We start from the raw sequence: 119238 nt of genomic DNA, 5'->3' as shown, positions 1-119238 counted from the left end.
CCGGCGCTGCGTTCGCTGTCAGGCAGCAACTCTACCGCTGCGCCACCGCCCTTGTCTTAGAAACATAGAAACATAGAAATTAGGTGCAGGAGTAGGCCATTCGGCCCTTCGAGCCTGCACCGCCATTCAATATGATCATGGCTGATCATCCAACTCAGTATCCCATCCCTGCCTTCTCTCCATACCCTCTGATCCCCTTAGCCACAAGGGCCACATCTAACTCCCTCTTAAATATAGCCAATGAACTGGCCTCGACTACCCTCTGTGGCAGGGAGTTCCAGAGATTCACCACTCTCTGTGTGAAAAAAGTTCTTCTCATCTCGGTTTTAAAGGATTTCCCCCTTATCCTTAAGCTGTGACCCCTTGTCCTGGACTTCCCCAACATCGGGAGCAATCTTCCTGCATCTAGCCTGTCCAACCCCTTAAGAATTTTGTAAGTTTCTATAAGATCCCCTCTCAATCTCCTAAATTCTAGAGAGTATAAACCAAGTCTATCCAGTCTTTCTTCATAAGACAGTCTTGAAACTTCTCTGTTGGAGGATTGGGCAGGAAAGTCTCAGGTGACGTGTAATCACTTAAATGGATTTGGGATGATCCTTGAGATTGCAGCAGCTTCTCACATTCTCCGTCTGTCAGAGGCTCCAGTCCACACTCTGCCCACAACCAGGTATGTGTAACCTCAATCAAATCTTTAAACGTCTTGCTCCAGCATATCTTCTGATTTGGAGACACAAGGAACCGCAGATGCTGGAATCTCAAGAAAAAAAACCACAGGAACAACCTTGGGTTGGCAGGGTGGTGCAGCGGTAGAGTTGCTACCTTACAGCGCCAGAGACCAGGGTTTGATCCTGACCACGGATGCTAACTGTACAGAATTTGTACTTTCTCCCTGTGACCGCGTGGGTTTTCTCCAGGTGCTTAGGTTTCCTCCCACACTCCGAAGACATGCAGGTTTGTAGGTTAATTGGCTTCAGTAAAATTGTAAATTGTCCCTATTGTGTAAGGTAGTATACAGGGGCTGGTCGGCACAGACTTGATGGGCCGAAGGGCCTGTCTGTGCACTGTATCTCCAAAGTCCAATGAATAAACTCAATGGGTCAGGCGGCATCCATGGAGGGAATACACAGTCAATGTTTTATGTTAGTATCCTTCTTCCGACTAGGAGGGGGTGAAAACTGCGAAAGAGAGGGGTTGGTGGGACAAGGTTTGGCAGGTGATAGGTGGATATAAGGTGAGGGAGAGGGGTGAATAGCAGATGGGTGGAGTAAGTGACAAAGGCTAGAGGCGAAACGGTGGCAAAATTGTGTCAGATAAGGAGAGAAGAGGAGGAGTGAAATGTAATGCCGGGGGGGGGCGATGTGGGTGGAGAGGAAGGAGGGGGGGATGAAAAGAGAAATAGGAGACTAATGAATGGGAGATGAATGTAGGGAGGAGGGGAAAGGAGTGAGGTGACTGGGATGGTGGATGATGCGAGAAATGTGATTTGTTCAGCATTAGCCCCAAAGCAAGTCTTCAGGAAAAGTGTAAACAAATTGCGAAACGTTATTGACTTTTTATCTTTATGAATATGTCCTCTACAGGTTTACTGCCTTTTTGCATGCAATTAAAGCAGGTTTATAAACCATCAGGGGCTCAGACAATAGAATTTACCTGTGACAGTTTTAAGTTGAATTGAAGGAATGACATAGCCTGTATGAGGTCAAAAAGAGACGTGTGTGTCTTTGTCAGCATGTCTACGCGTGTGTGTCAGTGTATCTGTCTCTGTATGGGTGGGTCTGTGCATGTACCTATGTGTTTCTATGTGTCTGTATGTATATCTGTGTGTGTGTGCCCATGTATGTGCATGTCTCTGCATGTGTAGGTCTGCGCATGTGACTGTGCGTGTATGTCTGTGCCTGTGTGTATAGCTGCATGTGCGTAGCTGTTTGTGTGTAGTTGTGTTTATGTAGCTGTGTGTTTGTGTGTCAGTGTGTATATCTGCATGTGCATATAGCTGTGTCAGTGTGTATATCTGTGTATGTGTATCTACATATCTGAATGTTGTGTGTGTGTATATCTGTGTGTCTGTATATATGTGTGTACATCTGTGTGTATTAGTGTGTCTGTATATCTGTGTGTGTGTACATCTCTGTGTGTATCAGTGTCTGTTTGTTTGTATGTGTACATTCGTCTGTGTCTGTCCATATCTATGTGTGGGTGTGTACAATTGTGCGTGTGTGTACATTTGTGTGTGCGAGTAGTGTGTACATCTGTGTGCGTATGTGTACATCTGTGTGCGTGTGTGTGTACATCTGTGTGTGTGTGTGTACATCTGTGTGTGTGTGTGCGTATATCTGTGTGTGTACATCTGTGTGTGTGTGTGTGTACATCTGTGTGTGTGTGTGTACATCTGTGTGTGTGTACATCTGTGTGTGTGTGTGCGTATATCTGTGTGTGTACATCTGTGTGTGTGTGTGCGTATATCTGTGTGTGTACATCTGTGTGTGTGTGTACATCTGTGTGTGTGTGTGCGTATATCTGTGTGTGTACATCTGTGTGTGTGTGTACATCTGTGTGTGTGTGTGCGTATATCTGTGTGTGTACATCTGTGTGTGTGTGTACATCTGTGTGTGAGCGTCAGTGAGTATATTAGCTGGAGCAGATTAGTTCCCACAGTGGGTGCCGTGCCCGTTGACTGACCTTGCCTGCTCTGTATGCCCAGCTCCGGTTTGCCAGCCTGAGAGATGTGTGACCAGACGTTTGCCGCTCCCATCTATGGACCATGTGAGAAATGCCAGGAGATGGGGCCGCGGCTGAACCTCTACATCGATGGCGAGCAGATCAACTATTGCTCGCTGTGCGTGGCGAAGGTAGGGCAGGACCGTGAGAGAGGGGGCCGTCAGTACACGAGGGAGAGATGTGAAATCGCAGATGCTATAAATCTTGAGCAGGGCGCAAAGTGCTGGAAGAACTGAGCGGGTCAGGCAGCATCTGTGGAAGGAATGGGTAGATGATGGGACAGTGGCAGCAGTGGTAGAGTTGCTGCCTTACAGCGCCAGAGACCCGGGTTTGATCCTGACAAAGGGTGCCGACCTTTTCTATCCCATTTCTTTAAATGAAGCTTCCCAATCGACTACAACCAACTACAACCTCAAGCCTTCGCCGTTTTCATTGTCAATTTTGATATAAATTTCTATTATATTACGATCACTATTCCATAAAAACATCTCTTAATTAATATATGTGCAATGAACCTTTTCTACACCGAGAAAGAGTGGGTGTGGACAGGATGTTTCCACCAGTGGGAGTGTCTAGGACCAGAGGGCACAGCCTCAGAGTAAAAGAATGTACTTTTATAAAGGAGAGTAGGAGGAATTTCTTTAGCCAGAGGGTGGTGAATCTGTGGAATCGTGTGTTTCTAAAGCAGAGATTTATAGATTCTTGATAAGTAATGCCCCTGTCCCACTTAGGAAACCTGAATGGAAACCTCTGGAGACTTTGCGCCTCACCCAAGGTTTCCGTGCGGTTCCTGGAGGTTGCAGGTGGTTGCCGGAGGTTGCAGGTAGTGGAAGCAGGTAGGGAGACTGACAAAAACCTCCGGGAACCGCATGGAAACCTTGGGGGGGGGCGCAAAGTCTCCAGAGGTTTCCGTTCAGGTTTCCTAAGTGGGACAGGGGCGTTACTTATCAAGAATCTATAAATCTCTGCTTTGGAAACACACAATTCCACAGATTCGCCACCCAGGGGAGAAGGCAGGAGAATGGGGTTGAGAGGGAAAAATTATTCAACCATGATCGAATGATGGAGCAGTCTTATTGGGTCGAATAATCTAATTCTGTTCCTGTGTCTTGTGATTACATAAAACTAGGTCACAAATTCCTGTTCCCTCATTATTTCCCGAATATACTATCGTCACAGACACATACAGCATGGTTTCCCAAATGTATGAATCTTAAAAACTATTCCTAATCGATTTAAAGATTTTTTTGTCCTCCACATTATTAGTGCCCATCACTGCCTCTATTTGTAGATCAGTTATGCCGGCATGATCGAATTACCCTCGTTAAATACATCTCTAAATTCTTGGCTTTACGTTTTGCTACCACTCAGTTTCTGGAGGTCAATAAAATGCTGCCAGAGCAGAATAATCTCGATGTAGAAACAAGGAACTGCAGATGCTGGTTATATAAAAGGACACACAGTGCTGGAGTAACTCGGCGGGTCAGGTAACACGGTTCAGAGAACGTGAATAGGTGAACAGGGAAGAACTGCAGATGCTGGTTTAAATCGAAGGTGGATCCAAAATGCTGGAGTAACTCAGCGGGACAAGCAGCATCTCTGGAGAGAAGGAATGGGTGACTTTTCGGGGGTCTCGACCCAAAACGTCACCCATTCCTTCTCTCCAGAGATGCTGCCTGGAGGGCCGTCTTAACACATGGGCATGCTAGGCAGTTGTCTGGGCCCCACGAGCATAGGGGCCCCATGCTAATCTATGTAGTGTAGAATGTTATTGTAGAACATGAAAACGGAGAAGACAGCATATTTGATTCGGCATAAAGAACCTGGAAGTGTAGGGGCCGCAGTGCACTGCTTTGCCCGGGGCCCTATAATGCTATTATAGGGGAGGAGCCATCTTGGTGAACGGCTGCTAGCCAGCAGCCGTCTGTTTTAAATTCGTTTTTTTTAATAGTTTTTAGTGAGTCCTGTTTTTTTGTTTGTAGGGGGTATGGTCTTTTAATGTGGGGGGGTAGGTGTAACTATATTTTTCGGTCCCTACCTGGTCAGTGTGGCTGCCTTTTCTCCGGGCTGCCCGTCCTCGTGGCCTACCAGCGGGCTTGGAGCGCCGTTTCCTGGCGGGGACCGCCCAGCACCTCGGGGACCGCCCAGCACCTCGGCCTCGGCGGCGGCACAGTGTTGGAGCGCTGGAGCGGAGCTGAGTGGAGCGGGCGATGCCTTGCCTGGGTCGCCGCACTGGAGCTCTGGCGAGCTGGACCGCCGAGAGCAACAACTCCGGGCTGCGGGTCTGCGGAGCGGAGAGGCGGCAGTGCGGAGAGGCGGCGCCGACTTTGTCATCGGGAGCCTGGGAGCTCCAAACCGGCGCAGCCTTGTCGGCTTCGGCAGCCGCGGGCTCCAACCAGGAAGCGGCCGTTCCAGGAGGCCCAGCCGCCGAAAGGACTCTCCCGACGCCGGGGCAAGACCACCCGGTGAGAACGGCCAGGGACATCGGGCCTCCGTAGAGGCAATTGCGGTGGCCTCAATAGGCATGACTTTGGGGTGAACATGAGGTGTGGACTGGACATTGTGCCTTCCTCCACAGTGCTATCCACTGTGGGGGGATGATTTTTTTGTCTAATTGTAGTCCTGTAGGTCTGTGTCCAAGATGGCTGCCGTGAAGAGAGAGTGGACGCTGGCGCGCTTTGGCTGCCGCTGCTCTCTCTTCACACTGTGTTTTTGATTTTCTGTTTTTGGATTAAATTCTGTTTTTAATTTGTGTCTCTGTGATGTATTTATTACTTGTTATATTCCGATTATATGTTATTCCGATTACTATGTAAGGTGTCCTTGAGATGTCTGAAAGGCGCCCATTAAATAAAATTTATTATTATTATTATTATTATTATTATTATTATTAAGACAGCCCTGGCTGCCTGTCCCGCTGAGTTGCTCCAGCATTTGATGTCTACCTTTGAATAGGTGGCACATCTTCAGACTGATTGTAAGGGGGGTGAGTGGGGGAGGGGGGGGGGGGGTGACAGGACAAAGCGTGGCAGGTAATAGGTGGACACAGGTGAGGGGAGGTTTGATAGCCAGATGGTTGGATTCTGTTCCATTCTGGGGTTTTTTTGTTTTGTTTTTTTGCACAATCCGCGAGCATTGCCACTTTTCATTTCACTGCTCATCTCGTTTGTGTATGTGACGAATAAACTAAACTTGAACTTGAATCAAAGACCAGAGATTTAAAACAGAAGATGTGAGATAGAAGGATTGAAGCATTGCACATCCCCCCCCATGCCCCACGTGGACACTTACCCATTTCTCCTCTTCCCCTCCACCTCTTCCTACATTCCCTCCTCTGGCTTCACAATTTGCAACCCTTCGATCCTTCTCCCTCGATTGTCGGCATGGACTCGGTGGGTCGAAGGGCCTGTTTCCCTGCTGAATCTCCAAACCAATATAATTATTGATATTTGGTAGGTAAACAGAGCATGTTTTGGATGCAGGGAATCTGAAATACAAAGAGGAATTGTTGCAAATCGTCAGCAGGGCGGTTGGCATTTGTGGACAGGAAACGGGGAAACTATTTCATCTCAGTTGTTAAACGAGAAGAATGTACAGACAACAGAACAATGAAATTCTTACTTGCAGCAGCATCACAGGCCTGTAAACACAATACGTCCAAATAACATATAATAATCTAAAATACAATAAATTAATAACTGTGAACACAATATTCTAAATCAGAACTCTAAATTATTTCCATTCTTTTTTTGTTTGTTTGTTGCCTGAAATATTACACTGAAACCGTTTGAAATTCAGCTCTCTCTCTCCCTCCTTCTCTCTTCCTCCCTCCATCCTCTCTCCATCCCTCACTCCCTCTCCCTCCCTCCGTCCCTCTCCCTCCCTACCTCCCTCCCTCCCCCTCCCTCCCTCCTTCTCCCTCCCACCCTCCTTCTCCCTCCCTCCTCTCCCTCCCTCCCTCCATCCTCTCTCCCTCCTCCTTCCCTCTCCCTCCATCCCTCCTTCTCCCTCCCTCCCTCCTCTCTCCCTCCTTATCTCTCCCTCCCTCCTTCTCCCTCCCACCCTCCTCTCTCCTCTCTCCCTCCTTCTCTCCCTCCCTCCCTCCATCCTCTCTCTCCATCCCTCACTCCCTCCCATCCCTCCCTCTCTCCATCCCTACCTCTCTCCATCCCTCCCTCTCTCCATCTCTCCCTCCCACCTCTCTCTCCCTCCCTCTCTCCATCTCTCCCCCTCTCCCATGGCTGTTGGATTTGCTGAGCTCCCTGTGGAGTAGAAGCAGAAGCAAACACAAGGAGAGGAGGTGTAGTAGGGGGTGACAGCTCGTCTCATGCGCTGCTCCCTGTAGCCGGCTGGATGGTGCGTGTTTCTGGGGACATTCGCCGGCCTCTGCTCTTTTAAGGACGGGAAGGAGAGATGTTGATAGTGGAGGGAGCTCGGTCTGTGTACCCTCCCTCTGACGTCAAGCTCCCTCCATCTAAGTGTAGCAGGCTCGCTGAGCAGCGCAAATAAACCCCCTTCTCTCTCTGTATTGTCTTTTCCCTCCCTCCCTCCCTCCTGTGTGTGTGTGTGTGATTTTCGTTCTGTTGACTTGTCCTAACACACACACACACAAATAAAAAGATGGCAACTGAGAGACTGCAGGAGAACGAGACGGTGTCAACACTGAGGAACGAGGCAGAGACGTTGAAGGGGAAACTGGAGGAGGAGAGGGCGAAGCTTCACGATGTGGAACGTGAGTAGGGGAGAGGGAGAGGGTGAGGGGGGTGGCCGGGGCTGTGGCTGTGGCCCGAAGGTACCCACCTCCCAATCCCTCTACCCACCACACCCAGCCTGCAAGCTTGCTCTGGAGCTGATGATATTTCTGCAGCTGCTTTACCCATCCCCTATGCAATGTTTTAATTGTGTAACGCACCACATTACTACATTGGAAAGCATTATCCTCAACGCCACAGACTACACAATGGAAATAGTCTTAGAATCATAGAGTCATATAATAAAGCTCTATAGATAGATATCTATATCTATTGTATAGAGATAATATAGATATATTATCTATAATATATAATAAATAAATCATATATCTATTTGAATACTTTACAGTAACAAACCACAAGCTAAATCTAACCTGTATATGTGTAGGAAGGAACTGCAGATGCTGGTTTACACCAAAGATAGACACAAATGATCTATATGCATAAACATAATCTAGATAGAATATCAATGATTGGGTCAATATGTATAGAAATCTGTAAGAAAGAACTGCAGATGCTGGTTTAAATCGAAGGTAGACACAAAATGCTGGAGTAACTCAGCGGGGGGAGACAGCATCTCTGGAGAGAAGGAATGGGCGACGTTTCGGGTCGAGACCCTTCTTCGGACTGGTGACGAGTGAGGGGGCGGGACAAGGATAGAATGTAGTCGGAGACAGTATATAAGACTAGTGGGAGAACTGGGAAGGGGATGGAGAGAGAAAGCAAGAGCTATCTGAAGTTAGAGAAGTCAATGTTCATACCGCTGGGGTGTAAACTACCCAAGCGAAATTAATGTGAGGTGCCGTTCCTCCAATTTGCGCTGGGCCTCACTCTGACAATGGAGGAGGCCCAGGACAGAAAGGTCAGGTTGGGAATGGGAGGGGGAGTTGAAGTGCTGAGCAACCGGGAGATCAGGCCGGTTAAGACGGACTGAGCGGGGGGGGGGGTTCAGTGAAATGATCACCGAGCCTGCGCTTGGTCTCGCCGATGTAGAGAAGTAGATGCAGAGAAGTAGAGATAAAAATCTATTGTGCTTTGCATTTAAATATTTTCTGTAGATAATATATGTATAATTAAGTAAGCCAGAGAAAGTGGTTAAGGCAGGTACAATAACAGCATTTAAAAAACATTCAAACAAAAATTTTAATGACATTTTGACTGGATTGGAAAGGTTTAGAGGGATTTGGGCCAAATCTGGGTAAATTGCATAAGCATAGATGAACATGTTGGTCAGCATGGATGAGTTGGGCCGAAGGGCCTGTTTCCATGCTGTATCCAAACGTGGGTATGTGATACTAGCGGCGATGGGGCATCTTGGTCGGCATGGATGAGTTGGGCCGAAGGGCCTGTTTATGTGCTGTATGGCTCTATAACTCTATGCACACACACACACAGACACAAAATGTATATTTAACCAGTATGTTTCTCAGACAATGTTAGAATGTTTACAGTCGGTAGTATATTAGTAAAAGCAAATAACTGGTCAGCATCTTCAGTGCATGGGAATTCTCTCTACTCTCGCCAACCCCTAATCACAGCTCTGCCATTCATTTGAAAGATATTCACTGTAAGCCTTGATGCTTTTAGATAGGCAATTTGGATATGGAGGGAATGGAGGGAATGGAGGGAACAGGCAGAGGTAGCGCAGTGGTAAAGTTGATGCCTAACAGTGCCAGAGACCCTGGTTTAATCCTGACTACGAGTGCTTCTGTACATCTGCCGTCTTCGTCTGACGTCTGTATGTAGTTGTACGTTCTCCCTATGACCTCCTTGGGTTTTTTCCGAGATCTTCAGTTTCCTCCCACAGTCCAAAGATGTTTTGGTTTGTAGGTTTATTGGCTGGGTATAAATGTAAATTGTCCCTAGTGTGTGTAGGATAGCGTTAATGCGCGGGGATCGCTAGTCAATGCGGACTCGGTGGGCCGAAGGGCCTGTTTCTGCACTGTATCTCTAAACTGAAACTAAAATCTAAACTACATTAGTTGAACTTGGCATCATGTTCAGAAGGACATTGTGGACCGAAGGGCCTGTTCCAGTGCTGTTCTGTTCTGTGTTCCGCCTGTCTTGAACCTGACCACTATTGATGTATGGACATCAGTTTCCATTAACTCAGGTTGGTCAGTGTCCCTAACTTGAAGGATGTTAGCAGACCATGTGGAGGAAGGAACTGCAGATGCTGGTTTACACCGAAGATAGGCAGAAAATGCTGGAGTAACTCAGCGGGTCAGGCAGCATCTCTGGAGAGAAGGAATGGGTGATGTTTTAGGTCTAACCCCTTCTTCAGCCTACTCGTTTTCTCCAGAGATGCTGCCTGACCTGAAATGCTACTCCAGCTTTTTGTGTCTATCTTTTAACAAAACCATGTTAGGTGCACTCGTACCACAGAGGTGAATGCATCGCAAACAAGTCTAAAATTCGGGAGATTCTCTTCATATTTTACCCCTCGAACAGGGACCAGAACTTGCACTTAAACGGAACTTCACTTAAAAAATTGAATCAGAAAGAGTATTGCAGATGACACTAAAATAAGTGGCATTGAAAGAGGCAAGTGCAATAACAATATTTCCACCTGTACATGTTAAGGACAGGTTTAGATGGATATGGGCCAAACGCAGGCAAGTGGAACTAGTTTAGATGGAGCATCTAATAGACCTGATGGTTGGCATGGACAGGTTGAGCCGAAGGGCCTGATTCCGTGCAGTATTTTTATTTTTTTAATTTTTTTATTAATTTATTGATCCCCTCAGGGAAATTCAGTTGTCCAGAAGCCCCCAAACAACAAACCCACACATTCAAAACAAACGCAGACATAAAATACAATGTGGACACTACCTGAGAGCAATAAATACTTAAAAAGACCAAAATTAAAAATTAAAAAGAAATGCAAAAATGCATCCTCCTACAGCCTAGCGGTCCGAATTATAAAATCTAATGGCTGCAGGGGTGAAGGATCTCCTGAACCGCTCCATTCTACAGCGTGGGGAGAGGAGCCGGTTGTTCCGAGTGCCCTTTTGACACTCCAGAATTACATGGAGGGGATGCCCGGGGTTTTTCAGGATGACCTGCACCTTGCGCCTCACACGCCTCTCAAGCACATCCATCCCAGAGTCCACTCTCCCCTCCAGCACTGACCTTGCACGTGTATGTCTCTATCTAACAGGACCAATGTGCTGCAAAGAGCAATTATTATGGTTTGGTGGCTTCATCTTGTAAACCTTGGTAATATACACTGTGTTCAGCAAGTACTTTATATACCATCCTCCCCTTTCACTGTGTTAGTGGTCTTCCGTTATTAAAGTGAAAAATAGCACGGTGATTAAATGGCTAACCTAGTAATCCAGGGGAGTGGACTAGAGATCAGGAAGCACAAGTTCAAATTCCAATTCAACAGCTGGGGAATTTAAACTCAGTTAATCAAATAATCTGGAGAAAAGGCTGGTGTTGGTAACGGCCAGGAAACTGAAAGGTTGTTGTGATAATCCATCTGTCTCAGTAATGTCGTTGAATTCTGTGGAATTCTCTGCCACAGAAGGCAGTGGAGGCCAATGCACAGAATGTATTCAAGAGAAATTTTGATTTAATTCTTAGCGCTAAGGGAATCAAGGAATATGGGGAGAAAGCAGGATCGGGGCACTGATTTTGGATGATCAGCCATGATCATATTGAATGGCGGTGCTGACTCGAAGGGCTGAATGGCCTACTTCTGCACCTATTTTCTATGTTTCTATGTTTGCCTGGTGGGGCTATATGTTCTTTGAGCTACAGCAATGTATCTGACCCTCTCTACCTACCCCCTCTAATACCCCAGCAAGGCATATCAACTCGCTGTGTCAAACTGCGTTGGTTCACGCTGGCATATGCCACCAACGTCTCGAGAGCAACCCTTCTCACTCACACCCTGAAGAAAGCATGCCTTCTTCATTCAATAGGCCCCCAGCAATTTGGGCCTGCCCATTGCATTTTGTAGCAAGTTGCTGTTGAACACAGAAGATCGAAAAACCTTCATCGAACATAGCTGTCTCCAAAAGTAATTTTAGTCATATAGCATGGACACCTTTGGTCCAACTTGCCCACCAGGCAACATGTCCCATCCATACTAGTCCTACCTGCCTGCGTTTGGCCTATATCCCTCTAAACCTGTCCTATCCCATGTACCTGTCTAAATGTTCCTTAAACGTTGAGATAGTCCCTGTCTCAACTATCTCTTCCGGCAGCTCGTTCCATACGCCCACCACCCTTTGTGTAAAAAAGTTACCCCTCCGGTTCCTATTAAATCTTTCCCCCTCACTTTAAACATTTTCCTCTGATTCTTGATTCCCATACTCTGGACAAGAGACACTGTGCGTCTACCTGATCTATTGATCTATCATTTGCTCATTAGGTCACTGGTGATCCACATCTCACTGCCAACCAACTAGGAACGCTCAGGCAGATTAGATAAACCGCCTCCTAATCGCATTTTGTTAAAAGACATCAGCTTTGATACATTAGCCTTTGGCACATTAGCCACACAACACATTAAGTCATGACCTTGGGAGAAAAATGGCGAGATGACCACAAACTGATTTATATAAGTTATTTATATAATATTCTTCCATTTAAAGTATTAAGGAAATTTGAAGAATGACAAAGTAAACTGAAGCAACAACTTCAGATTGTTATTTGGGGTCAGTCTCTTCCCTGATGATGTATTAGACAAGTTCAAACAAGTCTGATCCTTTTGCAACTGTTTGTTCACAATGGCCATGTACTGATTCCACCCTCATCCTGAGCTAATGGATGAAAATAACTCTGACAGTGAAGCCAATGGCAATTTATCCTTGTATTATTTTTGCCTGGACTTGATGACAAAGAATAAATTAGTTTCTCCAATAAATGCAGCATCAGGAATGCAACTTTGTTTTGCTTGGGCAGCTTATATGAACATTGAGTTCCCATATACACACACACATATACACACGCACATATACACACGCACACACACACACTCTCTCACCACCTCCCATCATCATGAACACCCTGCTCTTTTCCCCTCCTTATCTCCCACCCCCAGGTCCCATATTTCCCTTTAATCCCCCCCTCCCCCCTGTCCCCCCCCCCCCCCTACAAATAAGGGGGCTAATATAGGTCATCATCGCTGAGACTATAATTATCTAAAATTATCTATGTGTTGATGGAATGGAGCGGCTGGGCTTGTACACTCTGGAGTTTAGAAGGATGAGAGGGAATCTTATTGAAACGTATAAGATCATTACGGGTTTGGACATGCTAGAGGCAGGAAACATGTTCCCAATGTTGGGGGAGTCCAGAACCAGGGGCCTCAGTTTAAGAATTAAGGGTAAGGAACGGAGATGAGGAAAAACTTTTCACACAGAGAGTGGTGAGTCTGTGGAATTCTCTGCCTCAGAAAGCGGTGGAGGCCGGTTATCTAGATGTTTTCAAGAGAGAGTTAGATAGAGCTCTTAAGGATAGTGGAGTCAGGGGATAGGGGGATAAGGCAGGAATGGGATACTGATTGTGGATGATTAGCAATGATCACATTGAATGGCGGTGCTGGCTCGAAGGACTGAATGGCCTACTCCTGCACCTATTGTCTATTGTCAGACCAATATCCAGGCCTGTAAGTTAACAAGTTAGTAATTTATTCACGGCAGTGTCACAGAGTCAAAGTCAAACAAGCCCTTCGCCCAACTCGTCTGTGCAAACTAAGATGCCCCATGTAAGCTCATCTGATTTGCCCGTGTTTGGTCCATAACCCTCTAAACCTTTCCTATTCATGAACCTGTCTCAAGTTTCTTTTACATGTTGCGATAGTGCCTCCTTGATAGGAACAAAGCACTTCAAGTGGATGGTGTAAACCATTTTGAAATCTTGCACTTTGCGACTGGGTTTTAAAAGTTACCAATAATATATATATATTTTCTGCTGTTTGGTTTAGTTCACCAGGTGGCCGAGCGAACAGAGGCTCTCGGACAGTTTGTAATGAAGACAAGGCGGACTCTGAAAGGCCATGGAAACAAAGTGCTGTGCATGGATTGGTGCAGGGACAAGCGGAGAATCGTCAGTTCCTCACAGGTCAGATCAGTATCGAGCATCTTCCTCTTCTTGCGTATGGCGTATACAGCCTAAAGTTGTGTGACAACTTGTTCTATTTGATCATTTGATTGTGCACGTCGGGTTGATTGCATTCGTTGAAACAGGGTGGACCACGTGAAGGTTGCAATCTCCCACCCCCAGTATCGAGCATCGTGTGATCGGCAATGCTTGCCTCCAAATGCATCAATGGGATTGTAACCCTCCACCATGAAACGCTCCATTGGTTGTATTCTGAGAGCTCTCGCATGCAGGGAGAACAGGTTTGCAAAGTGTGTCTAGAATTTTCAGTGCGCTGTAATGGTGTTTTCGGGGAATATGTTCACTCGGTGAGTGGGACATGCAGCCTGGAGCAGTGGTGGAGGCATTGTACCATCCTGTTGCATTCAAACTCATTCATCGCCAGAGTCTGGTCACAACTGTGCAAATGCTGCAGAAGGATCGCAGTGTACATGGCTCTTTTGTTATCAGACTGTCCAACACCATCACCCAGAGAACATGGGGGGGGCACCAAGAACAAAGAGGGGCCATTGGGGTCTAAGTGGAATACTTTGCAACTTTCTCGGCACCCTACATGCGGCCACTCTTTGCACACTTGTGCATGCAAAAGAAAGTAAGTAAGTTTATTGGCCAAGTATTCACATACAAGGAATTTGCCTTGGTGCTCCGCCCACAAGTAACAACATGACATACAGTGACAGTTACGAATGACTCAGAAAACACTAGACATTAATAATAATAATAATAATAATAATAATAATAATAATAATAATAATAATAATAATAATAAGACATTAATGATAAAACACCATTGATCAAGCATGTGAACCAACAAAATACCAGATCAAAGGGAGGCTACAGATTTTTGGCTGTTGAGTAGAGCAACTACTCATGGATAAAAACTGTTTTTATGTCTGGCTGTGGCAGCTTTGACAGTCCGGAAAGAACCTCACTGTGGCATGTCACATGTGATAATAAAGTATGATTCATTCATTCATTTATCACGAGGGCTGGCGTCAGGAACACTAGTAGCAAATGTGAGAGAGAGTCAGGCTAGCAGCAATCATGAGGTCATACGGGATAGGAGCAGAATTAGGTCATTCGGCCCATCATGTTTACTCCGCCATTCAATCATGGCTGATATATCTCTCCCTCCTGTCCCCATTCTCCTGCCTTCTCCCCCATTACCCCAGACACCTATGTTACAGACAACACGCTGGTTTTTGTAGCTAAGCTACTTCCTATTTGATAAATGTCTATTTATGATTTTGCTATTTAAAAAAAAATGATCTCACCTTAAATTTGTGAATCAAAAGTTCTTTTTTTTATTTTTTATTTATTTATTAGAAGTAGACATATTATAAAATGTAGTTACATATTATAGTAAAAAAAAACTTTTCATATACATCAGTCATACATCATTAAAATTTTCCATTATCAATTACTTCTGCTTCTAGTGTTTTTATTTTTTATAGAAAGAGGGGAAAAGAGAGGGTAGAAAGTTACAAATAAAAAAGAAAACAAAAAAAAACACAACAGAAAAACAAGGGAGGTGGAATGGGTTACCTGTAATACATCAATGGAGATAGGTTTGTAGGTTATAAAGTATAGCTTTTCATCTATTCCTGAGTTCAAGTTTCAGTTGGGTCCTCGTGCTGTGCCAATCTATCCCTTCAGATAGTTAATGAATGGAGCCCAAATTTTATGGAAAAGATCTTGTTTGTCCATTAAGACAAGTCTAATTCTTTCTAAGTATAGGGTCTCCGACATTTCCGTAATCCACATTTTAATTGTGGGGGTTGTAGGGCCTTTCCAAAATTTTAATATTAATTTTTTTCCGGTTATTATACTGTAGTTGAGGAAATTTCTTTGGTTTGTTGTGAGTGTTAAGCTTTGTTCTGATATTCCAAGTATTATTAATTTTGTGTCTGGGTCCAGTTTTGTATTAATAACTTCTGAAGTTATTTCAAAAATATCAGTCCAGAAATGTTTAAGTTTTATACAGTTTGCAAACGTATGTGTTAAATTAGCCTCTAAATGTAGACATTTATCACAAATAGGAGAGATTTGTGGGAAGATTCTATTTAGTTTTATTTTAGAGAAGTGTAGTCTATGTAAGACCTTGAATTGTATTAAAGTATGTCTGGCATTTAATGAACATTGATGTATTTGTTGTAAACTTTCGTCCCACATATCTTTCGTGATAGGATGACCTATTTCATTTTCCCATTTGTATCTATATGGTTCGGTCGGTGGTACCTCGTTGTTTAGTAGGGTGTTATAAATATAAGCTATTAGTTTTTCAGTATTAGGATGCTTGTTCAGACATTCATCAAGAATTTCTGATTCCCTATTCCTGTAGACTTGTGTATTAGATTTAACATAATCTCTAATTTGTAGATATCTGAAGAAATTATTTGAGTGCAGTCCATAATTCTGTTGTAACTCTTGAAATGAAAGAAAAGTACCTTTCCCATAAAGATGTCCTATATTTTTGATTCCATAATTTTTCCATTGTGTGAAACCTTTGTCCATAAAGGATGATTTGAATAAAGGATTATTTACAATGGGAAGGCAGAGTGGTATATTATTCAATTTTAAATCTTTTTTTATTTGTTTCCAAATTCGTATTCCACTATGTATTATGGGGTTTTCTTTATAGGTTTTTTTGTGCAGTTTTGTGGGGGAAAATATGATCGGTCCAATTTCAAAAGGTAGACAGTCTTCCTTTTCCATCATTAGCCAATCTGGTTGTTGATCCATTTCTTCCAGCCAGAAATTCATGTTTTTAATATGGACTGCCCAAAAATAAAATAAGAAATTTGGCAAAGCCAGACCTCCATTTATCTTTGATTTACATAAATGTTTTTTACTTATTCTATGATTCTTATAATCCCAGACAAAACTTGTAACAATGGAATCGACTTTTTTGAAAAAAGTTTTTGGGATATATATCGGAATTAATTGAAGTAGGTACAGCAGTTGCGGTAAAAAAATCATTTTATAGCATTAATTCTCCCAAGCATAGAAATGGGGAGTGTTTTCCAGTATTGAATATTCTTATGTAGTTTATTCAGTAAGGGTGGGAAATTTAGTTTAAATAAAGAGGTATATGTCTTAGTTACATAAATTCCTAAGTATTTAAATTTATCTTTAACTATTTTAAAAGGGGATTGTTGTATTGTATGTAAATTGAATTTTGTTATTGGCATGATTTCACTTTTATTCCAATTAATTCTATATCCCGAAAACTGACCAAATTGAGTTATTAGATTTAATAGGTTTGGAATACTAGTTTCTAATTTTGTAATATATATTAGTATATCATCTGCATATAAGGAGATTTTATTCCTTGTGTCTCTAGTATTGTATCCAAATATTCCTGGATGGTTTCTAACGCTTTCTGCTAGGGGTTCGATTGCAAGAGCAAATAATAGTGGGGATAGTGAGCATCCTTGTCTACAGCCTCTAGAGAGATTAAATTTAGTTGATAACATTTTGTTTGTTAATATTCTAGCTGTTGGATTAGAATATAACAATTTAACCCATGTACAGTACTTCTCTCCTAGTTGAAATTTTTCCATCACCGAAAATAAATATGGCCATTCTACCTGGTCAAATGCTTTTTCAGCATCTAACGAGATAATTGCTAGCTCTGCGTTAGGGATTCTATTGAAGTATATAATATTAAATAATCTTCTCAGATTATAAAATGAATACCGTTTGGGGATAAACCCTGTTTGGTCGGGATGTATTAATTTGCTGATCACTAAGCTCAATCTATTAGATAGAATCTTAGTTAATATTTTCTGATCAGTATTTAAGAGGGCTATAGCTCTATATGAACCTGGGTCTTCAAGATCCTTGTCCGTTTTTGGTATAAGTATGATTGTAGATTCATTTAGAGTTTCTGGGAGTTTCTGTTGAGTATAAGCGTATTTGTACATTGTCTGTAGGCGTGGGGAAAGCAAATCATAATTTTTTTAATAAAATTCCGAATTTAGACCATCGGGTCCTGCCGACTTTTCGTTTTTTAAGGACTTTATTGATTCTTAGACGGGCCATTGGGGTCTAAGTGGAATACTTTGCAACTTTCTCGGCACCCTACATGCGGCCACTCTTTGCACACTTGTGCATGCAAAAGAAAGTAAGTAAGTTTATTGGCCAAGTATTCACATACAAGGAATTTGCCTTGGTGCTCCGCCCACAAGTAACAACATGACATACAGTGACAGTTACGAATGACTCAGAAAACACTAGACATTAATAATAATAATAATAATAATAATAATATATTAATGATAAAACACCATTGATCAAGCATGTGAACCAACAAAATACCAGATCAAAGGGAGGCTACAGATTTTTGGCTGTTGAGTAGAGCAACTACTCGTGGATAAAAACTGTTTTTATGTCTGGCTGTGGCAGCTTTGACAGTCCGGAAAGAACCTCACTGTGGCCTGTCACATGTGATAATAAAGTATGATTCATTCATTCATTTATCACGAGGGCTGGCGTCAGGAACACTAGTAGCAAGTGTGAGAGAGAGTCAGGGTAGCAGCAATCATGAGGTCATACGGGATAGGAGCAGAATTAGGTCATTCGGCCCATCATGTTCACATTCAATCATGGCTGATTTATCTCTCCCTCCTGTCCCCATTCTCCTGCCTTCTCCCCATTACCCCAGACACCTATGTTACAGACAACGCGCTGGTTTTTGTAGCTAAGCTACTTCCTATTTGATAAATGTCTATTTATGATTTTGCTATTTAAAAAAAAATGATCTCACCTTAAATTTGTGAATCAAAAGTTCTGATCGTTGTAACTCAAGTTTAGAGTTGGGACAGGAATGTTTAATCTCAAATACTTTGTGGGATGAGTGCTGTGTTTCTTGTGTTGAAAACATGGATAACCTTCTCAATCCGTGGAAAAAGCTGTGGCCATGCCAAGTGTAAAATCCTTGTTTGGAACTAAGGAGTGTAAAAGCCATTGGAATCGATGTAAACACAAGGAGCTGCAGGTGCTGGTTTACAAAAAAAGGCACAAAGTACTGGATTAACTCAGCAGATCAGGCAGCATTTCCGGAGAACATGAATCATGTTATTGGAACCAAAATGTCACCAATCTATGTTCTCCAGAGATGCTACCTGACCCACTGAGTTACTACAAAAAACTCTGTGCCCAATATAACCGAGCTTCATCTTACAGGCCTAACAGACAAATCCATTTCTAAACATAAAATTACAATAAATTAATAACTAACACCAGGTCATCATAATTGTGCAAAACCAAAGTGCAACCAAAGACACAGTCCATAGAAGATCAATGGTGCTGAATTTAGTGTTGTGTAGTGTTCAGCAACCTGATAGTTACTGAGAAGAAGCCGTGCTCGAATTTGCCGGTCATGGTTTTCAAGTTCCTGTACCACCAAATGGTAACACAATTGGTAGATTAAATGTCAGTATTAGACAGCAGTCATGAGGCGGATATATAACATGCTTCTACCTGGTACAGGTATTGGGCCTTAACGGAGAATATAATTTTGGGGCATTTCTTTTCTCTAATTAGAAGAACCTTCACTGAAAAATGTAGGACAGGAGTAAGTGACACATGGGACTGAGAGAAAGGCTGTTGGCATTTCACTTAAATACCGTGCTACGTCAGACGAGTTCGTACGTTGTCTGCAGTTGCTTCCAAACCTTTGTGGCACTGTGGTAGAGCCACTGCCTCACAGCGCCCAAGATCTGGGTCCACTCCAGTCCTGTCCATGTGGTGTTGGCACGTCCTCCCTGTGGCTGTAGGTCTCCGGTTTCCCCCACAGACGTGTGGGTTTGTAGGAATTAACTGACCGCTGTAAATCGCCCTTGGTGTGTGGGTGAGTGGTAGAATGGAGGGGGAGGCGAGGAGCTGATGAATATGTAGGGAGAATATGAGAGTGGGGTTAATGTGGGATTAGTGTAAACGGGTGGCTGGTGATCGGCGTGGACTCAGAAGGCCGAGGAGCGGTTTACGTGCTGTGTATCTCAGTGAGTGTATGGCTGAAGGGCTGGATATAATCGCAGCTGAGGATTTATGCCCTGATCCGTTGCACAAGCTGCCTGTGTCACAGTTGTCCATCTGCCTGTCTGTTGTATCTCGGAGTCCCACCTCGTCTGATCAAAGCCCATGTGGTGCTCTGATATGCTCCCGATTGCAGCAACATTCCTGAGGCAATCTGTTATCTCTCCCCACGTCCACACACCCAGAGAGAACGACCAACTTCAAAGCTTTCAGAGGTGTTTTATTGTCATGTGTACCAATTAAGGTACAGGTTAAGAAAGAACTGCAGATGCTGGAAAAATCGAAGGTAGACAAAAAAGCTGGAGAAACTCAGCGGGTGAGGCAGCATCTATGGAGCAAAGGAATAGGTGACGTTTCGGGTCGAGACCCTTCTTCAGACTGATGTCGGGGGGGGGGGGAAGGGAAAGAAAGGAAGATGCGGAGACAGTGGGCTGTGGGAGATCTGGGAAGGGGAGGGGAAAGAGGGAGAAAGCAAGGACTACCTGACATTGGAGAAGTCAACGTTCATACCGCTGGGGTGTAAACTACCCAAGCGAAATATGAGGTGCTGCTCCTCCAATTTGCGGTGGGACTCACTCTGGCCATGGAGGAGGCCCAGGACAGAAAGGTCGGATTGGGAATGGGAGGGGGAGTTGAAGTGATATGCGAATCACCCTACAGCCGTACGGAAAAAAAAACAACAAGACACACAACTACATAAAAGTTAACATAAACATCCACCACAGCTGATTCCCCACGTTCCTCACTGTGATGGAAGGCAACAAAGTACAATCTTCTTCCTCCTTATTCTTCCAAGATCTGGATGAAAAAATAATGCAGCTTGTCTAAGCAAGGAAGATTAAAATGAGTGGAAAGCCAGAGTATTTTAGACACAAAATGCTGGAGTAACTCAGTGGATCAGGCAGCATCTCTGGAGAGAAGGAATAGGTGACGTTTTGACCCGAAACACCACCTATACCTTCTCTTCGGAAATACAGCCTGACCCGCTGAGTTGCTCCAGCATTTTGTTCGGTGTCTATCTTCGGTGTAAACCAGCATCTGCAGTTCCTTCCTACACAAGCCAGAGCATTTTGTTCACTTTGAATAGGAAAGGAATAATGCTTCAAGTGTTGACTGATCATTGAGGTTAATGTGAAGAGTTGCCACAGGGTTCACTATCAGGGTGCAGGCAATCAATAGACTCCAGGCACAGACTCAGCACCTGTTCCCCTCAATCCCCGGAGAGGAGTGACGTCTGTCAAGAGAACCCAACATAATGTCTCCCTGTAGTGTAGACGGAAGCTCATTTGTTTTATTAACATCACGTGTCTGAAGTGGCTCGCTCAGGCTGAGAATTAAACGGACTCTCATTTCCATTCCTATTTACGCACACATACATTTTTTTACTATGGAAACGAAGAACTGTAGATGCCGGTTGACACACAAAGGGACACAAAGTGCTGGAGTAACACAGTGGGTCAGGCAGCACCGCTGGAGAACATGGATAGACTGATGTTTTGGGGTAGAGGCCATTCTTCAGTCCCTCAGCCCACCGACCAATGATAATCCGTACACCAAAACTATCCCACACACTAGGGACAATTCACAGAAGCCAATTAACCTACAAACCTGGAATGTGGGGGGGAGAACCAGAGCACCTGGAGAAAACCCACACGGTCACAGTAAGAATGTACAAACTTCATACAGACAGCACCCATGGTCGGGGTCGAACCCGGGTCTCTGGCGCTGTAAGTTGCCGAACAGTGATGTAGAAGTGCACCCTTCCGTCTTTGACTGCAGATCTGGGAAGGGAGTGGAGAGGCAGCCTGGATCTTTGTGTGTGGACCATGGGCACGTCCCAGTGGTAGTGCTAGCATGTCATGCTGCAGACTCAACCTGGTCTGTTAATTAAATGTAACGAGGTTAATCTCCAGGGTGCTTCACTCTCTCCACTAATGATCAAGCTTCTTCTACCACAGAGTTACACTGGAACATTTTGTTTCCATTCACAGAATGTGGACATTGTTATTATTGGCAATTATTGGCAATCGCTGCCCGTCTTGAGAATAGAACCTTCTGTCGATTGAGTGTAGACTGGAAAGGATTAGTTTAGTTTAGAGATACAACATAGATACAGGTACAGGATCAGCTGGTCACTCTTGCATCCATTCCCTGCACTCAGTACACAGGCACAGACACATTATGTAAGTTCAAGTCGATAGTCAAATGGTTAGTGAGAGAGAGAGAAAGAGGGAACGAGGAAAAGAAAGAGAGGGAGAGAGAGTGTGTGGATGTGTGGTGCATGCTTTTGATGTGTGTGCGATAGTGTGCAAATATATTCTTCGAAACAAAGTGTAGTTCAATGAGACGTTGTCAATGACTTTTCGGTAGCAGCAAACTGCTTCTACTTATCGAGTCCACACACAAGATTAGTTGTTCAGCCAGAGCTGAACGCACTACTCGGCATCTGCATACCATGGTGTCTGTCTTGTCGCTTCTTGTGCTTCTTGTGCGTGGTGGTGGAAAGATTGGTGGAAACAGGGCCGCGACGTGAACGAACGTTCCTCGACCCCACAGCAAACTGCTGCCATTATCCTTCCGTGTCTTTCCCAAAACCTATTTGTGTGTGTGGTGGCAGCAATGTTTCCCCCGATTCCTCCCTCCTGCATTCTGGTTCAAATCCTGTGTGGGATGACGTGCTACAGTGAGACTAGGTCACTGTGGAGACAGTTTGAGTGTGGGCTGCATTTCTGCAGCGCCAGCGGTGAACAGTGAGGAGAGCACCCCTCAGGCATCACAGTAGCGCAGCGGTACAGTTGCTCCCTTGTGGGCCAAATGTGGGTAAATGGGACCAGTGCAGATGGGGCATATATATATGGGCTGCATGGACACGTTGGGCCAAGGGGCCTATTTCCCTGCTGTGTGACTCTGTGAACATTTTGATCAAAGTTGCCATTTTCTGTCAAATCAGTATCAGCGAGTGGAATAATAGATAGACAATAGACAATAGGTGCAGGAGGAGGCCATTCGGCCCTTCGAGCCAGCACCGCCATTCAATGTGATCATGGCTGATCATCCCCAATCAGTACCCCGTTCCTGCCTTCTCCCCATATCCCCTGACTCCGCTATTTTTAAGAGCCCTATCTAGCTCTCTCTTGAAAGCATCCAGAGAACCTGCCTCCACCGCCCTCTGAGGCAGAGAATTCCACAGACTCACCACCCTCTGTGAGAAAATGTGTTTCCTCGTCTCCGTTCTAAATGGAATGAATCTCTCTCTGTGTTTGGGGCAAGGGTATTGTGGACACATCTGTCCCCATTGTTCAGGAGAAAGATGATCTGAACACCAAGTACAAAAGGCTGGAGTAACCCAGCGGGACAGGCAGTATCTCTGGAGAGAAGGAATGGGTGATGTTTCGGGTCGAGACCTTGTCAGAAGAAGAGTCTGACGAAGGGCCTCGACCCGCAGTGTCACCCATCCCTTCTCTCCAGAGATGCTGCCAGTCCCGCTAGGTTACTCCAGCCTTTTGTGTCTGCCCTCGATTTAAACCAGCATCTGCAGTTCCTTCCTACGCATTTTGTCTGAGCACCAGCTGCCAGCTTTGGAAACCGGAAGGATTTGTGTGTGTGTTGTGTAATCCTGTGCTCCCTGTAAACAGCTGGCATGAGAATATGTGCTGACTGATCTTTCTTCCGCTTCCAGGATGGAAAGGTTATCGTGTGGGATGCTTTCACCACCAACAAGGTGAGTAGCATGGAGCACCAACACATCATCCTTGTCCTGGTGGTGTATCTGAGAATGAAACGGCTTCTGAAAGTCGTTCAGTTCTGCCGGGGCCGGGCAGGGCGGATACCCACGGCTAATTGCCATTCGATTGGCAGCCGGGACACATGGGCCAACAGGGTGGGGGTGGGGGGTACACATGCCCACACAAACATGCCAGGCAAGTACCACCCTCTTCCCCTCTCTTCCCCCCCTCTCTTCCCCCCCTCTCTTCCCCCCCTCTCTTCCCCCCTCTCTTCCCCCCTCTCTTCCCCGCTCTCTCCCCCCCCCTCTTCCCCCCTCTCTTCCCCCGCTCTCACCCCCTCTCTTCCCCCGCTCTCTTCCCCCCCTCTCTTCCCCCCCCCTCTCTTCCCCCCCTCTCTTCCCCCCCCCCCTTCCCCCCCTCCCTTCCCCCCCTCTCTCCCCCCCCTCTCTTCCCCCCCTCTCTTTCCCCCCTCTCTTTCCCCCCTCTCTTCCCCCCCCTCTCTTCCCCCCCCCTCTCTCCCCCCCCTCTCTTCCCCCCCTCTCTTCCCCCCCTCTCTTCCCCCCCCTCTCTTCCCCCCCTCTCTTCCCCCCCCCTCTCTTCCCCCCCCTCTCTTCCCCCCCCTCTCTTCCCCCCCCTCTCTTCCCCCCCCCTCTCCCCCCCCCCTCTTTAAAAGAATCACAACTGGACTTTGAGCAAGTGCTGAGCTAAGCTTGCAGTGGTCCCATGTTGAATAGTATCAGGAGGTGGATGTGACCAGCAGGGTCGGCCCCACATGCGAGGGCTGAGATGTGATGTGTGAGTGGCCTCAGCACCCACAGACACAGCCACGTTGGTTCACAGCCTCCTGTTCATGGTGGACGGCAAACCCACACTGCAGACACATGCCCTCTGCTGCGACACTGAACCCACCGAGCCCACAGATACTGCCCAGGGCTGTCTCGGTACATGTTTACCGTTAATTGGAGGTCCCGGCCGTATTGTGGAGACTCGCTAAGTTTAACACACACACTGCGATTGGGTGGGGACTGTGGGGTTGGATTGCCACCATTGCCAGGTGGCGCTGGGTTGACCAGGTTGTATATTTTTGCAGGAACACGCAGTGACCATGCCCTGCACCTGGGTGATGGCATGCGCCTATGCGCCATCGGGCTGCGCCATTGCATGCGGGTGAGTACAGTTGCATTGGGCGATTCCTCGCTACCTGTCACACTTCATTTCCATTTTAGAACATCGAACACAGAACAGAAGATAGACACAAAGTGTCGGAGTAACTCAGCGGCTCAGGCAACATCTCTGGAGGAAAATGATGGATCGGGACCCCTCTTCTGCTCCATACCCAGAATGTCACCTATTACTTTTCTTCCAGAGATGCTGCCTGACCCGCTGAGTTACTCTGGTACATTGTATCCATTCTTAATATAAACCAGCATCTGCAGAACAGTACAGCACATGAACAGGCCCTTCGGCCCACAATGCTTGATGGCCCATGATGCCAACCTAATCTCCTCTGCCCCCACATGGTCCATATCTCTCCATTCCCTGCATATCCATGTGCCTGTCTAAAAGCCTCTTAAACGCCACTTTAGTAACTGCATTTTTTATCAGAAGCTGCAAACTGTCCGGTAAAAATCCCCCGGGATTTAAAAAACAAGAACTGACAGGATTTCCTTCCTTCCTGCATCCTTGCCCGATCCTGCTCAGTATTTTCCGCCATGTCCAACTTCCCCTTTCTCTTTTTTTCTTTAAACAGACTACTGAACGGTCCTTCCATAAGCTAGGGTGGGGTCTGCTATTGAGGGAGTGCAGTGTAGGTTCCCCAGGTTCATTCCCGGGATGGCGGGACTGTCATATGTTGATAGAATGGAGCGACTGGGCTTATACACTCTGTATTTTAGAAGGATGAGAGGATATCTTATTGAAACAAATAAGAGGGAACAAGAGGCAGGAAACATGTTCCCGATGTTGGGGGAGTCCAGAACCAGGGGCCACAGTTTAAGAATAAGGGGTAAGCTATTTTGAACGGAGGTGAGGAACAACTTTTTCACACAGAGGGTTGTGAATCAGTGGAATTCTCAGTTGGTAACCATGTTAACTCCTCTTCCCATTCCGTTGTCACCTTCCCCTCGGCTAACAATGAACCATTCTACATTTCCTTATCACTATATGCCTTGATCTGGCGTTTTCACACCTTACCCTTCTATAATTCTCGACTTCCTCCTCCCTGACTCTCAGTCTGAAGAAGGGTCTCGACCCGAGACGTCACCCGTTCCTTCTCTCCAGACCCGCTGTTACTCCAGCATTTTGAGTCTATCCCACACTGACCTACCTGCCCTTGGCCTCCTCCACTGCCAGAGTGAGGCCACACGCAAACCGGAGGAACTACACCTCATATTCCGCTTGGGTAGCTTATACCCCAACAGTATGAACTTTGAGTTCTCCCTTGAAGAATGCCCCTCCCCACCCCAGTGTGCACCTATTACTTCCGTCACCCCAGACACACCGCCCTTTCCCTTCCTCTCTACACCCATTGCCAACCCCCGAGTCCCCATTTCCATTTTACCTCCCCTCTTTCCACTCCATTCTGTCCCCTTCCACCCATATCCCTCCACCCAGTTTTACACTTCACTCCTACTCTCCTTATCTGACACCCTTTTTGTCTTCTTTTCACCTCTAACCTTTGCCACTTCCTCCACCCTTTCCTGCATCCACCTATCACTTTTAAAGTGTTGGCCCTACCTACATCTCTTGTCCACCTGTCCATTCCCTCCACAGAAGCTGCCTGGCCCACTGTGTTCATAGAAACATAGAAACATAGAAAATAGGTGCAGGAGGAGGCCATTTGGCCCTTCGAGCCAGCACCGCCAATCATTGTGATCATGGCTGATCTTCCCCTATCAATAACCCGTGCCTGCCTTCTCCCCATATCCATTGACTCCACTTGCCCCTAGAGCTCTATCTAACGCTCTCTTAAATCCATCCAGTGACTTGGCCTCCACTGCCCTCTGTGGCAGGGAATTCCACAAATTCACAACTCTCTGGGTGAAAAAGTGTTTTCTCACCTCAGTCTTAAATGACCTCCCCTTTATTCTAAGACAGTGGCCCCTGGTTCTGCACTCGCACAACATTGGGAACATTTTTCCTGCATCTAGCTTGTCCAGTCCTTTTATAATTTTATATGTTTCTATAAGATCCCCCACAAGTTCCTCCGGCACTTTGTATTTTGCTGAAGATTCCAACATCTTCCCCCCATGGGAGAAAGGTTCTGAATGTCTACTCTGTCTATGCCTCTCTATGCGCTTCTGTCAGGTCTCCCCTCCACCTCCGGCGTTCCAGAGAAAACAATCCCAAGTTACATCCTGTAATTCTCTTTGACTTTTCCAGAGGTTTGGACAACAAGTGCTCTGTGTACCCACTGACCTTTGATAAAAATGAGACCATGGCGTCAAAGAAGAAATCTGTGGCGATGCACACAAACTACCTGTCTGCCTGCAGCTTCACTAATTCGGACATGCAGGTAAGGCTTGGCTTGCAATGGAAATTCCCAAAAGCAAAATTCTGCAAAAATAGGGACAAAAACTCTGGGAATACCCAGCAGATTGAGGAACAGTTTGATTGTGATGATCGGAAACAGGGCGGCACGGTGGCGCAGTGGTAGACCTGCCGCAGAGTTAAGTTTATAACTGACTACGGGTGCTGTCAATAGACAATAGGTGCAGGAGCAGGCCATTCGGCCCTTCGAGCCAGCACCGCCATTCAATGTGATCATGGCTGATCATCCCCCAATCAGTACCCCGTTCCTGCCTTCTCCCCATATCCCCTGACTCCGCTATCTTTAAGAGCCCTATCTGGCTCTGTACCTGTCTGCTTGTCTGTACGGACTTTGTACGTTCTCCCCGCTACCACGTGGGTTTTCTCCGAGATCTTCGGTTTCCTTCCACACTCCAAAGTCGTACACGTTTGTTTGTAGGTTAATTGGCTTGGTGTAAGTTAAAATGGTAAGTGTAAATTGTTGCTAGTGTGTGTAGCATAGTGATAATGTTGCGGGGATCGCTGGTCGGTGCAGACTCACTGGGCCGAAGGGGCTGTTTATACGCTGTGTCTCTAAACTGAACTAAACTAAACTCCCTGTAGATGCTGCCCGGCCTGCTGAGTATTCCTGAGTAATTGTAGAACTTGTGGAATTGACGAAACAAGAATGTTTACTTTGTCATTTTTATTGGCAGCAGAGCAATGAAATTCCTACTTCCTGCAGCTTTAAAAGATCAATAATATAATAAATCGATAACTATAATATCATGTAACCATAATAGTGCAAACAACTGCAGTTCCTTGTGACCTTTAATTGTTCTTCTTGGAACCCAATGTAAAAATTCAGTCGAACAACCTTGTCATTTACCATTCTTGTCTTCAACTAATCTTCAGCAAGCATCTGACGTAGTTTGAAACTTTTAAAATAACTGCGGACTTTTTCTTATCGTGTGATCATAATACACTAACCCCCCTCTGGGGTGCATCTGGGGTGTTTAGTCTGCCTTCCTGTCGTGTATGTTCAGGCTGATGGCCTACGTGCACCGTTGTGGTTCTGGATACCACGGTCAGTTGGGCACAGTGCCGCCGAAAGCCCAGGTGCTCGACGCTCTCCGCTTGACTGTAGCCAGCTGACTTCAGGGGGTGCACCAACTGTTGCCCAGGCCGGCACGGTGGCACAGCGGTAGAGTTGCTGCCTTACAGCGCCAGAGACCCGGGTTCGATCCTGACTAGGGGTGCTGGCTGCACATTCTCCCCGTGACCTGCGTGGGTTTTCTCCGGTTTCTTCCCACACTCTAAAGACGTGCAAGTTTATAGGCTATTTGGCTTTATTAAAATGATAACTTGTCTCTAATGTGTAGGATCGTGTTGGTGTATGGGGATCGCTGGAGAGTACAGACTCGGTGGGCCGAAGGGCCTTTTTTCCGTGCTGTATTTCTAAACTAAACTCAACTGGCTTAACACTTGCTGACATAGTCTTTCTAACTGAGAAAGAAACCAGTAGGAAATCCTGATGTTGTCTTTATCATCCTGGTCAGGCCAATGTGCCCTGCAGATTACGCCTGGTGTATTGCATAGGAAGCTTCTCAAACAACTCTGCCCAGCTCACTGCACTGCACTACTCTTTAATGCTTGTGTGTCATTCGCATGTGGTTCCTGGAGAGGCAGGATTGACTAATTGATGGAAAGATACAGCATGGGAATAGGCCCATCGGCCCACCGAGTCCATGCCCACCATCGATCACCCGTTCACAGTTCTGTCATCCCACTTTCTCATCCAATCCCTCCATTCTGGGGACAATTTACAGAGACCAATTAACCTACAAATCTATATCTCCTCTCCAGCTTCTCTCCTCATCTGACATTAACTTCCCTCCTTTTCACCTAATTTACTCCACTCATCTGCCAATCCCCCCCATCAATACTCCATCAGTCTGAAGAAGGGTCCCGACCCGTCCCTCCACAGATGCTGCCCGATCCAATAAGTTTAAGGTGAAGGGGGAAATATTAAATAGGAATCTGAGGGGTAACATTTTCACACAAAGGGTGGTGGGTGTATGGAACGAGCTGCCAGAGGAAATAGTTGAGGCAGGGACTATCCCAACATTTAAGAAACAGTTAGACAGGTACATGGATAAGATAAGTTTGGAGGGATATGGGCCAAACGCGGGCAGGTGGGATGAGTGTAGCTGGGACATGTTGGCCAGTGTGGGCAAGTAGGTCGAAGGGCCTGTTTCCACACAGTATCACTCTATGATTCTCTGACACTGAGTTCCTCCAGCACCATGTTGCACTTCAATAGATCTGTCAGTTCAGCCACAACTACGATGCCTAATTTTGCCCCATCAATTATCACACAAAACCGTTGCCACCAAGGCTCAAATCTCAATGGTTCATGATTTAAAAAAACACAGGGACCTGTGACTTGAGTTAATAGGCTCGTCATTTGGAAAACTGTTCAGGGAGGAATTCTACTTTTAAATTTTGACCTTTTCATAAAAATCTTATGACGTAGTCCCTATCGAACTAACAAGCTGGTGCCCTTTAAATGGCAGTTTCCCACTGAGCACCCAAGCAGCCTTTTGCCCGAATGAAGTCTGTTATAAAAGATTCAAGGGCCTGTCCCACTTTCACGACCTAGTTCACGACCACTGCCGAGTTTGCCCCTGACTCGTACTCGCAGCATGGTCGTCACGAGGTCGTAGGTAGGTCGTAGCAGGCCGTGATGCTAATCGTAGGTACTCGTGGCATCAAGTAGGTCGGGGCGTTTTTTCTAGCCTGATGAAAAATGTCCACGAGTAAAAAAGGCCGTGAATTAGGTGATGAAAGTGGGACAGGCCCTTGAGCCCAGTTACCCTTAGTGCAGGATGTTATTATATTTCTTCAGAAATACCCATTTGCTTTCACTCACCCGTTTGATATAACATTCTTCCTTGGGACATATTCATAATCTTGTCCGGTCCTACAGTTATAAATTGATGGTGCTGCAGCTAGTTGTCATGGCAGCAGCTGGAAGTATATGATGTATCTGGAGACTACCACTGTGAACGATATGGCGTTCACAGTAAGGGGCTGATTTAATCATTCCTGAGGGTTTAAGGAATCACTCTTGCCACGCTATTATCCACACAATTAGCTGCAAAATGTTCAAATGCTAAACACTTTAACATGATGTGCTCATACGCTGTCAAAAATTAATCATAACTCGAGGGCCTGAATTACAGGGAGAGGGTGGACAGGCTAGGGCTTTGTTCCCTGAAGTGCATGAGGCTGAGGGGTGATCGTAGAGAGGTGCACAAAATCACGAGAGGAATAAATGGGGTGAATGCAAACTTTTTCCCAGGGCAGATGAATCAAGAACTAGAGGGCATTGTTTTAAGGGGAGAGGGGAAAGGTTTAATCAGAACTTGAGGGGTAACTTTTTCACTCAGAGAGTGGTGGGGGATATGGAACGAGGTGCCAGAGGAGATGGTTGGGGGCGGTAGAATAACAACATTTAAAAGATACTTGGATACATGGCAAGGAGAGGTTTAGGAGGTAACAAACCTACATCCCACCACTTTTACCAACCCTCCACCCCCCCTTCTGTGCGCCTCATCTAATCGCCTCACCTCCCCCTTCCACCTTCACGCCTTCCTCTGGCTTCACAATTCGCACCTCTTCTATCCAGATCTCACACATTTTGTCTTTTTCATCCCCTCACTTGGTCCAACCATCTGCTTGGCAAAGCCCCTCCTCACCAATATTCACCTATCACACGCCAGGCTTTGCCATTCCACTCTTACAGCTTTCGTCCCCTACCTCCCTGACCATAATCAGTCTGAAGAAGGGCCCCGACCCGAAGCGTCACCTTTCTATGTTCTCTGAGATGCTGCCTGACCCGTGGAGTTACTCCAGCACTTTGTGTCTTTGGTTTTTGCAAAGCAGCATCTGCAGTTACGTGTACCCCCTACGTATATGGAAAATATAAGTGTGTGATATTTTACACCCAGGGGAGGTAAACACATAAAGCCACTGTTTAAGTTTTTGGACGTGGCACGGCACGGACTAGAAGGGTCGAGATGGCCTGTTTCCGTGCTGTAATTGTTATATGGTTATATGTGGCAAGCAAGTTAGCACTCATTCATCTTATCGGTTATATGTGGCAAGCAAGTTAGCACTCATTCATCTAACCCTTGCACCAGAGTTACGGCTCCTTCTGCAGACCCCACGTATCCAGAGTGAACTTGCGACCCATTGACTTGAGATGAGAGCATGACCCAGGGGACCATGGCTGACATCCAGTAGATCATGGGACACAACGCCTGAGTGTGAGTGGAACATTGCACAATGCGTGCTTTGTTTCTTCACCTCAGCTGTACCCCTGTTGTGAGATGGCATGCAAACTTCAGGCTGCGTTTCCATGCCTTAGTATGAGAGAGCCACTGTTGTCATGAAGCTGGTTGCCCGGCGCGGGGGAGCTGAGATTTCCCCCCCCCCCCGCCGATGCAGGAGCTTGATCGACCCGACACGAGGGCCCAAACGCCGCCGGCTATGGGAGCCAAATCGCCCCGTGAACGGAAGGCTCGAGGCCCCCGACCACGGGAGAACAAAGGAGGGAAGAGATTGAACAGTTTTTTCGCCTTCCATTGCAGTGAGGCATGTGGAGGAGTCACTGTGGTGGATGTTTATGTTAAAATGTATTTTGTGTGTTCTGTTGCTTTTTATTGGTATGACTGTATGGCAAATTAAATTCCTCGTATGTTGCAAAACATACTTAGAAACATAGAAATATAGAAAATAGGTGCAGGAGTAGGCCATTCGGCCCTTTGAGCCTGCACCGCCATTCAATATGATCATGGCTGATCATCCAACTCAGTATCCTGTACCTGCCTTCTCTCCATACCCCCTGATCCCTTTAGCAACAAGGGCCACATCTAACTCCCTCTTAAATATAGCCAATGAACTGGCCTCTACTACCTTCTGTGGCAGAGAGTTCCACAGATTCACCACTCTCTGTGTGAAAAATGTTTTCCTCATCTCGGTCCTAAAAGATTTCCCCCTTATCTTTAAACTGTGACCCCTTGTTCTGGACTTCCCCAACATCGGGAACAGTCTTCCTGCATCTAGCCTGCCCAACCCCTTAAGAATTTTGTAAGTTTCTATAAGATCCCCCCTCAATCTTCTAAATTCTAGCGAGTACAAGCCGAGTCTATCGAGTCTTTCTTCATATGAAAGTCCTGACATCCCAGGAATCAGTCTGGTGTACCTTCTCTGTACTCCCTCTATGGCAAGAATGTCTTTCCTCAGATTAGGAGACCAAAACTGTACGCAATACTCCAGGTGTGGTCTCACCAAGACCCTGTACAACTGCAGTAGAACCTCCCTGCTCCTATACTCAAATCCTTTTGCTATGAATGCTAACATACCATTCGCTTTCTTCACTGCCTGCTGCACCTGCATGCCTACTTTCAATGACTGGTCTACCATGACACCCAGGTCTCGTTGCATCTCCCCCTTTCCTAATCGGCCACCATTCAGATAATAGTCTACTTTCCTGTTTTTGCCACCAAAGTGGATAACCTCACATTTATCCACTTGGCTAATAAAATATAATTATGATTACTTGTCATGGACATTGCAACAGGGTGACTAATAGCTTGGCACCACTTTAAACTCAAGGGCAGAGATATGAAGGCAGGAAGATTGGATGCGGGGGGGGGAGCTTTAGAGCACTGAAATGTTGGTTTCTGGGAGAAATTCCCGGGAAGTTCACCACCTTGAGCGATGTGGCTTGGTCTTTAGCAAGCGTTCTGTTCGGAAGGTCACATTTACGTATTCCAAATGTTGTCATTTAAACTTTAGAGATACAGCGTGGAATCTGGCCCTTTAGCATACCGAGTCTGCGCCGACCAACGATCACATTGTACACTAACACTTTCCTACACACTAGGGACAATTTATAATTGATAGAAGCCAATTACCCTACAAACCTGTACGTCTTTGGAGTGTGCCTTCCTCAGAATCAGAGGGGATGTTCATGATCTTGGTTCATGGATTTATATCCAGACTCATCCTGATGAGTTGAGTTTCCTCTGTCGACTGGCTACACAGGTTTGATGTCAAATGTACGTGGACCTTAGCATGAAATTGGCAAACCAGCTTCTTTAGTTTAGTTTAGTTTAGTTTAGAGATTCAGCGCGGAAACAGACCCTTCGGCCCACCGAGTCTGTGCTGACGAGCGATCCCCACACTCTAACACAATAGGAACAATTTACAATTTACAATTTTACCAAGCCAATTAACCGACAAACCTGTACATCTTTGGAAGTGTGGGAGGAAACCAGAGCTCCCGGAGAAAACACATGGGGCGAACCTACGGGGAGAATGTACAAACCCTGTACAGACAGCACCTGTAATGAGGATCAAACCCAGGTCTCTGGCGCTGTAAGGCGGCAACTCTACTGCTGAGTCACCATGCTCTGGTGCAAGAGTTAGAGACGATATGATGGATGAGTGAATTTGTTTCACTAGATGGCACCTGAGTATAGGAAATATTAACAGTGCATCTCTCACTTCAACGCGAGGCAGCTGAAGAGGCCTTGCATTCACATGGAACCCAGCAGCATCCCTGGGGTTAGTCCAGGTGCATCATTCTTGTTTGAGGTGCATTCATTGTCATTGTCTATAAAGCGCATATGCTAAATTAATTGTAATTAACTGCTCCCCTCTCTACAGAGGAGAGGGTCTTCCTTGGACTCTAAAACTGTGTAGCTGATGTGTAACACAATTGGAGCTCCTGGAATTGAGAACTGTTCGGGCAAAGCAGTGACGCAGCGGGTAGAGCTGCTGCTTCACAGCGCTAGAGACCTTGGATGCTGTCTGTGTGGAGTTTGCACGTTTCCCCTGTGACCACTTGGGTTCTTCCGGGAGCTCCGGTTTCCTCCCGCATCCCAAAGACGTGCGGGTTTGTAGGTTAATTGGCCTCTGTAAATTGTCTCTAGTGTGTAGAGAGTGGATGGGAAAGTGGGATAACATAGAACTAGTGTTAACGGGTGATCGATGGTCAGTGTGGACTTGGTCGGACGCAGGGCCTGTTTCCATACTGTTTCTTTAGATTAATTCAATCAGTCAAATGGCTTCATAAAGGTTGGAATTGCAACATGATCCCCCAGAGATTAGATCCCCGTAAACATTTTTTATGTATAAACAGTGCATCAAGCCTGTGTCGTACACAGAAAGACGTCCGGCAATGATTTCTTGTTTTGTTTGGTTAGGTCTGTTGTCGGAACCATGCCTCGGAGATCTCATTGGCTCAGTAATGCTGTTCCTTTTGATCAGCAGGTTCTGGATTCAGGTCCAAGACAGTTTAGTTGTAGTTTAGTTCAGTTTAGTTGAGTTTGGTTTGGAGATACAGCATGGAACCAGGTCCACCGAGTCTATGCCAAGCAGCAATCATTCATTCATAGTTGATGGGACCAATGCAGTTTAGTTTGGTTTGGAGATACAGCATGGCAACAGGCCCATTAAGTCCATGCCAACCATCAATCACCCATTTGATGGTTGGCATGGATTCGATGGGCTGAAGGGCCTGTTCCTGTTCTGCACCCCTCTCTGATTTTAGTAATGGATATAATTCTTTGCTTGTTGTATTATTAAGAAGTGTGGATGATCTATTCTACCTCGGGCTAATGGTACCCTTTGGTATTGGTGTTGGCTTATTATTGTTATGTGCACCAAGAAACAGTGAAAAGCTCTCCTTTCTGTGCTAACCAGGTCAAGTCCAATCATGCTACACAACAGTGCAATCAAGCCACACACAAGTGTAAAAATATCAGAGTGCAGAATAAAGTGTTACAGCATTATAGTGTTACAGATACAGAGACAATGTCCAAGGCCTGCAATGAAGTAGGTTGGAGTACATGCTAGCTTATGGGAGAACCGTTCAATATGCTGAAAGCAGCCGGGAAGAAGCTGTTCTTGAATCTTGTGCTACCACCTTTCAAACTCTTGTATTTTTTCTACCTGGCGGGAGAGGAGAGTAGCGGGAATGACAAGGGTGAAAATCTTATTGGGTGGCTTAAAATGCAAAGCCTTACCAATGGTTCAATGGTTCTTTATTATCAAGTACAGTGCAGTAACATTCTTTTTTTTGTATACAGTTCAGTAAAGTATTGCCATAATCCCTGATTAGTACAAACAGCATAGAAATAGTCCCCTGAGACCGCATGCAAGAGTCGCAAGGTTTTGGCACCATTTTTTAAGTGCGGTGCAGTCTCACTGCTACCACCATGATAACTTTTTTTTAAACTTTTCTTCCGTCCCCTTAGATTCTGACGTCCAGCGGTGATGGAACGTGTGCCCTCTGGGACGTGGAGAGTGGACAGTTGCTTCAGAGCTTCCACGGGCATGGTGCCGATGTCCTTTGCCTTGACCTGGCACCTTCGGAGACAGGGCATACGTTTGTGTCAGGGGTAAGTGTCTCCAAAGGAACATACAACAGAAGCTATTGGAAGGCACAAGGAACCGCTGATGCTGATAAAACATGAAAATGGCACCAAGTGCTGGAGTAGCTCCAACGGGTCAGGAGAACATGGACTGTCGATGTTTCAGGTCGGGACCCTTCTTCAGACTGATTGTAGTGGGGAGGTGAAAGCTGGAAGAGAAGTAGGAGCAGGACAAAGCCTGGCAAGTGATAGGTGGATACAGGTGAAGGGGTTTGTATGGCAGATGGGTGATATCCCTTTGCTCCACACTTCACCTGCCTTCTCTCACACCCTTTGGTCTTCTTTACAACACCACCCACCTGCCTTTCAAACAACCTTGTGTGTTTTGGATAATTAACAATACAAACTTGCCTCCTTCAAGTCTTATCCTTCACATGTACCTAGTGAAGACGAAAAGGTGCCGATACACTTAACAAACTATACGAGGGGTGTATATTGTTGGAAACTCTGTCTGCGTTCCCGGAGAAGGAACCCGCTGTGTGTGTGTGTGTTTAGGAAGGAACTGCAAGGAACTCGCTAGAATTTAGAAGATTGAGGGGGGATCTTATAGAAACTTACACAATTCTTAAGGGGTTGGACAGGCTAGATGCAGGAAGATTGTTCCCGATGTTGGGGAAGTCCAGAACAAGGGGTCACAGTTTAAGGATAAGGGGGAAATCTTTTAGGACCGAGATGAGGAAAACATTTTTCACACAGAGAGTGGTGAATCTCTGGAATTCTCTGCCACAGAAGGTAGTTGAGGCCAGTTCATTGGCTATATTTAAGAGGGAGTTAGAAGTGGCTCTTGTGGCTAAAGGGATGGTATGGAGAGAAGGCAGGTACAGGATACTGAGTTGGATGATCAGCTATGATCATATTAAATGGCGGTGCAGGCTCGAAGGGCCGAATGGCCTACTCCTGCACCTATTTTCTATGTTTCTATGCTGGAAAATCGAAGGTACACAAAAAAACTGGAGAAACTCAGCGGGTGCAGCAGCATCTATGGAGCGAAGGAAATAGGCAATGTTTCGGGACGAAATGTTGCCTATTTCCTTCGCTCCATAGATGCTGCTGCACCCGTTGAGTTTCTCCAGCTTTTTTGTGTACCTCCACTTTGTGTGGTGGTTAGTGTGTGTGTGACGACGCAGGCCCCTCCCCCCGCAACCGCGGGTTGAGGGGACGGGGCCCAACAGGTCCCCCTTGGTCTGGTATCAATTAAAAATCAAGACACATTCATCAACATTTTATTTCCATTAATATGTGTGGTGGGTGCCTGGAACATATTGCCAGGGGGTCGTGGTAGAAACAGATATGATAGTAGCATTTAAGCTTTGAAAAAGCACATAGATATGGAGGGATGTGGATCGCATGGAGGCGGAGGAGATTCGTTTATCATGGCATCTTGTACAGCACTGACATTGTGGGCCGAAGGGCCAGTTCTGGTGCTGATCGGTTCTATGTAAAATACCCCCGGCTTCTGTTTTTGAATTTGTGACCAATCAACCTCTAATTTAATAAGCTCACAAGTTTAAAAAGTATAAAATCAAATGAAAATTCACAACATGAATTGTTCCCTCTCCAACCGTTATAATAATTCTTTTAGCTTTATACGGCGGAACGGACTTGACGACAAACAGGGACTTAAATTGTTGAAATTCTTTGCAGCCCAGATTCTGTTTTGCTTTTTTTTTCTAGTTCAGGGGGGTTTTGTTTTTTCCTTTTTTCTCTTTTTTTTCTTCTTTTTTTTCTTCTTATCTTTTTGTTTTTTTTATATATAAGTTTTCTTTTAAATATTTAACTACATTTACATAGAGACCAGGAGGTCTATATTCAATGTGTATTTTGACACTGGACTCATATTTAGGTTATACCTGTTATTAATGTAATCCTGATCCCTATGTATCAATACCGTTGTTATGTTTATCATTATTCTTTTTTGTTGTTGTTTTGTTTTTGTTTTTGAAAAAAAACTAATAAAAAGATTTTAAAAGAAAGAAAGAAAATTCTAAAAATTAGGGAATCTATATTTTTTTAATGTTTTAGAGGTGCCAATACTTCATACTGATGCATATTGCTGCCAAATAACCACCACATGTACCTATCAGCCATTTAAATTAAATTTAAATTAAATTTCTTTATTTATATAGCACATTTTTAGTAAACTTGCATTGACCCCAAAGTGCTTCACATAATTACATCCACACACACAGGCAAAGGTGGGTGAAGTGTCTTGCCCAAGGACACACACAGGCAAAGGTGGGTGAAGTGTCTTGCCCAAGGACACAACGACAGTATGCACTCCAAGCGGGATTCGAACCAGCTACCTTCCGGTTGCCAGCCGAACACTTAGCCCATTGTGCCATCTGTCGTCCTTGTTAATGTGACTTGCTCAGGAAATAAAAATGCATTCATAGAGTCATAGAGCATGGAAACAGGCCCTTCGACCCAACGTGCTAATTCCGACCAACATGCCCCAACTAAACTGGGTTAACATACAACCAGTGTGAACATATCAATGGTCGTCTTGGAATCAATGGGCAGAATGGCTTGTTTCTACACGGTAGCTTTCAGTTCAATTTAATTCTGATAGGGGCTACACCTGACGGCCCAATGTTTGCCATTCAGCTTCCATCTACCTTACATCATGTGCATCACACATTCATAAAAGTCCAAAAGGATTCTGAGGGATTTTCTTTATTAATATTTTTTGGTTTAAAAATTCCAGTCAAACATATTTTCTGTTGTTTCAAGCACAGAGATTTGCCTACTCCCAACCGACCGATCCAGGTACTTTCCTGCTTCTCAGATTTCATGTAGCTGGGAAATCACCGTACAACACCAAGTAACGTTGCAGGATAGTTGAACGGTGTTCCTTAGAATCATCCTCTGCTGTAGGAAACACATCAAATCCGTGGACACAAGTAGTGTAACATTACCTATCCTGCCAATATAAACGAATGGAACATAGTTAATTCACGTGATAGAACGATAAAGAGCCTAGATTTGATGATGATACTTTATTGTCACTTGTACTTAGCTAGGTACAGTGAAATTCTTTGTTCTTGCATACAAAGTACACAAAATAGTCGCCGCAAAGGCGCCCATAAAGTTACAAAAAGCACTTATCCCTTCTTCGTCCCCCCCCCCACCATGTCCCCCTCAGTTGTCAGTGGCCGGGTCTCCCTTTGTTCTCCGCCCCCCACCCCCCCCCAACACCGGGTTCCCCATAGTTCTTGGCAGCCCTCCCACACCAAGTCCCCCTTTGTTCTCGGCCCAACTCAATTCGAGACTCCGACCCGACCTGAGGATTAATGTCGCAAAGGTCACAAGAATTTATCGTGCCCCTGTAACAGCACTGTTTGAATAACAGGGCCCTGAGGGGGCGTTGTGGAGCAGAGGGGTATCAGAGTACAACTTTCCTGGTAGATAGGGTGGTGAAGACGGCTTTTGGCCCACTGGCCTTCATCAGGCAGGGAATTGAGTATAGAAGTTGGGACATCACGTTACTGTGTACAAGACATTGATGAGGCCGCACTTGGAGTATTGTGTTCCGTTTTGGCAACCCTGCAACAAGAAAGATGCTACATTCACAAGCAGTAAAGAGCACTTTTTGCACGTAACTAACGGTTGAGAAGTTAATTAAATTTATTTCTGTACAATTCCGATCATTCCTTCTTCTCCAAGATCCATCAGGGCAGAAGCTTAGAAGCACACACCACATTCTTCTGTTTATTTTTTTGTTCTCCTTCCCCTGCAGGGTTGTGATAAGAAAGCAATGGTTTGGGATATGCGTTCTGGTCAGTGTATCCAATCCTTTGAGACTCATGATTCTGACATCAACAGCGTTCGGTGAGTAGATGGGTTGATTTCTTCTGAGGAACCTGAAAAGTGAAAGCTTAAAAGTGCAAATGTTTTTAAACAAACTTGATCACAAGTTGTAGCAAACTGCATCACTTATATTAGTGCTACTGTATGTTCCGGAGTGTTGCCCTGCCCATCACACAGACCGCAATTCCCCACCACTAGCACCATCTATGCTTCAGGCTGCCTCAGGAAAGCAGCCAACATAGTCAAAAACTTTAGGGTAGACAAAATTGCTGGAGAAACTCAGCGGGTGCGGCAGCATCTATGGAGCGAAGGAAATAGGCAACGTTTCGGGTCGAAGCCCTTCTTCAGACTAAGTCTTCTTAGTCAAAGACTTTCCCCGTTCCGGTCATTCCTTCTTCTCCAAGATCCGTCAGGGCAGAAGCTTAGAAGCACACACCACCAGGCTTAGGAACAGCTTCTTCTCCTCTGTTATCAGGCGTCTGAATGGCCCTTCCAAAAGCTAGGGTGCAATCCCAATCCTCCAATCTACCTCATTGCGGACATTGGACTTCTCTCAGGAACTGTTACGCCAGGGTGCTGAGAAACTATATTCTGCAGTCTATCTTTCTCTTTGCTTTACCTGTTGTACTTGTGTATAGCGCCATTGTATTTATGCATACTATTATCTGATTGATTTGATATCATACAATCAAATCGGATAAAATGATGCAAATTTTCTTTAGTCAGAGGTTGGTGAATCTGTGGATTTCTTTGCCACAGAAGGCTGTGGAGGCCATCAATGGATATTTTTAAAGCAGAGATAGATTGGTTCGGGTGTCAGGGGATATGCGGAGAAGGCAGGGTAATGGGATTAGAAGGGAGAGATAGATCAACCGTGATCGAATGGCGGGGCAGACTTGATGGACCAAATGGCCTAATTCTGCTCCAATCATTTATGACCTTATGACTTATGACACGTGATAAAAATAAAGTTAAATCTATCACAAAAAAACCTCACAATGTGTATTGTACAAGACGTAATTATTCTATACTATTTTTCAATATAAGATTGAAGGTAAGGTTGTGTGGATATAATATATGAGACTCGGGGTTAGTATATTACACTGTTATTTTGCAAATGTGATCCCTTATGCATCTATGCGCTGTAAATGGCTCGATTCTAATCATGTATTATCTTTCCGCTGACTGGCTAGCACGCAACAAAAGCTTTTCACTGTACCTCAGTTCACGTGACAATAAACTAAACTGAACTGAAGCATCTTGTCTTACAACAGGTATTTTCCAAGCGGTGATGCCTTTGCCTCCGGTTCAGATGATGCTACGGTAAGAACTGATTTAATCGTAACTATTACAACGAAACTCCAATAATCCATCACTCTAATGCTGGACTGGCAGATTTGCCAGCCTATTGATGCCCCAACCAAGTACTAATTAAAGATTTCTTCCCGGTTACGTGATAGTGTTATCATGTTTTCAGTGAACTAAAGGGCCTGTCCCACTTGGCCATTTTTCGGTGACTGCCGGCGTCATATCAGTGTCGCCAAATTTCGAACATTTCAAAATCCAGTAGCGACAAAAAAAAATGTTGCGACACTTGAAGAAAACCCCACATGTCACACGTCATCATGCCGCGTCACGCCGCCAACCATTCGCTGATCTGATACGTCAGTCAATTATGCCGGCAGTCGCCGAAAAAAAATCGGCAAGTGGGAGAGGCCCTTAAGTGAGTTTAAAGAGAACTCATTGAGTTTAATGGGAATTGCAACCCTGGTGAGTTTAAGGGGAATGCTGGAACAGGGATCTGAAGTGTTGAGAAAGAGTATGGAAATTGGTGCGCTACAATGCTGAGAACTATATTCTGCACTCTGTATCTTCCCCTTTGCTCCACCTATTATACTTGAGTTTAGCTTGACTGTATTTATGTATGGTATTTGATCTGTTTGGATAACTAAATGTTTCACTGCACCTATAACAATAATAAACCTAAACTGAACAAGGCCGCAGTGGTTTTAAAAGGATTGTAGAAAGAAGCTATTAGGGAGTTTAAAGGAAGCGTGGGAATGGGTTCGTAGTCGGGATCGAACCCGGGTCTCTGGCGATGTAAGGCAGCAACTCTACCGCTGCGCCACCGTGTGACCTATAACCTTATGATTTGGAGACAAAACTACCACGCAATGCAAAAATGCTCATTCTGGTTGGGATTTTACAGAACTATATAAATTCATTTTCATTTGAAATGTTAGGTCAAAGATTCCCTAACAATCTTTGGGTTACTTCCCCAAGAAATCCAAACCACAAAATTCATAGTTCTGGCATAGAACGTCCGAAAATTGCCTTTCGGCCTACGATGCCTGTGTTGAACAGTACAATGCCATGATTAACTAATCTCATCTGCTTGCACGTGATCCATATCCCTCCGTTCCCGTGTGCCTATCTAAAAGCCTCTTAAAAGCCACAATCGTATCTGCCTCCACCACCACCCCTGGCAGCAGATTCCAGGCGCACACCACTCTCTTGCCCCGCAAATCTCATTTAGACTTCGGCCCTTTCACCTTAAAGCTATGCCTTCTGGTTTTTAATATTTCCGAAGATAGATACAAAGTGCTGAAGTACTCCAGCGGGTCAGGCAGTATCTCCACATTAAAAGAATAGGTGTGTGGGGAAAAAGGTTCTGACTGTCTGCCCTATCTATGCCTCTCATAATTTGACATATCTCTATCAGGTCCCCCCTCAACCTGCAGCGTTCCAGGCAAAACAATCCAAGTGTGTCCAACGTCTCTGTATAGCTAATACTATCTAATGCAGGCAGTGTTCAGGTAAACCACTACTGCGCCCTATGCTGCCTGTCGACCAGAACTGTATGCAATAATCAAATGTGGCTTATCCAAAGTTTGACAAAGCTACATCATGACTTTCTGACTCTTATACTCAAAGCCCCAACCAATGAAACCAAGCACATGGAGAGTTATAAGGATGTGGGCAATAACCGAGACAGGATGGGTTGTATTGAGACCGGTTTAAAGGGAGAGAAGACAATGAGGAGAAACAAACGTGTGATCATCAGATAGCCAAAGCAACACATCTGCTAAGAACTGGACTGTTTTATAATGACACACCTTCAGTGTTGTCCTGCTGGAAATGGTCTGAGAATTCCTAGAGTTTTACTAATGGGCCTGTCCCACTTACGTGATTTTTTTTTTTGGCAACTTGCCAGCACCCGTCATAGTCGCAGCAGGTCGCTGAAAATTTTGAACATGTTGAAAATCCTGTGGCGACCAGAACAAGAAAGAAAGAAATAATTTGATTGCCACACAACCAAGGTCGGTGGTATTTGGGTTGCCAGCAGCGGTACAATAATAAAGAACACAACCACATTAAAATTTTACACAAACATCCACCACAGCATTCATCACTGTGGTGGAAGGCACAGAGCTTGGCCAGTCCTCCTCCATTTTCCCCCGTGGTCGGGACCTCCACCCTCCACAGCCGTTGCTGTGGGCGTCCAGATGGTAAGGGACAAAGTCAAAGTCAAGGTGAGTCCAGGATCGGCTCTTCCCAACCAGAGACCGCGGCTTCAGGCTGGTGTAGGCCGCAGGCCGGCGGTCAAAGTTTTAAAGTACCTGCCGTGCCTTTGTACGACTCTTTGGGCGACTACTCACGACCATACAGGCTTCACCCCGCGACATGTTGCCAGGGTGTCTCCTGTATGGTCGTGAGTCGTCTCCTCAGTCACCCAAAGAGTCGTAGCGTCTTTCTGGTCGCCGCTGGATTTTCAACATGTTGAACATTTTCAGCGACCTGCAACGACCTATGACGGGTGCCGGCAGCCCCCGAAAAAGTTGCGTAAGTGGGACAGGCCCATGAATCAAACCTGAGATTCAAGGTTTAAATGAGATTGTTTCCTTTTTTTTGTAGTGTCGCTTGTATGATCTCCGCGCCGACAGAGAGGTTGCTATATATTCGAAGGACAGCATCATCTTTGGTGCCTCTAGTGTGGACTTCTCCCTGAGTGGTGAGTCTGTGGTACGATGTACAGACAATCCCCACACTGTTTGGATGATAGATATCCACCCTTATGGAATATGCAAATCAAGACCAAAAAAATCTGGGATGATGAATGAAATTCCGTTCTTACGGAATTTACGTGGAAACATAGTAAATTTACACAATTTATTTTTCAAATCCCACTTCTTGATGCATGTGCAGATGGTGCAGCATCATGTTACAGAAAATTGTAATATAGATCATCTTCTGTCACCGAACAGAATGGTTGGTCATCATTGATTTTATGGAATTAAATGAAAACGGCCTGTGATTCTGACCACAGTTTCACAGAGTCGCACAGCATGGAAAGAGGTCCAACTCCTCCACGTCTGCCAATATGCCCCATCTAAGCTAGTCCTGTTTGCCCGCATTTGGCCTCAAAACCTTTCCATATCCCTCCAAACCTTTCCCATCCATGTACCTGCCCAAGAGTCATTTAAATATTATTATTGCACCTACTACCACTGGCAGCTCGTTCCCGATACCCACCCCACTCTGTTCGAAAAGGTTGCCACTTGGGTTCCTATCAAATCCTTCCCCTCTCACCTAAAACCGATGATATCTGTTTCTTGATTCCCCTTCACTGGGGAAATGATACTCTACATTCCACTGTCCACTGTATGACTCTATGGCCATTAACTGCTGTGTTGTACATGGTGGAAAGTGCTTTGAATTTGCAAAGCAAATCTGACGCCCACCTTACCATAGAGCATGAGAAAACATTCTCAAAAGCCCATAAATGGCCAATCCAATTGAAAATATTATTCATAGTTCTCAGGAATTCAGCATTACGGGGAGTTTCCAAGCCAAATATTTTTGTTCACTTTAACTGTGTCTGAGAACAAAAACATGTTGATGATAGAGGTGAAAAGGAAATGTCATTAACTCAAACTGGGGTGAACTGTTTATAACCTATAGCAAGGTTCAGCAGAAGCTACAGTCGAGGCAGAATCGCTCGACATTTATTTATTTTAGAAAGATTGGAATCATTACACAAAACTCTACTCATTTTACTGGTGGTTTCTCTCTGAATGATCCATCTACTGTAGTGCAACAGCACAACTGGGTTGGTGTGCTAGTTCACTGGTCTGAAGAAGGATCCCGACCCGAAACATTGTCTGTCCATTCCCTCCACAGATGCTGCCTAACCCACTCAGTCCCTCCAGCACTTCATATTTTGCTCAAGTTTAATAGTAGGTGTAGTTTGTTTAAACTTCAGTCGAGAGTTACAGTTTGTCATATGTACAGAACCAGGGGCCACAGTTTAAGAATAAGGAGTAAGCCATTTAGAACGGAGACGAGGAAACACTTTTTCTCACAGAGAGTGGTGAGTCTGTGGAATTATCTGCCTCAGAGGGCGGTAGATCCCTTCGACAGTGGCAACCTTCTATCACCCATTGAGTGTCAACCTCTGCTCCTGATATGTAACCAAATAATGAATTGTTTTGCAGGCCGCCTCCTGTTCGCTGGCTACAACGACTACACCATCAACGTGTGGGACGTGTTGAAGGGAACCAGAGTATCGATCCTCTTTGGCCATGAAAACAGAGTCAGCACTTTACGAGTCTCGCCCGACGGCACTGCATTCTCCTCAGGATCGTGGGATCACACGCTGAGGGTTTGTGTTTTATTATTCGCTGTACAAGATTTGTTTATTATGTACATCAATCAGCAGCATAACTTGTTTGACCTAGTTTGTTCCCCATATCTAATCTGTTTACTATATGGGAAAAGTTTCTATTTTGTGCCCAGGGGGAGAAACTGAAATCAAGGTGCATGTGTCTGCCAAGGCCTGAAGGAGTTCCCAGTTGCTATCCATCTTCCCATTCACATGCCGACCTATCTGTCCCGGGCCTCCCCTGTTGCCAGAGTGAAGCCACATTCACACTGGAACAACAACATCTCATATATTGCTTGGGTAGCTCACAATCCAATGCTATGAACTCTCCTTAGAATTCTCCAATTCTAAGGAACAGCCTTCCAATCCTCTGTCTCCTATGTCCTCACTCCATCTATTTCTCTGCCTCAGAGGGTGGTGGAGGCAGGTTCTCTGGATGCTTTTAAGAGAGAGCTAGATAGGGCTCTTAAATGTAGCGGTCAGGGGATATGGGGAGAAGGCAGGAACGGGGTACTGATTGGGGATGATCAGCCATGACCACATTGAAGGGCCGAATGGCCTACTCCTGCACCTATTGTCTATTGTCTATTTCTCCCCCTATCCCACCCTTCTTTCTCACCTGCACCTCCACCTCCCCTGACCCTCCAGCTTCCCATTTCACACCTCTTAGCCCAACATTGAGAGATTTGTCATCGGACAGATGCATTTTCAGATTTATATGATTATGAACGTACATGTTTGATGATGTTTGCACATCGTTCAAAGATTGGATAGACACAAATGTATCCTCTGCTGCATGCACTAAATAGATGATGTGATAACATACATGTATTCAGATGGAGAAACAAGGAACTGCAGATGCTGGTTTACAAAAAAGGACACAAAGTGCAGGAGTAATTCAGCAGATCAGGCAGCATCTCTGGAGAACGTTGATAGGTGACGTTCCAATCTGAAGAAGGGTCACCTCTTTATTTTACTAATACAAAAGTAGTAAAACTTTCCTTATCTGATCCTTTTGTCTCCTTTTCACCTCTAGTGCTTGTCACTTACTCCACCCATCTCCCAAACCCACCCCTCACCTGAATCAACCATCACTGGAAGTTTTGTCTCATAAATTCGTAAGTTATGAGCAGAATTAGGCCATTAAACCCATCGAGTCTACTTCGCCATTCAATTATGGCTGATCTATCTTTCCCTCTCAACCGCATTCTCCTGCCTTCACCCCATAACCCCTGACACCTGTACTAATCAAGAATCTATCAATCTTCATTTAAAACATATCCATTAATTTGGCCTCCTTCTATGGCAATGAATTCCACAGATTCACCACCCTGTGACTAAATAAATTCCTCCTCATCTCCTTTCTAAAGGTACATCCTTTTAGTCTGCAGCTATGGCCTCTGGTCCTAGCCTGTCACGGAAACATCCTCTCCACAGCCACTCCATCTAGGCCTTTCACTATTCGGTAGGTTTCAAAGAGGTGTCCCCTCATCCTTCTAAACTCCAGTGAGTACAGCCCCCAGTGCTGTCAAACGCTCCCAGCCCCACCTCTCTTTACCTGCTTTCTCCCCACTATTCCATCGGTCTGACGAAGCGTCTCGACCGAAAGCGTTGTCTGTCCATTCCCTCCGCAGACGCTGCCTGACTCGCCAAATTCCTCCGACACTTGTTTTTTGCTCAAGATTCCAGCATCTGCAGTTTCTTGTGTCTCTCTCTGCTCGTTAAACTTAGATTGTTAATTGTAATTTTGTTTTGCAGATCTGGGCTTAAAACTTCCTGGAGTTGATCCTCCAATTCAGAGTGAAGTTTCCATTTGGGGATTTCTTGACATTTGCAGTATGATGGCGCGACTTCTAGATTTTGTGTCTGCTTTAGGAAATGTGAAAATACTGGGGACTGTAACATTTAAACGAGTCTGTAGTGACTATATCATTATTTAAGAAACCTGGCAGGGTTTCATGTAATCATGGTCTCATAATTCAGTTGCACTTGCACCACCCGCACAAAATATTTAGTAGTGGTCTCTGCCTTTTCCACAAGGCCCGTTAGTAGGTATTTCCCCACTTGCTAATTATTTCACCATTTTTAAATGTTATTAAATAGACATTTTTATTAAAGCTTCCATTTTCCCATGCCTTTGAGTCCCCATTTTGTCTAACAAAAAAATAGGCGATAAGTTAAGCTGTGGAACAAAATAATTGTAATGCTTTCTTGAGTCCAAGTGGCGGTGTATTGAGGCCAGGCACTTCGAAAGATTGTCACGAAGCACTACTTATGTTTTAGTGTTGAGAATAACTACAAGTGATACTCTTATGGTTAATTAATAGATTAGACAGTGGAATACAATGTAGAGAATCTATTTAAACTAACCTTGTCCAGAATATATGTAGGTATATTATACAAAATGTATTGCGCTGAATAGTAGCAGTGTTAATAGGTGGCAAATTTCTCTTTTGTTCAGCATGTTCATTTCGACAGATTTTTTTCTTTTGTTTTTGGTACACAGAATTGTAAATTAATGTTCAGTAGCAGATGACAAGTCTGGGTTAGGTCTGTAGACATTGACTGTTTGAAAGCTCCACATATTGCAGCAGGAAAAAAAAGTAATCAAAGTTGTCGTTTCAAGTGGTTTGTTTGATGTTATCCAATGCAGTAGATTTAAATGCACTGTGATCTTTTCAAGATTTTAATTCATTTCGTAAGAAGTGGACTATTACAACATTACTGAGATATCGGCAAAGAGTTAAAGCCTTTTGAATTCTTATAGGATCCCTTGTTAAAGCACTTACTTCGTGTAGGACCAATTGTACAATTTTGCTTTTGTTTCTGTAACTGTTTTGTGACTACTTCAACGGTTCTTGTGTAAATCTTTTGAAATGTACCAAAAAATAATAAATGGCACATATACTATTTTAAATAATGGCAAATGTTTTTGGATTTTACAAACTTGTCTAACTTAACAGGCTGTTTAAGAAAGAACTGGAAAAATCGAAGGTGGACAAAAATGCTGGAGAAACTCGGCGGGTGAGGCAGCATCTATGGAGCGAAGGAATAGGTGACGTTTCGGGTCGAGACCCGAAACATCACCTATTCCTTCGCTCCATAGATGCTGCCTCACCCGCCGAGTTTCTCCAGCATTTTTGTCTACCTTTAACTTAACAGGCTGGACTGTTTCTCTCGAATGTCGGAGTATGAGGGGAGACGTGATGGAAGTTTATAAAATTATGAAGAGGCATAGATGGGGCAAACAGTCAGAACCTTTTTCCCAGGCTGAAAATGTCAAAGGCTAGAGGACATAGCTTTAAGGTGAGAAGTAAAGAGTTGGAATAAAAGGAGCCTTTTCTGCTGCCAATGCCCAGTGGTGTTTTGCAGGACTCAGTAGTATAGGGTCTGATACTTTTCACATTACATGTTAACGATCTGGATGAGGGAATTGGTGGCTTTGTGTCCAAGTTTTCAGACAATACAAAGATGGGTGGAGGGGAAGATAGTGTTGAGGCTATAGGGGGGAGGCTGCAGAAGGACTTGACTATCTGGTCTGAAGAAGGAACCTGACCTGAAACATCGTCTGTCCATTAACTAAACACATGCTGCCTGACCCGCTGAATTCTCTAGCCTTTTGGTTTTTGTTCAAGATTCCAGCATCTGCATTTTCTTGTGCCTTCAAACTGTCATTATTTTTTTTTAACAATTTGAAACCATTTTCAATAATCTGATTTAATGCATATCGGTCTGTTGTGGCCGGATATTCGATTGTATTGATTTTTCATGCAATTCTGTAACTAAATCCGCTTCGTCCGCACAATGACTGAGCAAAATGCTACTTTTAAAGGAAGGGAAAGAGAAGCAAAAGATTGCAAGTCCTCTTGGCCTCGGAAGTTGCTGATTATGTATCTTGTGGATGGACCAAGCATCTGGCAAAATGCAACGCTTTGTGACAATTCCTGCTGATCTGCTCGATTATCTGCAACATCGTGAGGATTCCCCGGTGCATGGCATCTTTTAAAATCCTTGAAGCAGCAGCTGTGGCCCTGGTTGAGCATTTAATTTGAAAGCCCTGCCTGTAAGAAGGAACTGCAGATGTTGGTTTACACTAAAGATAGACACAAAATGCTGTAGTAACTCAAGGGGTCAGGCAGCATCTCTGGAGAAAAGGAATAGGTGATGTTTCGGATCATCTACCACAGAGATGCTGCCTGACCCGCTGAATAACTCGAGCATTTTGTGTTTAACACCAGCTCTTGTTATACGCCTAAGATTCACCAGGACAGTGTTTGATACATAGAATATTCCTCACATTTATTTCCTCATATGTTCTTTGAACACAGAAGGAATCCATTCCTTTGGCCCAACTTCCCCACGCTGACCAACATCTACACTAGTCCCACCTGCCTGTGGTTGGTCCATAACCCTCTAAACCTATCTAATCCATGTTCCTGTCCAAATGTCTTTTAAATGTTGTGATCTGCCTGCCTCAACTACCTGTACCTCCTCCGGCAGCTCATTCCACACACTCACCACCCTTTGTGTAAAAAAGGTTACCCCAATGATCCCTATTAAATAATTCCCTCCTCACCTTAAGCCTATGTCCTCTGGTTCTCGATTCCACTACTCTGTGCAAAAGACTCTGCATTTGCCCAATCTATTCCTTTCATAATTGTGTGCACTCATGATCATGTCTCATTGAAATAAAGTACTGTCTCTATATGAATTCATCCCATTCATATAAAGTAACACCCACAGTCTTTTCTCCCAGGGTAAATTATTCTAAAATGAGAAGGCAGAGGATTAAGGGAAGAGATTTAAGATGGACTTCAGTGGCAACTCAGAGGGTGGTCTGTTTCTGGAATGAGCTGCTCGAGGAAGCTACAGAGGTGGAAACAACTTTAGAAAATACATTTGGTAGATACATGGATAGGAGAGGTTTAAGGCTATAATGCAGATGCAGGAAAATGTGACTAGCCCAATATGCCCACTTGTTTGGCATGGACAAGGTGGGCTGAAGGGCCTGTTTCAGTGTTGTACAGCTCTCTTGACACCATGACTCTTAAGATACATTTATATGGCACTGTTCAGGGCCCAAATTGTGCCAACCAGCCGATGAAGCCTTTTGTTCATTAATGTGCAGTTACTTTTGTAACATAGGTGGTGTGGGTGGATGGGGCCAAGGAATAAGACTAGGTGGGGAGATGAGGAATAAAGGAGGGGTATGGGGTGCAGGTGGGATTGGTGAAGTTTAAGGTTTGGTAATACGTTGGATGTGCATGGCCAAGTGGACCTTTTCAGCAGTGAGAATTGGTGTAGGACTTTGCTTGGCATTAGGTAGATATGTATGTTGTTAGGTTTGAGACGGGGTGAAAATCTACAGGAGGCACTGCCTCCAAACGGCAGCCAATATCATCATGGCACACGCTACTCTGGATATGCTGTCATCTATCCTACCATAGGGAAGAAGGTACAGGAGTCATAAAACTGTGACCAACCACCAGATTCAAGTACAGGTTCCACGACAACTATTAGACTTTATAGAGATACAGCATGGAAACAGACCCTTCAGACCACAGAGTCCGCGCTTACAATCCTGTACACTAGGAATATCGTACACCCTTGGGACAATTTAGAGAAGACAATTAACCTACAAACCTGCACCTCTCTGTAGTGTGGGAGGAAACTGGAACACCTGTAGAAAACCCACGCGGTCACGGGGAGAATGTAAAAACTCCATAAAAACAGCACCCGTGGTCGGGATCGAACCCAGGTCTCTGGCGCTGCAACACTACCACTGCCACCCAATGCTGGCTCATGGACACCATGCAACACTAACCTGAACTATAAAGTTCTATGTACTGTCTTTGGTTCCCATTAAGACCTTTGGGTTTTTGGTTTTTTTTCCCACTAGTAACTAGGGCTAGATTACTAATTTATTGAATTTTAGTTTAGTATATATAACCTATGCTTATTGCATTTACAGGCTGTTACATCAAGTTCAAGTGAGTTTATTGTCATGTATCCCTGATAGGACAATGAAATTCATTACTGCAAGAATTTAATTGTTCCTTTGTTGGTGCATATGACAACACTCTTGACTCTTGTACAAAGTACAGTGCAGACATGTGCAGGAATGGGGAGCAACCATAAGTCTGTGGAATTCTACACAACATTAATGTCAGCAACTATGATCTACTACGGAATGTGTCCCCAGTTGCACTACAGTCTTTGGTTTTCACACAATTATGGTTACCGAGTACCACGGTTGTTAACTTATGAACTAATCAACAAAACAATAAGTTCTAGTAGCAGAATTAAGCCGTTCCGCCCATCAATTCTACTCCACCATTCAATCATGGCTGATTTATCTTTCCCTCTCAACCCACTCTCCTGCCTTCTCCCCATAACCCACGACACCGTACTAATCAAGAATGTGTCACTCTCCACCATAAAAATATAATTGACGTCCTCTACAGCCGTGTGTGGCAATGAATTCCACGGATTCACCCCACTCTGACGAAATAGATTCCTCCTCATTAAGTTTAGGTTATTATGGTTTACCAAGTTCAGTGAAAAGCTTTGTTTAGCTTGCTGCCCTCCAAGATCAAATAATACTATAAAGTCTGAAGAAGGGCTCCAACCCAAAATGTCACCTATTCCTTTTCTCCAGAGATGCTGCCTGACATGCTGAGTTACTCCAGCATTTTGTGTCTATCTTCGGTATAAACGAGTTCCTTCCTATACATAGTTAGAAATAAGTCAAATTCAAGTACAATAGGTAGAGCAAAGGGGAAGATACAGGATGTAGAAGTTAGTTATCAGCATTGTGACGTGTCTGTTTGAGAGACAGAGTCCAATGTCTGCAATGTGGTAGAAGTGAATCGGACGTTACATATTGCAACTATGGGCGTGTTAATCTGCAGCTAGTAAGAATGTTATTGTTCCATTGTCATTACTTATAATTAAACACTCTCATCTCTGGATTGGGGCAGGATGGATGGCATTGGAGTGGGTCTGGGAGGGGCAGGGGGTAGACGATTGGCTAGTGGAGGTGTGAATGCACGGCAGTATGCACGTTCTTTGGTGATGAAGACTGGGGTATTGAAGGTGGTGCATGGCACTGTATGGACCTTTGTGTTGGTGAGAATTGGGCAATGAAGGAGGAAAGTGTGGCATTGTGTGGATTCTTTGGAAGGAGTTGTAGAAATTGGTGAGTGGGAGTGCACACACTATCTGGGTACTTAGCGGGGGATGAGGACTGAAGTGGTTCAGATGGAGCGGGAGGTGGGGGCCGGAGTGGTTCAGATGCAGGGATGATTACTGAATGGGGTGCTGAGAATTGGTTGGTAAAGGCCCACGTTGTCTGGTCTCTCAGTCTGGGCTGAGGACATGGTGATTCGGTTGAGATGGGACTGGGATGGTGAGTGGTTCAGTGACTGATAGGGGCTGAGGAGGTTCAGATGGAGGGGAGATGAGATCTGGGTGGTTCAGACAGCGGGGATGATGGGGTCTTGGTGTCCATGCCACTGGATCCTGACCCAGATCTGTCAAGAACCTTGTGGTGGCTATCTGTGCACCAGTCTCCCCATGTTAAACAAAGTCACGCACAGGTGTCCACCCAAAAGAGTGACCGCCGATGATGATGATGATGATGGTGTCTGATAGAGATGGGGGTCTGAGGAGGACGGGATGATGGGGACGGGGTCTGGGTGGGTTACGATGGAGGGGCGATCGGAGGTTCAGATGGAGGGGATGATGGGGTCTTGGTGTCTAATGGAGGGGATGGTGGGGTCTTGGTGTCTAATGGAGGCGATGGGTGGGATCTGGGTGGTTCAGAGGATGGGGTCTGATGTGATTCAAATAGATGGGAGATGGAATCTGGGTGGTTAAGATGGAGAGGATAACGGGTGGTTCAAATGGAGGAGATGACGGGGTCTGAAGTGGTTCAGATGGACGGGATAATGAGTGTAAGGGTGGTCTCTTATCAGGGTGGTCAGACTATTATCTAAATGGTGGCCGACTAGGAAAAGGGGAGATGCAGCGAGACCTGGGTGTCATGGTACACCAGTCATTGAAAGTAGGCATGCAGGTGCAGCAGGCAGTGAAGAAAGCGAATGGTATGTTAGCTTTCATAGCAAAAGGATTTGAGTATAGGAGCAGGGAGGTTCTACTGCAGTTGTACAGGGTCTTGGTGAGACCACACCTGGAGTATTGCGTACAGTTTTGGTCTCCAAATCTGAGGAAGGACATTATTGCCATAGAGGGAGTGCAGAGAAGGTTCACCAGACTGATTCCTGGGATGTCAGGACTGTCTTATGAAGAAAGACTGGATAGACTTGGTTTATACTCTCTAGAATTTAGGAGATTGAGAGGGGATCTTATAGAAACTTATAAAATTCTTAAGGGGTTGGACAGGCTAGATGCAGGAAGATTGCTCCCGATGTTGGGGAAGTCCAGGACAAGGGGTCACAGCTTAAGGATAAGGGGGAAATCCTTTAAAACCGAGATGAGAAGAACTTTTTTCACACAGAGAGTGGTGAATCTCTGGAACTCTCTGCCACAGAGGGTAGTCGAGGCCAGATGGCACAATGGGCTAAGTGTTCGGCTGGCGACCGGAAGGTGGCCGGTTCGAATCCCGCTTGGAGTGCATACTGTCGTTGTGTCCTTGGGCAAGACACTTCACCCATCTTTGCCTGTGTGTGAGTGATCGGTGGTGGTCGGAGGGGCCGTAGGCGCAGAATGGCAGCCACGCTTCCGTCAGTCTGCCCCAGGGCAGCTGTGGCTACAGAAGTAGCTTACCACCACCGAGTGTGACTGAGGAGTGAATGAATAATGCGATGTAAAGCGCCTTGAGTATTAGAAAGGCGCTATATAAATCCCATCCATTATTATTATAGTTCATTGGCTATATTTAAGAGGGAGTTAGATGTGGCCCTTGTGGCTAAGGGGATCAGAGGGTATGGAGAGAAGGCAGGTACGGGATACTGTAGGTCTGTGTCCAAGATGGCTGCCGTGAAGAGAGAGTGGACGCTGGCACGCTTTGGCTGCCGCTGCTCTCTTTTCACACTGTGTTTTTGATTTTCTGTTTTTGGATTGAATTCTGTTTTTAATTTGTGTCACTGTGATGTCTTTAATTACTTGTTTTATTCCGATTATATGTTTTATTTCGATTACTATGTAAGGTGTCCTTGAGATGTATGAAAGGCGCCCATTAAATAAAATTTATTATTATTATTATTATACTGAGTTGGATGATCAGCCATGATGATATTGAATGGCGGTGCAGGCTCGAAGGGCCGAATGGCCTACTCCTGCACCTAATTTCTATGTTTCTATGTCTCCCCTCCATTGAGTCTGTCCAAAGCAAGCGTTGTCTGCGAAGGGCGCTCAGCATCGCCAAGGACTGCTCTCACCCCAACCATCCAGGTCTCTCGGTTGTTGGACCAGCAGGTCCAGGACCAGCTTCTTCCCTGCGGCGGTCCCACTGCTCAACACTGTACCTCGTGGGACTGGGGTGGGGTGGTGGGGTGGTCCCTTTAAATACGGTGACGCGGGTGTCGTCACAAAGGGGGCGGCGCCAGGCGGGTTAAAGGGACGGCGCGGGGAGCGACGGGCAGTTTGCGGGCGGAGGGAAAGGGAGGCGTCGCCGGGCAACTGTCGCGGCGCGAGAACGGGCACAAGGGCGCGAGGGGGAGCGTGAAGGCGAGCTCGAGCGATCGCAGGGGCAACGAGCGGCCGTCGCCGAGGCAACCGCGGCCGGGCTCGGGATCATCGTGCGGCCGTCGCCGGGGTAACCGGGGTCGGGGTGGACGGACGGGCGGCAATGCCGGAGGCCACGCTGAGGGAACAGACGCTGGGACTGGCCCAGGACTACCTGCAGCATTGCCTGGGCCCGGGCCCGGGCTCGACGGGTCGCCAGCAACAGCAGCAGCAGCAGCAGCAGCAGCAGCGGCCGCCCGACAAGACGGCCTGCACCCTGCGCAAAGTGGCCGACCAGATGGTGGAGCAGCACCAGGCCGCCTTCAGCAGCATGAAGAGCCGGCTGGACAACGGCCTGCAGGTCTACGCCAGGCCGAGGAGCGGGCCCGGAGCTGGAGCCGGAGCTGGAGCCGGGCCTGACAAGCAAGAGGCGGCCGAGGCCCAGGCCCAGGCGGCGGCAGACTTCCTGCGGCGGGTGGTGGAGGAGATGTCGGCCGACGAGAAGATGAACTGGGGCCGGGTGGTGAGCATATTCGCCTTCGCCGGCGTGCTGGGCCGCCATCTCCGCGACTCGGGCGTCGCCATGTGGCCCGAGGCCGGGCCCGGCCCGCTGGACATGCTGGCCGAGAGTGTGGCCAACTACCTGGGCAAGGAGCGGCGCGACTGGATGGAGCAGAACGGAGGCTGGGTGAGTGAGAGAGAGGGAGCGGGGCTGGCTGGGGCTTCCCTTCCTTCCCACCCCCCTCTACAGAGATGCTGCCTGACCCGCTGAGTGACTCCAGCGCTTTGTGTCTTCCTTTGTTAACCAGCATCAACAGTTCCATGTTTCTACACCCCTTCTAACCAGGCTGCCTCCTCCCCTTGGTAGACAAAAGTGCTGGAGAAACTCAGCGGGTGCAGCAGCATCTATGGAGCGAAGGAAATAGGCAACGTTTCGACCCGAAATGTTGCCTATTTCCTTCGCTCCACAGATGCTGCTGCACCCGCTGAGTTTCTCCAGCACTTTTGTCTACCTTCGATTTTCCAGCATCTGCACAGTTCCTTCTTAAACACTTTGCCTCCTCCCCCTCTTTCCTCTTCCCCCTCAGCTGCTCCCCTTCCACCCCAGCTGTCTCCCCTTTCCTTACACACACCCCAGCTGCCTCCCCACCTTTTCTTCTTCCTTTCTCCTTCTCCCCTCCCCCCCCCCCAGTTGCCTCTCGTCCCACCCCAGCTGTCTTCCCCCCCCCCCCACCTTCCACACTTAGCTGTGTCCTTACCTTCCACATCCTTTCTTTCTCCTTTCTTCCTCCCCCATCAGCGCTCTCCCCCTTTCCTCCTCAGCTCTCTCCTTCCCTTCCACACCCCAGCTGTCTCCACCTCTTTCACCCCATCAGTTCCCCTTTCCTTCCACATCCCAGTTGTCTCTTTCCCTTTCTTTCTCCTCCCCCCCCCTACCCTAGCTGTTTTCCCTCCTCCACTCTGTCTGTCTCTTCCCGTCCTTTCTTAGTATGTGTCTATATTAGTACATTCTTAGTATGTGTCTATATTATATCTTGCCAGTGTTATCCCCACTAGTGTTAGCACATCCCTATCTTTCTTGTGCAGCATCTTTGCTACTTGTGTGGCCCCCTGGGGTGGTCCTCTTCCCTTGCTTGATGGGTGTCTCCACTGGTATCAGTCCTCCCTCTTCCTTCTTCCCTCCCCCCATTCCCCCCAACAGCAGAAGGACCTTGTACTGTGGTCCTCCCTCACAGAGCCTTCGGTGGCTGCAGTCTGGCCCTTTGTAAGTGAAGCTTTGTCAATACAAATGCGCCGAAAGGCGAGTTAAAAGCATGTTCTCATTGCTTGTCGCTGATCTTTGTACAGAAATGCCACATCACCCTCTCAGCATTTCAACATTCAAGTCCCTGCTGGCTATTAAGCATGACTATGACACTAGTCTGTCATAACTAAGGCATTAATAACCAGGCTGAGGCAATTATTTTGAATGTTTGCCCCCTGTTACCTGATATTTATAGCCTTGCCCTTTATGAATGTAGGCTTTATTTAACCTGCTTGTAATGTAGATGGAGGTATAAACACTGACAAATTCATGCTGTATTTCTCCTATTTTGTAATGCTATTGTGAGTTTAGGCATGAATAAAAAGTTCTGTGTAAGAAGAATGTTAATTTGGCATCGGTAAAATGCCGCCAGGAAATGTTTTACATTTTTCTCCAGTCAGGGTCATCAGGGTAGTGTGGAAAATGTGGTAAAGCACATTGCCAAATTGTGGACTAGATACACATTTAATCGGGATTTTGGGACTAAAAACAATTTAAGTGTAACTATGAACCTCGTTCAGTACAAAGAATGGAAAATGTTAACGTAATATTGATCAAAATTCATTGTTAATGTGAGTTTAAATGATCACCTTTGAAGGACCTGAATCAGAGTAACATATTTAAATAGATATAGCAAGATTTATTTTTACCATGGTAAGTAGATTGGAAGTATTAATGAATAAAGTGCCTGAAGAAATAAGGGCTGGGCAAATTTACATAGGCATCTGGCAGATGATGCATCAATGCACCAGGTGGGCTTATTCATACACAATGCATGATATTGAGTGTGGTTCTTGAAGCAAACACAGCTGCTCAGCCTTTCCCCTTTTTTTGAATGAAGTTGATTTCTGCATTGAGCAGTGATATGCATAAGCTTTGAAACTGATCTCCGAGCTTGCAAATGATCCGGCTACAGCATTGTACTGAGTTTTTGTTCCCACTTTTTTAAGATCAGGAATTGAAAATAGAGTTGAGCAATATTTTTTTTTTTTTTAAACTAAATGTGGTTGAAATATTCAGTGAAAGAATTCTTTCTGCTGTGAATGGACCCTGTAGTTCTGCAATCTGCCACGGATATTTTATTCAATTGGAATTGAATATTTTTTATGATTGAAGATAGACACCGATTCCTTTTCTCCATACATGCTTCCTGAGCCGCTGAGTTACTCCAGTGTTTTGTGTCTATCTTCAGTATAAACCAGCATCTGCAGCTCCTTCCTTCTGATGATTGAGACAGGTATGGAATTGATTTAACTGATGCTAAAATTTGAAGAATTTTAATTGGTTGCAATCGATCCTGCACCTAGAGGTTTAATTATACCAGATAGGTCAGGATGTACTAGGATTAATATTTATAATTGGACTTTATTATCTTTCATTGGAAGGACAGCATCCTGTCTTGGGGCATCTACACAAGGGAATTACCATTTTATGCACCAGCAAACCTATCTTTTGAATCCTTGGAAGTTGCCCCTGAACATTAATTAACCCTTTTGAAAAATGAATGATTTCTTAAACCATTTCTCTATTGTCTTGATAGGAAGGATTTCTCCGATTCTTTGGAAGCGATGACCATTGGCAAGAGTCAACAGTACGAAACATGCTGATAACGGTTGCTGGCTTTGGTATAGCTGGATTAGCGTGCCTTCTTGCCGTCCGATAGACTGCAAGAAACGCATTGGAACAGCTGCTAACATCCTAGAAGATATAAATTTCTCACGCACAATGTTTTCCAATTTTATATCTCCATTTTTATAATATATCTGGATGTTGCCATCATATGGAACAGAGCAGCAAAACAGTATGGAGATTCTCAAACATTTGTCTGCAGTTTGCTAGTGTTAAGTTTGTTTAATGTACACAAACTTTTTAAAAGGTATACGGTCTACAGTACAATGAAGTATCCTTTAATGTTTTCAGAAGGCATTGAGCTTGAATAATTGGAGGTCTGATTTATTGTGGGATGGTGTGGAAAATGAGGGGAAGTATCTGCAGAATTATGAATCCTTTCTTCTAGTCCCACAGTATCGCAAAAGAATTGCACTAATCGTTGGAGTAAATTGGCTAAAGTATTGCATAACCAAATCCATTTGGATGCTTTTGTTTATGGCAGTGTGTATGTGTCTGTGTTATAGTCAGAAACCAGCTTTTGTGCCCTGGTCGAAATTAAACTTCACAATCTACAGTTTGTCCATTTATGGCAATGAGTGTTATCTGTGTTTTTCAGACTTGAGTTAAAAGAAACAGCTTTACCAGAAAGACTCAATTTCCATTGGAATTGATAATGAAACGCCATTGTAATGGCACTGGTCATTTGGTGTGAACTGTAAATCGTCTCGTACCTGAATATTTCCACGTGTACTGTTTTCAAACTAGTGATGGAAAATGGTGCATCCATCCTGCAAACTTGCATCAAAAGAAGAAAATTTTGCCAACACATAGAAAAGTAAAGCACAGGGACGGGCCCATTAGCCCATGATGTGTGTGCCGAATGGGAACATTCTCTGCATATCCATGTGCCTATTTAAATGCCTCTATCACACCTGCCTCCATCATCATGTCTGGCAGCGCCTTCCAGACACCTCCAGAACTTTGCCCTTCTCGCCTTAAAGCTATCGCCTCTAGACGTGGACTTCTATCTTGAGGGGTGGGGAGGAAAGAAAGAAAGAGGTTCTGTCTGTCTACTCTGTCTTTGTCTCTCATAATTCCAGATGTTTCTAACAGGCCTCCCCTCAACCTCTGGTGTTCCAGAGAAAACAGTCTGGATATGTCCAACCTCTTATTGTAGCTGGTGCATTCTATCCAGGCAGCATTCTGGTAAACCACCTGTGCACCCTCTCCAAAGCCTCCACGCCCTTCCTGAAACGGAGCAACCAGAACTGCACACAATTCTCCAAATGCGGTACAACCAAAGTCCTGTAAAGCTGCATCATGCTCTGCTGATTCTTGGATTCAATGCTCTGATAAAAGCAAGGATACCATACCCCTTTTTTTTGCTACTTTCAGGGAGCTATAGACATCAATGATGATAAGAATCTGGCCATTAACAGTATATTTCCCCATACATTCAATCTCTCAACCTCAGACTTGTTCAAATTAAACTCCATCTGCCATCTTAGCTGATCTATACCCCATTGTATACTTTGACAGCCTCCTTCACTGTCTGCAGCTCCAGCAATCTTGGTGTCGTCTGGAAACTTGTTAACCAACCCACCTGCATTTATGTTTCCAACCAACATAAATATTAAACGTTCCACTGTACATTTCAAACTATGAAGGTGCCTCGTATACAAATGTGGCAGAGAAGGCTCCTAAGTGTACCAAGTCAGTTATTGACATTGCTCGTTCATTATTTAAACTAAAGCAGGAAAAGGCGATTGAATGACATGTTAGTTTTTGTACAATTTGTATTAATGTCACATTATAAATATAACAATAAGCATTTAGAAAAGCCATGATTTAAAATGGGCATTTTGCAGTCTGTTTAACTTTTGGCACCCGTTACTGTTTACCCTTGTAGTACATAAATCATAATATATACTCTATGCTCTTGCTATTTAAATGGGTGAAGCATGTTATTTTCAATTCTTTGAAATGGGATGTTGAAAGGATCAACAATTATTTCTGTACAATTAATTGAAGATGCCCAAGATCAGCAGTTTCCTGTGTATTATAGTATGACTGTTTTACGTTAATCTTTAATACTTTGTATTTTTCTACTTGTTTTATTATGTCTAATGTCAACCTTAGTTATGAATTGTAGTCAGTAAATCTACAGTTGTGACTAATTTATTTAAAATGTTTGTTGTGGCTTGCTTTTGCTTTGAGGAGATTTCACGGGATGCACTTAATTTCACTTAAATCTCAACTGGAAAAGGTACTGGGAACCACTACCTGCTATCAAATGGGAAGATTGACCAGTAGTGGAGTTCCCATTACCTTCAGTGGTTGAGGAGTTTAGGGAATTACAGCAACAACTGTTTGACGGCGCTGGGATTCTACCCGCTGGAGTTTAGAAAGATGAGGAAAATTACTGAATAGTGAAGGGACTGGATAAGAGTGGATGTGGAGAGTGGAAGAATATAAGACTAGATGTCATAACCTTAGAATAAAAAGAAGTTCCTTTAGGAAGGAGATGAGGAGGAATTTCTTTAGTCAGAGGGTGGTGAGTCTGCCACAGACGGCTGTGGAGCCCGTCAATGGATATTTTTAATGCAGATATATATTCTTGATTAGTATGGGTGTCACGGGTTATGGGGAGAAGCAGGAGAATGGGGTTAAGAGGGAAAGATAGATCAGCCATGATTGAATTGTGGAGTAAACTTGATGGGTCGAATGCTCTAATTCTGCTGCTATCACTTCTGAACCAATATGCTGGAGGAACTCAGCAGGTTGAGCAGCAACTCTGGATGGAAAGGAATGATCGCATTGCACCCCTCAATCTGTGCAGGCTCTCGACCTGAAATGTTGATCACTTCTTTCCATCCCAATTCCAGCATCTGCAATCTCTTGCATCTATCTGAAATTGGGGAATAGAAGAGATTGAGGATGAAGCGAAAAGGTTTAAAGCATAAAATTCTTGAGGCTATCAAATAATCGTAATTATATTACGATTATATTTTGATATATATTTGGATTGATTATATTTGGAACTTCTTTCCTCGGTGATTGCCCACTGGATTATAGACGTCAGTGCATGCTGTTGCCTTGTTCTTGAATGTTAATCTGCTTTTGGAAAACATTTGGCACCCCAGCTGGCTTGCTTTCCTGCAGCTATTGTAACCCTTCTAGAAAAAAAATAATGAAGTACTAATGAATGTTACATTTAGGAAATGTTGTGTTGTTTTTGGTGCCAATGTTGTCCTTTTGACATAAAATATTCAGGAAGGTGCTCTCCAGGATGTCCTACTGAATAATTTTTCTACGTCAACAAAACTAATCTACACTCTGTTCTTTGCCATAATGGTACCTTGCGTTCAAATTAATAAGCGACCGATTCGCGAATGCGGGGGGGGGGGGGGAGGCTGTACATAGTGCCGTCTATAGCGGCCGTTTTCAGACCCCCGACAACGGGGGAAAAAACGGAGGGATATCGATCGCTATTTATAGGCTTCCATTGCAGTGAGAAATGGTCAAATATCCCTCCGTTTTTTTCCCGTTGTCGGGGTTCTGAAAACGGCCGCTATAGACGGCACTATGTACAGCCTCCCGCCCGCCCGCGGTGATGATCCGCGGCTCCGCATTCGCGAATCGGCCGCTTATTAATTGAGACCGCGGCTTCACTTTGTACCTATGTCCCGCGATCGGAGCACTTTTTCCTGGTAAGTTTTCGCAGGCAGCTCCGAGATTAGCTGTTAAAGACTTATTACTCTACAACAGGTTGGCATTAGTGACAATGTTTAATTGACTGTCTTATGGATACATATAGTTTAGGCCCTCAATTTCATGAATGAATGAAGTAAGTGAATGAATGAATGAATTTATTCACATTATAAAAGGGTGCAATTAAATTAATTAAACTCCATACAGATAGATTTTCATAAATTCAGACTTTAAATCTTACCTTTTAGTTAGAGTTGGTCCCTGGCTGTCTAAATCTTTATGTTCCAGGACCTCAGCAGGGACTTTGCTTTCAAGGCTTTCTTGCACTTTAATCCACCGCAGCACTTTCTTCAGCCTTTTTAATGCTTTTCCCACTAAATACAATTGCCTGCTGCAAGTTTCCACGACATTTATTCCACAGAACAACAAATCGGAATCTCCAGTAAAACAGGCATCTGTGAAGCCCCCTTATCCATTTTGTGTGCTAGCCTGAAACAAAGCGCGTGATTGGCCAACTGGCAGACAAATCAATGTTAAACGTGCTTTGATTGGACTAAAAATGACCCGAAGATTTTCCGGTTTTTCTCTAATTTAATAAAAAAAAATGTGCAAGTCTTCTTCATATCGAGTTTCAGGGGTGATTTATATAATTTATTTACACAATATGTGAAAATTTCATGTAGTTTGGTGCTCGGCCCACAGCCTAAAAGCATTGTCATGTCCCTACAAGGCCTAACTTTATATCAATTATTTTTCATGGATATTCCACAGTTAAAAGGACCACTTTTGAGACATCTTGAAACTGGCAGAACTTCACAGAAAAATTGGTCAGGCAAAGATTAGTTTGGAGGTAGCAGCATAGCCTATTAATTTCCATTGCAGGCCAAACAACTCATTGCATATTCATTTCATTTCCATTTCCATTGCAGTTTCAAGCACAGGGCAGGCCAAACAGCTCATTGCATATTCATTTCATTTCCATTTCCATTGCAGTTTCAAGCATAGGGCAGGCCAAACAACTCATTCCATTCTCATTATGGGCTTTATTGCAAGTACATTGCAGATTCACAGTTCAGTTGATTCACAATTGTGGCTTCTCCCTCGCGATCTTCCAGAGTAACTGACTCGCGTCCAGACATCCGGGGTTTTATAGTCGTCCTCTCTCTCCCCCCCCCCCCACCGGAAGGGGCGTTACCTTCATCATGGTGATTGACGGGTTAGAGGACCAATCAGCTGATCTCTAGACTTTTTAAACACTCATAACTTTTTTCTTTTTTATTGATCGGAAAAATCCTCAGGGCTGACTTTGAGTAAGATGGCCAAAAATCATAGCGATATAGGCTAGCTTATTTTTTCTAAAATCAATATACAGCGCAGACAGGAAGTGGTCAAGATGAGACTTTTAGTTATATAGATAATTTCTGCTGCTCGTGTGTGCATTTCACAGTAAAAAAAATAGTAAAAATCCTCAGCAGGGAGACGAGGCCAACAAAACTGCTGTTCTTACACCTCTGGCAACTCCAGATTCGGTCCTAATCTCTGGAGTTAACTGTGTGGCGTTTGCATGTTTTCCTTGGTGCTTTCCCACATCATTGACGTGATCAGTATTTCGATGAGAAATTAACAATCTTGCTTGGGTTTTAAGATGGTTATGAGATCCTATGACTATTTACAGTGAGTCATACTTGTCTGATAGAAACCAGCCAGACAGTGTAAAACAACGTTTTTGTCAGAGACTTGTTCTTTTGAACTTTAATCTGCTTTCCTAAGTTTGCAGCAAGGAAGTCTTGTGAAACCTTGGAATCCAGTGATTATGTACATTAGCTATGAGCAGGAGGGAGGCCTTGCCTCACCTGTAATAACTACTATCCCAATATGAGTGCTGCCTATAGTTCTCACCACAACACAGCTGCTCTACATTGGTGAGACCAAGCGTAGGCCTGGCGATCGCTTCGCCCAATACCTCCGCTCGGTTCACAATAAGCAAGCTGATCTCCCGGTGGCTCAGGACTAAAAACTCCCCCTCCCATTCCGAATCCGACCTTTCCGTCCTGGGCCTCCTCCATGGCCAGAGTGAGACCCACCTGTAAATTGGAGGAACAGCACCTTATATTTCGCTTGGACAGTTTACACCCCAGTGGTATGAACATTGACTTCTCCAATTTCAGGTAGTCCCTGCTTCTCCCCTTCCCAGCTCTCCCTAGCCCTCTGTCTCTGCCTCTTCCTTTCTTCTTCCCGCCCTACCCTCACATCAGTCTGAAGAAGGGTCTCGACCAGAAACGTCGCCTATTTCCGTAGATGCTGCCTCACTCGCTGAGTTTCTCCAGCATTTTGGTCTACATAGGAAGAATATGATGATGACGAGACGGTTAGATGTGAAAGAAGATTGGGAAGGCTGAAGAAATTTAATGTAACACCGAGGACTAGATAAGAGTGATTAACAAGAACTTATTGGTAGCACAGAATGTACCAGAGATCTGAAACTATCTGCCTTCCCAAGTTCATAGCCATTTATTACTCTGGAAAATTGGCAAGATAAGAGGAATTTATAAGGACACAGCTCCTGTCTGGATGACTCGAGTACAAACAAGGTTAAGAATATAGCGAGCACAATATTAAAAAAAAAAAATTTGCATTAACTGTGGCAAAGCGCTAAATAATATAACAGGTCAAATTACAATGCATTGACAAATGAGCACTTGCTAACTCTATTTCAAAGATTTTATCCCAGAGATTAATGGAGGCTGTGACCCTGAATGTCAAAATAACTTCCTGCAACGACCGCAGGTGTAATCAATACATGAGATTTTTGAAATTCTTCTTGCCCCACCTCCCAACAATAAAAGTTAGCCATGAAGAATCACAAAAATTCAGTAGTTGTTTTGGTGACCTTGTCAAATATTCTGACGGAGGTATGCACGCTAATAATAATAATGAGTTTTGGGTTGAATGAGTTTGGTACGGATTTCTTCATGGACATGTTCAAACTTGGCCATGGCAAATGAAGGCAACAACGTGAAAATTGAGTCCATTCCTACTGGTGATGGAGGAGGCAGGGGAGAGGGGAAGGTACAGTGTGGAGTGGGTCAATCTGATTACCCGTTTAATAGTTTATCTACATACGGTGCAAGTTGACTGGTTAGAACGCAACAAAAGTGTTCTCACTACCCCGGTTCACATGACAATAAACTAAAGTTGTACTGCCTTAGCAATGGCTGGATGTGGCCCTTGAATTGTTCTACATGGGTGTGACAATATTAAGAGATTTTTTTTTTTTAAACGAGGAGAATTCTTAGGAAAATGGCTTTTTTATTAGGTCGAAGACATTTAAGACTTTGATACTAAGAATTGGAAATTAGCAATGCTGATCAGATCCTTTGGTTGCTTGGGTGACTTGTGAGATCAGGTCCGTGAATTGTTCTCGGGGCTGGGATGATGTCTGCAGAAGGTGGGTTTTTATTATTTCTTGTATTACAGAGTACTATAATAAACGTTTTCTACTTGGTTTTATCAATTCTAAACATGAAAGCATCTGCCAGGGGATTTGGTATGTCCAAGTTGAAGTAGAAAATAAGGATTTTTACCAGCAAATGATGGCCAGGTCAACTCTTAGTTCGGAGATGAGGATCTACAATCTTCTATGGCGAGCGATAAGAATTTGGAGATTAATTTCACTTGAAGATGGTTCATGCAAGATGCTTAATGGTTTGTTTGTGGAGGATTTGATATTTGGGCAGGAGAGCTTTGGAATTGGGTATTTAAAAAAACTTTTGGTTGAAATGATATGCATAAGGGGTTGTAATTCCCTTGAGACAACTTAACATTATTGACATATTATTTTTAAGATGTAGAGAGAAACCCTGCCCTATCCAGAGCCAGAATAAATAGGTTATGCTGAATGGCCAACGAGACCTTGGGCCATATATCCTGATGATGTCTGTGAAGAACACTATACAAATTGGAACAATCACGCAACAAGTCCTGTTTGTTAGTTTAGTTTATTGTCACGTGTACAGTGAAAAACTTTTGTTGCATGCTAACCAGTCAGTGGACAGACAATACATTATTACAATCAAGCCATCACAGTGTACAGATACATGATAAGGGAATAACGCAAGATAAAGCCAGTATCAATTTGGAAGGGCAGTTTTTAAGGGAACCTAGATCGGTCAATGTGGCTGGCAGGTTGTGTATCACATGTAAATACAAAATGTAAATTCCACTGGTGGACATGCTGGTTGGGTTTGCAGCTTTTCCCTCAGCTGAGACCCTTTTGTACAAATGTGCAAAGTATGTCCAGTTGGAGAGAGTCATTTAGGTTTCAAAACAGTGTCAATTTCTATTGCTTCATTTGGGAAGAATGTCTTTTTCAAAGATTGAAATCGGGTTAAAACAAATGTGATCACATTGTTGTACAGTTATAGCAGTGAATTTGTGCAAAATGGCAGTTGCAATTGACATGGAGTTCTGTTTCATTTATCATAGTCAGAGAAGTATTGACCATAGTCACACAAGCATGGAAGCCAGCCCTTCAAAGCAGTCTCATCAATGCTGACCAAGATGCCCCATCTAAGCTAGCCCCATTTGCCTGCTTGTGATTCATATTCCTCTATTCCCCGAATGTCCATGTGCCAATCTAAAAGCTTCTTAAATGCCACAATCTAATCTGCCTCCTCCACCACTTACCAGGCATCCGCCACTAAGTTAAAAAAACTTGCCCTGTGCATCTTTTAAACATTCCTCTCATCTTAAAGCTATGCCCTCTTTGACATTTCCAACCTTGGAAAACGGTTTTGACTGTCTATGTCTCATAATTCTATATACCTCTGTCGGGTATCCATTCAAGTTCCAACGTTCCAGAGAAAACAATCTTGAGGTTGTCCTTGCAGCTAATACCCCAGCAAGCAGCATTCTGGTAAACCTCTTCTGCACTTTCTCCAAAGCCTCTGCATCCTTCCTGTAATTTTTGAACCAGTTGTTTTAATAGAATAACTTCTCAGCCTGCGTCAGGTGAGAGTGATATGCATTGGAAGTAAATAAATGAGACTTTTTTTGAAGACTGGAATCATCCTTTGTTTTCAACTAGCATTTTACCATCAACTCAAGTAATTCTGTACTGTGGCTGAAGCTCCAGATGGAATTGCTGTTTGTGTTGAGCCAGAATGTCAATTGGGTATAAGGACCAAAATATGGGATTAGCAGCACTACAGTTGTTATATTGTCCAAGCAATAAGCGGAGCTCTTCTGCAAAACCATTACATTCCGATCGGAAAGCATTCCAAGTTAAAGCTATCATTTGTGTGACTATGGAATTAAAGCCTTAAAGTACATCATATATAAGTGCACCCAAAGCAGGGCTGCCATCTTTTAAATAAAAATGTCTTCAGTTGGCCACTAACATTCTGATGTTGGTGTGAGAAGGTCATTATATATCTTATTCTATTGTTGGTGACCCTCAGCATCCAGGCTCAGTTCTCCCCAAGATGGCATTCTACTGGAGGGAATAAATTACAGGGAATAAATAAATTATGTTGCTTTTCCTTGCTAATGATTGTCATATTGTGTTTAGAGTTTGTAATGGGCGCTTGCTTCCTCTTATTTATTTCTCATGACTAGTATATCCTCTTGGTTTTTAATTTATGTATGAAAGTTCTTGGGATTCTCGTTAATCTAACTTGCATTTCATGGCCCCTTCTTTCCCTTATGATCCCCTGCTTAACTTCATTCCTACTTGCTTTATGGTAGCCTTGTCTTTCCCTTCACCCAAAATCAACGTACTCCCTCCACACCCCCCATTTCTATCCTGTTCCGTGAAACATAATCTTTAAATCTATCCATTGGTCATCCATCCAAAGTTGCCTTTTCTGTAGCAGCTGTCGAATTGATGATGTGTTAGAACTTGCTGCTTGCTCTGTTTACAGTTCTAGTGTGTACTAGAAGTTTGGTAGGATTCCAGCTGTCATGAGTGTTTAATTGTTGTATGTACTGAAACGGAACAATGCAATTCTTACTAGCAGCAGCATAACAGGTCTGCATACACAATACTCAGTAGATAACATAATAAAAACAAACAAAAAAATCAATAAATAAAGAAAAACCCAATATTAGTGTACAAAACAGCACAAAAAATTCCTGGTTGCAACCAAGATAGTAGGTCTTTTTGTAGTGTTCAATAGCCTGATAGTTACTGGGAAGAAGCTGTAACTAAACCTGGAAGTCATGGTTTTCATAGGCATATACCTTCCCAATGTCATGAGTGAAATAAGAGTGTGGCCAGGGTGGTATTGGTCCTTGATGTTGCTGGGTGCCTTTTTGAGGCAGCGCCTCCCATAGATCCCTTCGATGGTGGGGAGGTCAGTACCCTTGATCCATCACTTTTTGTAATCCTCCTGGGCGTTCGAGTTGCTGAACCAGGCTCTCTACCGTACACCTGTAGAGAGTATTCTGCAGATAGACACAACATGCCAGAGTGACTCAGTGGGAATTGCAGCATCTCTGGAGAGAAGGAATGGGTGACGTTTCGGATTGAGACACTTCTCCCCAGAGTTGCTGCCTGTCCTGCTGAATTACTCCAGCATTTTGTGTCTATCGATTAAAACCAGCACCTGCAGTTCTTTCCTACACACGAGAATATTCTGTAACTGTTCAAGCATATATAGCTGCTTCTCTTAATTTGCACAAATAACAAAAGAACAAATCTAGGTCTGCATGGATAATAAAATGCTTGAATGCAGCCAGTTTCTTAGAATCTCACTACCCATCTCATGCATGGAATTATTTTGCCTCGAGTCATGAAGTTCACCTGTTCAAACTGGCAGGAATTCTGGACTGAGTATTTTTAAATTCTGCATATAAAAATTGATTTTTTTTCATCTCTCAATCAGCCTTGCAAAATGAACTTATTTTAAACTGTAGAAATCCATACCGCTTATTGTCATTCGTGTTCAGTTTATGCATAGTGGCATAGCGGTAGAGATGCTGCCTGTAAAGACGAGTCAGAGCGCACTATGTCTTCACTACTGTTTTATTACTAATCACACAACTCATACACATTACTGCCCTAGCTGTCCGTGGTCTGTCACCGGAGCTAGAGAGCGATCTAGAGGTGGGGAGGTTACAATTATACTGGTGATATGGGGAGTGGTTAGTAGTGGTGAGGTCACTATGTTAAAGGAACATGCACTAGTCTACATCCTTCCCCTTGGAAACAAAGCAGTACAGCAGTGACAGGGCGACCACGACTCATACGCTACAAGCAGTTAAACACACACACAGTCAGGCAACAGTTAAACAAATTCCCCGTAACGTACAGGCGGCTTGACCAACCGCCCGGAGCGGGTACGCAACTCGCCCTCCCCCTCCTCCGCAGGAACAACAGGAGCGGGAGCGGGAGCGGGCGCACGAGCCGGAGATCAGGCAGGAGAGGGATGGAGCGGAGACCGGGGAGGGGAAACCGGCACAAAGGCGGGCAAACGAACAGGCGACGGCGAACTGGCAGCAGGGGAGCGGGGCACAAAGAGCTGAGAGGGCAGAGTTCTGGGCATGCGAGGAGCGGTAGGCAGAGAGGAAGAAATCGGGGGGGGCAAAAGGGGCAGCAGGAGGCGGAGCGGGCTCATTGACCAGCCGCAAATGCTGGCGGGATCGGCGGTAGATGGTACCCTCGTGGTCGACGAGGTAAGAGCGCGGCGAGCCGGCAGAGCTGACGACAACCACCAGTCGGTAGTGTCCGGAGGGGGACTGCATACGGACGACCTGACCAGGGAACAGACGCGGAAGGGGTCGGCAGGACCTGTCGTGGGAGCGTTTTTGTATTTCTTGCTTTTGGGCAATGCGCTCCTGGACGGCAGCAGGGCGGAGGACAGAAGGCACCAGGGACCGCTGGGACACAGGGATCGGAGGGCGCGTGGTGCGGGACATGAGCCGCTGAGCAGGCGAGCCCAGGGCAGGGTCTCGGGAAATGTTGCGGAGGTTGAGGAGGGCCAGGTAAAAATCCGACCGGGAAAGTCTGCAGTGCTCCAGCAGCTCCTTGGCACTGCGGACGGCGCGCTCAGCAAGGCCGTTGCTCTGCGGGTACTCGGGGCTTCTGGTGAAGTGACGAAAGTTCCAGGTGGCAGCGAAATCGCGGAACTCCGCACTTGAAAACTGGCTACCGTTGTCCGACTGCAAACTCGCAGGGGAGCCAAAGGTTGCGAAGTGGCGGCGCAGCTTCCCAATGACAGCAGCAGATGTGAGGGAGGGCAGCTGGTCCACCTCGAACGAGCTGGAGTAGGAGTCCACAAGGACCAGGAAGTGCTTGCCACGCCACTCGAAGATGTCAGTGGTGACTGCCATCCATGGCAGATCGGGGGCAGGCTGTTGCAGAAGCGGCTGCCGTTGCTGATGGGGAGAGAGGCTATTGCAGGTGGAGCAGGCGGAGACCCTCTCCCGGATGTCCGGGGCCATGCTGGGCCAATAGAACTGGGCCTGGGACAGAGTGGCCTCGGCCCCGGGATGGCCGCTGTGGGCGGTTTGAAAGTAGTGGTCCCGCAGCGCAGCAGGCACCACAACCTTGTGGCCCTTCACCACCACTCCGTCGTGCAGCACAAGCTCATCCCGGACCAGGAAGTAGGGCACGGCACCGGCCGGCAGGGATGAGCGACGGTCAGGCCAACCACGCCGGATGACGTCGGCAAGCTGTTGCAGGGCAGGATCTTTGGCAGTGTGCTGGACCAGGGACTGCATCTGCTGTGAAGGCACAATATTAACGTTTAACACCATCAGGTCTGAAGATTCGTACGGGTGTCGGGTTGTGGACATCAGCGGTGCGCGGGACAGCGTGTCGGCCACGAACATGTCCTTGCCCTTGCGGTACACGACCCGAAACGTGAAGCGCTGGAGCTGCAGCATCATTCGCTGCAAGCGGGATGAGGCGACGTGGATCGGTTTATTCAGGATCGTGACCAGCGGCTGGTGATCGGTTTCGACAGTGAAGGTGTTGCCCAGGATGTAATCCTTAAACTTCGAGCAGGCAAACACCACGGCGAGGAGCTCTTTCTCGATCTGAGCATAACGCTGCTCAGCAGGCACCACAACCTGGTGCGAGAAGCGTAGGAGACGCGGAAACGGCACTTCTTAGGGTTAAGCTTAAGGTTGATCTCACGAGCCCTGTCCAGGACTTGGCGGAGGTGGAGGTCGTGCTCAGCGACGTCCTTCCCGTATACCAGGATGTCGTCGACTATGATAGCACACGGCAGACCGGCAAACAGCTGCTCCATGGTGCGCTGGAAGACCTCGCTGGCAGAATTGATCCCGAATGGCATGCGAAGGAAACGGAACCTGCCGAAGGGTGTGCTGAAGGTGGTCAGGTATGAGGAACGTTCATCCAGCGGTATCTGCCAGAAAGAGCTCTTGGCATCGAGGACTGAGAAGACAGTGGCCGGGCCAACCTGTGCAGCGACGTCCTCCACCGTCCGCATGGGGTAGTGCGGGCGCTTGATGGTACGGTTCATGTCCTTGGGGTTTATACAAATGCGAAGCTCACTCTTATCCTTCTTTGCAGCAACAACCATGGTGGAGACCCACCGGGTGGGATCACTCACCTCCTTGAGGATGCCCATGGCCACCATGTGGCGCAGAGTCGACTCTACCTTGTCCTTCATAGCAAAGGAGATGCGGTGTGGCGGGCGGATCACAGGCTCGACACCTGGGTCGACAACGATCTTGTAATTGCAGGGCAGCTTGCCCAGCTCGTCGTCGAAACGATCAGGGCACTCACACAGGGGGTCCAGGAGGGTCCGCACCTGGTGTATATCGCGGTGAAAGGAGACCAAACCGAGGTCCTGGCACGCACGGGCGCCCAACAGCGTGATGTTCTCAGTGTCCAGCAGATAAAAAGTGAGGGGCCGAGAGGCCTTCAAAACCTTGCAGATAAGAGTTGCCTTCCCGACTGGTTCGAGCACGCCTCCCCCATAGGCATGTAGATAGGAGTTGTCGGGAGTGATCTTCTCACCAGACCTTATCTTTATAAAGAGGCTCACTGACATAACATTGGCCACCGCCCCCGTGTCGATTTTCGCTGGGAAGGTCGACCCATTCACAGTACCACGCACCGAGGGATCCGTTATCAGCGCAGGTGCACCCAACAGTGAACAAATGCTTGATTCACCATGGAAGGAACTGGTATCAGAATCAGGGAGTTCGTCCGACTGGTACTGTGAACCGAGCGTGCTATCAGCCTCTGCAAGGTTGTTTAGCATTCTCCTGGGAGCAGGAACAGGCTTCCCACGGGAGCGACATGCGGCAGAAAAATGATTTAACTTTTTGCAGAAATTACAAGTCTTCCCCAGCGCGGGGCAAACATTAAACTGATGGGATGCAAAGTTGGAGTTGGGGCAACGAAGCGGGCTGCCCCTCGAGGGGGCAGGGGAACCACGCTGGCGCGGCGGGCCATCGATCCGCCGGCGGCCAGCAACAATGGCAACGTTAATGTCCTGAGCTGCAGGCGATACCACGGAGGTGACAGCCGCCGCCATGCGAGAGGCGTGCAGAGCCTCGGTCAAAGTCAGATCGGGCTTCCTTAGAAGTTCAGCCCGCAGTTTCTCGTCCTGGAGACCGAACACCAGGACATCCCGGGTCATTTGATCGGGGGTCAGTGCGTCCAGGCAGCAACGCCGTGCCAGATGCCGTAGCGCGGCAATGTAGGTGTCAATGTGCTCACCGGGGCTCTGGCGCCTAGTGAAAAACTTAAACCGCTCTAGAATGCAGTTGGTGGGAATGTCGCACAGACCGGTGAACCTAGCCAAAAGACATACCGGGTCCTGAGCATCCTCACCAGCAGCGTATTCAAACGACTCCGATCGTTCCAGGGCCTCCGGGCCAGCCAAGTTGAGGAGCAGGTGTGACTGCGTCGCAGGGGTGGCATCAGGATGGGCAATCGCAATGTAGTGCTCAAAGTCGCGTCGGAAGACAGCCCACCGATGGGCAATGTCAGAGTCGAAAACCAGCATATCAGGCTTGCGACAAGAGTTGGCCATGGTAAAGACACGGGAGAGAAACAATGAAAGGGTAGGGAACTGGGCGAAAGGTAAATAAAACCCGATAAACAGGAGGCGCAAGGTACTACTATGACACCATGTAAAGACATGTCAGAGCGCACTATGTCTTCACTATTATCTAAATGGTGGCCGACTAGGAAAAGGGGAGATGCAGCGAGACCTGGGTGTCATGGTACACCAGTCATTGAAAGTAGGCATGCAGGTGCAGCAGGCAGTGAAGAAAGCGAATGGTATGTTAGCTTTCATAGCAAAAGGATTTGAGTATAGGAGCAGGGAGGTTCTACTGCAGTTGTACAGGGTCTTGGTGAGACCACACCTGGAGTATTGCGTACAGTTTTGGTCTCCAAATCTGAGGAAGGACATTATTGCCATAGAGGGAGTGCAGAGAAGGTTCACCAGACTGATTCCTGGGATGTCAGGACTGTCTTATGAAGAAAGACTGGATAGACTTGGTTTATACTCTCTAGAATTTAGGAGATTGAGAGGGGATCTTATAGAAACTTATAAAATTCTTAAGGGGTTGGACAGGCTAGATGCAGGAAGATTGCTCCCGATGTTGGGGAAGTCCAGGACAAGGGGTCACAGCTTAAGGATAAGGGGGAAATCCTTTAAAACCGAGATGAGAAGAACTTTTTTCACACAGAGAGTGGTGAATCTCTGGAACTCTCTGCCACAGAGGGTAGTCGAGGCCAGTTCATTGGCTATATTTAAGAGGGAGTTAGATGTGGCCCTTGTGGCTAAGGGGATCAGAGGGTATGGAGAGAAGGCAGGTACGGGATACTCAGTTGGATGATCAGCCATGATCATATTGAATGGCGGTGCAGGCTCGAAGGGCCGAATGGCCTACTCCTGCACCTAATTTCTATGTTTCTATGTTTCTAACTCATACACATTACTGCCCTAGCTGTCCGTGGTCTGTCACCGGAGCTAGAGAGAGATCTAGAGGTGGGGAGGTTACAATTATACTGGTGATATGGGGAGTGGTTAGTAGTGGTGGGATCTCTATGTTAAAGGAACATGCACTAGTCTACACTGCCTTACAGCGCCAGAGAGCCGCGAGTTAGATCCTGACTACAGGGGCTGTCTATACAGAGTTTGTACGTTCCCTCTGTGACAGCGTGGGTTTTTACCAGGTGCTCCGGTTTTCTCCCACACTCAAATTCATACAGGTTTATAGATTAATTTGCTTCTGTTAATTGTCCCCAGTGTGTAGGATGGTGCTAGTGTAAGGGGTGATAGCTGGTCGGCGCAGACTCGGTGGGTTGAAGGACCTGTTTCTTTGGCTGGATCTCCAAAGACTATAATCCAAACAAAATGTGTCTCAGCTATCGAAGTGCACTTTCTTTTCCCAGTGCCTGAGTAAGTGATGACAAACTTCTCGACATGTCTTTGCTCAACAATGCAGCCATGGCATTCATGCTGTGCTGCACAAATAGTCATTTTACTTTCTTGTGTATAAAACTTGTAATTTGTAATATGCACCAATGCAGTAAAACCAGTCTAACATGCAAGTAATTTTGAAAGCTGCAAGAGGGAGATGAGCTCTAATCGTGGATCTCACCACGTTTCTTTTTCAGAAGCTGCTTTTTTTTTACCATACAGGAGTTAAACGTGAATGTTTACCAAGAGTTAAACTGAGCTCTTTGACCTCCATGGGTAGACATAAAGATCCCATGGAACTTCCAAAAAAATGCCTGGGGAGATTTATCTGGAGTTTGAGGTTTTTTAAACATCCACTGACAGCATTAAAAATTGCCGTGGCAATTATCTTGTGCTGTTTGAAGGGTCTTTTTGCAAAATTTCTGCTGGTGATATAAATGGAGTTTGGAAACTGTCAGATATGGGGGAGCTAGGGAGTGGAGATAAAAGGACAGAGAAATGTGAGTAGCGAATCATGAAAGATTCCTATTTACACCGCAACTGACATTTGCTTCTGCTAATGACCCTGTATCCTTGCGTAAAGGCAGTTTTTAAATTAGAAATGTAATCAAGATTAGTTAAGTAAAACTCCTGGTCCTATTTCAGAGGACATTGTGGGAAGCTGGAGAAGAAATTGCAGACACCCTGGCTAGGAGATAAAAAATCATCTATTGACACGGGTGTGCAAGAAGGAACTTCAGATGGTGGTTTACACCAAAGATGCTGGAGTAACTCAGTGGGACAGGCAGCATCTCTGGATCGAAGGAATGGGTAAAGTTTCGAGTCTAGATCCAGAGATGCTGCCTGTCCCGCTGAGTTACTCCAGCATTTTGTGTGTATCATTTGATACAAGTCGGGTGCCGGATGACAGGGAAACAGTAGGCCAGTGAGCCTAACATCTGTGGTTGGCAAATTACTGAAGAGGATTTTGAGGGATGAGATATATAAGCATTTGGATAGACTGGGTGATTAGGGGCAGGTTTGTATGCAGATCATGTCTTACGAATCTGAGTTTTTTGAAGACGTAACCAAAAACGTTGGGTACAAAGCTGTAGACATTGTTTACATGGACCTCTGGAAGACATTTGATAAGGTACCACATGGCAGGTTGCTCTGGAAGGTTAGATCGCATGGGATCCAGGGAGAACTAGCCGACTGGATAGAGAATTGGCTTCATGGAAGGAAGCAGAGATGTCTAGTCCCATTTACCTCAGATCCCTCTTAATCTTTTCCATTGATGCAAAATGTTTTGTATGTTCTCCTGTGACAACGTGGGTTTCCTCGGGGTGCTCCAGTTTCCTCCAATATTCCAAAAGACGTGTAGGTTTGTAGGAGAAATGTGTAGGAAGGAGCTGCAGATGCTGGTTTAAGGCTCACAAAAAGAAGGGTCTCAACTCAAAACGTTTCCTTTTCCCCCAAAATGCTGCCTGACTCGTTGAGTTACTGCAGGTTTATAGATAATTGGTTTCTGTACATTGCCCCTAGAGTGTATGATGGGATAGCACAGAACTAGTGTACGGCTGATCAATGATCGACTTGGACTCAGTGGGCCGAAGGGCCTGTTTCTAAGCTCTTTGTGCTTAGTTCCAGAAAATAGGCCATTGAGTATGGCGCGGAGTGGGGAATGATTTGGACCAATTATTCACAACATCTGAAATCTCTTTCATTTTGACTTGTATGTACAGGTGATAGGACTATCAATTAGCCTGTACATATTATGGAATGCTTTCAAGCACTGGATTTGCTTTGCACTGAAGCAAAATACTTGCCCCTTTATGATTTTAGTTTAATGTTTGCTAAACAATGAGACATTCCATTCACCATGTGAAATGTGAGAACTCTCTTAGTGTGTTTGTAGACACAACACCCTGCATCTGGGTGGCACAGCGGCACAGCTGGCAGAACCAAGATGCACAAACATTGCCCCATCAGACCTGGCACACTGTGCTGGAAGAATTTTGCTGGTCAGAGTCTTGCCCAAAATTGCCACATGTTCCTTACAATCCCACTTCAACACAGTGGTAGCACAGTCACACAGCTGGTAGAGCTGCTGCCTCACAGCACCAGAGACCCCGAGTTCAATCCTGCTGTCTGTGTAGAGTTTGCACGCTCTCCCTGCGACCACAGGGTTTCTTTCTGGGTTCTCTGGTTTCCTCCAACACCCCAAAGACACGTGGGTTTGTAGGTTAATTGGTCGCTGTAAACATGTCTCCAAGTTTGTAGGGAGTGAATGAGAAAGTGGGATAACATAGAACTAGTGGACTCGGCGTGGACTCGGTGGGCTGACGGCCTGTTTCCATGCAGTTTCGCTAAATAAAACTAAACTCTTCAACAACCCGGCAACCTTTCTCTTACAACCCACGTGCTATCTTGCCTATTGGTCAGCAATGACGCATTTACAAAAAAACACTTTTGTTACTGCTTGCATGTGGCATTGTTACAAAGGTCCTTGTGCAACTTCAGCCTTGTGGGGTTTACAATCTTCTACAACCCCCACAAAGAATAGTTAGTTTGGCAAGATTGCAGAAATGATTGGCTATCAATCTATTACCTTGAAACTACTAAGCTTGAGCAGATTCTGTTGATTGACTTTAGGCTTTAGAGATACAGTGCAGAAAGTGGATTATCCTTTGTCCATTCCTAAATGCTTCAGGTGGGCTGGCCAGGGATTCTATTGATAGTGATCAAAGAAAACACTGCCCATACAATTCCATTGGACACAGTCTTTGCAATTGATACAATTATTACAGCTGTTACTTGGATCTATTTTGACAATGTAAGAACAAAAAGCAGATCCACCCCAATACTGCATTGTGTGACATACATTGTTTGGCACATTTGATTAAATCAGTTCAGAATCTTGGCTTAATTGCATTCCAAGCCTCAACCAAATTCCAAACCACCAGGCTGATTAGAACACAAAGGAGAAGGCTTGTAGCTACCTGGAGCATAGAACATGATGGGACAAGAATGTCCCCACAATGTCCATGCCAAACATGATGCCAAGTTAAACTAATCTCCTTTGCCTCAACATGAACTCTATGTATCTCCATTCCCTGCATATCTATTTGCTTATCTGAAATCCTCTTAAATGTCACTATTGTATTTGCTTCCTCCACCACTACCACCATCCCTGGCAGTGTGTTGCAGGCACCCACCACTCTGTATGTAAAAATATATATATATATTTTGTCCTTCAACTCCTTTAAACATTTTGCCTCTCACCTTAAAGCTATACCCTCTAGCCTTTGACATTTCCACTCTGGGATAAAGGTTCTGATGGTCTGCGGCATCTATACATCTCATCATTGTATATCAGGTGTCCCCCTCAGGTTCTGGCTCTCCAGAGAAAGCAATCCAAGTTTGTCCGACCTCTCCTAATAGTTAATGCTCTCTAATCCAAACAGCATGTGTAGGAAGCAACTGCAGATGTTGGTTTACACCGAAGATAAACATGAAATGCTGGAATAACTCGGCAGGTCATGCAGCATTTCGGGAGAAAAGGAATAGCTGACTTTTTGGGTTGAGACCCTTCAGACTGAGACTTAATCCAAACGGCATTCTGGCAAATTCCTTCTGCACCCACTCCACATTCTTCCTGTAATGAGGTGAACAGAACCACACACGATACTCCAAATGTAGTCTAAGCAAAGTCCTATCAAGCAGCACCATGTCTGCCTGACTCTTGTACTCAATACTCTGTGTTGAAGGCAACTATACCATATGATTCTGGCAAGGAACAATTGCTGTTTGCTCCAAGTTATGGATGGGTTTTTTTTAAGAAAATAATCTCTGACAACTGAGGTTTGCAATCTTTTTGCTTTTTTAAATGTCGACTTTCCCCACCCTCTCAAAACCCAACTTGTTGTGAGTAATCCGTAGGCAGGGGGAATTTGCAAAAGATAAAACGATATTGTGGGTTCTTTCCCCTATAACTCATTTAACCCCCACAGTCATTGAAGTCCATATCAAAACCAACTTGAAGGAATCAACCAACGTGAGTCTGAAGAAGTGTCACGACCAAAACGGTGCCCGTCTTTAACCTCCCCAGATGCTGCCGAACTTTCTCCAGCACTTTGTGTTTTGCTCAAGACTCCAGCATCTCTTTGTCTCAGCTTGAAGGAATCCAGATCTGTGTTTCTCCATTGTATTGATGAGAATTGTGTTTGGACTCACTGCTCTAACCCGCAGAGCTGCAACAAAACAAAGACTGGAGTCTTCACAAGAAAACATGGAGATGACAATTGGAAAAATGAAGCCATTCCGTAAACTCTGTCTGAATGTGGAAAGAATATAATTTACACTGGTCCCAGTAATGGTAGGATCAGTGTCAATGAGTGCTTGAAGCACCCATTTCAAGGCCATATCTCTCAGATTGACTCTAAACCTTTGGTTGGCACAAGTCAATTAAGGATCTATGCTTAAATGCTAAATCTTCTAATATATTTGAGTTCCCCAAGAAACATGGGCCTGTAAAACTGAAGAAGTAAGAACTTCATTGTCCCATTGCCAGTACATATGACTGTTTAATTCATTGTCACTGACAGTTGTGGAGGCCAAGTCAATTGATATTTTTAAGGCAGAAATTGGTAGATTGTTGATTGGTACGGGTGTCAGGGGTTATGGGGAGAAGGCAGGAGAATGGGGTTGAGAGGGAAAGATAGATCAGCCCTGCTTGAATGGCAGAGTAGACTTGTTGGGCCGAATGGCCTAATTCTGCTCCTATAACAATTAAACACTCTTGACTCGGGCAAGGTGTGTTGTGATGAGTAACAGGTGCCGTTCTCTCCCTGTGGCATTCAATGACCATACCTATTGCCAACTCTCTATCCCCACTCACCTTCACCACCTTCAACGCCCTGCTGTGGTGTAGGGACCATTTGGGGGTGTCACTATTGGCTATGGTCATGGCGTTGGGCTTGTCTTAGCTGATCTGGCGATAAAACCCAAGGCTATTGAAGTTGCTGACATCACTTGGTGATGTCCTGTGGCAGCAGTGGTTGGCCGGTGACCACAATTGACTTCCTTTTTAGGTTGGTTATGGATCCAACTATTGAAGGTCATTCCTTCCACCCATTCTGCCCCATCATAATGAGATCCACAATCTAATCCATTGATCTGAAGTAGAAACATAGAAAGTAGGTGCAAGAGTAGGACACTCGGCCAGCACCCCGTTATTCAATATGATCATGGCTGATCTTCCAGAATCAGTACCTTGTTCCTGCTTTTTCTCCCCCCTATCCCTTGATTCTGTTAACCCTAAGGGCTATATCTAACTGTGTGCTAACAGGAACAGTGTGCTGATTGATATCGTTCCAGAGAGTTATTGCGTGTATCTCCTGAGCAGATAATGAACCAAACTGTTGAATGGAGACACAAGAAAGTGCTGATGCTGGAATCCTGAGCAAAACACAGTACTAGAGGAACCCAGTGGGTTAGGCAGCATCTGAAGAGGGAATGGGTTGACAATCTTGCAGAGCGTGACATTTCTGACTAACGGCTGAATCAGTCTGTAGAAGGGTTCCCACCCAAAATATTGTCTGTCTATTCATTCCACTGTTGCAACACGTTCTTCCAACACATTGGGCAAAAACCCCATTAATTAAAAGATTTGTTTTCTGAATTTTGTTATATAAAAAAAAATGAGTTTGCTTCTCTTAAAAGCTTTTAATTAAAGAGGGATCGACAGAACCTTCTTGATGCCACACTGTTAAATTCTGCTTACAGACATAAAATGCTGGAGTAACACAGCGGGACAGGCAGCATCTTTGGAGGGAAGGAATGGGTGACGTTTTGGGGCAAGACCCTTCTTCAGACTGAGTCAGGGGAGAAAGAGACATAAAGATATGGAAGGGCAAGGTGTGAAAACATCTCATAGGTCAGCTTGAATGTTAATGACCTTATCTTTCTTCTGCCCTTCTGTTTCTCAATGGCACGAAGCTGTGACGAATTCCGAAACTGTGGTCTGGCAGATTTCCCGCTGCATGTTGAATAGGTTTGATTGAGCAAGTGTTTCTTTCACTTTTGCAGTTACTGGGTGGAAATTCAAAGAGCAGAAATCAAGTATGTTTTTTTTTGTCTTTCAATTATGTTCAAAACACCAGTTTATTTGGCAAACCTGGAGTGGAAGCGATGGGTTAGGCAGGGTTTGTGATCGGTGGTGCACTGCCATCATCCATCATCGCTATGACCTCCCCTACCATCGAGGGGATCTATCGCAGTCGCAGCCTCGAAAAGGCTGGCAGTATCATCAAGGACCCACATCATCCTGGCCACACACTCATCTCCCCGCTACCTTCAGGTAGAAGGTACAGGAGCCTGAAGACTGCAACGTCCAGGTTCAGAAACAACTTCTTCCCCACAGACATCAGGCTATTGAACTCAACTCAAACAAAACTCTGAACATTAAAACGCCCATTATCTGTTTATTTGCACTTTATCTGTTTTATTTATTCATGTGTGTGTGTATATATTTATACAATGGTATATGGACACACTTATCTGTTCTGTATTCATGCCTTCTATATTCTGTTGTGCTGAAGCAAAGCAAGGATTTCATGGTCCTATCTGGGACACATGACAATAAAATCTTGAATACTTGAATACATATGTGATGTTTACATGTGCAAGAGTATCGGCAACCTCACAATCAACACCTCAGATCAAAGCTCTGCGGCATCACAGTTGGGATGGAACAGTGGCGCACTAGTATCCTTGTCGCCTTACGGAACCAGGGACCCAGCCCTGTCAGATTTTCAGTATAAATCCCCGCAAGATGCTCCTTTTAATTTGGGATACAGTACAACCAGTTTCCCTGACAGACTACAGGGTATGATGAACTCACGAGTCAAGTCAAGTCAAGAGTGTTTGATTGTCATGTGTCCCAGATAGGACAATGAAATTCCTGCTTGCTGCAGCACAACAGAATATGTTGTAGACACAGGAGAAAAAAGTCCAGTGTGTGTATATATATACACACGCACACACATACTCAATAAATAAACAAATATAGTGCAATAATAATAAGTCTCTTGTAGTTCACCACTTATTTGTTGTCGTGTTTAATAGCCCGATGGCTGTAGGGAAGAAGCTGTTCCTGAACCTGGATGTTAGTTTTCAGGCTCCTGTACCTTCTTCCCGATGGCAATGGTGAAATGAGTGTGTGGCCAGGATGGTGTGGGTCTTTGATGATGTTGGCTGCCTTTTATGGGCAGCGACTTCGATAGATCCCTTCAATGACGGGGAGGTCAGAGCCGGTGATGGACTGGGCAGTGGTCAAAACTTTTTGCAGTCTTTTCCGCTCCTGGACATTCAAGTTGCCGAACCAGGCCACGATGCAACCAGTCAGTATGCTCTCTACTGTGCACCTGTAGAAGTTCAAGAGAATCCTCTTTGACATACCGAATCTCCGTAATCTTCTCAGGAAGTAGAGGCGCTGATGTGCCTTCTTTATAATTGCATCTGTGTGCAAAGATTACCGGCTTAATATTTGTGCTGAGGTACCACGATTTAAGCCACGTACAATTATGAAGCATACACTGAGAAAGAGAGGCTCGCTGGCAATGCTGAAGCCAAAGTATGTTTTGAATATGGAGACCAAGTGTAGATCAGGTGACCATTTTGCTGAACACTTGCAGTCTATTTACCAAAGACTGCTGAACCTCCTGATTGCCAACCATTTTAACCTCCCTTCCCATTCCCATATCAGCCTTACTGTCCTGGGTCTCCTCCACTGCCAGAGTGAGGCCTTGGGCATATTGGAGGAACAGCACCTCAAATTCCATTAGGTCGGCTTACAAGCCCATGGTATAATCATCCAATTCCAATTAGAATTTCTCCAATTTCAATCAAAATGAAGGATATATTTAAAAAAAATCAAATGTCATTAAAAGTCTGCTGCCTTATTAAGGGCCATCAGAGAAGGGAAACTACTTTCCCTAACAATGTGACTTTTAAATGCCATCTCAAATAGCCAAGTAAATCATGCAGAGACACAAAAAGCACTGCAGATGCTGAAACGTTGATCAAAACTCAAATTGCTAGAGGATCTCCACAGGTCAAGCAGCATCTGTGGAGGGAATGGACAGACGACGTTTCGGGTCAAGATACTTAGAAACATAGAACATAGAAAAAAAATAGGTGCAGGAGTAGGCCATTCGGACCTTCGAGCCAGCAACGCCATTCAATATGATCATGGCTGATCATCTAAATTCAGTACCCCGTTTCTGTTTTTTCCCCCATATCCCTTGATTCCTTTCGCCCTAAAAGCTAAACCTAACTCTCGCTTGAAAACATCCTCTGAATTCATCAGACTGAAAGATTGCCAATTGTAGTCAGTTTAAAGGCGATTGGCCCAGAAATGCTGGCTTTGTCAGCAGTGTTCGGATATGAAAGTGTACATGATTCAGTTTGTATGTACTGGAAGGGGAGGAGGGGAAACTCACAAATTCTCAGCAACCAGCGCAGAAAAGTTGAGAGTGGGCCTACGCAAAATGACTATGCTTGAAATGGGGAAACCCCTGACATATTCTGAAGATCGTTTTATTGCCAATCACACTAGATTTATCAACTGCCTGCCATCAACTGCTGCAACTGCATGAAGTATGTTTGTTTCACTTAATCCTGACATTACGGTCATTGATTCAAAAAGTCATAGAGTTACACAGCGCAGAAACAGGCCCTTCGGCCCAACTCGGGGCAGCACCGTGGCGCAGCGGTAGAGTTGCTGCCTTACAGCGCCAGAGACCAAGGTTCGATCCTGGCTACAAGCCTCCTACACTCCAAAGACAAAAGTCCCAACCTCTCCCCAAAACAAGCCCATGTTAAATTCTGGTGAGTCTCTTCTGCACCCTTTCCAACTTAATGACATCCTTCATATAACTGGGCAACTGGAACTGCACACAGTGAGTGCTCCAAGTGTGGTCTCACCAGCGACTTGTACAGCTCCATTACAATGCCCCAAAGAGAGAACGGGGAAGTGGAAGATTAGATCATTCTTTCAGCGGAACTAACAGGCTGAAAAATCTGCTTCTCTGCTACGATTCTATGACACATTCACTGAATTTTCCATTGCCGTAATGTCTAATGAATAAAAATGCCATCTTCTTCCACTGAAGCCTTGGAATGATGAAGGGTCTGAAGAAGGGTCTCGACCCGAAACGTTGCCTATTTCCTTCGCTCCATAGATGCTGCCTCACCCGCTGAGTTTCTCCAGCATTTTTGTCTACCTTGGAATGGTGACCTCTGTGTTATTCAACAAGGGGCAGGACATAGTACAGCAGAGGAATGGGCTATTTGGCTCACAATGTCTGTGCCGAACATGATGTCAAGTTGAACCTTTATCTGCCTGTGCCATATCCCTCCAACACAGAGAAGTATTTGCTTTAGCTAAGATTGGAATGATATTCATATTCTGTGAAATGAATAGGTACATTTTTAATTAATTTCCAACAATAAGACCTATTATCTCAATGCATAGGAGAGTGATTTGGTATCTTTAGTTCAATTTTGAGTTACAGCACGGAAACAAGCCCTTCAGCCCATCAAGCCTATGCTGACGACTGATCATCCTTTCACACTAGTTCGATGTCATCCCACTTTCTCATCCGTTCCCTGCACATAAGACACAATTTGCAGAGACCAATTAACCTACAAATCCGCACGTCTTTGGGATGTGGAAAGAAACCGGAGCACCCGGAGGAAATCTTCGCAGTCACAGGGAGAATGTGCAAAGATTGAAACAAAGGTCTGTGAAATTGTGAGGCTCAGGTTCATTTAGTCTTTTGGGTTATATCAACGTTGAGCTGAATGCAGAATTTACATCGTCCAGGCATTCACCATTCTCTGTCTAAAAAACTAGCCCCGTTCATCTCCTTTAAACTTTACCCCTCTCACCTTGAAGCAATGCTTTGTAGTTTTTGATAGTCATAGAGTGATACAGTGCGGAAACAGGCCCAACTTGCCCACATCGGCCAACACGCCCAGCCACACTAGTCCCACCAGCCCGCGTTTGGTCCATATCCCTCCAAACCTGTCCTATCCATGTACCTGCCTAAATTTCTACCCTGGGGAAAACGTTCTGACTGTCTATCTTATCTATGCCTCTCACAATTTTATATTCTTCTATCAGGTCTCCCCGCAACTTCTGCCATTCTAGAGCGACATTGACCTAAAGCCGGTCGTGTTATGGTTCCACTTTCTTGCCCACAGCTAATTTCTGAGAATTCATGTTACGTCAGCAGAGGCAACTGACCAACATCCTGTGTTGCTGCTTGCCCTCTGTTGCTAAACTCTGCAGAATAGAAACTGATGGTAACACTCAGCAGGTCAGGCAGCGTCTGTGGAGAGAGAAGCAGTGTCTACATCAAGGATGTGTCAGTGGAATTCGAAGAAAGTTAAGAGTCAGGTCAAGTCAAGAGTGTTGTATTGTCATATGTCCTGAAATGGGTTTGTAGGTTAATTGGTCCCAGAGTATAGAGAGTGGAAGAGAGAGTGGGATAACATAGAACTAGTGTGAACGGGTGGTCACTGGTCAGCGTGGACTCAGTAGGCTGACGGGCCTGTTTCCATGCTGCAACTCTAAACTGAACTAAAAAACGAGATGCCTCCTCCACTCCTGCCCCCAGCACTTACCTGCCTCCTCCACTCCATCCTGGATGTCAAGCCCTTTTACCTGGTGACCTAGTGTTGTACTGGTGTACTGAAAGCAAATGGAGTGACTTCCAAGCCAAATAGTTTCTTGAGAGAGAGGGAGAAGGAGAGAAGGAGAGAGGGGGGAGGGAGAGAGGGGAGAGAGAGGGTGGGGAGAGGGGGGGGAGGGAGAGAGGTGAGAATGTGAGAGGAGGAGAGAGAGGGAGAGAGAGAGAGGTGAGAATGTGAGAGAGGGGGGAGAGGGAGAGAGGGGGGAATGGGGGAGAGGGGGGAGAGGGGGAAGAGGGAGAGAGGGGGGAGAGGGGAAGAGGGGAAGAGGGGAAGAGGGGGAGAGGGGGAGAGGGGGAGAGGGGGAGAGGTGAGAATATGAGAGAGGGGGAAGAGGGAGAGAGGGGGGAGGGGGGGAGAGGGGGGAGAGGGGGAGAGGGGGAGAGGGGAGAGGAGAAGAGGGGAGAGGGGAGGAGGAGAGAGGGAAGAGGAGAGAGGGGAAGAGGAGAGCAATGATCCTATAGGATCTTTGGAGGAGAGAGGGTCCACTGGGATGAGCTGCTGTGGGCGTGACGTCACGTGAGTCTGGCAGCTTCTGGGGCGGGGACTGGAAGTGGATGGCGGCCATGTCGTGGCGGCGAGACGGAGGGGGTGAGAGTCGGCCTCGGCGTCGGCCATGGATGTCTGGGCTGCGGTTTCATGGCGCGGCGCCGGGGGGGCGGGTTTGGCGAGATGAGAAGGAAGCGACAGGAAGTGCCGCCTCTCCGCCCGCTACTCACTCACTCAGTGTCTCCAGGCTCAGTCTCACACACAGACGTGAAGGGTTTTGCCAGCCTGGCCTGGCCTCCTTGTCCCTTGCCCACGAGATGGGCTTCTCCTACAGCTTCTTGGTTTCTTCTTGGTTTCTTCTTGGTTCTCCAAAATATTCCAAATGGAATTTAAACTGGAGGTGGTGAAGGGAGGGCTTAAGCCAGAAAGGGTTATTGGGAAGAAAGAGCTACTTTAAATTTAGTTGCATCTGGTTGGGTACCTATAGTTGGGTGGAGATTATTCCATGCTTTAATTGTGCGGGGGAAGAACGGATTGCTGTATACATCTGGCTTTGTAGCTGGGATCACAAATTGGATCGAATGCCCTTCTTGAGTTGACTGGCCCCATCACCAAGCCCGAGCATCGGGAAGAAGGTATCGGAGCCGGAAAACTAACATCCAGTTTCGGGAGCAGCTTCTTCCTCACAAACAAAGGCTATTAAACATTTCAACCTCCAAATAAGCTCCAAAGTAGATTCAAGATTGAAGAGAGTTTATTGTCATGTGTCCCTGATAGGACATTGAAATTCTTGCTTTGCTTCAGCACAACAGAACATAGTAGGCATTTACTACAAAACAGATCAGTGTGTCCATATACCATTATATAAATATATACACACATGAATAAATAAACCGATAAAGTGCAAATAACAGATAATGGGCTATTAATGTTCAGAGTTTTGTCCGAGCCAAGTTTAATAACCTGTTGGCTATTACTACATAGGCTAAACTACATAGACTTGGGGGGCATTATTTTTGTCTTTGCACTATTATTGTTTGTTTATTAATACACATATACATATATATAGATGTATATATGTACACATACGCACCCACACACGTATACTGTATATGTGTGTATATATATATATAAAAGATTCAGCATATGCACATTTATCTATTGACATACAACAATGAAATTCTCTTCTCTGTTAAGTAGGAAGAGGACATTGGGCCCCGTCTGCTTGCTCTGCCATTCATGAAGATGAAGGATGTTCTTCTTCACCATCTTCAACATCATCCCTGCACCCACCCCACATCCCCTCATCTCTGAATGACTAATCTGTTACGTTGACTCTGTCACTCCCAGTTCCAGACACTGTACCCAGGTGACACATCAATCCCACGTCTACCCTGCCAGACCTGATCACAACTCTGTAACGTTGAGAACTTACAACAGCACAGCACAGGAACAGGCCATTCAGCCCACAACGTCCATGCCGAACACGATGCCAGAATGAAAGAAACTCCTCTGCCTGCATATGATCCATATCCCTCCAGTCCCTGTATATCCATGTGCCTATCAAAAAATCCTTTTAAATGCCACTTTCGTATCTGCCTCTACCACCACTCCTTTTTATAAATTTTAAAATAGACTTTATTCAAGTAAATAAATATATACAATACAGGAAGCATGCAAAAAATTCATCCAACATTCTCGGAGGTTATACACACATTCAATACTGTTTACCCAATTCACAATTTTACCTCCCACCCTTGCCACTCATGTGGCCCACTGGCATGAAATCACTTCCCTTATTTTGAGGGGTGTCTCCACCACACCACCCCCCCCAATGTCCAGCAGCATGGACACACTGATCTGTTCTGTATTCATGCCTACTATATTTTGTTGTGCTGAAGCAAAGCAAGAACTTGCTTTCATTGACCTATCTGGGACACAAGACAATAAACTATATTGAATCTTGAAAGACTCTAGACTGTGGTCCTCCTCCACCGAGCCTTAGCGTTGGCTGCACCGAGCTTTAGTGCGTCCATCAGCATGTACTCCTGCAGTCTGGAGCAGTCCAATCGGCAACATTCCCCGATGGACATCTCGCTCTGCTGGGAGGTCAACAAAGCTCGAACAGACCAAAGAGTTGATGATCTTCCAGCAGCACTCTCTGAATACGTCCCTGGGAACAGTCTGTAAGTCACAGAGTCCTCTGTGATGGAGCTGTTTGGAATAAATCATGACAATGCCTCCACCACTACTCCTGGCAACAAGTTCCAGGCACCCACCACCTGCTACATAAAAAATCTTGCCCCGCACATCTCCTTCAAAGTTTACCCACCACTTTAAAGCTATGTTCTCCAGTCTTTGATATTTCCATCCCGGGAAAAAAAATTCTGATTGTCTACCTATCTATGCTTGTCATAATTTGATCTCTATCAGGTCTCCCCTCAAACTCTGCCGTTCCAGAGAAAACAATCCAAAGAGATGAGTGTAAACCTATCTCAGGTACAAACTGAAGAAGGGTTTCGGCCCGAAACGTTACCTATTTCCTTCACTCCATATATGCTGCTGCACCCGCTGAGTTACTCCAGCATTTTTGTGTACCTTCAGGTACAAACTTTACTAGATAAAGATGTTAATATTTTCCATCCAGTATGTAAATCTGTTTCGAAGATAGACACAAAATGCTGGAGTAACTCAGAGCGGACAGGCAGCATCTCTGGAGAGAAGGAACGGGTCGGGGCCCTTCTTCAGACTGTAAATCTGTTTAGTTCTTAACACCCTAATGGGCAGAATGTCTACCATTTTAATTATGATGAGTTGAGATATGTTTTTTACTGATTTGTTTTTTGGATATTAGTTTTCCAAATAATTAAAGTAATTGTGGCCATAAATGTCTTTTTAATTGATCGAACAACACAGCTGGGATCAAACAGAATGTTGATGGGTGAAACAAACCTGTTATCATGTACTTGATGGGAGTGCTGTATTCATAGAATCATAGAAAGTAGGTGCGAGAGTAGACCACCAGGTCCGTCGAGCCCGCACCGCCATTCACTCATGGCTGAACACTAAACAGACACACTTACCCACAAACAGTAGACACAAGACACAGAACACAAGACACTACCCTCCCCTTTATACCGCTATCACCCCTCTCCACCCCAAGAACCGCGTGATCTCCTGGGGGAGGCAAAAAACCGGATAAAAACCCAGGTCCAATTCGGGAAAGAAATCCGGGAAATTCCTCTCCGACCCCAATCCAGGCGATCGACACTTGTCCAGGAGATCACTCAGGTCTTACTATACTAACCATACCTAGGTCCATATCCCTGCCCTCTCCCCGTAGCCCCTTATCCCCTTGGCAGCTAAAAAACCATCTATTTTTGACTTAAATATATTTAACGTTTCTGCTTCCACTGCTCCCTGGGGCAGTGAATTCCACAAACTAACCACCCCCTGGGTGAAGAAGTTCCTCCTCATCTCAGTTTTAAAAGAGCCCCCCCTCACTCTGCAACTATGTCCCCTAGTTCCAGCCTCCCCGATCATTGGGAACATCCTCGGTGCATCCACCCGATCAAGGCCCCTCACGATCTTATACGCTTCAATGAGATCGCCCCTCATTCTTCTAAACTCCAAAGAGTAGAGTCCCAGCTTACTTAACCTTTCCTCATATGTCAATCCCCTCATTGCAGGAATCAATCTTGTAAACCTTCGCTGCACTGCCTCCAGGGCCAGTACATCCTTTCTTAAGTATGGACCCCAGAACTGTACACAGTATTCCAAATGTGGTCTCACTAATACCGTGTACAGCTGCAGCAAGACCTCCGTGTTTTTATACTCAATCCCCCTAGCAATAAAGGCCAAAACTCCATTGGCCTTCCTGATTGCTTGCTGCACCTGCATACTGACTTTTAGTGATTCATGTACTAATACCCCTAGATCCCTTTGCGTTGCATTACAACGCAGCTCCTCCTCATTTAGAAAATAACTTGCCCTATCATTTTTTTCCCCAAAGTGAATGACTTCACATTTATTAGTATTAAATTTCATCTGCCAAGTTGTTGCCCACTCACCTAGCTTATCTATATCCTTTTGCAGACTCTTCCTATCCTCCTCATCCCCTACTTTCCCTCCCACTTTCGTATCGTCCGCAAATTTTGATATATTACACTTGGTTCCCTCCTCCAAATCATTTATATAAATTGTGAACAACTGGGGTCCCAGCACCGACCCTTGCGGAACCCCGCTAGTTACCGGTTGCCATCCCGAGTATGAACCATTTATCCCCACTCTCTGCTTCCTATTTGTTAGCCAATCCTCTACCCATGCTAATATATTACCCCCAATCCCATAATTTTTTATTTTTAGCAATAGTCTCTTATGTGGCACCTTGTCAAAAGCCTTTTGGAAGTCCAAGTATACCACATCCACCGGTTCCCCTTTATCCACCCGGGTTGTTACTTCCTCAAAGAATTCGAGCAGATTCGTTAAACACGATTTCCCCTTCACAAAACCATGCTGGTTCTGTCTGATGAAGTCATGTTTATCCAAGTGTATTGAAGGCATTAAGACCTTTTTTTAAACTGGTTGTGCTAATAGACAACAGGCAAGGAAGAGATGAAAGCACTTTTATCTGTTTACATCTTAAAACATGACCATGCAAACCCCTTAGTTGTATCCCATTCTAAACGAGAAACAACAGAACTCCAAGCACTCAGGTGTAAGTCCCCCAGGCACTGGAAATTCAGCCACACAATAATGTTACTTTGAAATTGAGCATTTCTGATTAATAACAACGATTTGTATAATTACAGGAGTTAACGGTGTGAGAGGAGTAGTGTGTGGGGGCGGGGATCACAAGAATTGTAATGATAATAAGAAAATCTCAAGGTGGGTTTTACTCAGGCAATCCCTTCTCCCTGCCATGAGATCAGTTTATTATGAATAACTTTTTTTTGTAGTTTAGAAACATTTTTGTTTCTGTGTGGCACGGTGGCACAGCGGTAGAGTTGCTGCCTTACAGCGCTTGCAGCGCCAGAGACCTGGGTTCGATTCCAATTACGGGAGCTGCCTGTACGGAGTTCTCCCGTGACCGCGTGGGTTTTCTCCAAGATCTTCGGTTTCCTCCCACACTCCAAAGACGAACAGGTTTGTAGGTTAATTGAGTTCCTATAAATGTAAATTGTCCCTCGTGTGTGTAGGATAGTATTAGTGTGCGGGGATCGCTGGTCGGTGTGGACTCAATGGGCCGAAGGGCCTGTTTTTTATAGAAACTTACACAATTCTTAAGGGGTTGGACAGGCTAGATGCAGGAAGATTATTCCCGATGTTGGGGAAGTCCAGAACTAGGGGTCACAGTTTAACGATAAGAGGGAAGTCTTTTAGGACCGAGATGAGAAAATCATTTTTACACAGAGAGTGGTGAATCTGTGGAATTCTCTGCCACAAAAGGTAGTTGAGGCCAGTTCATTGGCTATATTTAAGAGGGAGTTAGATGTGGCCCATGTGGCTAAAGGGATCAGGGGGTATGGAGAGAAGGCAGGGATGGGATACTGAGTTGGATGATCAGCCATGATCATATCGAATGGCGGTGCAGGTTCGAAGGGCCGAATGGCCTACTCCTGCACCTATTTTCTATGTTTCTATGTTTCTGCACTATATCTCTAAACCAAACTTTAGAATGAGCCTTAATCGTCAGTTGCAGCTTGATCAGTGCAGAATGGTGCCAAAATCTGGCGACCATTTCATATGGACTTAATGAGGTGTTTCCATGCATGAGGTACTTAATCGGGGATCGTCTGTGTGTATGGCAATATCTCACTGATATGCAAAAAATATATTTTACTGTACCTCGGTACTCAATAAAAGAACTATTGAACCATTGAAAGCCCCACATAGAGATATCAGGGGAAATATAACACAAAATGTTGGAGTAACTCAGCGGGTCAGGCAGCATCTCTGGAGAAAAGGAATAGGTGACGTTTCGGGTCGAGACCCTTAGTTTTGTTTAGTTTAGAGATACAGTGTGGAAACAGGCACTTTGACCCACTGGGTCTGCGCTGGCCAGCGATCCCCGCACATTAACACTCTTACACACACAAGGGACAATTTTTACATTTACCAAGCCAATTTACTTACAAACCTGTACGTCTTTGGAGTGTGGGTGGAAAACAAAGATCTCGGTGAAAACCCACACAGGTCACGGGGAGAATGTACAAACACATGTAGGCCCAGGCGGAATGAGCAAAGGTATTCAGCAAAACAATCGTCCAGTCTGCGCTTTGTGTCTATCTTCAGTGTAAACCAGCACCTGCAGTTCCTTCCTACACATTTCATCTGAAACAGCTTAAGCAGCTTATAGGTGGACATAGCAGTAACTGGGATGTATTTATTTAACGTTTAGCAGCAAGAATGTCATCTGAATGTCATCTGCACGTATCAAAGGCTGCGAATATTAACATCATTATTTTGTTTTCCGGCAACATAACACATGAAGGGCCGAATGGCCTACTCCTGCACCTATTTTCTATGTTTCTATATGTTTGTAAATTGTACCTTATTTTAATAATATGACAGATTTTTAACTTGTGATTTTATACTTTTTTAGTTATTGGTTTATTAAATCAGAAGTCGACTGGTCACAAAACCGAAACAGAAAATGGGAGGATATTGATGGAAAAAATAGTTGATAAATGTAGCTTGATTTTTAATCGATGTGCGTACCGGCATCTTATTGTCCTTGAGAAAAAGCACCGGTTATTTTGATGAAAACAGATCAAAATAAAATTTCATTGCTGACCCCGTGTGAATTAACCTCCTTGCAAATGACTGAAAATGTTTATTTTAAAACAAGGATGAAATCAAACCCTCTCCTTTAATGCCCCCAAGCTTTTACTCGGACAGCTTCCTTAAGCAGAACATAAACACACACCTTTTTAATCATGAGAATATATCCCAGGTGTTTCGATAAATTGGTAGTTATGGTGACAGATCAGAGGATCATCTAGCTTGAGGCCCTAAAGAATCTCTGAACCTTCCAATATATTTTTGATGAGATCACTCCAGTCATAAATATTATTAAATGGATTCTTGGTATTTTTCCAAGGTCCCTTGATAATTCAGTAAGTTCAGTAAGCTAATTAAGTGCTGGCAATATATAGACTAATTGTCCAAATTCAATGAGCAGGCTAGGACTTTATTCCTTGGAGCGCAGGAGGATGATGGGTGATCTTATAGAGGTGCACAAAACCATGAGAGGAATAGATCGGGTAAATGCATAAAGTCTTTAACCCAGAGTAAGGGAATCGAGAACCAGAGGACGTAGGCTTAAGGTGAGGGGGGGGGGGGGGAAGATTTAATAGGAGCCTGAGGGGTAACGTTTTTACGCAAAGGATGGTAGGTATGTGGAACAAGCTGCCAGCAGATGTACTACTACACTGATTAAGAGACATTTGGGCAGGTACATGGATAGGACAGGTTTAGAGGGATATGGACCAAATGCGAGCAGGTGCGATTAGTGCATGTGGGCAAGTTGGGCCCAAGGGTCTGTTTCTCTGCTGTATGACTCCAAGAATTTATGGATCTCTACACACAGGGCTGCCAACATTGGGTGAGAGTTGGGAGTGAGAAATTGCGAGAGACCAGGCCCAAGGGAACGTAGCGACCGAGAGGAGGGGGGAAGGGTGTGGGTGGGGGGTGTCCCCCCTCCCATTGATACGGAGTTTTGCATTTTTCAGCTTGAAATTGTGCAATCTGGTGCATATTGTAGCGAGTCTTTTAACTTACACTTGAATGCAATATTTATGCTTTAAATTGGATTAGCTATGAATAAGGTTAGGCTAAATTACATTCCTAATTATATTCCACAGTAGAGCCAGGCTCTGATCAACAGGTGCAGCACATGAATGATCTTAGTGTATTCATGTATGGAAATCAGATTATAATCAAGCACTTGGCCCATGTTGACCAACCTGGGTCTCACTGCACACCTGGTACTACTAACCCTGACTCCAATTGCATACCTTCTCTCATTCCTGACCCTGAGTCCAGCCTTACACCTGGCCCCCTATTCTACCCTGATCATAGCTGCTTACCCGCTTAGGATCCCAATGCTGAACACTCCCATTGTTTCAGCTTTGACTGCACACCTAGTACTATTCCAGTCCTTGACTCTGGATGCACACTTGGCCTTGCTCCTAGCCCCTCTGCACTGACAATACATCTGGCCCACACATAAAGCCCCATATCTGACCCCCTGGACTCAACCTATTATATTCAAGTCCACGGGTGCTTATCTAATGCGGTAATCCTTTATGGGGCACTTTGTATAACAAAATTTGCTACATCCTTGTTATCTAACATGCTAGTTACTTTGTCAAAGAAGTCATCAATTGGTTGAACACAATTTCACATCCATAAAATTATACTCACTCAGCTGTATAAGTATTATGTTACCATTTCCTTCATTTTCCCAACAAACTGTCCTGAAGTCATTTTCACCCTGAATATTTTCAGTATTTTGTTGTCTTCCTCTCAGCTGGAACTTTTCCGAAATGCAAAATCCAATAACTATATATTTAAGCAATAATATTCTATTTAATGTGATCTTGAGAGTACATAATATTTTCTGCGGTATTCATAACACAACAATGATAAAAAAGATCTTTGTTTTGATTGCACCTGCCAACATGCACACATTATTATATTACAGTTAATATGTACCGAGCGCAAATTTTTGTTACAATGCTCCCCATTCCCAATTACTTTTACATTGAAGTGATTGAAATCCAAGTGAAGTTTAAATGGCATCAGAAAAATAAAACCTCCGGATGATATTCATTACGTGGTTGTTTGGTGTTAGTATCAGTACAATTACTATATTAAACTTTGAATCTTCAGTTGTCCTGGTTCAAGCTAAAACTAAAGGCAAATAATAACCTCCTCACACATTCCCCTGCAAGTATCTCTGTCACCTTTTTAAAATATGCCCCTTCTTTGAACAAGCTCTTAAACATCACATCTGAATCAGTTTCCATCTGATTACACTCCTTGAGGATGTTCATCTACGTGTTCAATTAATAAAGCAACGAGATTGGGGACATTTCTATTCAACCTGTCAAAGGAATTTGGGGGGGGGGGGGGTTCATATAGTGTCATAAGTGAGAGTGGTAGATTTAGCCCATTCGGCCCATCAAATCTACCCCGCCATTCAATCCTGGCTGATCTATCTCTCCCTTCGAACCCCACTCTCCTGCCTTCTTCCCATAACTTCTGACACCTGTTGACACTAATCAAGAAATGCACTCAGGTAAATGCACAGTCTTTTACCCAGAATAGGGGAATCAAGAACCAGAGGACTTAGGACTCTGGTTACCATATCAGGAGGGAATTATTTAATCGGGTTCTGGGGGGCATTTTGTTTTACACAAAGGGCGGTAGGTATATGGAATAAGTTGCCAGACAGGGACTATCACAACATTTAAAACCATTTGGACAGGTATATGGATAGGATAGGTTTAGTGCAATATGGGCCAAGCACAGGCAGGTGGGACTCGTATAGGTGGGGCATGTTGGTTAGCATGGGCAATGGCCTGTTTCCACACTGTATGACTATACACTCTTAGTTTGAGTTAAGGAACTCGTTCTTCCCAGTGTTTTTTTTTCCAGATAGCATCTTTCCGTTTTCAACAAACACACAATGTCATTGAAAACAGCTGACTGGACTTCAAAGAACCAGCGCCCATGTCCTCCACAATGGCCTTCTCTCTAAAATAAAACGCTCACCTCTCCCGTACTTCACAAACATGATCCGAAGTCTGATGAAACAACAATTTATCAAGGTTTCTCTTTGGAACATGAATAATATTTCTTTGTGTTCTTGTTTCACTGAATCAAAGCAGTTCTGATGGCAGATTCAGACAAGGTAAATGGAGTTTGGTCAGCAAAGCACAGAGACCCCATCGTGTGCAGTTGTGGACATGTTATCAAACATACAGGCTCACAATAGCTCAGAACCCATAGTACAAAATGAACAAACGCTTTTGTTGTACCTGCACCACTGCGATGATTAAACCTTGTTCATCACAATCTTGTTTCTCAGCATTAACTCATTGTATTTGAATTTTAGTTTATTTACTTTAGAGATACAGCGTAGAAACAGGCCCTTCGGACTGCACCAAAGTCGGCACCGACCAGCGATACCCACACACTAACACTAACCTGCACACACCAGCGACAATTTACATTTATAACAAGCCAATTAACCTACAACCCTGTATGTCTTTGGAGTGTGGGAGGAAACCAAAGATCTCGGTGAAAACCCAAGGCAGGTCACGGGGAGAACGTGCAAACTCCGTGCAGACAGCGCCCGTAGTCAGGATCTGGGTCACTGGCGTTGTGAGGCAGTAGCTCTACGGCTGCGCCCTTAATCAAGTTATGACGCTACGATTTGTATGGACTTCAACACTTAAAAATGCATTGTTGGAATTCATAAAACACCAGAGAAAACAGCTCGCAACCAATACACAGCTGATGAAGAATAAAAACCTAACATTCTGCACCATCTAAGATCAAGAATATCATAAGGTTAGGAAGGGTGGAGAAGAGAGTCATCAGGGTGTTCCCTGGGCTTGAGGTTTCGGGAGAGGTTGGTTAGGCTGGGACATTTTCCTTTGGCGTGTTGGTGTTAGAGAGGTGACCTTATTGAGGTGTACAAGACAATGATGGCCATGGATACAGTGAAAGCTCACAGTCTTTTTCCCTGGGCAGGGGATTCTAAAACCACAGAGTGTAGACTTGAGGTGAGGGGAAGAGATTTACGAGGGGCCTCAGTGGCAACGTTTTTACTCAGAGGATAGACAACAGGTGCAGGAGTAGTCCGTATCTGGAATGAGCTGCCAGTGGAAGTTACAGAAGCAGATACAATTTTAAACGACATTTGGACAGCATGGATAAGGGGGCTATGGGCCAAATGCAGGCAAATGGTTGGCATGGACAAAGTGGGCTGAAGGGCCTCTTTCCATACTGTGCAGCATTAATTATCAGCCAGCATAAACGTTGCCATGAATCAATAAGTTTGAAACGACTATATTTTTACTAATTAAGAACCTGTCAAACTCCACTTTAAAAATACCCAATGACTTGGCCTCCTCAGCCGTCTGTGGCAATGAATTCCGCAGATAACCCTGCCCTTTCACGGAAAATGAATCAGAGTATTCCCGTTTTCTATTTTGACGGCAGTCCTCTGATCCTAGCGTGAGATCCTTTACAACCTTGCCACACAGCTTGCTTCAGGGCCCATCACGTCATGCGGTATTCAAGGTGTGTTCACCTGAGTATGTAACAGATAGGACAACGATAGCTCATTCTATTGTTTACCTGGCATCGCAACTTTTTGCTGATCATCAGAGCTTGGCTGGCATCCAATATATGTCAGGTTCCAGCTGTAAGAATGTGTAGGAAGGAACTGCAGATGCTGGTTTAAACCGAAGATGGACACAAAAAGCTGGAGTAACTCAGCGGGACAGGCAGCATCTCTGGAGAGAAGGAATGGGTGACGTTTCGGGTCGAGACCCTTCTTCAGACTGGTTAGGAATAAGGGGAAACGAGAGATAGAGACAATGCGTAGAGAGATAAAGAACATTGAGCGGATCTTTACTGGTTAGTAAGGGTGTCGTGGATTAGGAACAGGGATGATGAACTGTTCCCAAACCAAGTTGTAATGTACATTGTCCTTTCGACACAGTGCATCTTCAGAAGTTGATAAGATTTGTTGGAGTCTGTGAGAGTTAATTCCACACAGCTTAGTATATTCTGCTACCATAACCAACTTGCATTGACTTTCCATATCATTTCTGAGCATTAAACAGACAATGTCCCCAATGTGATTTTATACATCTGAACTGGGAGAGTAGGACCAGAGGCCAGAGCCTCAGAATAAAAGAATGTACAGTATTTTTAGAAAGGAGATGAGGAGGAATTTCTTTAGTCAGAGGGTGGTGAATCTGTGGAATTCATTGCCACAGATGGCTGTGGAGGCCAAGTCAATGGATATTTTTAAGGTGATTAAGAAGGAACTGCAGATGCTGGTTTTTAAGAAGGTGTTTAAGAAGGAACTGCAGACCCTGGTATTTTTAAGGATCTTGATTACAACGGGTGTCAGGGATTCTGGGAAGAAGGCAGGAGAATGGGGTTGAGAGGGAAAGATAGATCAGCCATGATTGAATGGCGGAGTAGACTTGATGGGCCAAATGGCCTAACTCTGTTCCTAGTACATGAACATGATAGTCACATGTGTAGGAAGGAAGATGCTGGTTTACACCAAACATAGACACAAGATGCTGGGGTCAGGCAGCGTCTCCGGATCGAAGGAATGGGTGATGTTTCTGGTCGAAATCCTTCTTCAGACTATGAACCCTACCATTGCTCCCATTCCTCCACATCAGTACCCTGCTCCAGGTTTTGTTCATTACCTGGGTTCTGCAGCCTCTTGGTTGGGCCTGCTTTAGATCTAACACTCGCAGTAGTTCTAATTGCACCTACAACAGTATCACTGTCTCCACAAGTTTAATTTCGAAGAGATAAATATAGTCGAGGCAACATGACACCAAAACCACACACCACTGTGACTGGAAAATATAACTCAGTGGCTAGAATTCCTCTTGTGAAGAGAATGTGGGAGAGTATCACTGTGTAAATTGATAGCTCCTTGTGAAACTCTGTGTCAGTGCTGCATGTTCCCACACCACCATCATTGGATCATTAATTACAGAAAAAATACCTCAGGCTGTTCCTTTGATTAAAAATATTTGCATCAGACGCCAACATGCTTCACGCCTTCAGTAATCCTGAAATTATGCCTCGACTGAGTTGGCATAAAGGATGCAAAAGAGAGGTGTATGGTGGCGCAGCGGTAGAGTTGCTGCCTCACAGCACCAGAGACCCAGGTTCCATCCTGACCACGGGTGCTGTCTGTACGGAGTTTGTACGTTCCTCCCGTGACCTGCGTGGGTTCTCTCAGAGATCTTCGGTTTCCTCCCACACTCCAAAGGCGTATGGATCTGTAGGTTATTTATTTGCCTTGGTATAAATGTAAATTGTCCCTCGTGTGTGTGTGTGTGTGTGTGTGGGAAAGTGTCAGTGTGCGGGGATCGCTGGTTGGAAGCGGACTCGGTTGGCCGAAGGGCCTGTTCCCGCGCTGTGTCTCGAAACTAAACTAAATCTTAGCTAAACGAAAGAGGTTTACCAGGAGACTGTCTGAATTATAGGGTACGAGCTACAAGGAGAAGTTGGTCAAACTTGGATGGTTTTCTCTATTGAGTTGGATGCTGAGGGGAGACCTGGTAGAAGTTTATAAAGTTATGAGAGGCATAGATAGGATAGACAGGCAGAACCTTTTTTCCCCAGGGTGAAAATGTCAAAGGTGAGAGAGCATTACTTTAAGGAGAGCATTACTTTCAGTCTGAAGAAGGGTTTCGGCCCGAAACGTTGCCTATTTCCTTCGCTCCATAGATGCTGCTGCACCCGCTGAGTTTCTCCAGCACTTTTGTCTACCTTCGATTTTCCAGCATCTGCACAGTTCCTTCTTAAATTACTTTAAGGTGAGAAGGGGCAAAGTTGAAAGGAGATGGACAGAGCAGCCTTTTCTACACAGAGAGTGGCGGTGGATGCCTGGAATGCGCTGCTGGGGTAGGTTTGGAGGCAGAGACGATAGTGGCGTTTAAGAGGCTTTTAGATAGGCACATGCATATGCAGGGAATGGAGGGATATGGATCTTGTGTAGGCTGATGAGATGAGATTAGTTTGGCATCATTGTTCAGCACAGATAATGTGGGCCGAAGGGCCTGTCCCTGTGCTGTACTTTTCTATGTTCTATGTTTAACCTGATAAGAAAATTATTTAAACTCCTATTTCTGAGAGAGCCTCAAATCTATTCCATATTTATATATGATTTATGACCATTAGTCTGTAAATTACCCCAAGTGTATAGGATGCGAAACTGGGATAACATAGAACTAGTGTGCGGGTGTTGGGTGGTCGGCGTGGGCTCGGTGGGGCACAGGGCCTTTTTCACAAAAGGACAAAGGACTAAACGGAGCTGAACTAAATAATGGGAGTCATGAATATCATGCATTTGTAACTAAGCCACAAATCTTCGCATACCACAGTACAAGAAATAATAACACATTCAAAGGTGCCTTTGAAGTCAACGAGAACAAACACGCCTGTCACAATTATCAGTGTATTTCCAGGCCTACTGTGTTGAATAGATAATTTAATGTGACAGTTTAAATATCTATTTTGCTGTTCCATGTCTATTGTTGAGGATTTCAGCTCATCCAGGCACCAGCTGCTTTTCTAATCTGTTTTAGCTTCATTGTGTCACCGTGCAGGTCCTTGCCAGCTATGAGCGTTACTGGGCCGATCCTCTTGTCTCTGTCTCTTCTCAGTTTCATAACGACGTCCAGTATCATCACACTTTCCATAAAACCTGAATGTTGTGGAGGTTACATTTCCAATGCTGCATCGCCGTAAACTGACATCAAGCAGGTTGTATACGACGGAGGCACGGTGGCTCAGCAGAGTTGCTGCCTCACAGCGCCAGAAACCAGGGCCTGATCCTGACCTCAGGTGCTGTCTGTACGGAGTTTGTACGTTCTCCCCGTGACCGCGTGGGCTTTCTCCGGGTGCTCCGTTCAAACCTAGGATGAGCTGGCAGAGGAGGTCATATAAGTGGATACAATTATTCCTCTCACATTCCAAACTCATCCAGGTTTGTAGGTTAAATGGCTTCTGTAAATTGCCCATAGTGTGTCAGAGGGAACTAGCGTACAGGCTATCACGAGTCGGCGTGGACTTAGTGGGCCGAAGGACCTGCTTCCATGCTGTATCTGTAAACTCTAAACTGCAGAAGCTGGAATAAATGATAGGACTTACTGTGGCACAGTTAACCGATCCTTCGACCCACAATGACTGTGGCAAACATGATGCCAAGATCAACTCTCATCTGCTGCATATAATCCATCTCCATTCCCTGCAGGATATGCCTATCCAAAGGTCTCTAAAATGCCACTATCATCACGACCTCCACCACCACCTCTGGCAGCGCGTTCCAGGCACCAACCACTCTCTGTGTAAAAAGACCTGCCCTGCACATCTCCTTTATACGTTGGCCCCCTCACCTTAAAGCTGTGCACTCCTCATCGATATTTCCGTCCTGAGAAATATATTCTCTCTGTCTACGCCTCTCATAATGACACATAGATCATGTCTCCCCTGAACGTCGGTGTTCCAGACAAAACTATCCAAGCCTGAGCGAAAAACGTAAGTGAAGAAATACACAAAAAGCTGGAGTAACTCAGCGGGACAGGCAGCATCTCTGGAGAGAAGGGATGGGTGATGTTTCGGGTCGAGACCCTTCTTCAGACCCGACACGTCACCTATTCTTTCTCTCCGGAGATGCTGCCTGTCCCGCTGAGTAACTCCAGCTTTTTGTGTCTATCTTCGGTTTAAACCAGCACCTGCAGTTCCTTCCTAAGCAAGTCCGAAGAAATGGTGTCTGTCCATTCCCTCCACAGATGTTGCCTGACCCGTTGAGTCCCTCCAGTATTTTGTGTTTCTCTCAAGGTTCCAGCATCTGCGGTCTATTGTGTCTCCATTATATCGCTCCATTGCGAAATTCCCTCAATGTATCACCACTTTGAAGAACTTCTCCTCCTCTCCCCAATGAGAATTCTGTGAGACCCTCTCTCACTGCTCTCCCTCTGTGATTCCCACCTCTCTCCAATCAGTCTGAAGGGCATTCCAATCCATATCATTATAAATTCAACCCCTCTACCTGACCCATTGAGTTCTTCCAACACTTGGTGTTTTGTTCATGATTTAAACCATATTCCATTTATCAAATCCTCTGGGAACAGTCTCTGTGACAATATAAACCTAAAGCCTGAACCTAAACCATCTAATTTGGCCTTACATCCTATCTGGGGTAAAGAACTAACACGGTGGGGTAGCGGTAGAGTTTCCCCCTCACAGCGCGAGAGACCCGGGTTCCATCCTGACTACGGTTGCTGTGTGTACGGAATTTGTACGTTCTCCCCGTGACCTGCGAGGGTGGTCGTGAGTTCTACCACACTCCAAAGACGTACAGGTTTGTAGGTGAATTGGCTTCGGTAAAATATAAATTGTCCCAAGTGTGTGTAGGATCACTGGTCGGCACGGACTCGGTGGGCCGAAGGGCCTGTTTCTGCACTGTATCTCTAAACTAAACTAAACTAAAGTAAACTACTGGGCATTAACGTTGCCTTGCAATGAATTGGTCTCCTTCCATCTATTTAGAAAGGCTTTCTACTATGATCGATTACAGCGAAGATTAAAAAAAGAGATTAAATTGGACATTTTCCAAGTGCAAGAATGAACTGTCCTTTTCACCTTCAAAGAGTTTATTGTTAAATTGATGAACTGCCAAATGTGTTTAATCTTCAACTGCTGGCCATAACTTTATTACCTTTTTAAAATAAAATTATATCTTTTCCTTCAAAGGGAAATATCTCCTTACTTTGTGGTTAACTTGCAATGATAGTGCTGGCATCAAAGGGGAAGAATTTACCTCGTGTTACATCCCTCATCTCACTGAGCTTGGGAACCAGTAAATGACAGTGTCGACAATGAGAAGAATTTCCCCAAAGTCATCACTAAATTCATAGGTGAACGGAGCAGAATTAGGCCATTGAAGTCTACCCTGCTATTCAATTATGGGTGATCTACTGTATATTTCCCTCTTAACCCCATTCTCCTGCCTTCTCCCCACAAACACTGACACACGTACTAATCAAGAATCTATCCATCTCTGACTTAAAATTATCCATTGAGTTGGCCTTCACAGCCTTCTGTGGCAATGAATTCCACAGACCAGTATGTCTTTGGCTTGTGGGATATAACCGAGGATCTTGGAGAAAACCCACGTAGGTCACGGAGAGAATATACAAACTCCGTACAGATAGCACCCGTAGTCAGGACCGGACGGGTCTCTGGCACTGTAATGCCCCTGTCCCACTTAGGAAACCTGAACGGAAACCTCTGGGGACTTTGCGCCCCACCCAAGGTTTCCGTGCGTTCCCCGGAGGTTGCAGGTGGTTGCCGGAGGTTGCAGGTAGTGGAAGGTACACAAAAATGCTGGAGAAACTCAGCGGGTGCAGCAGCATCTATGGAGCGAAGGAAATAGGCGACGTTTCGGGCCGAAGCCCTTCTTCAGACTTAGTAGGTAGTGGAAGCAGGTTGGGAGACTGACAAAAACCTCCGGGGAAGTCATGTGTGTATATATTTATATTATAGTATATGGACACATTGATCTGTTTTGTAGTAAATGCCGACTATATTCTGTTGTGCTGAAGCAAAGCAAGAATTTCATTGTCCTATCAGGGACACATGACAATAAACTGACTTGACTTGACTTGACAGAGGTTTCCGTTCAGGTTTCCGAAGTGGGACAGGGGCATAAAAAGCAGCAACTCTACCACTATGCCACAGTGCCGCCCTTGGCTGGGAATTTGTCCCTTGGAGGCTGAGGGATGACATTACTGACAAGGGCAACATCATGAGGGGCATGGATGAAGTGACTGTTCACAGTCTTTTTCCCTAAGGTCATTGATTCTAAAACTAGAGGGCATACACTTAAAGTGAGAGGAGAGAGATTTAAGAGGGACCTCAGGGGCAACTTTTTCACTCGGAGGTTAGTTCATATCTAGAATGAGCTGGCAGAGGAAGTCATATAAGTGGATGTAATTATGACTTTAAAAGATATTGGGACAGAGATATGGATAGAAAGGGTTGAGAGGGGTATGGGCCAAATGCAGGCAAATGGGTTGCCCAACAACCCCCCCCCCCCCCAATGTCCAGCAGCGGAAGGTCCCCAGACTGTGGTCCTCCCCCACAGAGCCTTGGCGTTGGCTGCACCGAGCTTCAGTGCGTCCCTCAGCACGTACTCCTGCAGTCTGGCAACATTCCCCGACGGACATCTCGCTGTCCTGGACTGGGAGGTCAACAAAGTTCGGGCCGACCAAAGATCGTCTTTCACCGAGTTGTTGACCTTGCAGCAGCACTCGACAAAGCCAGTCCAGTACGAACAATACTCCTTCCCCTTCTCAAAGAGCTGGGAAGATATCGGTTCCAACAAGCCCCTCGTGCCCTTTGACCTCCTGATGTGTGGTGGGGATAACGTCACCGGTCCCCTTTGGCCCATTATGTCACAGCATCGCAGCGGAATTTTCCTGCCCTTACTGAGTCATGTCATTTGTAGCTCGACCATGTGGGACTGGAGCAGATGACATGCAAATCGACTGGTGTTCATTTGCCAGAGGTGCTGACATGCATGGTACTGTGTGTGGAGTTCTCTGTGTTCCAACGTTCACACTGAGTGTCCTAACTCTGCAGGTTTAGATCTATTATTGTCAGTTGTACCGGGGCACAATGGAAAACTTTGTTTTACATGCTATCCAAGTAGATCAGATATACCATACAGAGATACAATCAATTCAAACACAAGTAAAATAGCAGGTGCTAGCACAACCGATCGCAATGTTTAAGAAACATTTAGACAAGTGCAAGGATAGGACAAGCTTCGAGAGACAAGAGCCAAATGTCGGCAGGTGGGACTGGTGTGAATGGGACCTTTTGGTCGGTGTGGGCAAGTTGAGCCCAAGGACCTGTTTGCATGCTGTGTGCCTCTGATGTTTTGAAAGCATCAGCTAACTTGCAGGTGTGTTGGAGTTTCCAATTGAATTAATGTAGAGGTTAATAACTCAGCAACTGAAGACAACATGATTCAAATATAAGGGCTGCAGTCACTGTATTTGTTGGGCTGTATTTGTTGAATAGACCATTATAAACCAGGTCTATATGTGAAGCTTCGGTGCAGACGGCTTCATCACTGCCCAGAATCATGTCTCGTGTTTGTCAAACGTTTCAATGTGTTGAAGGCTTGATGACTTTATTTATAACCACAAGTAATGGAAGACCTTTAACACATCACAAAAGCGTCTCGAGAGGAATGTGTCACACTAATGCAATCGGTGCAACACAATGGCTGCGATGCCGGTGTTCTATAGCTCGCATTGTGACTCATGCAACACTCATGCAGCTAAGTGTGAAAGGTTCTCGCCTCACCGTTTCACACCCCACCCTACCCCCGAGCCACGCCTCTTGCAAACTCGTGTGTAGGGAGGAACTGCAGACGCTGGTTTACACCGAAAATAGACACAAAATGCTGGAGTAACTCAGCAGGTCAGGCAGCATCTCTGGAGAGAAGGAATGGGTGACGTTTCGGGTCGAGGCCCTTCTTTCAGACTGAGAGTCAGGGGGGAAGGAAACTAGAGGTATGAAAAGATACAGAACAAATCAGAGCCGGCACCGATGACCAAGGAAAGGTGGAGTCCACAATGGTCCATTGTTGGCTGTGGAAGAGGTGATGACGAATGGGTACGAACAGTGAAACTAGCAGGATGACTCAGGTGGGGAGGGGAGTGGAGAGAAATTACTTGAAATTAGAAAAATCATTATTCATATTAATTCTTAATGTAAACTCATGCTGAGAATGCTGACATCAAAGACCAGCCCAGATTTATTGTTCCTCCCTAGTTATCCTTGGAAATAGTGAAACTGTAAGACACGCATTGTTTGCCGAAGGCTGTTACCGAAGGATATGATGCCTATGAAATAAATACCGCGGTGCAGTTATTTGCACAGGTCCTGAACTGAAAATACACTTACCACAGCGAGGTACGTCACATTGACATGACACTCCTGGAGTTCAACTGCGAACAGCCCAGTATGAGTCAGGCTTACACACCCAGGGTGGCACGTTGATGCAGCAGTACAGTTACTGTCTTACAACGCCAGAGACCCAGGTTCGATCCTGATGACGGGTGCTTTCTGTATGGAGTTTGTACGTTCTCCCTGTGACCGCGTGGGTTTTCTCCGGGTGCTCCGATTTCCTCCCACACTCCAAAAGACTTAAGGGCCTGTCCCACATGGGCGTCATTTGCGCGTCATTTACGCAACATAACTTACGGGTCACGACGCATGACGCGCGTGTTGTGACGAGCACATGATGTGCGCATGGTGCGTGGTGACGTCGGCGGTGACGCGGGGTCGTGCGCGGCGCCCCAGGATTTTGGGATGTACAAAATCTTCGCCCGCTCTCTGCGTCACACGTAAATGACAGCCAAGTGGGACAGGTTTGTAGGTTAATTGGCTGCAGTAAAATTGTAAATTGTCCCTCGTGTGTGTAGGATAGTGCTAGTGTTCGGGGATCGCTGGTCGGCGTGGACTCGGTGGGCCGAAGGGCCTGTTTCCGCACTTGTGTCTCTACACGCTGCCGGTTCGAATCCCGCTTGGAGTGCATACTGTCGTTGTGTCCTTGGGCAAGACACTTCACCCACCTATGCCTGTGTGTGAATGTGTGTGAATGTGTGTGAGTGATTGGTGGTGGTCGGAGGGGCCGTGGGCGCAGATTGGCAGCCACGCTTCCGTCAGTCTGCCCCAGGGCAGCTGTGGCTACAGAAGTAGCTTACCACCACCGAATGTGACTGAGGAGTGAATGAATAATGCGATGTAAAGCGCCTTGAGTATTAGAAAGGCGCTATATAAATCCCATCCATTATTATTAAAGTCCAAGGTTTAAAATCTGGAGTGTGTCTTACACCCAATATCATCAAAGACCCACACCATCCTGGCCACTCCCACATCCTGCTCCTGCTATCAGGGTTGACACAAAACTCCGGAGTAACTCAGCGGGACAGGCAGCGTCTCTGGAGAGGAGGAATGGGTGACCTTTCAGGTGGAGACCCTTCTTCCTACTATCAAGAAGAGGGTACAGGAGCTTGGAAACAGTGACGAGCAGGGTCGAGGAGCAGCTTCTACACAGCAACCAGCCGTCTCTTCAACACTGCACAGACACTAATGTTCGAGCGCACAATACCGAAGGCTGACCAAGTGGTGCAGCTGGTGGAACTGCTGCCTCACAGCGCCAGGAACCCAGGTTGGATCCTGACCAAGGGTACTGTTGCTGTGGAGTTTGCACGTTTTCCTTGCGTGACCTCCTTGCGTGTGTTTCCTCCAGGTGCTCCGGTTTCCTCCCACATCCCAAAGACGTGGGTTTGTAGGTTAATTGGGTTCTGGAAATTGCCTTCAGTGGGTAGGGTGTGGGTGGTGAGTCAGTGGAATAACATCGAGATAGTATAGACACGTGATCAATGGTCAGCGTGGACTCGGTGGGCCCTGTTTCCATGCTGTAAACTCCATTTTAATGTCTTTTAAATGTTGTTACTGCACTTGCCCCAACTACCTCCTCCGGCAGCACATTCCATACACTGTCAGATTTCTACTAAATCTTTCTCTTTTCACCTTAAACGTCTAGTTCTTGATTCCCCTACTCTGGGAAGCGGACTCTGTGCATCGCCCCATCTCCCCTGCTCACGATTTTATTTCCCCCACCGTGTGATCACCCCTCAGCCTCATGCGCGTTGTTTCGTTCTGTTTCCCCCCCCCTGAGATTGCACGGAGTCTGTAAGCTTCAGTAACGACGCTCCACCGAGTACGAGCCGACCAGCGATCCCCGCTCGCTAACGTTACCCCACACACACTAGGCAATTTATACCAAGCCAATTAACCGACAAACCTGGACGTCTTTGGAGTGTGGGAGGAAACCAGAGCACCCGGAGAAAACCCACGGAGAGAACGAGCACACTCCCTACAGACAGCACCCGTAGCCAGGATTGAACCCGAGGTCTCTGGCGCTGTAAGGCAGCAACTCTACCGCTGCGCCACCGTGCTGACTCATCACCCTCTGGGTCTTGGGCTTGAGTTGCATTTCCCAGATCGTCAAGCTGCATCTGGTGTTCAACAATTCCGCAATGCCCACATGCCCAGGCGCAGTTTCACTATCAGCGAGAAGCCAAATGCAGCTCAGCTGTTAACACTGTGACGTCCTTTCAGTTTCTCACTCCACCACCTTGCATTCTGAGCAGCATTTTGCCACCTAGTGGTGCCTCTGTGCGGGAACTTCCTTTGAAGTTTGTCGACTAACAGAACAAGTGCGTATAAAATCAGCAGTGTGGTAGCGGAACACAGAGGAGGCTGCTAACAGCAATTCCTCAAGGGCCTGTCCCACCTAGGCGAGTGCAGGAGGCTCTGTGCTCGCCACATGGTCGCCACATTTTCAACAAGGCGGCCATGCAAGATGGTGACCCCACTCATCAAGGTCTCAGCCTTCGAATTAAGCCTCGTCTCCCAAGTCGACCTCACGCTTCATTAATACAACACCAACAAACATCTGGGCAATATCCCTGTATGGAACAAGCTGTAGCTGGGATATAGCTACAGCTTGTGAGTCTGAAGAAGGGTTTCGGCCCGAAACGTCGCCTATTTCCTTCGCTCCATAGATGCTGCTGCACCCGCTGAGTTTCCCCAGCAATTTTGTGTACCTGTAGCTGGGATATGTTGGCCAGTGTGGGCAAGTAGGGCCGAAGGGCCTGTTTCTACACTGTATCACTATGACTCTAATAGAAATCCCTCAACCAATTTTTAAAAAAATAGAAAATATGGTTGTTATTGTTTGCAAATCCTTGTGGTATGCAAATTAAGTGTTGCATTTCCTCTGATATAAGTGATAAATATTATCAAAAGGTGCAGTCTGGTATTATTGGAAAATAACCTGATGCTTCCCTGGCTAATTGCTATTGCAGGGATAAGTGTGCAGCAATGTTGCTTAGATTATAAAATGGTGAGAGGCATAGATAGGGTAGAGAGTCAGAGTATCTTTCCCAGGGTGGAAATGTCAAAGACGAGAGGGCTTTGCTTTAAGGTGAGATGGGCAAAATGTAAAGGAAATGCCTGAGGCACGATGTTTCTTACACACATAATGGTGGGTGCTTAGTCAGCATAATGTGCCCTGATCAACAAATGGTGCAGACAAAATGTGAGGGAAGGAAGAAAATCTGAAGAAGGGTCTCGACCGGAAACGTCACCCATTCCTGCTGCCTGTCCCGCTGAGTTATTCCAGCATTTTGTGTCCATGAATGGTGCAGACACTGCTTCTGTGTGAAAAGAAAGGTGTGAACGTTAATGTAGATCAAAGTAACCACAAGGCAGAGGAAAGCATCACACACACACACACACTGTGGTGGGCACTCTGATGACCTTCATATCCATATGAAGTGCTCCGTATGTCCAGCTTATATGCAGGGATGGTCACCATGGCGACAATGGTGATAAAAACCTGGGCAAATGTATTTCTGTCTTCTGAACCTTCCAAGAGTCAAGACTCCTTAATTATCACATGCACCAGGAACGACACTGTGAAATCCTGACTTGCTGCAGCTATTAGAGGCTATTACTGCAACACACAGATCATTTGCTGTATCGTGTAGGAAAGAACTGCAGATGCTGGTTTAAATCGAAGGTAGACACAAAATGCTGGAGTAAAGGGGCCAGTCCCACTTTCACAACCTAATTCACCACCTCTCCCGAGTTTGCCATTGGCTCATACTCACAGCATGGTCGTCACGAGGTCGTAGGAGGTTGTCGGTAGGTCGTAGTAGGTCGTGACGCTAGGTCGTAGGTACTCGTGGCATCAAGTAGGTCGGGCCGTTTATCTAGCCTGATGAAAAATGTCCACGAGTAACAAAGGTCATGAATTAGGTCATGAAAGTGGGACAAGCCCTTAACTCAGAGACCCGGGTTCGATCCTGACTACGGGTGCTGTCTGTACGGAGTTTGTACGTGCGTGGGTTTTTTCTGAGATCTTTGGTTTCCTCCCACACTCCAAAGACGTACAGGTTTGTGCATTAATTGGCTTGGTATAAATGTAAAAATTGTGTTGAGTGTGTGTAGGATAATGTTGTGTGTGTTGCGTGCGGGGACCGCTGGTCGGTATGGATTCGATGGGCTGAAGGGCCTGTTTCCATGCTGTATCTCTAAACTAAACGAAACTAAATTGATGGGGGTTCATGGTTCTTGGGTTGTTTCACATCCACAGACATTTTCTATCAAAGATATAACGTCATGCTGGATTAAGTAATAAACATTATGTTCATATTAAAGATTGCAGGGGACATTCGGAACACGATAAGTTAACACACTGATATGGGCTTGCTGTGGCCATTAGTAATGAGGTCACTGGATTCTCATGATTATAATTGATTTATAAAAATATAAATAATATAATAAATAAATATTTATTTTGATAATAAGGTGTTTGGCACCAAGGCAAATTCCTTGTATGTGAATACTTGGCCAAAAAACTTACTTACTTACTTACTTGATTAAAACCATATTATAAGTCATGGTTAGAAGACATAGGAGCAGATTTAAGCCATTCAGCCAATTAAGTCTACTCCGCCATTCAATCATGGCTGATCTATCGAAGATAGACACAAAATGCTGGAGTAACTCAGCGGGACAGGCAGCATCTCTGGAGAGAAGGAATGGGTGACGTTTCGGGTCGAGGCCCTTCTTCAGACTGGCTGATCTATCTCTCCCTCTCAATCTCCCTCTCAGTTAAGAATAAGGAGTAAGCCATTTAGAACGGAGACGAGGAAACACATTTTCTCACAGAGAGTGGTGAGTCTGTGGAATTCTCTGCCTCAGAGGGCGATGGAGGCAGGTTCTCTGGATGCTTTCAAGAGAGAGCTAGATAGGGCTCTTAAAAATAGCGGAGTCAGGGGATATGGGGAGAAGGCAGGAACAGGGTACTGATAGCGGATGATCAGCCATGATCACATTGAATGGCGGTGCTGGCTCGAAGGGCCAAATGGCCTCTACTCCTGCACCTCTTGTCTATTGTCTATTGTCAATCCCATTCTCCTGTTTTCTCCCCTATGACCTTTGTCAACCCTTGCCATCAAGATGTGTTATGGTTCAAACACGAGCAGCCTTGGAAACAGAGGCAAAGTCAGTGACTCAGTGCGATGTGTTGGTACCACGCCTCAACACTGAAACCAGAAACCAAGAACTAACCTGTGATTAACGACCACATTCCAACGCCTTCATAGGTCCCATGGCATTCGACAACAGGTGGGCTTCTTTTGCAACTAGTGTTGTTGTTGGCAAAGAGAACAGATCAGTTCTGAATAACCAGCTCCCATGAAGGTTTTGCAGAATAAATCACTGTTAGTCTGTGTTTGTCTGTACCGGGCCTGTATGAAATGTTGGCTAGGGTACCGTGGGAAAACATTCACCAGATTTGTCCCAGGAGATCATTAACATCCACCTGCGCGGATAAATATGTTTCAATTCAGTTTAGTTTAGAGATACAGCGTGGAAACAGGCCCACCGGCCCACTGAATCCCACACCGACCAGCAATCACCCGTCCACACTAGTTCTATGCAAAGATCCTATAGCGGAGCAAGATAGACCACTCCTGCTAAATGCAATGGGCTGACGTGTAGTACGCAACGGAACGGAACGTGGGCCTTTTTTTCATCCATTTCCATAAGCGGACCCCACCCGACTCGCAGTGTAATCAACGTTGCGGGGGAACAGTTGGTGTTAATAAATTAAAATTCTGAAAATGAGAAGAAGATTTTTACCAAATGACTTTTAATTTTACCAGGATGTTTCTGTAACCGGCTTCCGTCTCCGCACTAGTTATCCAATGGGATCTTTGGTGCGGAGACAGACGGAAGCCGGTTACGGAAATGGGGCCTGAAATTACCCATGAATCTGCCCATGGCCGTACTACGTCTTTTTCGTCGAGTGGACCATCTTGCTCGCTAAAGGATCTTTGGTTCTATGTTATCCTGCTTTTGCATTCACTCCCGACACCCTAGGGACAATTTACAGAGGGCCAATTAACCTTCAAACCCGTATGTTTAAGAAGGAACTGCAGATGCTGGAAAATCGAAGGTAGACAAAAATGCTGGAGAAACTCAGCGGGTGAGGCAGCATCTATGGAGCGAAGGAAATAGGCAACGTTTCGGGACGAAACGTTGCCTATTTCCTTCGCTCCATAGATGCTGCCTCACCCACTGAGTTTCTCCAGCATTTTTGTCAACCTTCAAACCCACACATGGCGAGGAGTGCGAGGAACTGGGAGCATGGAGCATAAGTGGGTGGCACGGTGGCGCAGCGGTAGAGTTGCTGCCTCACAGCGCCAGAGACCTGGGTTCGATCCTGACTACGGGTGCTGTCTGTTCAGAGTTTGTACGTTCTCCCCGTGACTGCGTCGGGTTGCCTCCGGCTGCACCCGTTTCCTCCCGCACTCCGCGAAGACGTGCAGGTTTGTAGGTTAATTGGCTTTGGTCAAAAAATTATAAATTTTCCCCCGTGTGTAGGATGGTGCTAGCGTATGGGGAACATTGGCCGGCAGGGTTTCGGTGGGTGGGTGGGGGGTGGTGTGGGGGTCTTGGTAACAGCAAAACATGGAGTGGGATCGGAATATTGAGGGGCCCGTGATGGCTAGGAAGAAGAGGAAGCTATGAAAAGATGAAGAAGCAGCACTGTTCATTAACAATGACCTTTCATCTCTACTCCCAAGCCTTTCTTGACATCCTCTGAGCGAGATCTATATGCATGTAGTGATGTTTGTATTTAATCTATGAACCAATGTTGTATAACGTTAGTACCTCCACCAATGTAAAGCACTTTGGCCAAGGAAAGTTGTTTTTTAAATGTGCTATATAAATAAAAGTAACTTGACCTTGACGACTTTCTTCAGATGCTGCCTGATCCGCTGAGTTACTCCAGCATTTTGTACCTTTTTTTAGTAAACCAGCATCTGCAGTTCCTCGTTTATCCATTGGGCAGTTAATAAATTGCCTCGACCAAAATTATTGTAAAAAAATTAGAAGGTCACACGCTGAGATAATTGATAGAAGCTATAAAGAATCGGCCTAAATCACCCTTGGCAGCTTGGAACATTGGGAATCTCATGCGGATCAGTGCTGGGGCATCGACTTTTTGGCCTTGTCTTTAGTCTCATAACTTGACCGAAGACGTCGAAGGACAAATTTACTACTGATTTATGCAAGAAAGTAAGCTGTAGTGTGACGATAGGAATATGGGTAAGTTAGATGAATGGGAAGAATTACTGGAAAGTGGGAAATGATGCAGGAAAATATGAGATGGTTTATTGTAACCGAAAAAATAGAAAATTAAAAAGAAGCACACGAGTTCATAAGTGATAACAGAATTAGACCATTCGGCCCATCAAGTCAATCCGTCATTCAATCATGGCTGATCTATCTCTCCCCCTAGCCCCATTCTCCTGCCTTCTCCCCAAAACCTCTGACACCTGTAATCATCAAAATGGTCTATGTCCTATGTTTTATGTTTTTTAAAGGTGCTGGTTTCCAGCTAAATAACATCTTTCCTATGTCTGAAGAAGGGTCTCGACCCGAAACGTGCGCACTCCAAAGATGCTGCCTGTCCTGCTGACTTACTCCAGCTTTTTGTGTCTTGTCCTATCCGTGCACCTGTCTAACTGTTTCTTAAACGTTGGGATAGTCCCAGCCTCAACTACCTCCTCTGGCAGCTTGTTGCATGCATCCACCACCCTTTGTGTGAAAAAGTCACCCCTCAGACTCCTATTAAATCTTTTCCCCTTCACCTTGAACCTATGACCACTGGTCCTCGATTCCCCATCTCTGGGCAAGAGACTCTGCCCGATCTACCCGATCTATTCCTCTCATGAATCTATACACCTGAATAAGAGCCCCATTGTTACATCCTTGTTGATGCTGTTCAATATCTTTTTCAATGCAACAGAATGTGTCTTTGTTCCCTGCTTGAAATACAAAGACATCAGGTTCTGGATCTTGTGTCGCTTGTATTTGTAGAGATCTCAAAGATTACATCAGGTTATAGACAAGAATATTTTGGAAAATTTGGTTCCAGTGCTAGGCGGGAACAAAACAATATAAGTTTAAGGAATAATATCCCATTTACTCATGTCTGATTAGAGCATCACCTTAGGGGGTATATATATTTCAGTGTTAAATATATTTCACATCAAAGTTATGATCCAAGACTCCAATGGACTTACAGTGGCAATGTTTTACTCAGTTACTGAATAAGTCAGTCCCTGAATGATGGATTCTATCATGGGACATTGATTCAGTTTATACAGGCATTTCGAGAATAATCAACAGTTAAATACCAAGTCTCACGCTCAAGTGAGATAAATGAAATATCCCAAGAAATCACGGCTGGCACGGTGGCGCAGTGGTAGAGTCGCTTCCTTACAGCGGCAGACACCCAGGTTCGATCCTGACTACGGGTGCCATCTGTACGGAGTTTGTACGTTCTCCCCGTGACCTGCACGTTCCAAAGAAGCGCGGGTTTTGTAGGTTAATCTTCTTCTTGCATATGGCGTGCACAGCCTAAAGTTGTAGGACAACTTGTTCTATTTGATCTTATCTGATTGTGCACGCCAGGTTGATTGCATTCGTCGAAACAGGGCGGACCACGTGAAGGTTGCAATCTCCCACCGCTGTAGGTTAATGGGCTTCTGTAAATTGCCCCGAGTGCATAGGTTGCAAAAATGTTCTAACATTGGAACTAGAGTACGGGTGATCATTGGTCAGCACAGACTCTATGGGCCGAAGGGCCTGCTTCCGCGCAGTATCGCTAAACTAAACTAAATTTGAGTGATGACGTTCTTCCATGGGTGGAAGGAAGTTGTGTCTCTCTGTCCTCAGAAATGTGCGCACACATTTCCCCCACCATCCCAGTCACCTCCCATCCCCGAGGCCTGTATTTCCCTTATATTGCCCTCTCTTTCCCCTCCCCCCCCCCCCATTCCCGCCCAACCATATCCCCCCTCCGGCTTTACAATTCATTCCTCCTCTTCTCTCCTTTGTGTCTACATTTCATCTCTAGCCTTTGTCCTCTACTCCACCAACTCCCCCTCAACTGTATCCACCTATCACTCACCAGTCTTTGTCACACCTCTCTCTTCCAGCTTTCTCCCGCCTACGCTATCAGTGTCGAAGGGTCCTGACCCTAAACATGTCTGTCCATTTCCTCCACAGATGTGGCCTGACGGGTTGAGTTCCTCCAGTGCTTGGTGTTTTGCTCCAGGATTTCAGCATCTGCAGTTCCTTGTGGAGCGGTTTCCTGGCCTGTTCTATGTCACCGTGCAACACACAACAACCCTTGATCATCACACGGCTCAGGCCACTTGACTTCAACCACAGAAAACCTCCCCAATGACAGCAGCTAGAGAATTCTTCCCCGGCTTCTGTTTTTCTAGAAATACATGGAGCGCTTAAAGCCGCAAGATGCCTTACATCATTCTCCCATTTCTTGTCACTGACAATTCCCATCACTTCTCCTTTTGACCTGCTGACTCCCATGTGGTCTCCCTCCCTCCTGTTGTCATCTCATCACTAAGGCTGCTGACCCAATGAGCACGAGGATGATGTTCCACAGTGGGTGAACAGTGAGGCGATGGGTGAATCCCAGACAGTTTAGTTTAGTTTAGAGATACAACAGATACAGAGGGGCGCAAAAACAGGCCCCCCGGCCCACCGGGTCTGCACCGACCAGCGATCCCCGCACACTTACACTATCCCGCACGCACACTAGTGACAATTTACATTTATACCAAGCCAATTAGCCTACAAACCTGTGCGTCGTTGGAGTGTGGGAGGAAACCGGAGACCCAGGGAAAACCCACGCAGGTCACGGGGAGAACGTGCAAACGTCAGACGGAGATGCAATTTTTTTTCCGTATCGTATCTCCGTCCACGCTGCGGCCTAACATGGAGGAGATGGCGCTCCCTGTGTCAGGGATTGACCTCGGGAGCTCCAACCGCGGGGGCCTGCGGACTTTAACATCGTGGAGCTCGCGGCCCCTTGGTCAGGGACCGACTTCGGGAGCCTCCAAGCAGCAGGAGCTTTGACCGTCCCGATCACGGGAGCTTCGATCGCCCCGACTACGGATGGTCAGACTGCCCCGTCAGCGGGAGAATAAAGGAGGAAAGAAGATTAGACTTTATCGCCTTCCATCACAGTGGGGAATGTGGGGAATCTGCTGTGGTGGATGTTTATGTTACATTTGATGTCCTTGTGTGTCTTGTTGCTTTTTCCTGTATGACTGTACGGCAAATCAAATTTCACTGGACCTTATATGGTACACGTGACAATAAAGGACCATTGCACGGGGATCTCTGGCGCTGTGAGGCAGCAACTCATCGCTGCGCCACCGTGCTGCTGCTGAAGGGGAATCCTTAGGTTTAAAAACCGATCCATTAAAGGAGATACCTGCACTATGCTTGGAGATGGAGTCCATGGAGTAATCGAGTTACAGAGCACTGAAGAGGCAGTCACATTCATCGTGTTGCGCTGGTTCATTCATTTTCGAGGGGGAAATATTGGCCAGCATGGAAACAGGCCCTTCGGCCCAACTCCTCCATGCTGACCAGGATGCCTCATCCAAGTACTCACATTTGCCCACAGATTTATGGACAAAGGGATATGTTTAGAGGGATAAAGGTCAAATGCAGACATGTGTGGAGGGGGCATCTTGGTCAGCATGGGCAAATTGGGCCAAAGGGCCTGATTCCATGCTGCGTGACTATAACTAAACTTTTCCTATCCATGTAGGTAGGAATTTAATTAGTCAGCGCTAACCCATAGAGATGTGGAAACAATTGATGCAAATCAGGCTGTCAGCTGCGGAGTGGGAATAAAGTTCATTGTGGTTTAATAAAGTCACTTCTCCGCAACATATCTCTCCATGATCCTCTTGTTCCTCCACCTTTCTCTCTCTCTCTCTCTCTCTAACAGCCTTGAATTCTACCCGGCAACAATGGAGACCAAAGGGTGTTGGTAAGGAGAGATGGGTGGCACGGTGGCGCAGCGGTAGAGTTGCTGCCTCACATCAGGGTTCGATCCTGACTACGGGCGCTGTCTGTACGGAGTCTGCACGTTCTCCCCGTGACCCACGTGGGTTTTCTCCGGGCGCCTCGGTTTCCTCCCACACTCCAAAGACGTACAGGTTTGGTGGTTAATTAGCTCGGTATGAATGTAAACTTGTCCCTAGTGTGTGTGGGATTGTGTTAACGTGCGGGGATCGCTGGTCAGTACGGACTCGGTGGGCCGAAGGGCCCGTTCCCGCGCTGTATCTCTCAACTAAACGAAGAATCTAAAGTGATGCCAAACTCTCAGTGTGAATGCGGCGTGTGTCACGCCACCACATAATCCCCAACCCCAGCGCACGCCTCCCCCCCCACCCACCCCCCCCCCCCCCCCCCCCCCCCCCCCCTCCCCACAGACCTGGCACCTGCGCCAAGTTGCCTTGTTTTGCCAACCAGCCACCTGTTTCCGGGCTGCTTATCTCAGGAAGTTGGCCCGTGACAGGTTAATGACGGAAGTGCAGAGGTTAAAACTGGCTGGTGCTTCCCCTGCTACCCCCAGATAGATCCAACATGGTCTGTACGGGAGCCCTCGACAGATCTTACTAATGTGGGTGGGAAGGAACTGCAGATAGACACAAAACGCTGCTGTAACTCAGCTGGGTCAGGCAACATCTCTGGAGAGAAGGAACAGGGAACGCTTCGAGTCGAGACTGTGACCGCGTGTGTTTTCTCCAGGTGCTCACTCTCCAAAGACCAGCAGGTTTGTCGGTTGATTGACTTCGGTAAAATTGTAAATTGTCCCAGGAGTGTGGGGTAGTGTTAGTGTATGGGGTCAGCACAGACTTGGTGGGCCGAAGGGCCTGTTTCCACACTATATCTCTAAAGTTTAAGGTCTCATTGAATCAAATCAAAATTTCTTTTGATCAAAACATACAGCGTGGAAACAAGCCTTCGGCCCAACGAGTCTACGCTGACCATCGATCACCCGTTCACGCCAGTTCTACGTTATCCCACTTTCTCATCCTCTCTCTTCACACTTTCGGGAATTTACAGAGGCCAACAACCTACAATCGAAATATTAAAGTATCATTGAATCATTGAAGAATGTGGATAGGTGGCGCCAGAGATGCTGCCTGAGCCGCTGAGTTACTCCTGCAACGTGTGTCTTTTTTTGTTGTAACCAGCATCTGCAGTTCCTTGTTTCTGTGAGAGAGACTTTCTATTTCAGTATCAGAGTTCCCAGTTTCACAATGATGTGTTCCCTTGCCTGCCTTCATCTTTAAAATGAATTAGCACCAAAGTGCGTGGAGTGCGTCTGAAAGCCAGCGAGTGTCAAGTGTCAGGAAGCCAATTGGTCAGCATGTCTGTTATCTGAAGTGACATAATGTCTGAGACCAGCTGATGCTAAACAAAACTCCACCTGACCAGGCGGAATGGGGGAAAGAAGGCTCCTTGACCACAATTATAAAAGTATTCAGAAAAAGGATCAATTGCAACACGACCCAACATGTCATTAAACAAAAAATGCTGGAGTAACTCAGTGGGACAGGCAGCATCTCTGGAGAGAAGGAACGGGTGATGTTTCGGGTCGAGACCCTTCTTCAGACTGATGTCAGGGGAGTGGGCGTTACAGAGATAGAATGGAGTCGGAGACAGTAAAGGGCCGGTCCCACCAGCATGCGCCTGCATGCGGCAAGCGCGACCTAAAGGGCCGGTCCCACCAGCATGCGCCTGCATGCGGCAAGCGCGACCTAACGTGGTCACTTGAGCCGTACAGCCTCGTGGGGCCGGTCCCACTTCGATCGCCGGAGCTGTATGGAGTTGTGCGGAGCTGGTCCCGACATCGCGCGGGGCTCCGAAAAACTGACCGTGTTTAACAATTCCGCGCAGCAACGGCCTGCCGACCCGCAGCCGCCTCGACGCCGTGTCACTCACTCGACCTCCACGCGGCTCCCGCCTCTGGTTTGGTCGCGCTTGCCGCATGCCATCTCCAGAGGTTTCCGTTCAGGTTTCCTAAGTGGGACAGGGCCATTATTTAGCCTGCTCAATCTCTAACGATAGCTCAGGCTCTCGAGTGCTGGCAACATCCTCACAAATCACACAGACCACTGGCTTGTGTTTGCTCACATCCATCATCCACTGCTTGCTACAGTGAGGCAGGCACATTCCCAAAAGCCGATCATGTTTCGTGGTTTAGGATCGGTGAGTCACAAGGATGGCATTTGTTTCGTTTTCATTTTTTGAGATACAGCGCGGAAACAGGCCCTTCGGCCCACCAAGTCCGCGCCGACCAGCGATCCCGGCCCTCTAACACTGTCCTCCACACACTAGGGACAATTTACAATTTTACCGAAGCCAATTAACCTACAAACCTGTACGTCTTTGGAGTGCGGGAGGAAAGCTGAGTTCCCGGAGAAAACCCACGCAGGTCACAGAGAGAACGTACAAACTCCGTACAGACAGCACCCGCAGTCAAGATTGAACCTGGGTCTCTGGCGCTTTAAGGCAGCAACTCTACCGCTGCTCCACCGTGCCACCCCTTTAAAAATACACTGATGTTGGCAGGAACTCTCTACCACACACATTAACACCAGAGGCATCAATGCCAGCTGAGTAAAATGCCACCTGCAGGCTCGCACAAGTTCTTCTTCACCGACCAGCATTACGTTGAGCTCCAGTGGTTCACAAAAGTAGATGTTAATCCATCTCTGAAGTACGAGGCCAACATTACCAGAACAGGCAGGATTAGACACAAGCCAAGCACCAGTACTAATGTCAAAGTGGTGAAAGATTGGCTCAAACTGAACAAAGGGGATTGAAAATAGAAGAATATTATCATTAACTAACTGAGGCAAAGAAAAGTATTTGTGGTCTGTGAATCAGCATCCAGGGCTAATACAACAGACCTGAACCTGTTCGAGATCCATCAGGGTATTGAATATTTCTTGAGTATAAATAGCACAGTTGCTTTTAGTTCTCGATTACACGCACATTAAGGTAAGGATTTTATACGTCATCGGGGAATCCGAATGTAGAGTCTATAAATTAGTGTCAAAAGACGGTACACTGGAAGATCTCAGTGGGTCAAGCAGCATCTGTGCAGG

At 45.5% G+C, this 119238-nt stretch overlaps 2 protein-coding genes across 4 annotated transcripts; both read left to right on the top strand.

The window, feature by feature from the left end:
• The first annotated feature begins 518 nt into the window (after positions 1-518).
• gnb5 (G protein subunit beta 5) lies at positions 519-47747 on the top strand. Of its 2 annotated transcripts, XM_033050547.1 has the most exons (13): positions 519-667; positions 2702-2849; positions 7339-7450; positions 13408-13544; positions 23302-23343; positions 24438-24514; positions 26729-26861; positions 35185-35328; positions 39098-39189; positions 40443-40491; positions 43084-43180; positions 44664-44830; positions 46589-47747. In XM_033050547.1, exons 2-13 carry the CDS (start codon positions 2724-2726, stop codon positions 46598-46600), a joined length of 1188 nt encoding a protein of 395 aa, XP_032906438.1. In that variant the 5' UTR covers positions 519-667; positions 2702-2723; the 3' UTR covers positions 46601-47747. The 2 variants fall into 2 exon arrangements, with proteins under 2 accessions (XP_032906438.1, XP_032906437.1); XM_033050546.1 differs by lacking the exons at positions 519-667; positions 2702-2849 and having other exon boundaries at positions 6934-7450.
• Positions 38730-60113, top strand: LOC116991705 (anti-apoptotic protein NR13-like). Of its 2 annotated transcripts, XM_033050550.1 has the most exons (3): positions 38730-38740; positions 54514-55205; positions 57862-60113. In XM_033050550.1, exons 2-3 carry the CDS (start codon positions 54642-54644, stop codon positions 57982-57984), a joined length of 687 nt encoding a protein of 228 aa, XP_032906441.1. In that variant the 5' UTR covers positions 38730-38740; positions 54514-54641; the 3' UTR covers positions 57985-60113. The 2 variants fall into 2 exon arrangements, with proteins under 2 accessions (XP_032906441.1, XP_032906440.1); XM_033050549.1 differs by lacking the exon at positions 38730-38740 and having other exon boundaries at positions 54422-55205.
• Positions 60114-119238: the final 59125 nt, after the last annotated feature.

This window comes from Amblyraja radiata, chromosome 34 (genome assembly GCF_010909765.2).
Source record: "Amblyraja radiata isolate CabotCenter1 chromosome 34, sAmbRad1.1.pri, whole genome shotgun sequence".
In the NCBI taxonomy this organism is placed as follows: domain Eukaryota; kingdom Metazoa; phylum Chordata; class Chondrichthyes; order Rajiformes; family Rajidae; genus Amblyraja; species Amblyraja radiata.
This window is presented reverse-complemented; position numbering and strand designations above follow the sequence as displayed.

Bases quoted from the DNA above. Each gene is read 5' to 3' on its own strand.
- gnb5 (XM_033050547.1), top strand. From the start codon at position 2,724: ATGTGTGACCAGACGTTTGCCGCTCCCATCTATGGACCATGTGAGAAA. The intron at 2,850-7,338 runs GTAGGGCAGGAC...ACAAATAAAAAG, and splicing joins GCTCGCTGTGCGTGGCGAAG to ATGGCAACTGAGAGACTGCA. The intron at 7,451-13,407 runs GTGAGTAGGGGA...TGTTTGGTTTAG, and splicing joins GAAGCTTCACGATGTGGAAC to TTCACCAGGTGGCCGAGCGA.
- LOC116991705 (XM_033050550.1), top strand. From the start codon at position 54,642: ATGCCGGAGGCCACGCTGAGGGAACAGACGCTGGGACTGGCCCAGGAC. The intron at 55,206-57,861 runs GTGAGTGAGAGA...TTGTCTTGATAG, and splicing joins TGGAGCAGAACGGAGGCTGG to GAAGGATTTCTCCGATTCTT.